General features: G+C 36.7%; 3 protein-coding genes across 6 annotated transcripts; 2 read left to right on the plus strand and 1 right to left on the minus strand.

Annotated features, from left to right (window-relative positions):
* Nucleotides 1-22,046: 22,046 nt before the first annotated feature.
* PMCH (pro-melanin concentrating hormone) lies at nt 22,047-23,230 on the plus strand. The gene is made up of 3 exons (XM_037160792.2): nt 22,047-22,331; nt 22,653-22,851; nt 23,142-23,230. Exons 1-3 carry the CDS (start codon nt 22,083-22,085, stop codon nt 23,189-23,191), a joined length of 498 nt encoding a protein of 165 aa, XP_037016687.2. The 5' UTR covers nt 22,047-22,082; the 3' UTR covers nt 23,192-23,230.
* A 140-nt stretch (nt 23,231-23,370) lies between these two features.
* PARPBP (PARP1 binding protein) lies at nt 23,371-78,676 on the minus strand. Of its 2 annotated transcripts, none has more exons than XM_037160790.2 (12): nt 78,553-78,676; nt 76,801-76,875; nt 74,623-74,778; nt 66,822-67,055; nt 58,979-59,086; nt 53,279-53,449; nt 52,052-52,206; nt 42,832-43,015; nt 39,103-39,281; nt 36,643-36,724; nt 24,607-24,742; nt 23,371-23,890 (listed from the first exon to the last, which is right to left on the minus strand). In XM_037160790.2, the coding sequence occupies exons 3-12, from the start codon at nt 74,773-74,775 to the stop codon at nt 23,550-23,552; spliced, it is 1,743 nt and encodes a 580-aa protein (XP_037016685.2). In that variant the 5' UTR covers nt 74,776-74,778; nt 76,801-76,875; nt 78,553-78,676; the 3' UTR covers nt 23,371-23,549. The 2 variants fall into 2 exon arrangements, with proteins under 2 accessions (XP_037016685.2, XP_037016686.2); XM_037160791.2 differs by having other exon boundaries at nt 76,797-76,875.
* Nucleotides 78,677-78,748: 72 nt separating this feature from the next.
* On the plus strand, nt 78,749-120,431 carry NUP37 (nucleoporin 37). Of its 3 annotated transcripts, none has more exons than XM_037160663.2 (10): nt 78,749-78,822; nt 79,997-80,213; nt 88,764-88,888; nt 93,619-93,691; nt 96,173-96,267; nt 113,033-113,123; nt 117,469-117,650; nt 118,332-118,382; nt 119,575-119,668; nt 120,165-120,431. In XM_037160663.2, the coding sequence occupies exons 2-10, from the start codon at nt 80,058-80,060 to the stop codon at nt 120,276-120,278; spliced, it is 981 nt and encodes a 326-aa protein (XP_037016558.2). In that variant the 5' UTR covers nt 78,749-78,822; nt 79,997-80,057; the 3' UTR covers nt 120,279-120,431. The 3 variants fall into 3 exon arrangements, with proteins under 3 accessions (XP_037016558.2, XP_037016559.2, XP_037016560.2); XM_037160664.2 differs by lacking the exon at nt 78,749-78,822 and adding an exon at nt 78,853-79,018; XM_037160665.2 differs by lacking the exon at nt 78,749-78,822 and adding an exon at nt 79,076-79,171.
* The last annotated feature ends 13,233 nt before the right edge of the window (nt 120,432-133,664 follow it).

Here is a 133,664-nt window from a genome sequence, read left to right on the forward strand (position 1 = left end):
GAAAAGGGGGCAAATGTAACCACCACATCACTGGTGCTGTCTCATGTTTCATCACTGTGATGGACAAGTGGCTCATACAAAATCCCGGTGTGGCTAAATACAAAGTCAAATGCACCTGAGGTTGTCTGGCACAAACTTTTGCTTAATAAACAAATACTATATTGACCCAGCCAAAGCCTCTCTCTTAGGAAACATAAAAGGAGTCATTTGCAAGCAAACCAGATTCTGAATGAGACTCTCCACAAGCTCTGCTGAACACCCTTATCATGGAAGTATTGGTACCTAGCCCTCCTCACTTCTCCCCAGGGAACCCCCATAACCAAACACAATCTGATTATTTATCGAAAGCGATTAAATAAGCCCAGGGTGGTACATCAGATCCAGGTTCTTAATCTCCTTCTCACCACCAACAGTTGACGATAAAGAATACTTTTATTTAAATCTTTGAAAATATTATCCTGAACAGTCAAGATAACTATCCATAACCCCCTAAAAGGGAACAGGCTCAAACAATAGTGATCACATGACAGTCATCAGGTGTGGGGAATTCTAGGGTCATGACAAAAGGAAACTGCTAGTCACAGACAAAACGGCAATGCTGAAAATCAGGGAAGTGGATCAAAGTATGCACCAGTGCAGGAGGTAGCCTCCGTCTGCAGCTGTGGGCTCAGGGAGAGCCAGTAACAGGATGGCCAGGGATAATATAAACTATGCGAGTTATAAATCATTGTTGAAGCATATCCCCCACATGAATCCTGAAATAATTAAAGCAGTATGAGTGAGCTGTTTTGTTCTTAGTTCATTATTTTTCCATAACAAAGTTTAACACAGAAAATTGAAAATACAGATAAGCACAAAGAAAAACAATACGTGTATTTTAACTACCTATAATCCTCCCACCCAGAAATAAGTTGATAATTTAGTATATAATCTTTGAGACATACACACATAGATACAAATACATGTATAAGCTTAGTGTTTTTAAAAGGTATCCTAAAATGGCTTTGTAACTTTTTTCATAAAGATATTAAGAACATCTTTCCACGAATACAAATATATACACATATCATCTTTTTTAGTGACCACAGTGTATGGCTGTACCATAACTTGTTTAGGCAATTCTGTATTGATGGTCATTTAAACAGTCTCTAACTTCTTAAAAAACATTTTATCTGTATGTCTGGGCATATTTTCTGATTATTCCCTTAAAAGGGACTTCCAGATTAGAAAGTCCTTGGTAAAAGACACATCTTCTGGTTCAGATCGCCTCTCAGAAACCCGGCATGAGTGTGTACTTACAATAGCAGCAGGACCATCCTATGGGCCCGCATCCCTCACCAGCCCCAGCTTTTATCATTATTCCCAATCACTGCCAATCCAGCTGGAAATATATAGGAACTTCTGGAGTTAAACTTGCATTGTATCAGCAGGGTGGCTTGTTTTTTAAATTTTGTTGTTGCTTTGCCACACACATGTCAGATTTGAATATTTGCAAGATATAAATATATTCTCTAATGGTATGCCTTTGGGAGTCTGTGTAGGTCTTTTTCTACCATAAGATTATCTAACCATTTTCTGGTTTTCTTCAAGTCCTTTTATAGTTTAGTTTTTCAGAATTTAAATATTTACTTATATCTGGCATGTATTTTTCTTTAAGAACTAATAGAGTTCTAACCTTACTTTTCCCCAAATGCTTAGCCCATTTTCTCAGCACCATTAATACAACTTTTCCTCATTGATTTGAATGCAGTCTTTAGCTTATACTAAATTCTAATAAATACTTGGGTATATTAAAATATATTTAACATTTTCATTAAACTCATTTATCTATTACTGGTTCTGTATGGACTATATTATTTTAATTATTATAGCTTTAAAAAACATATTTACTATCTGAAGGTAAGGCCCTACTCAGAACTCTTTTCCTTAGAATGCATGGGCTACTTCCCCAGGTGACCAAAAGTTTTTTTGTTTTGTTTTAACTATGGTTTTAATTAGAACAATGTTAAGATTTTTAATTATCTAGGAAGAACTGACATTTTTATAAGCCCCCTCTCTTCGTTTATTCTTCTCTTAAATTTATGGGTAAATTTTTGTCACTTATGTCTTTTTAAAGTGTATTAGTATTTCGTTTTGAGTCTTTTAAAAGTTTTAAGTATTCTATCAACACAATATATGTTCTAGGTATTTCATTTTAGCACTCTGACAAATGCAATCTCATTTTCTATAAAGCTATTCCCAGGATACAGAAGTGCCAAGGGTCCCCGATACCATCCCGAAGCTCGATGATTCACTGACTCAGAGGACTCAGAAGTCATTATACTCAGGTTATAGTTGATTACAGTGAAAGAGTAAACTAAGAGTAGAAGTAACAGAACTGAAAAGCACATGGGCACAGCCCAGAGGACAGGATCTACCTTCCAATGCCCCCACCCAGTGGAGTAACATGGGACACAATTTCTTCAGTAACAACAAGTGAAAACATATGCAGCTTGAGTGTCCATGGGTTTTTATTTGGGGTCCTTCAGGTAGGCGCACAGCACTTGCATAACACACCTCAGCTATTCAAGCTCCAGAGTTCAGAAAGAAAGCAGGTATTCAGGTAAATCACGCTGTTAGCAAAAACTGCCTGGACAAACTGGTACAGCACGAGGCCTGAGGCATAAAAAAACATTCTGAGAAATTATTAGAGGAAACATTCCAAAAAGTCAGCTCCCAGGAGCTAGTTAAGGCCAATCCTGAAAATGGGCTTTTCTTAGGCATAGGCAAGGCTTGAGCAACTCAGACCTTGCTGAGTTAACTCTTTCCTGCGTAACATAAGAGCTGATGATTTTGTATATGGACACTGGCCTTATCATACTGAACATATTGGTTTTCAATTCTTTTGTATTGACTTTTGTACTTTCTAGCTAGACAGTCATATCATCTGTGAACAATGGCAATTTTGTTTCCTCCATTTTGGTAAATACAAGAATGCATTGTTTCTTTTTATTAATGCATTTCCTCAAATTTCCAGAACAATGATGAATAATAGTGATGAAATGGGCATCAAGCCTTGTTCTTCATAACAGTGCAAATGTTTCAGGGTTAATTATTATATTGGTGATGGTTTATGACATGTGTCCTTTTTTGTGTTATTTCTAATTTATTAATATTTTTTCATGAACAGCTGTGGAATTCAATGAAATACTTTGATTAAATAAGCTACTTGATAAAATGAAATGTGAGCTAAGAATTTATACCCAGCAAAATGTCTCTTCAATGATAAAGAGTACAAGCGAGGAATAACATGCAAAAACTCCTGGAGTATTCTTCCGGGAAGCCTTTACTAAGGACTCTATCAGAGAGTTACCTTTATACAACCAAAATGACTAGAGAGACATCAACACAAGTCTAGTAATGAGCAGTAGATAATAGTTACTTATAAAACATAGTAAATGAGTTGTAAAGTGACAGAAGACAGTATTATATACTCAGATAATGATCTACTCTTGTAAAACACCAAAATAGGAAGTTGGGCATATGCAGAAAATAGCATCTTCTTTAACTCTCCTCAGTAATTGTATCAGTAGTAAAAGTATTAGCAGTAGATTAATATTTAAGAGTGTTATATATGTAATTTAGGGTAAAATATATGAGTATTATATTCTAACATCCTCTCTGTTTTGGGGAATTAGGATATTCGGTGGGAGAGAAGAGGGAGATACGACTATAATATAGAAGAGACTATTAAAGATTCCTATAGTTGAATATGAACTGGAAGTATCAGTATGAATTGATCAGGTATATTATTTAATGTATCATTTTTATTTGCTCTATCCAAGTGAAGAGGCTTAGAAAACATTACTACTGGACCAGCCCAGGAGGAATGAGCTCTCTGCCACACACATTGTGTCACTGAAATTCTATTTCTCACCACGAGACTTCTAGAAAAAGTAACGAATTTCAAGTTTAGGGAAATTAATGTACATGAACCTGGAACATCGTGTCATGCCAGATAGCAAGAAAGCCATCAAAGATTCAGAAGCCCAGGTAGAATAGCTCCCACTGGTCAAAGATGAGACAATCTGAGCTCACAGGTGGGTGAAGATCTCAGTTAACTGAAAAATGGCAGATGTGTTTAAATCCGTGAGTTCATAATGAAACTCAGAGAAAAGTAAATGATCATCTTTTGAGGATGAGAGGTCACCAATTCATTATTCTGAACACTGTAAATAAAGTAAAAGAATCAAGCATTTATGTTGCATTTCTTATACATACTGTACCTCTAGTTAACAAAATATTAAAGGATGCATCTCCTATAAAAGTATTCTAAATAATAAATGAAAAAATATAAAATTTGAATATCACCTTTCTTGAACCCCCAACTGAACATTAACACCTGAAAACAACACAAATAATTGTGTTTCTTGATTTAAAAACAAAAAGGGAAACAAAAAAACCTTACTTACATTCTTGTCAAAGGGATAAAACATGAGTCTTATTAAGTCTCTGGATCCTACTATTAATTTGCATGAAATAAGAAGGGCAAATAAATATGAATTTCACTAGGACTACATAATGAGCAAAATTCTGTAGGAAATTCTACGGGCCAAAAATCTAGGGCTAATCAACAGGTAAACTGTAAGAAAAAAAGAAGAGGGAGGGGAATCCTATTATTTTAAGAGACTTAAAGGACATCAATTTTTTTAAGAGCAAGAGTGAATTACAGTGCCTACACATGTGTACTTGGGTATTCAAAGTATAAAGAAATTCAATAAACTAGTTACTATAAAAATAATAATAGCTACTTTTGTGTGGTAACGGGGGCAACTGAGATTGAGACTGAGCACACAGGGACTCGTGGAGTGTACGGAAAAGTTCTATTTCTTTAACTAGGTGGCGGTCATCTTATCTAATAATAACTCATAAAGCTATATATTTGTGTGTTTTTCTGTATTTGCATTAGTTTACAATAAAATGGCAAAACACTTCACTAAATATTTATGTGCATGTATTTTATTGATCAAATATGAGTTGCCTTAATGCCTTATTAAAATAGGTACGTAGGAAACATTGCTGTTTTCTTTTAAAATGAGGGAGCTGAACTACATGAAGAAGCAAGTCCAGTTTGCATGATGACACCCAGTCCAATGGCATTAACCACCCACACCAGTGTAACATTATCCTACATCAATACGGAAACCACAGGAAAGACTTCTGCTAACGAAAGATGGGTAGGTATGATTCATTTTAATAAGATTTATTGGGTGCCTACTATGTGCTTCATTTTTCTTTCTCAAATTAACACTTCAGGTCACAGGAAATATTTAACTACCTATAGTAAAACAAAATTTACCAAAAATATTTTATTATATTAACTAGTGTTTTCCTTTATAAAAGTAGAAAGCGTATGTTCTTGGCTTTCCATTTAGCCACATTTGAAGTCACGTTCATAAAAAGCTGGCTCAGCAGCAATATCACACTCTTAAAACAGCAGTTCTTCCGCTGGCCCACCATTCACCAATAATAATAGTTGCTCGGCTGTGGGCAAGGGTGTACACTTCCAACACGTATCCATACTCCTGAGTTGCCTTACTAATAGATTTTCAATACTATTTGTGGTGCCATCTGGACCTAACTAAAAATTACTTCCTAGCTTCTCTCTAATAAGGAGTGACTGTGTGAGAGTAACCAGACATACTTTGTTGGGCTTTCAATTTTCAACTGACATGTGCCTTTGCTTATCCTCCTCCACCTAAGACGTGAAGGCTGAAGTTGCAACAACTACCATGATGACCTTGGGGATGGAATCCAATACTAAGTATGGCCAAGATGAAAGAAAGAACCAACTTTCTAGTGACACTGTGGAGCCACCACACTGGGCCTATCCTCATTATTCCCAACTCTCTTGGCAAAGAAAAAGTAAATCCTCTGATTTATTTAAGTGCCTGTATTGTGATGTTACTCGGCTAATTATTCGCTAATACAATAATCCTTCTAATTGTTATTATGTATCAATGCATAGTACATAGTGCATCCATGGTGTCAGTGTCCGATAAAAGGCACACACAGATACATCACTTTAGAGAAGTCTAAATGAAGCAAAAATCAATAAAAAGGAAATAATTCTCTGAGGTGCAAATTACACTTCATACCATCTTCTGTATTTAAAAAAACAGTTGCTAGGACTTAACAGCATGGAAAAGACTTGAAGATTTGAAGGGAAAAATGAAATTAAAATGCTAAGCAATAGTTAAGTGCCAATCTTCATGGCTTATCTTCTAGAACTTTCTATAGAATGTCATTGGCAACATAAGCAGCAGCACCACCAAAAGCATTTATTGGGTAGGCAACTATATAACTGCAAATCATACAGAGGTAAGTACAGTTTGGATGAGTTAGCACAATTTCTGCTTCCTAGGGAAGATTCATACATGCACATTTCACAACATATGAAGAGCTTCGTATGTTGCCATCAACACAATGATTGCCATCAACAAGAAAAAATATACTTTTTGGCAACTGCCAAGACACATCGTTTCTTTCCATCACTGGCAAGACCTTGGCTGGAATTTTTCTGGATCAGCTACTGTTCAATAACAGCAACTGTGTACTCCCAGAATAACTGTGGCTTTAAACCACAGGGCAACTGACATAATCTTGGCTCCCTAGCAAAAGTAAGAAAAATAGAGAAAACAGCCTGAATGTTACTAAATGTATTGATTGCAATGAAACTTTTTGATGTTGTCCGTAAACCTGGACTAGAAAGTACTATGGAGCTATTTGTGCCTCCAATTTGTCAGGATCCAAAGAGCTGGTGGGACCGCGCATTAGTTAATCAACGGTCGTTTAAACAGCTACTGTGAACCCAGCACTATGCAGATTATAGTTATTTATGTGATTGTCCATTTAATGGTTATCTTTCCCATTAGAATATAAGCTTCCTCTGGAAGGACTACTGAATCCCAGTGCCTAGCAGTACCTGGCATGTATTATTAGATGCACAATGACCATTTGCCATATGAGTAAAGCTACAAGAGAGTTACAAGACATAATACTTACATTTCCCCAAGGGGTGACAAGTCATAAAATAATTATATCTTATTATCTAGGCTAATCCTCACAGTTTCCACCGTCTAAGGGCAATGCTCCCCCACAGAACTTTCATGATGAAAATGTTCTGTACCTGCACCGTCCAGTATGAGAGCCACCAGCTCTCCATGGCGACTGAGCACTGACACTAAAGCCAGTGCAACCACAGTGTGCTGCTCTGTCCTCATCTTATGCTACACAGCCTCATTTGGTTCTTATTAAAAGTTCAGCTAAGAATTTCTTGGACTTTGAAGTAGGGAATGGGGAATCCTAACTTAAGATTTTCCATTAAAGTGTTGTTTTCCCCCACTGCCATTGCCCAAAAAAATAATACACAACTCAAAGAAACCCAAGAAAGATGGTTAATAGGTTGTTTGCCTAGGAATTCCACTTTCTCAAGTTGTAGTTGGAAAAAAAAAAAAGGTAGAGGAAAGTTAGCCATCTTTAACTATATAGATAATAGCATTTCAAGGACACAATATTAAAAGTTAAGATTATAAAATCAAGCATTTATAATACAAATAAGTCCACAGAAATAATATCTCCACAAGTGTTAGGCAGGCAAACCCTATCCCAGCCCAAGCAGTGCTGGATGGCTAACTGGACTGCCATATTCAGAACATTCATTCACTATTCAATACGCATTTACTGCGTGCTTACCGTGTGGCAAATACTACATAAAGCACTAAGGAAACAGCAGTGAACAGACTGATAAAATCCCTGTCCTCGTGGAGTCTACATTTAGGTAGAGAGAGACAGTCAACAAAGAACTAAGTGCAAGTACAGCATGTCAGGTGGCAGGACAGACTGGGAGGGAAAGGGCCAGCTAGGGAAGAGCTTACCGAGAGGATGACATTTAAGATGAGACTTGGAGAAAAAGGAGCAAGCTGGCAGTTACCTAAGGAAAGACAGTTTCAGGCAAGGAAACAGCAGGTTCAAGGAACAGCAAATAGGCCAATCTGCCTGGGGCTGAGAGCTAGTTTAGGAGTGTACAAGAGACCAGGAAAGTCAGGACGAACCTTGGAGACCACTTAAGGACCTTAACTGTGATTCCAGGAACAACAGGAAACCTTCATGGCATTTTGAATGAACAAGTGAAATGATGAGACTTTCACCTTCAAAGGTCTACTTTGGATGCTGTGTTGAAGAGACTGTTGGGGAAGGGGGAGAAGTGTGGGGCGATCAGGAACACAACAGACAAAACACCCTGCTGTCAGCCTGCATCCTAACAACTAGGAGCAGGTGCTTCTCAATCTCACAAAGGACTTTTTAAAAATTTCACTTATTTAATTATATAATTAAATAACTTGCCATAAATATACAGCTTGTTAAAAGCTGATCTTAGGGATACCTGCCACAACAATAGATAAGCAGCACCTCCAGGGGACATAGGTCAAGTACATTCTGCATTGACCAAGAGAGAAACAAGAAGAGGCTAGCAACTGATTCTTACATACATACATGATATAACATCTCATTCATTAAAGCAAGTCACCTGCCTGAGGTCAGAGTCGAGGACTGGGCAGGCCACCCTGCCCACAGGGGGAAGGCAAGTTACATGGATGGCATGGATCCAGGAGGCAGTGAACAGGTGAAGCCAACAGGGCAAACTTCTGCAGGTCTATACGACCTTGATAAGCTGACAAACACAAGAAACAATCATTTTATCAATAGGATGATAATGTATTACAAATATTATAATTTAGAAAAGGGGATTTGACCATAATACTCAGAGGAAGCTGCAAAGGGAAAGTTCTTTAAAGGATACCCTAGACTGAGATAGGTAGAGGGACAAGATGAGGGCATTTTGAGAGCGGAAAGTAACATGAACAAAGTTATGACGGCAGAAAAGAGCACTGTACATAGACGGAGTGAAAAATGAAAAAACTGGCCTGTACACCAATGGCAAGGTGTTCTCATCTGAGCCAGTCCCTATCAGAAAATGAAGTAGAACGAGTGTATCTCATCTTTATCCTGGATGGTAAAAACCACCGCATTTCAAGGGTTTTGAGCCTGGAGTTCTCAGCGTGATGACGAGGAACGCCTAGGGGCTGAGAACAGCCACGAGAGCACAAACACACGATTCCGAACACGTGCAACAGCGGAGACTCAGTACAGCACTTACCATAAAAAAGAAACCTAAATTATGAATCCATGTATAAAATATAACAATCTCCTTCCGTAACCCAGTGCTGAAAACTGTCATCAGATTGTTATTCAGGAAGCAAGGTATCAGATAAGTCCAAAATTGCTAGGACTCAAAACAAAATCCAAGAATCATCTTTGCAAGACAATGGAAAATTCTGGCCGCAAATATAATCTCAAGGATATCCAAGCCACTCTTTGATGTTAGTATAACCTGATTTGGGGCATCAAGATTTTAAGGCAATTCTCATGATATTAGTCTAACCTCTAACACTTGGTGATTCACACTGGAACTGTCTCTTCATTTCCCTGTTAAAACAACTTTATTAATTCTGCTTATATAATATTAATGGCAATATATCGTCCAGTAATGAGACTCAGGAAAATAGCCAATCCACTAGTGTTCATGGAAGTGAATTCAAATCCTTATGCAATTAACTAAAAAGAGGAAACCATATACAAGGCAGACAAACTGATTCCAATACATATTGTAGCAATATAAATATTTAAATGTTAACCACTGCAACAGTAGAACAAAGCCTGAGAATAACAATGTTCCTACTCACCTGGTCTCATATTCACCAGACTTCCGGTGCATCAAAACCAACTTTCCCCAAATCTCCCACCCACCATCTCAAAACCCACTGAAGATACCATCCCCACTCCCATTGTTGGAGCAAAACTGAAAAGCTTTTATGGCCTCCATGGCTCTCAGATGGGCCCCCAGATCCCTGAAGAATCTCTAAACATTCCCTACAAGCTGTCTACTGGAAACCTTGACCCTCCTCTAGGCCCTCAAATTGAAGATAAACTCCAGCTGATTTTTCCCACAAAGACTAGAGTCAATTCCTCAACCAGACTGAAATTATCTCAGAAGTCTAACCTCATAATTCCACTGAATTCTGATTGGCCTAAATACCCACCAAAATCCCCGCCATCCACACAAACACCACACACAGAAACCCTGCCCTCCCAAGGGAGTTCCAGGACTAATTCTCTTCCCAGCCAAATGCACCTGACCACGCACCATCAAAACCTGAGCACTCCAGCCATGTCTCCCCCACACTCTCATCTCCAAACAACTCTGTGCTTTGTCTCTCCTCCTTTTTCAATCGTTTGTCCTATGCCTTCCGGGCACACCCTCAGAGCATTCTCCATTTCCCTGATCTTTTTACCACTGCACATACTGAAGAGTTTAGAAGGGGAATGAATGTCTTTTTGATTCCATACTGCCCTAGCATGCAAAACCTTGTTATCTGAGTCCCACAAATTCAGCAACGAATTTCTATTTCTTTCTCTTCATTATTATCCTGCTATAACATCTTCCATTTTAAAATAGGAATCTTCCCTTGGTACTACACCCTCTTCTGTTTTTGCACTCCTCGGCATAAATTGTAGGCATGTTTCTAATCACCACCTCCCCATTCTTCCCCGTTCCCTCTTCAATACTCTCCTGCAGGGCGGGATTCAGTCTCCTCAATGTCACGGAAACTTCAGCAGGGTCACCAATGACTACCATGCTGCCAGATCAAGGATAAGCTGTCACTTCTTACCTTACTCGCCCAGTAGCATTTGACACGGCTGATCATAGCGCATCTCTGCATTCACTGAGATGATCGTGTTTTTTCTCCTTTAGTCATTTAATATGGTGAACTTCATTAATTTTTTGCAAGTTAAACTATCCTTCATTCCAGAAACAATCCTCACCTGCTCATGAAATATGATTCTTTCCCTATAACTGGATACAGTTTGATACATTTTGTTTACAGTTTTTATATCTGTGTTCATGAAGAAGACTGGCCTACAATTTTCCCTTCTTTTAATATTCTTCTCAGGTCTTGATACCAAGTTTATATTACATTCATTCAAGAAAGAGCTGGGAAATGTATCAAAACGCAATCAAAGAAGTAGAAGCATTCACATGTATGCAGACATAAACACATACACGATCTGTTACAGGGATTCTGACCACTGGCAGTCGTGGGAGCCAATTAATGAGCCTCCCTAAGATTGTCCCATCTGACGCTGGAGTCCACGGAGTCAGGGAGCTGGGAAGTCGAGGTGAGTGTACAGGACGGAAGCGCGAGGACAGCTGGAACGCACAAGCATCAGTTGAAACCAATGAGGACAAACTCAGAACCCATCTTGCTGCACCTGGCCCTGATGGCACGGGTGTCCTGCAGGACAGCTCACTCCCTTTGTCAGAGAACTGCACACGCTCAGGCCCCCGAGTGCGAGAACCTGAAAATGGGTCCAGGGGAAGGCAGGGCGGGTGTGGGCCTGACTGCTGCCCAAAAGCAAGCAGGGAAGCCGGCCACTAAGCCGCATCACGTGTGAGCTACAAACTGGAGGAGCTGTGGTTCCGCACACCTGTCCTCCAACCTCAGCCGAGCGTGTCTCCACCCACAGCACACTACAACTAGAAACACACGGATACAGAGAAGGAGATTTCAGGAAATGTAATTCAGCCTAGGCAGGTTGATATATTTTATTACACAGCTACTGTAGAATCTGGTTCCTCTTTTTCTATTTTCTGATAAGAGTTTTTGTAAGATTGGCATCAGAGCCTGAAAGAAATTACCAATGAAGCCAGTTGGGCCTGGAGTTTTCTTTGTGAGGAAGGGTTTTAACTTATAGATTCAATTTCTTCAATAGATATAAAAATGTTTAGATCTCCTATCACTTCCTGTGCTAGTCTTCCTGTGGTTTTTTTCCTATAGCATTTGTCTGTTTCAGGGGTCAACAAACTATGGAACTCAGGCTGTCCATATTTGTAAGTAGTTTTATTGGGACAGAATCATACCCAATCAATGTACAGAATTCAGCTCAGATAATGCCCCTTTTTATTATAAAATCTTTTATTACAGAATCATAAGCATGTAATTCTGTAACATAAAATTATCACACTCAAGTATACCCTATGACATTTTACGTGAAAGGCTCAAATTAAAACTATAAATTATTACACCCATGTTATTACCCCACCAACCGCACACAAGGAGGCCTTACTCCTGCCAGACCCTGTACATGGTGCATGGCTGCCATTGTGCTTGGGAAGGCAGAGTTGAATAGCTGAGACTGACCGGTCCACAAGCCTAAGTCATTTACTCTCTGGCCCTTTACAGAAAAGGTTTGCTAATTCCTGACCCGCCTCATCTAAATTGTCAGATGTACTGACAAAAAGTTATTCGTAATACTCACTCATTATATTCTAATGTCTGTATCTATAGCAATGACCCCTTTTTACATTCCTGGTATTAGTAACTTCTGTTTTTTGGTCTTTGTTTCTTGATCAGTCTTACTATAAGTTGCTAATTTATTAATCTTTTGGCTTTGTAACATTGTTTTTATTGCATGGTTTCTATTTATTCTTACTCTCCCCTCATATTTAGTAATTCCTCCCTTCTATTTTTCTTTGGGTTCACTTTGCTTACAATATATTGTAATTCCTTACAATATAAGCAAGAGCACTGATTTTTCAGTTTTTTAATTTCTAAGATATGCCTTTCAGAGCCATATAACTCCCTATGAGCACGACATTAAATCCCATACGTCATGTCATGTTTTCATTATCTCCACTTCAAAATATCTTCTAATTTCTATTGTGACTGTTTTCTTCAACCACACATTATTCAAAAGTGTGTTGCTTAATTCTTAAACAGTTGTCATAGTCTTGCCTATTTTTCTGCTATTAACTTCTAGTTTAATTCTCATGTGGAAGAAAATATACTCTATGATTTCAAACATGAAATTTATTGAGATAGAGTACCCAAAGCAGTCATGGCAATGAACTAAGTTGAGCCGTTTACACTCTTAACTTCAACATTATTATAAAACTGATCAAGAGAATGTGGTATTGAGATAAGAATCAACAATTGGATTAGCAAACAAATCAGAGAGCACAAAAGTAGGTCACTTAATTTTTGACAAAGGCACCAAAGCTATAACACTGAGGGAAGGAGAGTCTTTTCAGGATACATAAAGAATTCTTATGACCTAATAATAAAAAGAAACAACCATTCCCCACAAAAGAGCAAAGGATTTAAACAGACACTTCACAAAGGAAGATATATGAATCACTAATAAGCACAGGAAAAAGTGTTCAATATCATTAGTTCTCACAGACATGCGCATTAAAACCACAATGAACTATCACTAGCCATTGACCAAAACGGCTAGAATTAAGAAGACTTGACATGAAATGTGGGTGCGGAGGACGCAGAGCAACCGGAGCTCTAATACACTCCTGGTGGAAGTGTAAAATGGTATAGTCATTTTCAACAATGATCTGGCAATTTCCTACAGAACTGAAGATAAGTCTACCCTATGACTCTGCAATTTCATTCCTAGGCATTTACCCAAGAGAAATAAAGACACAGGCCCACAAAAAGACTTGTATAAAGATGTTCATAGCAGCCTTATTCATAACAGCAAAAAACTGGATGCAACTCAAGTCCATCAACAGAAGAATTTGATAAACCAATTGTGATATATTTATAAAATGGCAAAAAAAAAAAAAGATAGAAACTACTGATTTACACAACATCCCGGGTGACTGTCAAACATGTTGAGTGGAAGAAGACTTACACTAAAACACTGCAGACTGCATGACTCCAGAACAGGCAACACTAATCCACAGCGGAAAAAAATCAGAAGAGTGGCCACCTCAGAGCAGAGGGTCAGGGTGAGGGCTGGAGGTGGAGAAGTGATGAAAATTCACTATGAAGAGGCAAAAGATAACTTTCTAGAGTGATGGCAATGTCTGATCTTAAAAGAAATCTGGGTTACATAGGTGTACATGTTGATCAAAACTTAGCACGTGCACACTCAATGATTTGTACATTTTTTAAATAAATTTTACTGTAAAAGTTATAAACAAATATTAAATTCTGGGTAATTACATGTTTGTTGAAGTATTTAGTGGAAAGTGTACTGATGTACATAATATATTTTTAAATGTATTTAAAGAATATGATTAAGGGAAGGCCGGAAAAATGAGTAGATAATAAAAACAGGGGTAGAAAAATAAAAAGTAGAATCTAGGTAAAGGTATATGGGTTACTCACTGTGTAAATTAGAGAAGGAATTCTAAATTCTCTTATATCTTTTGATAGATAATATAAGTGAGCAATCATGGTTTTTAGACTCATAAAGTTAGCCAATAAGAAATTCAGGGTTCTCGGTAAAACAATGACCAATCCTATTTGATTTGCACTGAATTTACTGGTATCACACTGCAAGGATACATTATTTGGAGGAAAGAATTTCAATGAAGTTATTTCCAAATATGAGGTGTGAGTAGTAGTTCTGCAGAAAATAATGATCACATTCCGTACAAACCTTTTGCCTTTCCAAGGTTTTCTGCGCCACCCCAAGCCCACCTGGCAAGAGTTTTTTTCTTCAGAGTTCCTTTCTTACACTTGGGGACACAGGTTTCAGCATCAGTGAAAAAGAAATCTATGCTCTATTGCACATCAGAGTAACCAACATTTTTTAAAAAGTTATCATTGAGAAAAACTGGAAAATATCTCCATAATTAAATATTATGGGAAAACCTCCTAATGTTCAGCATCTATGACAATTTAAGCAAAATCATAATTTTCAAAAAAATTAGCTAACTTTTCTCAACTGTCAGACTGATTTGGATTTGGTCCAAATTTGGGGTGAAAATCAGCCAAACCAGTTCATCCAGTGGAAATTTAAAACAAAATACATAATTGCTGATATTTATTATACTTTCAAAACAGCAGGTGAGAAAAAAAGTTACCATTAACAATGACTTTTGTAAATTAGTCTCTGTTTTTGTAAAACAGCCACCTCCAAAGCAGGCTCAAACCCTGGAAACACACCAGCGCACAACTAAAACATTAAAAGGGTTTTTTAAAAGCCCTAAGTAAGAACAAAGAAGTCGGAGAGTTTCAAAGTCTTACAAGTTACATTCTCAGAAAATATAGGCCTAATAAGATTTAAATAGTCCCCAAGAGAATCAACAGCTAACTACGCCCATCTCTAAAAAGAAATCAGAATATTAAACTACCATTTCAGGATTTAAAATATAGCCCTGTAATATGAACTAAAAAGGAAATACTGTAATATGCAGTATGTACACATTTTGTGCAAATGCATTGGAATTCCCTTACAGAGAGAATTTCCCACTGAAGAATGAATTGAGATGTCCATTTCCAGCAACATGGCTGACTAGGTGTGCAGGGAGTGCCTCTCAGTAAAAAACACTTTAAATGCTAGATGAAAACATTTCTCACAGAGTGTGTGGCTGAACTGGTGTTAAAACAAAGCCACAGGAGACCAGAAAAGAGAAACTAGGATATTTCACAGGGGTTAACCAGGATTAGAAATGGCAGTGTGCCGTTTCTATGAATTCCTGGTGACCTAGTGCCTGGTTTTAATGACCCACATGTGCTGGAACAAAAGGGAAAGTTCATGACCTATGTAAAATGAGAGACCAGATTAGAATCTCTTACACAGAGCTGGGAACCCCCATAAGAAGTAAACTAGAAAACATCCGGCTAGCTGATTGAAACATGGCCGTGTTGAACTGGTTCAGGGAAAAAGGGGGAGAGAGGAAAGAAAAACATACACTTCATTAAACTGAAAATTCCTAATGACAAAACCACACTTACATAGTTTGATTTTGCACTAATTGTGGCATCAAAGGCCGCAAGTACAAATGTTAGTTTAAAGTGGCCTGGGAGTGGTCATGCTCCAGGTGCCTGGCTGAAACAAACACAGGCATTTTAAGACTTCCTTTGGATACAGTGATAGTACATCAGTGAACTGGAACATAATTCTGAAGAAATAATTTAAAAATGCATCACAGGAAGAGAGAGAGAAAACAGAAAAAAGAGGCTATAAGACCATGGAGGACAGAGTGAGCAGTCAGGCCCGATACATATGTACTGGGAATTCCAGAAGGAGAAGTAGAACAGGAAAGAGGCAATAATCTTACATTAAAAGAAACCCAGACACATCATGTGAAATATCAAAGCAGAAACATCAAAGGCAAAGGAAGATTTTAAAAGCAGCTAGATAGAAGACAGTGACTACCTATGAAGGAATCACTATTAAAACTGACAGCTGAATTCTCACCAGTAACAATAAAAACCTGAAGAAATCAAAATAATAATAAAGTACTAAAGAGAAAGTAATTGTCAACTGAATAATTGTATAGACACTAAAACAATTTTTCAAGAGCAACAAAATACGTTTAATTAAAACAAAACAAACCTTAGTTCATTACTAACAGACTTTCACTAAGTTAGCTTCTGATTTAGTATACTTCAGAAAGATGTAGTATCTTAGAAAGTAGATAAATGGCTGTTAAAGAAAGATCTCAAATGTAAAAAATGAAAAAAAAAGTAAACCTGTAGGTCAATTTTAAAAAAAAAGGTAACTGTATCAAAGAAAATAATCTCTAACTTGTTTAATTAAACAGCCAAGATAGAACTTAAATCTTAGAAAATAACAGTGTGCAAATTAGAAATAGTGGTGACTAGAATTAAGGATTCCAAGATCTTCACATTATTTGGGAGGAAGGCAAAAATACTGATTAAATGTAAATAACTGAAGATATTAAAATGTTTAGGTACCCTCTAAAACAATGAAAAGTAGGTTAAATGTAAAGCAGAAGGTAAGAAAAGAAGGGAGGAGGGAACATATTAGAACAAATAAAATTCACAAAATAAGATAGTAGTACTGAATCTCAGTAATTCGGTAAATAAATATAAATGGACTAAACTCTTCGAGATAGTTTATCAGACTAAAAATTCCAAATTTAGCTATATAATATTTACACCAGACATACCTAAAACATAAAGATACAGAAAAGGTGGTAGTAATAGATACATTATTAAATAGAAAGAATAAACAAAGTAACAAACAACAAGTGTTACAGAGGTTGGGGAGAAAAGGGAACCCTAGTGCACTGTTGGTGGGAATGCAGACTGGTGCAGCCACTATAGAAAACAGTATGGAATTTTCTCAGAAAACTAAAAATGAACCTGCCTTTTGACCTGACAATTCCACTGCTGGTATTATATCCTAAGAACCCTGAAACACCAATCCAAAAGAACCTATGCACCCCAATGTCCATAGCAGCACAATTTACAACAGCCAACAGCTGGAAGCAACCTAGGTGCCCATCAATAAATGAATGGATCAAAAACCTATGGTACATTTACACAATGGAATTCTATGCAGCAGAAAAAAAGGAGCTCCTATCCTTTGCAACAGCATGGATGGAACTGGAGAGCATTCTGTTAAGTGAAATAAGCCAGGCAGTGGAAGACAAATACCATATGATCTCACCTTTAACTGGAACCTAATCAACAAAACAAAGAAGGAAGCAAAACATAAACAAAGACATTGAAATTAAGAACTAACAGTAACCAGAGGGGAGAGGGGAGGGGATAATGGGAGAAAAGGGTGAAGGGTTTATAGAAACAACTTTAAAGGACACATGGACAAAAACAAGGGCTGGTTGGAAACAGGGGAAGGAGGTGGGGATGGCAGGGGTGGTGGGGAGGGGTTGAGGGGAAAAGGCAGAAAACTGTACTTAAACAACAATAAAATTCAAAAGGATTTAATAAAAGGAAGAGAGAAGAAAGTCATGATACACAGTTTGGTTTATGTGGACTCTAAAATAATTTCTGATATGAATATCCTAATAACATAAGCTCAAAATAAATAATACAAAAATTGCAAATTATACAAAGATTTTAAAGCATGATCATAGTGAAAGATAAGCAAATATCTCTCTCAGTAATTGATAGTTCACAAGATAAGGAATCAATGGCATAATACTTGAATAACATATTAGTATATTTCATTAAGTACACATACAAAACCCTGCTCTCAACAATAATGTTTCCATATTTTCTCAAAAATAAATAGAACTTTTTATGCAAAGTTACGTTATTATAGGCTGCAAGGTAAGTTTCTATATCCTGAACCATAGAAAATTGCTATTTGTAAATTAAAAACAGTTGAAAACCACCAATTACATACTATTCAATCAAATACAAATTTCAAATACTTTATAGATTAAGATTTCTCACGACAATCCAATTTAATGGGAACTCAGTACCCTCTCCCACAAAATTTCAATCCCCATATATTTGAAATGTTGAAAATACCTCTCTAAGGAACTGAAAGGTCACAGAAGAAATTATAGTAGTGAAAATTGTAAAATTTAGAAATAAATGTTGACTATTATACCTATCAAAACTGTGGGACCTAGCAAAATTGATGCATAAAACAAAGAAAACCTATAGCCTTGAATGCTAATTTGTAAAGTCTAAATATTAATGACTTACCTCTCCAATTTCAGTAGTTAGAAAAATAGCAAAATTAGCCTCAAAAAGTAAAGAAATAATGAAAAGCAGGAAGTGGTGAAATAAAAAAGTTATATAGTGAAGAATAACAAAGCCAAAAGTTAGTTCAGCTTTGACAAACCTGATAAACTAGTAGTAGGCAAACCTGATCACAAGACAGATGCGGTGCCCTGGCTGGGTGGTTCAGTAGGTTGCAGCGTCATCTGAGACACCAGGATTGCAGGTTTGATCCCCGGTCCGGCAATCCATCAATGTTTGTCTCACACCGCTGTCTCTCTCTCTCTCTCTCTCCCCCCTTCCTTTCTCTCTAAAGTCAATAAACATACCCTTGGGTGAGGATTAAAAAAACAAAGACAGAAGTAGAATGAGAGAGAGAGAGTGAGAGAGAGAGAGAGAGATGAAGAGGTCACAGATACATATAATTAGAATGAAATACAACTACAGATAGAGTAAGGCCTAAAAGATTTAGAAGACAATATTATTAATAACTTTACACAGACAAATTGGAAAGCAAGTGAAATGAACAAATTCTACAATAATTTTAATTCTTTAAACAAACTAAAATAAACAAGCTCAAGAACAACAACACCCCAGAAGCTGAACATTTCTACAGCTACTGAAGAAAATGAATTAACCATTTGGGAAAAAAAATCTCACCAAGAAAACACCCAGCCCAAACAGTCGTACGGGAGAGAAAAGGAACAAACCTTGATCCCCAGTTCGTTCTGTGAAGCTAATACAACCTTAACGCCAAAGCCGACAAAGGCAATTACAAGAAAAGGAGATTACAGATAAATCTCACTCATGATAATAAACACAAAATGTACTGTATCCCATAATACCAAACTGAATCCAGTAACATTTCTAAAGGTTTCTGTCATAAACACATGGTTAGTTTAACAAGAGAGGAATCTGTTCATTTCATTTACTAAATTAAAGAGTAAAAGAGGAAAATGGTATGATCCTCTCAATAGATGGAGAAAAAAGTATTCAATAACATTCAACAATTCATGAGAAAAACTAATAATATGCCAGAAATGGAAGAGCACATCCTGTAAGTTATGAAGAATGCCTATAAAAACCCTAGAGCCAGCATCACGCTCAATGGTGAAACAGTAAAAGCATTCTCTATGAAATCAGTAAGTCTACAAAGCTGTGACCTCCATTTCCAACGCTTATTGGAAGTTCGGTCCATTTGTATGAGCACATGGACAAACACACAGAAACACACACAGGTCTATAGGCCTTGCAAGAAGGAAGTAAAATTCCAACACTCTATTATTTATATCAATTGTCTTCATGGAAAATCTCAAAGAATCAATACATTTATAAACTACTTGGAATTAAAAAGAGTTTAGAAAGGTTTTTTTTTTAATATTTGCTAACACAAAAGCCAACTACATTTGTGCAAACCAGCAATAATGTTAGAAAAGGTACATTTTTTAAAAAGATACCATTTACAACCCTGGCTGGTGTGGCTCAGTTTGTTCAAACACCGTCCCGTAAACTAAAAAGTAGTGGTTTCGATTCCCAGTCAGGGCACATACCAAGGTTGTGGGTTCGGTTTCAGGTTGAGTGTGCAGTAGAGAATCAATGTTTCTCTTTCACACTGATGTTTCTCTCTCCCTTCCCCTCCCTCTAAAATCAGTAAGCTTGTCCTCAGGTGAGGATAAAAAAAAGATACAGTAACTTAATTACAGTAACTAAAAATAAGTTAATTATAAATAATAAAGAATTATAATACTTCCAACACAAGATATATAAGACCTTTATGAATAGTATTTTATTAAAAGATTAAAGATCTAAATAAATATGGAAAAGTCCCATGTTTACGGATGAGAAAATTATCTGAAGGGCATCAGTTCCCCTCCAAATTCAATCTACTGATACGATATAATTCCCTTCACAATCCCATCAAGGTTTCTCAAAGAACTTGAAGAGCTGATATTAATATTTATCTGGAAAAGAAATGGACAATGGCCAAGTTACTGCTGTAGAAGAAAAACAATGGACGAGTAGGGGGCTGAGAAACTTGTCCTACCAGATATCAAAATGATTTTAAAGTTATAATTATTAAGACCACAGATGTGGCATTGGAATAAAGAGTTTGGGAAGAAACCCACACATGTACAGAAAACTGATATACTACAGAAATGGCACTTGAGACTAATGGGGATGGGATAAATTATTCAAGAAATGTAAGGACTTCTAGATAATATAAAATTGTATATCTTGTGTCATACCAAAATTCTAGATAAATTAATAATTTAAGTGTGAAAGTAAAAACATGTAAACTTCTAGAATATGTTGAAATGCATTAATGATCTCAGGATACATATAACTAACAAAGAATTAATATCTAGGATATATGTATAAGGAACTCCCATGAATCAATAAGAAAAATACAAACCACCCAATAGAAAATGGACAAATATTTTTTAAAGGCATCTTAAATAAGAGAAAAGAAATGGCTCATAAACATATGAAAAGACACTCACCCTCTTTGGTATTTAGGGAAATACAAATTAAAAGAAAAATAAGATACCCATTTGTTGGCTAGCATATGGAGCAATGGGAACTCCCATAGCCTGCTGGTGGAAGCTTATTGGTTGCTACTACTCTGTAAACATGGTGACGTCAGTAAAGCTGAACATGCCCATGCTCCATGACCTGGCAACTCAATACCTAGAAATAGACCCTAGAGAAACTCTTGCACATATGTACCAGAAGACATGTACGAGAATGTATTCTCTTACTTGGTCAAAATTAGAAATTAACTATGAAATGTTTAATTAAAAATCACACAATATATTCATCATCCAAAATTAGTATTTAAGGGGCACATATTCTTTTCATGAACTTCTTATTCATTAACTGCTGAGTTCATTCATTAATACCAGTAATATCCTTTTGTAAATGCAGAGATGAAACATACCTGGCAGGCCAATTTTAGGTATAGCATGAATGACTTTGTTCACACTGACAGGCCTATGCACTTTAATCATGAAAGACCGTATCAAGCATTTATGAGTGAAAATCCGTTTTGAAGATTACTTCAATTTAACCAGGATTAAAAGTAAAACTTCTATCCTTATAATTATTGAGTGAAGTAACTTTGATTTTAACACCTTACTTAATCAGAAAATACACGGAGGGAGACAATGACAGTGCGGGAAGCCCTATGTCCTGTGGTCGTCCTTAATAACCACCCATTTTCAAGAGCCTATAATCTGCTCAGTGGGAAGCATTCTACCAAGGACCTTAATCAGATTCTGAGAAAATTCACGATCAAGATAAACAATATGCCATAAAGCCAAAACAATGGAGGTATTAGCAGCTATACAAAATGTTAGCTCTACCTGATGAGTCACTTCTAAAGTGATTAAAGTCTGTCTCTGAAGTGGTTTCTATTCAAGCTGAAAATATATAAAGGTAGGAATCATTTACAAAGCAGCTTGAGAAATTTTCTTCCTTTTATACATCCTGGTTTGACTCTATGCAAACATCGGACTAATGGCAAAAATGAGTCTCTCTTCCTACATGTTAATACTAACTTTTTCTTTGCTTTCTCAAGGCGTTAAACTTTCGGCATCCAAGTCCATAAGAAATTTAGAAGATGACATGGTATTTAATACACTGAGGCTGGGGAAAGCCTTTCAGAAGGAAGATACTGCGGAAAAATCAGTCGTTGCTCCTTCCCTGGAACAATACAAAAATGAGGAGAGCAGTTTCGTGAATGACGAGGAAAACAAAAATTCAAAGGTGAGTGGCAATAGCATTTGTCTTTTATTTCAATGGATATTTGAATGATTTTTATGAATATTTTTAAAGATGATACTTCATTTTACAAACAGAAGCAGGAGCAAATAATCGCAATATGCATTCGGACAACTGATGAAATTTTATACATACCAGACTGTCCTTTCATCCTGAACAACTCTTATCCAAAAGGCTTATTTCCGTAAAACCTTGCATCTAAGATACTGCATCTTTGAATTAACCAATAAGAATACTATGTAATATGTATTACATTACCACTTCCAGTAAGACAGCTAAAAATGCAAATCAACCTTCTCTTTACAGAACTCAGGCTCCAAACATAATTTCTTAAATCATGGTCTGCCACTGAATCTGGCTATAAAACCTTATCTTGCACTAGAAGGATCTGTAGCTTTCCCACCTGAGCATGGAGTTCAGAGTGCTGAATCAACGCCAGAAAAGAGAGAGATTGGGGATGAAGAAAACGCAGCTAAATTTCCTATAGGAAGGAGAGATTTTGACAGTGAGTAGTCCTTTAAAATTCAATTCCTATATCTTAGTACCATTAAATAGAACTCTGAGTTTAACTAAACTTAGATCCAATCATACCAAAATTAAATAAGACCATGGTTCAATTACATTTGATATTAAGTGACCCCTGCAAAATACATGGAATTAAAAAGCATTTAATTAGATATTACAGTTTTGATTTACATGGAATTAGCTATACTAGATCCAATATTTTCATTTCTAATAAATTGCATGTGATGGTAGTAGTCATGCAAATAATTTAAACTTTTGTTTTCCTTTCAGTGCTTAGGTGTATGCTGGGAAGAGTCTACCGACCATGTTGGCAAGTCTAATAGTTGTTGGGCCACATCATCTCAGAAGAAAACAACACCATTTAATTGCCTGTGGACGAAAAGCCCTTAATGTTACTGTGACTTATATTATTTTAAAAGTCTGCTTTAAAAGAAAGCAGTATTAAGAGATATATGTGACCTACATGATATGCTTTATCTGTGCATTAAACTTTGTGAATATTCTGCATTATTATGACTTAGTAGTATTTTTAAACAATGTTTCACATACTAACCTCACGTACACTCCACACCGAAATAAATAAAGCATCATAATTCTACCCTGATCTCTTACAAATGAAGTAAATGTCTTTGAATGGTTTTATTGTATACATAAATCTAAAGCACATAAAAGACAGATTCATAGTCTAAAAAACTGAGTTAACTTTGTCTGGCCAGTAATCAATTTGTCCTTGGCAGTACACTTGTTGCGTTTTGCTACTCTGGCTAGTTTGCCATCCAATTTATTCTGCAAATCGTTTGATGTCTTAGGTATCTTAACATTTTTATGTTGAGATGGTTCATTTTCATTATCACAGAGAATGTTTTCATCATCTAAATCCACCTGTTTCCTTTTTGAGCTTTTATTTCCTGTCTGACTACTTGATTTTCTCTCTACTTTTGCATTTTTACTTCTGTCCAGATGAACATTTCCAGAACTTGTTCCAATTGTTGGTCTTCCAACAGATGAATTTACACTGTCTGTTATGCAAGATGAAAAAAGAAAATGCGTTATATAATACTTACTAGTATTAGATATGAGAATTTTGTAATAAACTTTAAAAATAGCTAAAGAATATTTAAAAATTTATGATTTGCAATGACATACTGCTATAAATTACACAGTTAACAACTACAACTATAGTCCTGGCTGGTGTGGCTCAGTAGATTGAGTGCTGGCCTGTGAACCAAAGGATCACAGGTTCGATTCCCAGTCAGGTCGCAGGCCTGGGTTGTGGGCCAGGTGCCCAGTAGGGGGTGCATGAGAGGCAACCACACACTGATGGGTCTCTCCCTCTCTTTCTCCCTCCCTTCCCCTCTCTTTAAAAATAAATAAGTAAACAAACAAATAAATATTTTAAAAAACAAACCCAACTATATTATTATCATATTACTTTTCATTTCACCATTTCATTTTTCATCCCTACAACTACCTGCTTTGTTTTAATGCATGACACATAATCCTGACATGCTATAAGTTATTCTTTAAATACATTTAGTCAAATCAAACTGTCCTATTCCTATCTATCCATTTGCACTTAGATTTCAATTCTTAAACAAACCTATCTTTAAAAATATACGCCATTATGTTTCACATTTTACACTTTGCAAAACAAAAATCTAGTTTTACCTAAGTTAAAACCAATTAGTACGCTGCGATTAAAGTGTTATTTAATTGCTCAAATAAGGTCAATTACCAGAAAGGTCATCTTCCACGTGAAGGACCTGGGCCGGCTTTGATGCTGAGTTAATGTTGATCCATGCATTCCTGCTTATCGGGCCGTCATCTTTGTAAGTGCAAGCAAACTGGGATCTAATTAAGGTTTGCTTCATCTGGTGATGGGAAGAAAGAAGAAAATAAGCAATTTGTTCTTTATTTTTATTCATTTTTTCACCTAGGTTGAAATACACTTAATAGTAAGCATAATCAAGGATCATAAATTTTCCCTTAAAAATACCATTATTCATTGAGAACTTCTAACACCCGATGTTTCATAGTTTGCAAATTCATTCATTGTTACAACTATCATTTTGATGCACTTTAATAATATCAGTTTTATGTATATTATTCATATTTTTGTAAGTTTAGAAATATTAATTTTGGACTCTTCTGAGGCTTTTCTTAGAAATTCCTGTGTCTGAACTGCTTTGGAAAGTAAGTTTTATGATAAGTTTAATAACAATATACATGATAAGCATATTCCTAGAAAAATAAAAGTTCTTCATCGTAAGAATTACTGAGTACAACTCCTTTAGGAAAAAAACAGCATATGTAATTCAATAAATTGAGAAACTGAGGAAGGGAGAAATGGTCGGATGGAAAAGCGAACTAAGAAAGTGAAAGAAACATGGAAAACTAACCAAGAAATGAACTGAAAGAAAACAAAAAGGTGACCGAGAGACATTATTTCTTGATTAAAAACTTGAATATTTAAGAAAGTAAGAAAGATGACTCAAATACATCATTCTAGGAAAATCTGACCAAGTCATTTAAATGGTTGAATATTCAAAATACACTCCTGCATTTATCTTCAAACATCATAAATGAGAAAATTAGAAAGCTAAATTTAATTCTTAGTCACAAAGAAGGATGCCAGGAAAGTAGTTTTGGAAATGTATTCTGCAAACATAAACCCAGTGGCTGTGTTAGGGATAGAAATTAATTGCAGAACAAATTAATCTATACAGATAATGCAAATTTCAACAGTTACACCTGATGTATAATGCCACTCAGTTATAATGAGATTTCTCCAAACCTGAAATCATCCCCATTCCTTTTCAGAAATAAAGTTTAAATTTCAAATAAATGATTAAATAAAGAAGACTGCACTTCGAAGTACAACTACATTATGCTGCTGATTACTTACAGAACATTTATTGATACAGTTCTTAAAGTCTAAAACAGCACAACTTTATTTTATATATTCAGTAGTCATATAGTTTGTTATATATTCAGAGAGATTGATACAGGGTGCAGCCAGGGGGGCCCCCCAAAACAGATTTGGAATGGTGTCCAGAATTCAAAGTGTATAGAAATATTGGAGAGACATATAAGATGTCCTCACTGCCCCCCACCCCAGGGGGAAGGGATGAATGGAGCCAGGCCATTGAGAGCTATTTTGCATAGCAATAGTTTTGGAGCTAACCTCTGGAGGAATGGTTATTTAACATATCTATAACCTTTAACTGGTTTCATAGATATGTTAAATAGCAGTGGCAAGTTTGGAGCCAGGCAGAAGGGAGAAGGTAGTAGCTGGGACTCAAGATGGGATCTATGAGCTGCTCTCCTGAGTGAGGAGGGCTTGGACTCAGGATGTAACTAAGGGCTGCGCCCCTGAGTGGAAGGGCCGCTGTGTGGGAGCTTGGAAAAGACTGGCTCCAGGACATGAAGGGTCCCTGCTTGGGCAGATGGGGGAGAGCCACGCGGTTTCAGCAGAGTAAGGACCCCCTGTTGGTGGGGTGAAAGAGGGAGCCACGTGGTTTTGGCGGAGTGTGGACCCCCTCTTTCCCAGGTGAAAGGGAAAAACCACGCAGCTTGGCCAGAATGGAGATCCCTGCAGCCAGGTGAAGAAGACAGCCACATGCTTTTGGTGGAGTGCGGACTCCTGCAGCTTTGGTAGAAGAGGCCCACGCGGCTTTGGGGTGCCCCCCTTTGGCCGCAGGGCCTGAAAAGCACAGAGACTTTGACTGGAACTGGGTACAAAGGACTCTTGCCAGTGGACTATGAGAGGGTACCACAGTACTTTGGATTAACTCGAGATCCTGCACGGTGACACAGCTGACGGTGCCGGCGGCCTGCAACACAGACGTGTGCTCTTTTCCTGATTTACGGTACCTGGAGTTGGGACAGTGGGAGAAGGGAGCGCTGTGTGGGTGTAGGTGTACAACCTAAAGGACTTTGATATTTTAGTGGTGGCATTAGGCCTGAATAGCATTAAATAAACATTTTGTTTCCTTTTCACAAATCTCTGGCATTAAGAGATGTGTTTCCAATTGGCGGCGGACAGAAGGGCCCAGTAGATTTTAGTATTTTGGTTTTTGGGAGGGGCCCCTGTTGTACAGCAGTTTTGGGCATCCCTAGGTGGGCCAAATATTGTATTGCCCCTCCCTTGGACCTCCTCCTGTTGTTCGGTAACAAGATCACTGAATTAACCCACTCAGATCTTTGCAAAGATAATGGTGGTGAAACCCACTGACTACGGTTTAGGAGAAGTTAGAGCAGCGTCCAGTCCAGCTGCTTTACAAAATCCCATTTTCTCAGGGCGACACATTTTATATCTTTCTAATTAATGGCATCTATGAGATCCTACAGCTTCCAGATTACTAAACATTACATTTAATTAAGATTTAGACCATTGGGAATCTATCTTCCACTTAAGCACAAAAACATATAAAATTTTTTAAAATGTGAAAATGTAAAAGGTCAAAACTATTTTTTTAAAGTTAAATAGAAATAATAGAACTACAAGCCATATTTTCATGAATCCACATGAATGCAACTACCATTATATAATTTCCCCCACGAGATGCCCTAAAATAGAAGTAAAGGTTTTAACTAGCCCTCTCTGGACTTTGCTAATTCCATACATACAGAATTAAAGCAACTGACAACACTATTAAATGAATTTTGAGGCAAATGGGTGCTAAGTGGCTGCCTAGGCCGCCCCACAGCACCCAGACGGCGCAGACACCTGGGGGCTGGAGCCCCCCACCACGAAAGCCTTCATCAGCACCATCCAGGAAACGTTCCTAACAAAAACACAATGATAGTGACTACCACTGATGTTTTCCCAATCTCACATTTAGCATAAATAAAAATGTCTTTAGAATGCTGTGTTGTTTTACTTCTATCAATTTTTAACATACATCAAGGTAAAGGACCTTTCTTTGTTATGTAAACACCCCCTTATTATAACTAGATTTCCTCTCGCCAGGCCCCCCCACTGAGCAGTTCTGGAGCCCATAGTGACATCAGAGCAATTTCAGAAAACTAGACTTGCAAGGCAATAGATTGTTTAAATCCTGAGAATGGGTTCAAGTATGAAAGGAAAATAGTTAACTCCTCTTTCTGCAATGAAAAATATTTTTTATAAACATAACATAAGAGAGAATCACAATAGTTCTATGGTAATCCTGGAATACTTATGTCCAAAAGAAATAACCTAGAGAAATACCTTGAGGGTCATTTTTTGTTTTTATACAAGATTACATATAGGTTTTGTTTCCCCAACCCTATACAAAAAATCTCTTTTATTAATTACCACTTATTAAGTCCCAACTCTAGGATAGGCACATGTATATTAAAAGAATACTAGGATGGCTTCTATAATCACAGACATTCTACTTACATTTGCTGTTGACACACAGCTGGAAGGAATAATAAATAAATTGGATAACAAAATCAAGATCGAAAAGATCTCAGACGACTAGAACCATAAGTAGAAAATAATAAGATGAAAATGAGTGAGGATAAACAAAGTTCTGTATTTAAGTTCGAAATATCAATTGCAGATGTACAGGATGAGGAGAGCTTAACTTAAAAACAACATATGAAAAAGATCTAGAAATTTTAATTGATCATGAACTTGATTGGAGCCAACAATGTTAAGGTCCAGCTAAGAAATCAGCACGAAAAGCAATGATGTGATGGGAAAGGCACCAGATTTGCAGTCAAAACACCTGGCTTCTAATACTGGCTCCATCATTTATTGACTAGAGGATAAACAAAATTTCTCAGCCACATATGTATCTCACAGAACTGTAGGGATTGAATGACATTAACAAATATGAAAGGGCTATATAAACTCGAGAGATCTATGTAGATACTATGCAGTTATTACTGTAATATCAAATATGAAGACAGTATTTCTACAGAGTGAAAAATCTGTTGAATTTGATTTCTCAAGACCAGGCCAACTCCAAAATGATTCTAGGAATGCAGCTCAAAAAATGAGCTTACAATCCGCATCTTCATTTTAGTTATTAAAACAATACAAGCTACATTAGCTTGTATTTATAACTTAAAAGAGAATGCTTTCCCTTTGTTCATAAAAGTTGAATTTTTCTGCACAAGATTAGTGGCTACATAGAATTGAGATTACTTCCTGTTGCAAATCTTCCAAATCTCTCTGTGTATTTGATTTGGAATCACAAATAAGCAAAACAATTCCCTCTTGAAAGTGCTTTTGAAGTACTAAACAACTAAGAATAATGTCCAGATTCATACATGGCTGTTAAAACCATTTTATGTTCAAGTCACATGAGAGAAAAGGATTGCAAGTTTTCCTTTGTAGAGTGATTTCCCCCCTTTGGAAAGATTTCTATCCACAGTAAAATTGCAATGAACTTCAAACTTGCCAAGAATTGGAGAAGTCCTTTTGCCACAAGCTCTTTTCAAATTGAAATTATTAGTAGGTTCCCAGTTTGAGGAAAATAGTACTTCACATAGGAAAGCCTGACTCCAGTTGAAACGAATGAGTCAAAATATTGAAAAGTTGCAGACACTCTCGGAGTATTATTAAGAAAAGCAAAGTTCTAAGCCACTATACTGATCAGTAGATCAACAAGTTTGAAAAAGGAAATTATTCTTCATGTACCCTTTAAATATGTAACTAAAAATAAACACTCTAAATATATCTTTTTGTTCTTACATTATCACACTTTCAAAAGAACAGATTTGCTACCCTTATGGTATATGAATTTATAAATGCAGCGAATGATCCATTGTTTCTTCGGTGACATTTCACTTACTTTTGCTAAATAGAAGATAATATTTGCAGCCTAAGTAGAAGCATTGTCTTTTTATGACTCCTCATTATAACTACTATACCTTATTTACTCTTCAGGAACAGCATAAACTTTGAAGTCTTCTACCGGAATACAAACCCTTGCCCTGTTACTTACTAGCTGTATGGTCTGGAGAATGACGACTTCCAGAGTTGAGCAAGGAGTAATTAGGATGAAGGATACAAAATGTCTAGTTTAATGCCGACACTTAGTAGATACTCAACAAATCCCAAACTCATTACTTCAGCCAAAACAAATTCAGTTTCTAAGTGAACTTCTAGTTCGGTCTAATACAAAAATCCCGTCTTCATGCTAATGAAAAATGCTCCTCACTCCCTTAGAGCCTTTGCTTAATGTCACCTTCTCAAAGGGACCAGTACTGATTGATCATCCTGTTTAAAACCAAATCGTAGACAAAGGAACGCAGTCTCCTTATTCTCCTCCCCAGCTTTACTTCACTCCATAACACTGATAACCTCCTAACATACTGTGTAAGTACCGTATTTTTCAGACCATTAGACGCACCTAGGTTTTACAGGAGGAAAATAGGGGAAAAATTTTTGAAGCAAAAAATGTGGTACAATATTTAATAACATAAATAACATAATATTTCACCAATGTAAATGTAAACAGAACTCAACAGCAGCATTAACAACCATTATTCCTCCCAAATTTGGGAGAGGGGGCATCTTATAGTCTGAAAAATACAGGTAACTTGCTTGTTTTGTTTATCGCCTCCCTCTCCCAACTAAAATGCAGAGCTCCATGAATAAAACCCTTAGTTTGCCAATTAACTGGTGGCCCACTCTGGCCCTCTTGTGGCCCTCCCCTCCCCACAGGGAAAGGCATCAATGGGGCCTCAGATAGGCCCACCAGGGGACCATGGCTCCCCTTTTAGATCCTCTTGCAAGTAGCTGGGACCCCAGAATTCCCTGCTCAAGCTGTCCTAGGCACTGGGCTGCCACTGGCCTCCTCTAGGCTCCAGGGCTGCCTATTTATGGCAAAGGTGACGGGGATTGGGGTGTATGCCCCTTGGTGGAGTGTCCCTAAGAATATGGAACAGGACCAGGGTTGAAGGGGTGTAGGGGTAGGTGAGGGACTTCCATTTAGATTCTGGCACCCCAGACCCACAAATACCTGTGGAAGACCTGTCCATAAGGGTTTTTTTCTGTTTTTTTCACTGAAGTTTCCCCAGTGTCTAGGACAGAGCCTGGTATCCAGGAAGTGTTTAGTACATGCTTGTTAAATGAATTAAGTAAAATTATAACAGACTGTAATAGATGTATGCAGAAGGTATGAGGACACAGAAACATCGGTAAGCAAATGCTTGGAGGTACAAAATAGATGAACAGAATAGATTCTACTCTTTCAAAGAGAGTAAGGAGACCGACCGCATGATAGAGAAATGAGAGAAGCAGACTGGCCAAGAACAGCCAAATCACCCTAAAAACAAAAGCTTTGAGATAGAAAAATATGTACTGGGTAAACTCTCCTCTGCTCAATAAAGTAATGAAACCACTTAGTACAGAAGGAAGAGAGAAGTAACATGCAGAGAAAAGCTAACTCACATTTCAGCACAGAGAACTGTGCTGCTTAAGTTTCATTCTATCAACCACTCCTTCCAAGTTCTTAAAACATTCCACCTTTCTCTGGTTCTCATGCACATATCCTTACAGTAAGCCCTACCAAAAAAATAACTTCCTTAAAGCCACAAAAGCCACACTCTCCTTAACCTTGTCCCGCATTATTTACTCATGTGTTTTGTACAACTACACAATACACAGTCGCTTGATACCTGAAGGCCATCTAATGCTTTCATCAGGTTGTTTGCTCAGCCTGAAACGCTCTCTTCTATTCTCTCTGCCTGTTTAAATCCTACCTATTCTAACTTCCCATAGTCAGAGCACCATTTCCTCTACTTATGGGCTTCTAGTTACTGCAATTCGTAGGTATCTCTAATCTACCAGAACTGCGATTGTTTCAATAGGCTAGCAACATGTATTCCAAGAACTGAAACAAAATTAAAAATCCAGTTCCTCAACTGCAGTGGCCCCATTGCAGGCGCTCAGTAGGCGAATGTGGCCACCACCTACAGAGTAGCACAAACACAGAACCACAGAAAATGGAAGTTCTATGGGAAAGCATTGCTCTGGGAAAAAACCTCTGCACTCTATGTCCTGTGGCCCTTTCATGTGCTACAGATGGCTTCTCAGGGGACTCTGGGACATGTTTGCTCGCTGGGTCCATAATAGTAGAACCCATCTGCAATTCCGTCTCAGTAAAGGAAACCTTACATGTGTTGCCCATGTCTTGTAACTACTACCTGATGTGAAAGGAATTACGCTTTGGGAAAATTTACAATAACTATATCTTCATATATTGTTTCCATTTTCTCTTCTTCTTCTGGAGTTCCACATAGGCAAATGTTAGACTTGTTCTCTGTGCCTACTCTTCTCTTTTGTTTTTTTCATTCTGTATTTTCTCTTCACTTTAGGTTGAAGATTTTTCTAATGACCTCTGTACATCCACTTATGCTACCTAATGCTATGTCCAATCTACTATTAAACTCATCTAATGAGTTCCTAATTTTAGATGTTTTTACAGTTCTGAAATGACTATTTGAATTCTGTTTTATAGATTTTAATTCTCTGCTAGAATTCTCCGATTTTTCAACCATTTTATTTGTTTTACATGTTGAAAATTTTTTCATTCCTTGTCTGTTAATTCTAATATCTGGATCATTTGTTAGTTTTTCCTCCTGACTAACAGACAAACCTTCCTTCCTCTTCTCATGTCCAGCACGTTTCATTTCAGCTGGATACTGTTTACAAAGGAACAGTGTGGGCTCCAGATGAAGTCCTCTTCTACGGAGAAGGGCTTCCCTTGTATCCACCGGGAGGACACAGTAAAGGACTGACAACCTCCATGCAGTCAGGGCTGAGCTGCGTTCCAGCTCTGGCGCTCACGTCTTCCCCAGGAATGTCCCTCCCAGGCTCCCATCTGAGAGCCTGTGCATCTCTGTGACCTCTGACCTGAAAGTGTGGAGGATTCAGTCTGTCCTTCAGAGGTTTTTGACATGTGCTCTTTGGCCCTCCACCTCACTCCACGTCTAAATATTGCAAGGAGACAGCCACGTGTTTCAGGCAGGCCCTGCTCTTCCAGCAGAGCCTTGTCTTCTAGGCACCTCAAGGCCACAGCTGATGTCAGGAACTGGACTGAGGCTCCTCGGCCTCACTCACAGCTCCAAAAACTCGGCGCATGTATGTTAGGTCAAAATAAGTATGCATTTAGGGCCCTTGAAGTTCCCAAACTGTTGCCAACCCCTCGAGACACTCGAGTTTTGTTGCTTCCTCTTTTCCACTAGAGTTCCTTTGCACAGGCCAACACTAACCTTCAGGTCACACCCAGACCTGGCAAAGAATCCCGGGGAAGAAATAGCTGATAACAGCCAGCTCACCTCGGAAGACCTTTACTCTCCCCAGATTTTTAGTTTATTTAAACTGCTTTGATTACATAGCTTTCCTATGCCTTTAAAATATATGTCCCCATTTTCTGCCATTTATTTTGTTATTGCAGCACAAAAGGTATCCTGCTATGGCCTACTATATCCACATTAGGAACAGAAGCCTTCAAATCTATGAGTGATTTCTTGATTCTGATCCCTCCTTCTTTGAGAGCATTTTATTTTCTCCTCTGTTATATTTTGATGCCACACAGTTTGTTATCCCTCACTTTTCTGTAGCCTGAGGAATGATAGAGGCACAAGAGGGGTTCGGCTGAGAGGATAACACAGCTTGAAAAAAGTTTCTGGGTTCTGCACTCTCTTCTAAGGGTTTATTACACGTTACATGTATTCTAAGAAGGTCTGCTCACCCTGCTCAGGGGCTGTTTTTCTTTCAAATGAGAGGGGAGCCTTCGGATATCTCCCCCAATTCAGTATGTCACACTAGGGTGTGAGTCCCAGGGTTCATTTTCCACATTTTATCCACTTTCCTATTCCACCGTCACCACTGCTACTACTTCTCTGACAGAAAAGGAAAGCAAAACGAGGCAAGAACACACAAACGCAGGTGGCTCCTCGGATGTGGATATATTAGTGATAATTCTCAGGATTCTGCCAAGTCACTTGAACAATATTTGGGTACTGAAGCCAGATTAAGTCACTAAGTCACGCCGCACTCCTTCACTCTGAAGTCTTCAGTTTCTTTCCTTGGCCATAGCTGTTGAAGTTTATTATATCTAATTACATTATCCTTTGTTGTTTGTTGTTGGCAAACATTTTTGCTAGGTTTTACTATTCTTTACTCATTTTAAGTGTCATTTTAAAAGGAGGGAAATTCTATGAGTTGACCTAAGTCCACCATTTTAATTTGGACATACTCAGAGTTTTCTAATACCCTAAAGGTTAAACTCAGATACATACTTAAGAATTTTCTAACATCATGAGCATTGGCCTGCCTGGCAGCTTGAGAGTACCAGTTATAGCAGTCAATTTTTTTACACGACCTACGTCCAAATTTTCACTCCTGAGATCACTCCATGGTATTTATTCCAGTATTTTCCTGACCAGCTCACTTAAGTTATTAAGTCAGCTAACACTGATGATTATTTTGACATACATATACTATAGGAGGATAAGGAAAAGGCCTGTATAGTTGACCTTTCAGTTGTGCCCGATGTGCAAAAACTGCTAAACTCAGCTGGAAGGAATGAAATGAATTTATCTGGAGACATAAGGAGGTAAGTATCTCTCCAAAAAGTCTTTTAATAAAAAGATATAAGGATATTTGTATAAATTGCTTGGAAATTGGGGGTAAAAATAGGGAGAAAACATTTTCTAAAGATTTCTATCAAAGCCATGAAGATTCTGGAAGAACCCTCTGATTCCCTTCACGGGAAAATTTACTTGACCACAACAGACAAGTTTTCTAATAAGCTACAGTAGGACATAAAACTTGAGGACTGAAAGTGAATATGTTTAATAAACACTTTCCATAATGGTTTCATAGAATTTTGTGTTCAGGAGTATCCATTTCTATTTATGAATAAGGAAACAAGAGTCTAAAAAAAGTTAATTTGCTCCCTACAATGACACTAACATTTCATAATCAAGTACCCACTACAACATCATCATTCTAAGTTCCTTAATACTTCCTACCTTCACAGTGATCTTTCCAAGACTGCATTTTAAATATAGATCATACATTCTTGCCATGACAAAAAAAAAATTGTATGCCAAAAGAGCAAAAGTAATAGGATAACAGGGTAATTAGCTGTTAAACTACTTTTCCATAGTTACTTAGTTGCAATTATTAGCAACAATTTTTTATTATTCCAACAAGTACTCTACCTGGCTATGGTTCAGCTATATACCTGGCTAAATCAAGTATTTTCACACTTTGCTTTTATAAAGGATACTGTACTATAAAAATAGAATCATAAACACCAATTCTTTCATTTCTTTATTGCCATTTATTAGAGCTATATAGACTAAGCCAGCTCCACTGTTAAGTAACAAAAGCAATGTAGTTATATAATCCCATTGACAGCTAACCATGGCTTTGCACGCTGGCATAAAATATTTCATGATAGTTATAAGATCTTGGATAATGTGATTTCTTAGAATGTTGGTTTCCTCATCTGTAAATGAGACTGGATTAGACAGTCTCTCTTCTGCTTTCCAAAACTTTCTAAATTTCTCTATATATTAAATTTGTCTACACTATACATTTTATAGTGATTAGCTGACTCTTACAAATTTCTGAAAGAAAATCCCTTCTCATTCTTCAGATAGGTATTTTCACTTTCATTTACTTAGTTCTAACATACTACCTCAATAATCTTTAAATGAAAATATTGAAGTCTATCAGTATCAATAGCAGGAAAAAAATTTTTAAATTTACATGTTACATTTCTGTCTCTAATCAAGTCTAAAGAATAGATGTTTTCTTTAAAAATCTCATGCCTTAACTACAAGTACTAACAGTTAATTGCAAAGTGTTGACATTTTATTATCAGAAAAATTTTATAAAGCCCAATGAGGTATTCCACAGCTATCAGTTATTAGCAACTATTAATAATCAATAGAAAGACTTACTAACACATATAAAAAAAACTAAACGGGGTTAGGATATGTAGGTGACATAGAGATAACTAAAAGTTTTGCTAATTGTAACTACTTTCCAAATGGGAATATAAAGAACATACAAATTAGAGTTCTCAAAGTTGTATCAAAATGAATAAGTATTAGGCAATTTTAGAATCACTGTAAATTTAACATGAACATCTTGTTAAACAAATGAATGAATTCCCTGCCATAGAAGAGTATCTGACACATAGTAGATAATAAATATATGTTGAATAAATGAATGATTTAAGATCAAGTTTCATTTTGAAAAATAAAACCAAACAAATAAACACTGAACACCACATTACTGACTACTTATAGGCACACATGTTTCAAGTGAGAACAGGAAAACTTCATCTAAACCAAATGAAAATATGAAGAGTAGTTCTAGTCAATGAACAATGTCAAATGTTCTCCTGATCTCAATCTACAAATAACTATATTCTGCCATTATGTCTTTAGCTGGAAAGAAAACAAATTATGCAGTCTCTCAAAATTCGGTTTAAGATATAGAAATGTAAATGAGAAAACATGTTCCGTTATGTTCTCCTTCATTCACTGAACAGATATTTCTTGAACATTTATAGCAGGGGCTTATTCCTTTCCTTTTTAGATCCAGCAAAATGAATAAGCTAGAAACAGATTGGCCAAGATTATATAAAAGAAAAATTTCTGTATGTCAACTGTCATAATTCATTTTCCATTTAATTCCTATTGTTCCGTGCACAATTTATATTTACCATAACCAGCTCTGTTTTATATATTTCTTCAAAAAATAAATCAATTTCTACCATTTTCATGACAATACATTAAACTGTACCTTAATTTTTTTCTCTTCCATTGATTTATGGATGCGTTCTCTTAGTGGTTTCACCAATGAGTTATTCACTTGTATGGGAGATCTACGTCCAAATAAAGCAAAAATTTATAAACCAAAGTAGCTTTTCAAGCCTAGTGTTTACTCCTCCCCAACCCAAAAGCAGTTACAGAATAAAAGACAACTGAATCTAGTTGTTTATAATACTATATAAAAATATCAGTATCCCTATGCTGACAGTTCTCAATATTAATAATTTGCTTAATGAATCCAGTCACTAGACATTTGAGCTTCTACCACATGTAAGGAAAGCACTGTATAACATGATGTGGAGAACAGAAAGTTCATGCATTCACTGGTCCTGAATTTGGGCATCATGAAGTCTAGGTAAAAAAAGTAAGATATCTATTTAACTAAAATTCAACATAAAAAAGGACAAGTGCCATAGCAGAGGAATTCAAAAGAGAAAAACATAGTTTCTACATAGAAGAGTTAGAGAAGGCATAGTAGAGAGGGCAACACCAAAGTTGTGGGCCCAGACAGACGTGGATTCCTCAGGAAATTCCTCTGGACCCCTTTTTGGGTCCAGAGCCAGTTATAACCCTTTCAACTCAAAAGACTCTTATGTAAGAATAAAGGACAGTCTATTCTAAGAAATGCTAGCTTATAACCTTATATTAACTTATATTCATATATCAATGTCCTTAATTTTATCATTTCAATGAAGACCATTAAGAATTTACTTTACCATGGACAGGTACCTGTCTGCGCAATGGCAATTGGAAGTGCCAAGGTAAACTGTAAACAATTAAAATGTATTTTGTCATGTGATTCAATACAGAAAAATAGCTCTCTAAAATGGATGTGGGGATTAGTTTTGGCTTAAAAATATTCTATTAACACAAAATAACTTTCTCTAAGAAAACGGAAGGATTAAATGAGAGAATATTTAAACCATTCATATTTCTACCTAAAAAGTAAACTTTTAGGTTGAACAGAAGGTAACAGAGAAAAAAAAAAAGATCTATTTTCTTTATGCTCATGTCTGGGATTCCAGCACAGGGTATAAGTAAATCATTGATAAAATAAATTTCCACTGTTAGGAAATTGGGGCATTTTTAAGGTAGAATGTGAAAGAATTATATTATGTCCAGACATAAAAGGATAAACATGGGAAGCTGGTTAAGAAAATAAGATTTAAAGAAACTACAGGATAAAACTGAATTATAGATCATTAATGTTTCTCTTTAAAGAGAAAGGACAACGAGGCACAGGAGAGAGACTATGAGAAGCCATCACGCATGGTTGTGTCTGAACAATTTTAGACTAAAATGAGATTTCTAAAAAGCAGCTCAAGCAGAAAATAAAAAATATCAAATGGTAGGAAGACTTTGTAAAAATTCTCCACAATGTACCAAACACAATTTAAATGTTCTAAAATGTTTGATGTTTCTAAAATGAATGCTCATTAATTAAAAACATCACCAAGCTACTCAATTTTGACCTAACCGTTGTTAAAACTGGAAAATATCAATGTCCTGGAAAATATCAATACTAAATTAACATGGAATACCAATGTTAATTTAGTAATTTTCTTCATAATATGAGGAAGAAGCAGCAAATGCCAATTCCAATGGAAGCTCAGTGTTACACTCTCTCCTTTTCTCAGGCAGAATAGCACAGTCCTTGGAGTAGAGATCTCAGGCTTCAGAGGAAAACACATTTGCTGCCTACTAACTTAGCTCTCTTGGACACACTACTAAATACCTCTCTAAAACCACTGATTCTTCACTTAAGAAGTGAGGATACTATCGCCCTGGCCAGTGTGGCTCAGTTGGTTGGAGCACAGTCCTATAACCAAAAGGTTGCTGGTCCAACTTCTGGTTGGGGTACATATCTAGGTTGAGGGTTCAAGCCCTGGTCTCGGGTGCATACAGAAGGCAACCAATTGATGTTTTTCTCTTTCCCTTCCTCTCTAAAAGCAATGAAAAAAAATGTCCTCTGGTGAGGATAAAAACAAACAAAGTGAGGATACTACTAAAAGAGGTTGCTATGAAGGCTGAGACAATACGAGTGAAAATATTTAGCAAAGTTCTTGACACACATAGCAAAGCAAACACAGTAAATATTTCCAAAGGGAAAATAAAAACAAGAACAAAAAGACAAAACCAAAATAAAAAACCTGTCACACTCTCACAAAGCACTACCTTTTTATACATAACTCCCTCACATTGAAGTGTTCAATCTCCTTGTAACTAATTTTTGTTTTCTCTCTTCCTACTTTTCTGTAGTCTCCAGGTTTCCTTACTATGGTAGACCACAGTAGCAGTTTAGTAGTTACTATAATAGGAGACTATAAAAAACAGTATGTTCTTGTTTTAAAATCAATGAAGTGCTTTTTCACAAACTCCCGTTAGAGACTAGAGCTAACATTCACATGCACACAACTTCCACGTTACTTACCTAAAAAGTGTAAGAATTGAATTTCCACTATGATGAATGGTGTTTTCATCGTCATATAAAAGCTCTGCTTTGTTTTTGGTAGGAGCACTGGCTGCTTCTTCATCCAAAAGAGCTAGTAGAACTTTCACAGTATCTCTGCCACAGTATGCAGTGCCATGATTTATGGCATAAGATTTTGGCTAGAACGAAAAACAATTCTAAGCAAACGTTACAATCACCCCGGCTGTGTCAATCAGCCACTCTTTTCCATTTCATGTGCCACTGTTCTCCTTCCTCCTCTGTTGTTTAAAATAAGATCAGCCATGAGTAGTGGCTTTCAGGCATGTGAGTATTTCTCACTCCAGCCATACTAAAATCAATCTTATAAAAACTTCCAGAAGCACAAAAGAATACAAAATATAGTATCATCAAACAGGAAGACATTAGGTTCTGTTCAAAATAATGGTAGGCTTAAAGTCAGAAAATTTAGCTACTTCCTAGCTTACGTGACCTCAGCCCCATGACTTAACTCTCTGAGTATTTTTTCTCTCTTACACCAAACAGAGATGGGATTCTGGTGATCTAACTACCAACCCCAAAGATGTCTGTGAAGATCTACTCAAAAGCAAAAATGAAAAACTAGTTGACATCCGTTCATTCAGTAATCATTGACAACTGGGTACGAAATCCCAACCACTGCAGTTGGAGCTAAGTCCACCAAGGTAAAAACCACTGCCCCGAGTAACCCACAGTCTCCTTGATAAAACAAGTAAGTGAGCAATAACTGCACTGCCCAGACTCAGTGCTATGTCTAACATAATGTATACATGGTACAATGGGAGCTCACAAAATGGAGTGATCAATTTACCCTGGAATCAAGGATGGCTTCATGGAGGAGGAGACACACAAGAGTAGGAGACAGCAAGGCCCCTTCAGGGACCAGGTAGTATGATACGGCCAAAGAACAGGTTAACAGAGAGGGAGTTATGGGAGATGAGCCTGGGAAAGCTTTTGTGTATCAGGCAAAGGTTATAAGTCAGTCTGTTAGAGAGTTAAAAAATCTCTTAGTTTATTAAGCAAAGAGATGATACTATTTAGATTTTAGAAAAATGATAGCAATGTGTAAAATATATTCCATGGCAAGAATGTTATAAATTTGAAGATAGAATGACAAATGAAAAGACTGTAATGGTCCAGATTAGAACTGAAGAAGATAGTAGCAATACCTCTTTCTATTCCAAGTCATGAAAACCAAAGATCTACAACCAAGATTGCTCTACCCAGCAAAACTTTCATTTAGAATGGAAGGACAGATAAAGTGCTTCTCAGATAAGACCAAATTCAAGGAGTTCATCATCACCAAGCCCTTATTATATGAAATGCTAAAGGGACTTACCTAAGAAAAAGAAGATAAAAAAGATGAACAGTGAAAGGACAGCAAACTCACAGTTATTAAGAACCACACCTAAAACAAAAGCAAACTAAGAGGATAGCTAGATCAGGAGCAGAACCATAGAAATGAAGATCTCAGGGAGGGTTAGCAATAGGGGAGTGGGAGGAGGGGAAGGGGGGAGAAGGTACAGAAAATAAGTAGCATAGACAGTAGATAGAAAATACATAGGGGGAGGGTAAGAATAGTAGGGGAAATACAGAATCTAAAGAAATTGAGACACATGTTCATGAACTAAAGGGAGAAATGGTGGGGGAGGGGTATGCAGGGTGGAGGGGAAGGGAGGGGGGAATAGAGCAAATGTAATGGCATAATCAATAAAAATAAAAATAAAAATGTAAAAAAAAAAAAAAAAGAAGATAGTAGCAGTGAAGATTAGAAAAAAGCAGATTAAAAGAGGAGACCAGGAAAAATTTAGTGACTAGACAGACAAATAAGCAATATATGATAATAAAAATATATATAGATACATGTAAGCACAAACTCTGAAGACATTTCGGCCTAACATGGATACCAACTTACTGGTTATATGTGCTGTATAAATCTGGGAAAGCTGTTTAACCTCAATGAGCTTCAATTAAATCCTGGTAAAACAGGGGTAATTATAATGCCTAACCAATAGGGTTGTTGGACATTGTGCCTAGGAATCAAAGTTGCCCTACCTGGGACATTCCTCAACGTTCGCCTACATGGTCTTAGACTCCTGTCCCTACTTTGCTGAGGCTCAGGCTGCCAGCAAACTATAATGCATACCTACAATGGAATTTTAGCCAATTAACTATCACAATCTGGTGCTTAACCTATATATTTTTCATTAGATCCAAGTAAGTCCCTATTGTTTAATATTAACTTTACTGAGAATTATTGAATTACTACACAGCAGAAAGAAAGAAGGAACTCCTATACTTCTAGACAGCATGGATGGAAGTGGAGAGCATTATGCTAAGTGAAATAAGCCAGGTGATGAAAGACAAATACCATATGATCTCACCTATAAGTGGAACCTAATCAACAAAACAAACAAATGAGCAAAATAGAACAAAAGACATGGAATAAAGAACAAACTGAGAGTGGCCAGAAGGGGAGGGGAAGGGGGATAAGAGGGAAAGAAAGGGAAGGGCAAACAAAGGAACATGAATAGAGGACTCACAGGCCTGGACAACGGAGGGGATGGACTGTGGGAGCGGGGGAGATGGGGCAGGGGAGAGCAATGGGGGAAAAGGCAGGACAACTGTAACTGAAAAACAATGAAAAAGAAAAAAGCCAGGTTGTTTGCACTTTTATTTCTTGTGACTGGAAATGGAAGTGATTGATGCTCTTAGTTATCTGAGCTGTGAAAATTCCTTATTTATACTGACAGTAATAACCTGGCTGTCACTTGAGCCAAGTTAATGGAAAGTGTTAATAGCCAAGTTTCACAGAAAGTGTTAATACACATGGGATATACGGGGAATGACCCTAAATCTCTCCCATTGAATTAATCTAAAAACATGCATTGTTCTTGAAAAATATCTAAAAATAGTCCCCAAGGAGTGTGGATAAATAAGTAATAAAAATTAAGCAAATCTTTCTTCATACACTGGCTGTCACAATCATATCTAATGAAAAAGGGCTTTTGCTACCCGCAACAAGAGGATTTTAACACGTACTTCAAAACTGTGTTCTAGAGCTAAAAACATGGTAGGCAACTTTTCCTATAATAGTATAATGTTCGAAAATCTATGTAAAAATAAAACAGAGGTAAATGTTCAGGAAATACATAGTTAAAAGATTTATAAATATAGAAGAAATTCCTTTATGTTCACAGTAGGCTGACAATGAAGGCAGAAAATAAGAAATCACTAAGATGGAAAAATTCTATATAAAAAAAATAATAAACTGCGGAAGAAAAACCATTCCTGTTGCTGTTACAGCATCCCTAGCACTGAGATCAAACCAGAGGAAACAAGTTCTTATTTTACATCTTAGTAAACGGGAAAATGTTTCATTAAAATAACTATTGAAAAATATGACAAAACACCATAGTATCCATCAAAAATTATAAATTTCTAGTGATCCATGGGATACCAAGCATTATCCTATGCCCCTACTTTAACAAATACAATTTTGTCCAAAGATGTTATGATTTACCCAACTTGAACATAATCCTACATAATCCTATTGAGAAACTTGAATTTTCAATAACGTGATACAGGGAACACATTCTTCTGACTTAAACAGCAACAGCAAACCATTTCTACAACAAAGGGAAGAGAAAATATTTGATATAGAAGGATAATAAGAAATAAGAAGGTCATTACCCGTGCAGGACTGATGTCAGTGGTGCCAACAGCTGTGTCTCCTTGTTGAGAACTGATAATATTTTTAATCCTCAAATCCAAATCCTGAGCAACTTCCTCTACTGCTTTATGAAAAGGATCCCTGCTGTTCTGGCCTTTAATCAGCTGCATCTTTATCACGGAAAGTATCCGACCCCCTGCAATGCTGAAAATAGAAATAAAATTGCCTTCATAATGGTATTAGGAATGACAATATGCTCATGAGCTTGAAAATACAATTCTCAGAGTTAAACACTTTTCAGAGAATATGGCTTTGATCTTGAAAATCAAATAGTAACATATTTAAGAAAAGTATGAAAACCGTTAGAAGCAAAATTAAAAAGTTTTTCTAAAAGCCAGTCATTTCGACCAGGTAAGTTACTTCTTCCTTCACTTGAAAGCTAAAGGGAAACAATTCAGTTATACATGAAAAGACTCAGGTGCAGTTCTATGCATATACTATACTTCAAACATGTACCTTTAGATACAACTAAGGTAACAAAAGCTACCTCTCATTGAATACCTAGAATCCCACATGGCTTTGATCTTAAAGCCAATTCTGTATTATTATTACCCTTAAATCACAGATGAGAAAATTGGGTCTCAAAATGATCAGATAGCTTATATAAGAATAGATACTGCTCTGGGCTGGGAAGAATGGGGTGAGGAAGGAGACTGCGCTGAAACACACAATATTGCACTATAATATGAGAAGAGGTATTATAAGAAAGAGGAAAGTAAGCTAGTTAATACTGATCTACAGCAAACCAGAGACTGGACCAACTACGACCCATAGACATGTGTTTTTAAAAACCTAGACTCAGTTGTTTCTTTATACTAAGCCTGAACCTGAGTGAATCTGGGATACAGTTCCTGCTCTAGAAAGCACACCTGAAAGAACATACAGATGGAAGGATTTGGGTCCTTTACAAGAAATCAGAGGTGTGCAACAATACGAGGGGGCCTTTCTGAGGTCAGATCTCCATCCCTGGTGGAAAGGCTACACTGTGCCCAATGAGAAGGGGCGTGGTCTGAATGTGGAGTCAGGCTGCCTGGGCAACAATCACAGCTCAAATCCCAGCCCCTCCACTTTCTACACGGGGTGTGCTGCTTAACCTCTCTGTGAATTTTATGGTGCCAGAACGGAAATTATGAATTGAAGTTTTTATCCTCACGGCCCCATTGCCAGACTTTATGTTTTAGGGAACAAGCCAGGTTTCCTAACGATCATTGGAAATGGAATTGTTCACATTTAAATAACTGGTCCAAATAGAGAGGGAAAGTTAAAAGAAAAAATGCAGAGGGACTTAATGTGTATAACAGTGCATTAGACAGTGTTTCTCAAATTTGCCTGATCATCAGAATCATACTCAGCATTAGCTTAAAAGATCAACATGAGATCGCACCCTATTGAATCACAATCTCCAAAGAAGGACATTAAATAGGTGCATTGATTTAAAACTGCCACAGGTAATTCTTAGCATTGGACAAGCTTGGGATACATTTCAGGAAAAAAATTAGCTCCTTGAGAAAGGATTATATTTAACTAGTCTTCATATTACCAGTTTACACTGGGCACACAGAAATAATTGATACGTTTGTTGAGTAAATTGACCACCAACACACACAACAACCTTAAGCTTTTAACACTTAAGACAAAAGATATATATTTTACTATAATCCATATTATTTATTATTATTTGCAATGCAAAAGCATTTAAGGGGTATCCACTAGACACTAGTTATCTAGGGGAACATATTACTGAGCTTGACAGGTAATCCTACACGGAGAAATCTCTAAGTACCACCCAATCTCTGCCCCTGAAAAGGAACAAACAAGAGCTGGAGGGGAAGGCCGGAAGCCATGAGTGGGAAGCAGGATGAATGGGGTTTTCACGAGGACGAAAATCTCGAGTAACATCACGATCAGGACACAAAGCCCTGGTTGACTTTCAAATTATATCTGAACCTTATGAGGGGAAGGAAGAACGTATGGCTTTTATTAGATTTACTCTATGTACTTTATAGTTTTGATGCTTTTTAACATTTTCTATTTGTTTTTTGTTTATTGACCTTGTGCCCAGCAACACCAATTAACTCTACTATTAATTTCTATACTTCTTCTTTTGATTCTCAGAGTTACATATATATATATATATATATATAAAATCTTATCATCATCAATTAGGGTTGTACTTTCTCCTTTTCAATGGTTTTATCTCCTATTTCTTTTTCTTGCCCTACTACAGTGAATTGGACATCTAACACTATGCTGAAAAGAATGATGAGAGCAAGAACTCTTGTTCTAAATCTCAAATAGAATGCTAAAGCACTTTATCATTTAAGTAGGTTTTCAGGAAATCCTTATTCAAGTTAAAACTCTTATTCTTGATTCATTTTATAGCCAGGGGGTGGCCTTGCAGGGTCGGTGTGTCTTAACAGACTCCTCCCCTCAGGTATTCCTTGGGCTTTGTCATCTGTCCCCTCAAACTCTGCTGTCTATAAGAAGAGACTCTCCAAATTACCAGAGTCAGCAAATACTCTCAAAATAAAAGCTACTTTCCCTTCTTAACTTCCCTTTCTGGCTTTCTTCCTTCCCCTAATTTCTGTTTGTATTTTCATTGCTTTTGCCTGTTCATCAATACATTTAAAAGGCATTTAAAAGATATGTTATCCAGCCTTATTAATTATTTTGAAAGGAAGGGTCAATCGGCCAACCTAGTCTGCCATGCATCCATACTCAGTAGAGGCTAAGAATTTGTTTATGTATACAGGCACTTTCTTTTTCAGCTAGTTTTTAAATTTTCAATTAAAAGCATATTAAGTTATTGGATAAAATAGAGCCAAAATGAAAACACAATTAGCATTATGTGCAATTTCTGGGAATTCATCTCTAATGGAAAATTTTTGGAAAAGATTCAAAAGGATAATAAAATATGAAAGAGTATCTTAGGTAATTACAAGAACCCCTCCTAAAAAGTTACCTTTGCCTCCCTCTTCTCAAATCTTACAGATAATATAGTTCACTGATTGTATTTTATTGTTTATAAAATAATTTATAAGACTTTTACCATATTTAAGAGATTTTTCAATGTCAATATTTTGACCCCTGGCAAGATACTCCGAGCACCAGTATTATGACTAGTCTGGCACTATACATTCACTATGTACTAGCCAACCATTAACTTCAAATATCTGCTGAGCAACACAGTGGTTTAATTCATTTACTTATAAGGCCTAGAAATTCCTGAAGTTTTAACTCAAATGACACCAAAACATTTGTGCTAAGTGCTGGAAATACAAAATTTAAAAGGTCACAATTCATCATATGATACCGTGAGATCCTGAGGGTACAGAGTTTGAGTGGGCAGGGAAGAGAACAAGAAGGTATTCAGCAAGACTTCCCAGAAGATACATTATGACTATGCTGGATAAACATTAATAGAAGGACTTAGGTGAGAAAGATACATTGCAGTTGCTGACTACTAAATGGCTACTACATTAGAGCCCTGTAGCAGAAAGAAAAAACTGCAGCTACTGAGGAAAACACAACTAAGTCGCCAAGCTTGTATCAAATACACTGACTGAAAGAGACGAGAAAGCAAAAATAAAGACAAATGGTTGGTAATACTTTAATGTAATTGCCAACAATCTTTATCATACAGAACAACTGGCGTTTCCTCATCATCTTTCATGAAGTTGATAACTACTTGTTAAAATAAGTTATATCTCACCCTGGCTGGTGCAGTTCAGTGGACTGAGTGCCAGCCTGTGAACCAAAGTGTTGCCGGTTCGATTCCTAGTCAGGGCACATGCCTGGGCTGTGGGCCAGGTCTCCAGTAGGAGGCACATGAGAAACAACCACACATCGATGTTTCTTTCCCTCTCATTCGCTTTCCCTTCCCCTCTGTCTAAAAACAAATAAAATTTTTAAAAAATAAAATAAGTTATATCTCTAATAATTAACTATAGTTAAAGGTGCTACATAAAGTCTATCAATGCTTCTGAAATATTATTAAATGAGAAAAATGTAACATTACAATTCCACACTGGATAATTTCAACCAGATTCAATATTTTATAAATGCATAGTATTTAGTCCAATATATACAATTCAGGTGTGCCCTTAAAGAGTTGTTGTGTAATAAACCTGAAATACAGAATTGTAAACATCTGAACAACAGGGAACTATGTAACCTGTGACCCCCAGCCCCTCAATCCATGAAAGTACAGTCTGCATTTATGGTGGCACCTACTGGCAAGGGGTAGAAATGATGCCAAACGATAGCTAGGAGGGCCAACTGAAAATCTGGCAGTGGGGAGTGAAGTGTGAGAACGGATTCTTTGATTTCTTCCCTGTCAGTCTATTTTTCATCCTTCTCTGGACTTAGAGATTATTGTGATTTCCCATCACCACCATCCTATCATAAGACAAGTAATACAAACTTATCCTCAGTTACAAGAGTTAACTACATTTTAACTCCATTTTTTTAAGATTGTATTTATTTATTTTTAGAGAGGAGAAGGGAGGGAGAAAGAGAGGGATTGAAACATCAATGTCTGATTGCCTCTTGCATGCCCCCTACTGGGGACATGGCCCACAACCCAGGCATGTGCCCTGACTGGGAATTGAACCAGTGACCCTTTGGTACGCAGGCCAGCACTCAATCCACTGAGCCTCTCCAGCCAGATATAACTCTAAGTTTTAACATTGAGAGACAAGGGTTAGAGTGCTTAGAATTCGTATACTATACTGAGATAGCTGAAGTTTTATCCTTTACCTTACATGGACTCTTTAAAGGGTGTTACCATGGGAGTAACCTTTGTTGTTTCAGAAAGATCACTGGCAGCAGTGAGGGCAATGGGGTAAGGCAACTCAAGATTGGAGGCAGAATGAGCAACTCAGAAATAAGTGAAAAAAAATCCAGGCAAGAAAGAATGAAGATCAAGGCAGTGTAAAGAATGGGAATAAGATAGTACTTATGGGAATAGAGGGAAGAAAGAATATAAAAAATGTTGAATAAGAAGGATTAATGGCTCTTGGTGACTGAAGGGATAGAGAAAGAAGAAAAAGGAGTTTAAAACAACGTCCAGGTTTCTGCCTGGTTGACTGGAGAGAGAGAAGCTGCATCAGGCCAGACAGAGAAGCAGGTTTTCAAGAAAAAATGAAGATTTAACACAGGACATGTTAAGTTTCAGCTGTCTTTGAAGTTACAGTCTATAGGGAAAGATATAGTTTTGAAATTCAAGAAAGAGGTTTGAATTTCACTGAAATATAGGTGTAGAATTGGCATATATGAAGTCAGAGAGGTAGATGGAAAATAAAAGAATGGAATCTAAGAAGTTATGGGGGAAAGAGAGAAAATGAACAGATTTGAGGACTCAAAAGAGACCTAAGACTATGACACTAGAAGATCAAAAGTAATCTTTGCAGAATTAACTTCAATAGAGTGGAAAAGTGTGAAACCGCTAAGTACAGACACGTTAATAAGTATTGAGTGTCTACTCTTTGCCAGAAACTGTGCTAGAGTTAGGGAATGTTAGTGAAGAAAACCAATAAAGCTCTCAGAGTTTACAATTTAGTGACAAATGTAGAATAAACAATGAGGGATTGGGAAGTGGAATAAAGGGTGTTTTTTTTCCAAGAATTTTAGCTATAGAAGGAAGGAGAAGGAACTGAGGAAGTTGATGGTTTGAGAAGATGGTTTGTTTTTTTCCTCAAAATCTTTATAGTCTCTGGCTAAAGTATGAGTAAAAGAGGAAGTTGAAACTATAAGACAAAATGAATGAACAACAAAACAACGTCCTAACTGGTTACCCTCATTGTGCCCACTTCTTCACTGTCTTCCTAGAACATAAAGTAGTTACCGATTATGACCAGAGAGAATATTCAAAATAACTGGCTGCTAAGTCACTGAAGAATTTAAGAATTTACAAGAAGACCTTAAGTCTCTCTCTCACCCTACATGCCTCTAAAATGTGCTTCCAGCCTTTCGCACAAATGTGCATTACAAATGAATGTCCACCTTGTTGATAACTTACCCCAAACAGAAATTCCTCCTTTCGGAATTATAACAAAACACATTGAATTCAATTCATGTAGTTATATCTGCTCCCTCTCAAAACCCACTAAAGTGACAAAAAGGCAAGAAAGTTGTTAAATACATAAAGAAAAAGAAAACGGGAGAGGAGACAACACCCAATGATAGCAGAGACACATCGTGAAAGCATGGAAAATGAAAAGCAGATGGACAAGCGGTAACTGACTCCACAGAACAGAAAACGCTGAAAACTAAGAAACTGCTGAAACACCAATAAGAAGCAAGCTCAGAAATCCTCAGAAATTGAAGGCAATACTGAAGACTACGGTAAAGGCGGAGTTGCAAATAAGAAACTTGGTTCAAAGTGTACATAACGTTCAGACCCTAAACCTCCTCTCCTCTGACAAATCAGGCTAGTGCACTCCTCTCGCCTCGGCACGAAAAGCAGGGGCGCTCTGCAGAAACTACGCCAGAGGCTCTAGACCCAGAGGCACCAGAAACTGAAAACAGAGGGATTGAGTGTCTACGTGCCAAACTGGAAGACTCAGCATCCACCTTACCTCAAATACCAGAATGTTACTAGCCAGACTTACAACTTTCAGAAAGAGACTAAAGGATACCTCCTCCACAGACATTTTTGGGAAAGTCACAAAGAAAAAAGGTATAGTTATTGACTTTTGGAGAATCCCAAACAAAAAAGCCAAATGGTTGCCAAGCTAATGAAGTCCACTGCAGAGCTGCTAAGCAGCTTTATGAGACCTCATTAAATATGAAAAGTCCAGAATTACCATACATTTTAGGGACTCCTCTAACATGAAACAAGGCAAAATCAAACAAAAACTAATTTTTATCAACTTAGATAAAAACAATGATCATCCAGGAAGCAAATAAAAATAATATTAAAAATTAAAGATAATAATCTTAGATAAATGAAACATGATAAGATCACCTACAATGAAAGGTGAGAACAGAATAAAGATATTTGTCATAAATGAACAAGTAAAAGTGCAAGAGACTCAGAGAGAGATACGCAGACTGACAGTTGCCAGAGGGGAGGGGAGTTGGGAGCTTGGGTGAAAAAGATAAAAGGACTGAGAACTACACACTGGAAGTTACAAAACAATCCTGGGAAAGCAAAGGGAATACAGTCAATGATATTGCAATAACTGTGTACAGTGCCAGGTGGGGACTTAAAACACAGGGAAAACCACTTGGTAAAGTATATGATTGTCTAAACACTATGCTGTACATCTGAGACTAAAATACTGAATGGAAACTGTAATTACATTTTTTAAATATGTAAAATAAATATATTTGTCTCACACTTACTTTTTCTTACAAAGCTATTTGAACAAATAGTTTACCAATTAAAGTCATGAGATCCAGAAAGCAAGGCAGAGGCAAAGAAAACTCACGAGGTGTTGAAGAACCTTCATGGCTACCACTCTGAAACAGGCCTGCCAAGCAAAGCACAGGTTGAACAAATATGATTGAGGACTGTCCAGAAAGAATGTCTTCGAGGGCAAAAATCAGAACCAATACATGACCTAATGTTAAGAAGAAATGATATAGTTTTGTTGATAAGGTTGATAAAAGAATTGATGATAAAGGAGAGAAAAAAGTAGGTAACTAAAACAAAATTTAAAGTAGATGAAAAAATTATAATTTGAACAAAAAAGTAAAATCATGGTATATCACAAAGTTTAGCTATAGACAATATTTATAGAGTCATAATACAATAAACGAATGATTTAACCTGAAATTATGGCATAACTAGATTAGAAATATGAAGAAAGAGAAGTATTGTTGTGTCCGGTGGGAAGGAGTGTAGGGAGGCTGGTTGAGTGGGTTGCAAATTCTCATCTCCCATGACAGAAAGTTAATAGATAACAGCCACAACTGAAAAAAATCAAAATTAGCTGCGTTGAAATTTCATTTAAGTGAGGCAAATAGAAAACAAACACACAAAAAAAGATTTGGGTGTTTTTATTACAAGTCTGTAGTATCATCTGACTTTACCAAAATATATGCATATTGCTTTGCTAAAAATAAAATATTTTTAAAAGTTAATTCTGAGCCACCTCAGAAGAAGTGATCAGCCATTATCTGGGAGTTCAGAAGATGTCACTGATACTTACTTCCTTACGTTGGATATCCATGGAAAAAAGGAAGAAGGATGTAGTTCAGAATAAAATCCTGAAAAAATTCTTCCTAGAATCTTGGAATGGAAAGAAGTTTCATGGACCAGGATGCAGTGATTAAGGGAATGGTTCCAGGGTCAGAACCGGCTGACCTCAGATCCTAGCACTGCTACTTAACGACCATGTGACTGGGGTAAATTACTTAATCCCAGTGTATCTGATTCTCAATTGGGTACCTGTCACATACTGTTGTAAATAATCAAATGATAATCCCCATAAAGAGCTTAGTATAATTTCTGACATAATAAATACGTAGTAAATATTGACCATTTCTAAATTGACAGTGATATACTACAATACAATTGCTATTATATACAGCTCACCTCGGCCCCTGAAATTAATCTAAAAATTACTAATCATCCTATATAGCTATATTATAAATGAACCTGTCAAGTTATAAATACAATCTCTTACTTCCACTATCACATAAACACAAATTTCACATGAAGTAAAGATTTATGCATAAGAAAATGAAAAAAACTAGCAGAAAATAGAACAGAGAATTCATAATATCTTCAACAATTTTCTTATTCAGTCTTTTTTTGAAAAATATTTTGTATTTTTTTCATTACCATTTATCCCGCCTATACCCTCTTCTATCTATATGGGATTTCTTTATTGCTAAACTAAAAGCTGAAAGAAATGATCTATTAGGTAACTTCTAATCCTAAAAAAATCAATTTCTTCCAGATAAAGACAAATGGTAAAAACCCTTTTCTCTAAACAAATTTAATTTGAACATGTCTTGAGACTTTGACAAAAATTTTGGAATCACAGGGAAGCAAAACTTTGGGGGGAAAATTCACATGATTATATTTCATTAATCTAGATATTTTTCTTCTCCCTACTATTTGGTCTGATGATTGGTCATTTCAATAGCTCCTGTACTCCTACCTTGATTCTGTGAAGTTTTAAAGATAGAGTAATAATGCACATTTGTAATTTATGAAAAGTCATTTACCTTGGATTTGATATCTCTCCAAGAATCTCATCTAATTTGTCAATGAAATTAATGAAATTAGACAATCCTTTTACATGTGTCCTTAGAGGATCGGAAGGTGATGGTGCATATCCTTTCCCTCCAAGCTCTAGTGTTCTAATAAATGATGTGGCCACCTGTGAATTGAAACAAATGATTTAGTTACATTTAATGATTTAGTAAGTTAAAACTACATTTACTTTATGAAGCCGGGTTCATTTACATAGTTCTGGTTATATACAAGTGAAGTATGTTTGTGACTCAAAACACACTTTGATTGAGAAGCAAATAATCAAAGAAGCAGGCGCCATGCAGAATTCGTGCCAGCAAAGGTTAGGGGACAAATTAAGGGCATAGTATGTTCATAAGAGTGTGTCACTGAGTATAAAGAATTGGTTTATGAACATATTCTTACACAGATTTAATAGCTACCAGAATTGTTGCACTGAACGAAGGGGTTTTTGGAGCCAACTGTGTTGGTTTATTCAAGGGTGGGCAATTAATTCAACTCTTCCAAGCCACAGCTTCTTTATTTGTAAAATAAAGATTTAGACTAGATAATCCCTAAATCCCATCTAGTTTCACATCCTAAGATTGTGGAATTTGATCATGTGCAGTTCAAAAGGCCTTGCCTTTACAATGATAACAATACACAAATGACGGTTATATATAAAAGTATCTCTGCCAAAGAAATATTCTAAAGCAGTATTTTCCAGGGTGCATCTTTAGAAAGACAAATGCTATGAAATTTCAATAGCATTTGAAATTTCCCACAGTAAAACAACTTAGGAAACAACAGATTAAATAACAAGATTAACTTAAGCAGATATTTTTAGAGCAGGACTTCTCAAAGCTTTTGATAAACAAAATGAATTTATGTATATCTAATAAAGATACATACATTTCCAAACATTTTGCTCTTGGAAACATTTACTCAAGAAGCATTTAACAGGGGCCTTTTGCCTTTGGCTAGCGCTGTACAGAATACATGTAGGAAAACACTCTTTGCAGAAAGTCTCCCTTGCCAAATTTAAAGGATATGACAAAAAATAAAAATACTATGGATTTTCAAATATGGAGGTAGGATATATACAGTAATAATTTAAAAGCTATTTTATCATAGTTATAAGAATTCTCCATTAAGATACCTGGATCCAATGTTCAAAGGGCTTTTATTTTTAAAACCTTAAAAATGTAACACATCCATACCAGAAACATAGACATCTGTTTCTCTCGAGCAGCACGCTTCAGATCCGTGAAGGCTTCTCTCCCCAGGCCTCTGTCAGGAACATTGAGAATGTGAGCCAGAGCCAGGTCATTCTTGGAATTCACCAGCAGATTTAAATATGAGTAGATCGTTTTCTTTGCTAGTAACTTCACCTGCACAATAAAATATTCTTTTTCATTGAAGTTCTAAATCCCCGATTATTTTATATGCAGTAAAAACATTGATGATCATTCAATGACAATTATCTCACTCAGACCTTTGGGAAAAAGAATCACCAAATAAACTGAAAGTTTAGGTTGGACAATTAACATAGCCTTGCTCATAGAGCTGACTTGCTGCCATAAAAAGCTATGGGTAAATACTAATTACCATAATTATTGGAAAATGGCTCTTAGAAAATGAAATAAAAGATACAATCCAAAGTCCGCCTGCATTTCTGATGAGGCCTGATCTCATTCCCCCACACACATCTGCCACTAAGCAACAGCCAATTACAGTGTTCCCTGAGACCTAGGGCATGGGTCCAGGGCACCATTGGTCCCTATGTCCCTTACAGGACTAAAATTACATGGTTAAGCTTTTGGAGAACTATGAAGACACTGATTTTGACAATACCAAATAACCAATTAAGTAATAAAATTAAAAGATTCAAGCAAATGCTAAGCAAATAGTGGCAAATAGTTGATGTTGATGTTAACTTGGCCAAAACAGAGCTATAGACCAGGACAAGATACATAAGGTCTGAGAGCATTTGATACGGGCATCGTTTCTTTCATATACATTGTATGTGTTCTTCAAGGTCAATTGATAAAATAGGACAGAAAGACAGTGAAACAGCAATAAAAAATTGCAACTCTTTAAGAGGTTTCTTAGATAATTATTAAGGACATCTCAAGTTCATATACATCTTAAAGCACTTTTAAAGATAGTACCCTTTTGAATTATTTAAATTTTATGTGAAAAACAATTCTTGAATTATGAGAGCAAGTCAGGTCTAATTTTTAGAAACCTCCTTAGGCAGAATAAGGTTACCTTAAATACAGACTTAAAATATAATTCAAGCAAAATTGATTAAAAGAAGTCCAAATATTAACTCAAACTTTTTTTCTTAAATATTAAAGACATTAGCATTTATTACCTCTCCAGAGAGACTCCCTAATTTCCTTACGTAAAGTAGATTGCCATTCACCCTGTTACAACTCCGCATATGAGTCAGTTATATAATTCTCTGCATAGATAGACAATTTCTGATACTTTATTTATTTTCTTAATATTTCTATTACTATATGAGTTTCCTTGAGAGCAAATGATGTATCCTTAGGGCATAAAAGAATGACCGACATGATATTAGAAAATCTATCCATTTTGTTAATAGGCTCTCAATCAGTTTCTATTCAATGATGAATGAAAGAAAAATTAATACATGTATTTGGCCCTTTTAGACATTTCAAAATTGAAGCTATGTATAAAAAAACTTATGTGGGATCAAATAAGTGGTAATATATTTTTATTAAATTGTCTTAAAAAGAAAAATATTTTACGGTACAATTAAATTAAAATCATCTTTAAGATGTCTTAAACTTTTATAAACTAAATATATAACATAGTTTTCTACTTATACTTCAAATGTCCTTATATCTTTCATCGTAAATCACAATACTTCACATGACTCTACAGTACAAAAAATTCCATTTAACTTCACGGTGCAATAGTATGTCTTAACCATACCCTCTCTATCTTTTTGACAGTGGGAAAAGTAACACAATTTCCCAAAAATCAAGACAGAGAAACAGTGATATTCACACCGTACTCAGAAACTTTTTTACTTTTTCTACATTTAATTTCTTAAAACTACATTTAGTTTCACTGTCACAAAATAATTAGGATTTACCAGTCCATGTATATCTGGACCCTTCATGAGTACAAAACCAGGTCTTAAACTCCCACATCTACAACGTGCTCTTCAAGACTAGCAAATTTTGTCCTTCTGATACTGGTCAAACATTGGGGAAAAACAGCTTGGAGTCCTCACAGTCAGAGTGTTGCTTTTAACTCATGGCTGTAATTAGAAATCTGTCCCTATCATTATGGTCAGATAACATGGCAGTTATGGTTTCCCTGCTCTTATATTTGCAAGAGGGTTTTAAAGAGGTTCTCTGGAAAAGCATTCCACATAAATACAGTTATGATGTCCAGAAGCAAGGGCCTAAATTAAAAAACTCCACAAGGCTGAAGTTCTCACTAAGATACCGAACATAAAGATACCGTTCTGTTTATTTGTTTAATAACCTGATTCTATCCATACCACAAAGTATTTGTAATGTTTGTTTAGAAGGTGAACAATTTCAAGCTTTCTGAAAATTCCAAGTTTCTTTTGCTATCCCCTAATTATTACTGAAGTGCAGATATTCAATCTCATGTTGACAGTCTTTCTAAATTAAGAAAAGTAATAATTTATACAGGTATTTTTTACTTTCATTGCCAACATATAAATTATTACATATAATGACCAGGGAAAAAAAAGTAAGACTAGAGATAATATACTGGTAACATTTTTTATTTAACTGATGATTTCTTTGGGGGTCTTTATTGTATTTTTCCCTTCATTACTTCAGAATTTCTAAAACAACAGTTTAGTACCTTAAGAAAAATAAAATGAAGTAAAATAAAAGAAAGACACAGAAACATTGTTTCTCAAATTCATGCCATTCATCCACTTGAGGACTCTCATGTGGCATTAGTAAGCACAGTTGGTGATAAAAATAAATCGCTGCAAGACTGCAGCCCAAAAAGTTACTTTGGAATTTTAAAAGAAATATATTGCCTTCCAAAAATACTTTGTAAAAGGAAAAATTAGAAGTCTGCAAGTACAGGAAAATGGCTTTAGAGGATGGCTGCTACTTTAATAGCCCTCATAAAATCTAATCCATCAGCTAACTAGTAGGTAAAATACTCCTAGAAAATAAACCCAAGTAAGCAAAAGATAAAAGCAGAGGCATTAACACAATGAGACTATCATTACTTTCTAAATGAGAGAACTATGTACTTATAACAAAGACCCACCGGTTTCTCTAAACTCTAACCCCTTTCCACAGGTGTATCTGTGAAATAATGTTTTATATCCGTAAGCCGAAACGCTATAAGTTTAGGTCATTTTACATGTACAAATTAGTTCATTACTCTTGATTAAAAGTCACAATAACAATAATTGTTTCCTCCCTGTAAAGCTTGTAAGATAGATCAAAAAGAATAGATTCTAAACTATCTACCCTCTCCATGTCACTGAGAAGAAACCAGGTAAAATTGCCCTGTTTTGTCGATATTTAGGGCAAGAGAAAAAAACAAGCAGAATTTAAATAAAAAATTAATTTCAAATTATTTTCAAGCAAGAGAAAATAGGATTTGGGCAATTTTATTGTACCAAAAAGGAGGACGTGCTTGATATGTAACAGGGCATGAAAGAAAGTTACAGAAGGCAGCCTGAAGGGGATCCTTCTATTTTAGCAACAAAGATTAATGACTGTAATTAATTTTAAAACTCTAAGTAAATAAAACTCCATGAGTCCTCAGCAATATATACACACATAAAAAAGGAAAAAGATACATAGAAAAGAATATCTAATTTGCTTCCTGTAACTGGTAATTAAAGAGAAAGAATTAAGCAGTGATCCTGCCATTTTTAGGGAACTGTACTTCATTCATCCCAGTTGATAAAAGCTCTTCTTTACTGAGAAGTGACAGCTAATTAACGTGAAGACAAGACATAGTTAGAAACTCGCCATTCTGCAAACTCTAAAGGAATGACTGATTCAGACCGGCATGATCAATGAATACAGGCTTAAAACCATTTGATGAAAGGTGGCTGGGACACAGGACATCCCACAGTGTCACAGTATCACCCCACAGACCTCCGCTGACAGCAAAGGGAGAAGCACTCCTTCACACTGGAAAGACCAGATAATTCAAGGCAACTTGAGTTTGTGTCTCCTGATACGGTACAAAAGGAGATACTCGGCATCAGTTATGAAGTATTTGTTAAGAAATGTTAAACCTTAATCTGAACAAGCTTTCAGATGTAACTCCAGGTTTATTGGAAATAGAGAAACTAGTTAAATAATACCAGTAGGAATTAATCAGATGAATAAAACATGAAACAAAAAGGCTGAGGGGAATTCTAGAGGAAGAATCTAAAAAGATATAAAACCCACTTAGGGGACAAATGGAGAACTGTGACTAGGAAAGAAAGCAAACGACATCAGGGAATACTTAAGTTTTCTTATATATGATAATGATATTGTGGTTATGCCCAAATTTTTAGGAAATGATTTGCTGAAGAGATTTTTAGCACAGCATCTGTTAGTACAGATTAAGTGTCATATCAGCAACTTAACTTTCATACAGAACAGAAAAAATATCAGATGCAGATATGCAGTGAATTTCTAAGTCTGGGATGTAGGTATACAGGTATCTATTTGAGGGCAGTGATAAAATATATTTTTAAAAGTGTTATCTGTGTAGCATGGGACTTATGAGAAAATCTGTTTAACAGTGTTTCTTGAAAAACAAAGAAGGTGATTCATCAAATGTGTTAACTTACTAGAGCAATTGGATTTGGAAACAGGCATATTCTAAGCCTTTCATATACTGTATTTTTAGAAATACTGAATGTCATTTTATGCTTTTTCCAATACTCGTGAAATCTCATCTTGTCAATGGTTTTATTAACCATAAAAATTTCATAAACATAACTCTCATGGTTAGTGAGGGGTTACTGCATTTAATTTGGCACCTACCTTTCCCAGCCGAAGGTAAATTGTATTAGACCAAACCTACACTTGGCACTAGTTTTCTGTGCTAAGCTCTCACACCAAACCCTGTTATCAGAACTCACGATTCCCCAGCATTCTACTGCAGAGGCTACGGAACAGATTTTCCAGTTGTACACATCTTCTTTAGAAGCAACCATAGAAAACAGGAACTGTGAAGTTTACCAAACACAGTCAGCCCTCTGAATCTATGGGTTCCGCAACTGTGGGTTCAACCAACCACAGATTGAAAATATTGGAAACAAAAAAAAAGTTACGCCATTGCTGATATGTACTATGTAGTCAGGCCTACGATGACTGTATCTGTACTGAATATATATATATACATATATATATATATATATATGGATTTTTTTCTTATCATTGTTCCCTAAACAACATAGTATAACAAATATTTACACAGTATTTACATTGTATGAGGGGTTACAAGTAATCTAGAGATATTTAAAGTATACAAGAGGATGTCTATAGGTTATTTGCAAATACTATGTACATTATTTTATATAAGGGACTTAAGCATCTGTGGATTTTCATATCACAGGGGGATCCTGGACCCAATACCCCCAGTTACCAAGGGACATTATATAAAGATTCAAAAAACTCTGGACTTTCAACCATTTTTCTGATACTTAGGGTGATACCTCTTCTCGCATAGCACAGGTTAACTTGGCCCAAAACCATGAAATAACTGATTGATATGCTTTCAACCAGTCTTCAACGTATTACTCTTTGCAAATGGTTTTATTTAATCAAATAAAAAACTTCAAAATTTTTTTAAAATAGTAACTGTGTGCACAATCAAATTCCTAGTCACTTGAAGGGATCCCATCGGGCTTTACTCTGCTCACAACTCACCTTTTCACTATCCTGACTGTGTTCACTCATTGGTGATGGAGGTACAAAAAGACCAGTTTCATCATCTACTGCAGACTGTCTGCCGGACAGAAAATCCCATAGTTGACTCTGTAGGAAATACAGGATATTTTACTAATAGAATGCTATGCCAACTCTAAAAAATATTTCATATTTGGTTCTACTCACTATTACTGATATTCCAGTACACAGTGCATTACCTGACCTTTGCTGGCAGTCAATAACATGGTCTTACACTTCCCAACAAAATGCTTCAATTAATTCCTACTGCCACCTGTACTCACAGAGTTTTACAAGTTTACAGTTAAAAGATAACCTTGGAAATTTAATCTTAGCCTTTTATTTTTTATGGAAGAAGAAGAAGAGACAGAAAAGTCTTGCCTGAGGCCCACAGTAAATGTTGCATTTGGAATATATAGGACTTCCGCCAAGATGGAGGTATAGGTGGATGTGCCGTGCCTTCTCACACAACCAAGTTTAGGGACAACTAAATATGAGCATCAGAAAACACAACCAGAACACGGAAAATTGAACTTTTCGGAAGTCCGGCAACAACAAATTCTTCAGCTCGACCGGTAAGCGGCGAAACCGGCATCTCGTGAGGGGTTGCACAGGAGGACTCCGGTCGGACGGACCCAGGCACGGAATCCAGACGCGCGAATCCAGACGCACGGGTTCCAAACCCAGGACTGGACCTAGTGAGCGACCGAGCAACCCACTGGGTGAGCGACTGCTGAGGAGACAGTGGGGAGGCGGTGCTGCGTGTTGACTGCGGTTGCCTATCTGTGGGCGAGCGGACAGGCGGGGGAGTGGGCGCTTGGACCGGGAGGCGGTCCCCGTGGCTTGCGGCAGTAGAGGGCGCCGCCATATCCCCGCTCTGACCACGCCCCCACATACAGCGTCACAACCCAGCGACCTGGGAGTCCAAGGCGCCGCTTCTCACATTTAAAGGGCCTGAACAGACCAAAAATGTCGCAGGAAGACCTCAAAGCCCCAGAGATAAATCTAAGCGATGAAGAAATAGCAAAACTCTCAGGCGCACAGTTTAAAACACTGGTCATCAGGTTCCTAACAGATCTGGTTGATTATAGCCACAAATTAGAGAAACATATGAAGGCTAAACTAAGGGAAATGAATGGAATTCCACAGAAAACCCATAGAGATGAAAAGGAAACTGGGACTCAAATCAATGGAGTGGACCAGAAGAAAGCAAATAATGGCCAAACAGAAAAGAGTCAAGAAGCAAGAATTCAAAGAAATGAGGAGAGTCTTAGGAACCTCCAGGACATCTTTAAACGCTCCAATATCCGAATTATAGGGGTACCAGAAGGGGGAAAGACACAACCACCAGTGGAAAAATTATTTGAACAAATAATAAAAGAAAATTTCCCCAATCTGGCAAAGGAAATAGACTTCCAAGAAATCCAAGAAGCTCAGAGAGTACCAAAAAAGTTGGACTCAAGAAGAAACACACCAAGGCATATCATAATTACATTAGCCAAAATTAAAATGAAGGAGAGAATCCTAGAAGCAGCAAGAGCTAAGGGGACAATCACCTACAAAGGAGTCCCCATCAGACTGTCAGCAGATTTCTCAAAAGAGATCTTACAGGCAAGAAGGGGCTGGAAAGAAATATTCCAAGTCATGAAATCTAAAGACCTACAACCAAGATTGCTCTATCCAGCAAAACTTTCATTTAGAATGGAAGGACAGATAAGGTGCTTCTCAGATAAGATCAAATTCAAGGAGTTCATCATCACCAAGCCCTTATTATATGAAATGTTAAAGGGACTTATCTAAGAAAAAGAAGTTAAAGAAACATGAACAGTGAAAGAACAACAAGCTCACAGTTATTAACAACCACACCTAAAACGAAAGCAAACTAAAAGAACAGCTAGATCAGGAGTGGAAACATAGAAATGAAGATCTCAAGGAGGGTTAGCAACAGGGGAGTGGGAGGAGGAGATGGGGGGAGAAGGTACAGAAAATAAGTAGCATAGACAGTGGATAGAAAATAGATGCGGGGGGGGGGGGCAAGAATAGCATGGGAAATATAGAACCTAAAGGACTTGAGACACATGGACATAAACTAAAGGGGGGTAATGGTGGGGATGGGGGGGCAGGGTGGAGGGGAATGAAGGGGGGAATAGAACAACTGTAACAGCATAATCAATTTTAAAAAATAAATTTAAAAAAAAAGAAAAAAAAAAAAGGAATATATAAGTAAATCTAGTGGCCGAAGCAGTACACTAAGAAATAGTTTCCAAGAAAACATTTATAGAGATATTTGCCTTCACCCGCCCATCCTACTCAACATCGCCATGTTATTTCATTTATTCTAAAGTATCTTGCATACACACACACACACACACACACACACACCATTCCTGAAGAATAAGCCAGGGCGAAGGTACAAACCAAATTAACAAAGCTCAATGACATTGCAAACCACTTTTCCTCTCACATATTGCAAAGTTATAACTAAAATAACTCACCAATACATATTAAAAAGAGCATTTGCCACAATGATATTGATATGATGAACTCATGAAGAGTTTATCGTAAAAGAAAAAAAGACTGGAAAGCCTACGAGGTTGTTTTTCATAATATATACAATGCTTAATCTCAAAATTCAAGATTGCAAAAATATTAACTTATAATTTAACAAATTTTTGACTAGAGGAAGTCCTCATACTTGTGGTTCTGATTTTTAAAAAAGAGATGTTGAAAGCAAAGATTTATTTTTCTATAAACAAAATATTATGCTTCTAAATGGTAGAATATTACCTTTTGTCAGAAACTGTTTTCATATTTAATAACATGTAAAGCCCATTATTCTAGATCAGTTCTGTGGGCCCCAAATGGTCCAAACTGAGGTCCCTAAGATGATCCAGGAGGCCCTCCCTTTCCCAGCTATGTATAGGGAAAGGCCCTCCCTTTCCTAGCTCAATTTTCTCAATACACTTGAGTCAAAATGATATATCAAACAGAAGTAGATATAAGAATCCAGCTATTTCCATCATGCATGACATTAAAGATATTTGTAAAAATGTAAAAAATGTCACTATTCTCACAATTTTTCTTATTTTTGAAAAATACAGTTATTCTTCACACAATGTTATTATATTAACATTAATAGGTTTATTATCAGCATTTTAAATAACTTGGTGATGAATATTTTAAACTGATGAATATTTTAAACACATCTCAATTTTAATTTTTAATATGGCAAACACCAACAGATATAACCTACATAAACAAAACCTCCTTAAAGTTCTAAATAAGTTTTTAAGATTGTAAAAAAGTTTCCTAGACTTAAAGATTTGACAAGGACTCAATAATACACCATAAAGCTTTCTGAGGTAAGCATAAAAATTGCAATATATGTGTTTGCTGTAATATACTATTAATTTGACAGATTTTGTACTTTTGCTGATTTGATAAGTTACTACTCATTCTATTTTTATCCTATTAACTTAGAAAATGTACTATATAAATGAGTGGATCAAAAACCTGTGGTACATTTACCCAGTGAAATACTACACAGCAGAAAGAAGGAGCTCCTGCCCTTTGAGACAGCATGGATGGAACTGGAGAGGACTATGCTATGTGAAATAAGCCAGGCGGTGAAGGACAAATACCATATGATCTTACCTATAAGTGGAACCTAATCAAGAAAACAAATAAGCAAGCAAAATAGAACCAGTCATGGAAATAAAAAACAAACTGGCAGTAACCAGAGGGAAGTGGGAGGGACATAATGGGGGAAACTAGGGGGAAGAGTCAATTCAAGGAACATACATATAGGACCCATGGACAAGAACAATGGGGGTTGGGGGAGGATTGAATGTGGGAGGCAGGAGGTGGGTAGGGCAGGGGACAGTAATGGGGGGGAAATGGGGACAACTGTAATTGAACAAAACATTTTTTTTAAATTTTTAAAGAAAACATACTATATTTTTCTATCCCATTAATGGTTACCTTCATTTTCTCTGTACTCAACTCAGACCCATATTTCTCTATCACTATTTTAAAGGAGTAATGCCTGCTACTTAACCCCAACTATGATGTTTAATAGTTTTCTCAACCAGATGCTTAGGTCACTGTCCTCTTCATTCAGTACAGGCCATTTAATTGTTTGATCTTTATTAAGTAGCTTGTTCTGTCAGGAAACTTATATTTTTCTTTATCCTTAAAAGTTCAGAAGTTTTACAAATTATGCCTAAGTACATGTCTTTTTACCACCTGTAATTTTGTAAGCACTCAATCAGCACTCAGGGAAATATTTATTACAACAAATGTAGTTATAATAAAGTATTATTTATTTAATCACAGCCTCTTGTACATCTGTTCCTTTTTCTGCCTATCTTTTGCACACTGAGTCCTCTAGATTTAACTCCAAGTTTCTTAACTTCTTCCTCGTGATTTCTTTATCTTCAGACTTTTCCCCCCTGTGCTTTAAATATTTACTGTATTTTGCCATGTTTAATGTGTACTTTTTACCCAAATTTTTGAGGGAAAAATAAGGATGTGCATTATACATGGGTAGTACCTGAAATATCTTGTATCTGTTCTTGTGTTCTGTAATTATTTGTTACATAAAATTTCTTGTAGCACAATATGTTTAAAAATAAATGCTAAGATCCCTTTACAATATAAAAAAAAGTATCTAAATACAAATAAATAAATGAATGAGCCCCGGCTGCTATAGCTCAGTGGATTGAGCTCGGGCATGCGAACCAAACAACCACGGCTCGATTCCCAGTCAGGGCACATGCCCGGGTTGCAGGCCAGTTTTCAGCAGGGGACGCATGAAAGGCAACCATACATTGAGGTTTCTCTCCCTCTCTCCTTCCCTTCCCCTCTAAAGAAAAATAAATAAAATCTTTTTAAAAATAATTAATTAATTAATTAATAATTAAAATTATTTTTTCCCTGAAAGTTTGAGCCAAAACTGTGGCGGTACATTATACACAGAAGCGCATTATACATGGCAAAATATGGTACATTGTATTTGATGTTCAAGACACTAATTTGGGTCTGAACTTATCTGTTGCTTTGGGAACTTTTTTCTCTTCTTTCTTTCTAACATATTAGATAGTCTTACATTTAGGTGCATCCTTGAACTTCTTAGAATATTTATTATTTGTTGCTGACATTCTCCTCTAGCAGCACCCTTTTGTTGGGCATGTGTCCTCGGCTGACTCATCCTTTCTGGCTGCTGAAACTCCTGAAGCAGCTGTTGCTTTCTTTCACTGGCTCTTTGGGACTCAGCTCTGACTGTTGAAGTACCTTAAGTGTATGACAGTCTACAAGTAAAGCAAGTTGAAACAGTCTCCACTCCTTACCCAGCAGCAGTGGAGAAACAAACAGGCTGTCACTCACATGCTTAAGCCAAGCAAAAGCCCTCCTGTGGTCTCTGAAGCCTCGGTAACAGTAAGCCCATCCACATAGCTACTTGTGGGCTTCTTTGGAGTCAGGGAATCCTGGTACTTGCACAGAGGCATTTGTTGACCTTCCCCAGGAAGTCCCCAGACCTCTGATGGCTGCCAAACTCTTCTTACCATCTACCACATGTGCCTAGGTCTTTGATGTTGTCCTCCAGTTAACTGCTCAGTTCATGGAAAAGCAAGCTCTTGCCTAGGCTTGATATGGGCCCTGCATCCTGGTCCCTCAAGAGAAGAATTATCAAGTAAGGAAGTCTTTTAAAAGAGAAAGTGCATTGTTCAAATTATCATAGTCTCAGAGCTTTCTTATGTTACCTTCATCTTACTTATCTTCATTAATTCCTCTATCTTAATTATCTTCATTAATTACTGATTTATTGAGGTTGCAATAAATAAGAAACAAAGAAATTTTATCAGGATTATGAAACTTCAGGACTCAAATTCAGCCTTGCTTGGAATTTTGATACATATCTTTAAACTCTTTCAGCATAAATGTAGATTATATTTCATGCATTTTTGAGAACTCAATATAGGGATTTTTTTTTCTGCTCATTTCTCCCTCACTGGAAATCTTCCTAGAGCAAATGTGAGTATCGGAGATCAAGTTATTAGTCTTACCAGGTTTAAATACAGAAAATTTCTACTTCATATACTACCATCTTGAGGTTTGCACTTCACTCCTGACGTTCTGCAGAGAAGATGTGCTGATGTCTAGAGACTCAGAACTCGCTCAAATGTAGACCCTTATGTATCTCATACTGTAAGTTGTTTCACTTAAATGAAGACTTTCTAGAGGACTTAGACCGGGGCAAAGGATAAGGTGAAAACAATGTGCCCAGAGACCTCAGGCGGATTATACTCTCACGGCCTATCAAATCTTTGTTGGTCCTACAACCGCATACTTATGTTTGATTAGCCTCTCTAAATGAACTATATAAAAAAGTAGTCAAAAACCATCTTTACAGGCAAGCAAATAAAATATAGCCAGGGAGAATAAAAACAACTATCTTTACTCACAAGTTCCCTCCTGTACTGTAAGTGTGCATGTGTGAGTATGTTTGTAAAAGGATGCATGTGTGTTTTGAGAAAGTTACAACAGGGCGAAGGCTTCCATCATAGCTCAATGAGGCAAAGACAGCCAACTACCCACCAACATCCATTCTCCACGTGTTCCTTAGTAAAACAGCTTCTGTTTTTATCTGGGTATGTGATTATTCAGAATAACAACTACATTCTCCATGCCCCCTAGCATCTTTGTGTGGCCATATGATTAAGCTCTGAGCAACGAGATGGGAACAAAAAAGCTCTGTCTCATTAAAAGGAAAGGGCTGTGCTCCCTGACTACTTCCTGCTACAGGGAATGCTGGTCTGATGCCTGGAGCCATAACAGCTCCCTTGGACCACAGACAATCTTGAGGGTAGAGGTCAAGGAAGAAGAAAGGAGAACAGAATGAGAAAACTCCTAGGTGTCTGATAAGCATGGAGGTATCATACCAATCCTGGATGTCTACCGTTAGGCATCTTTTATAAAAAAGTGAAATAAACTTCCATTTTCTTAAACCATTGTTATTGTGGAGATTTCTATTATAAGCAGCCAAAATACTATTCCCAAGTATCAGATAGAAATATTTAGAAAATATTTAATATCTTAGAAAATACAGTGAACATTCTAATTATAGCTAAAATTATTTAGTGATTACCACTATTTAATTTACCACTATTTAATTACTACTTGATTGACACCCAGTAAATGGTAAGATATAGAAAAATATTTTCAACACTTTATAAACAAACTAAATATATCCAAATATATTCTAAAACAGTTTAGTAATTCTACTGTAGACAAAAGCAAATGTCAAGAATTGCTACTGCATTAATTTTAAAATTTATACTCCATAAAAATATAAGATAATGAGTATGTGTGTACAAAAAAGGGAATGGTTATATTATCTCGTCCTCATAAAATGATACACCATCTCAGTAAAATAATATTATGAATCCTTAGAAAGTCATAGCAATCATTTACTCAACATATGCTAAATAAAGAGATGCACATTAAACCAAGAAAATAAAATAGAAAAGCTATCATTAACATAATTCAAAAAGAAATCATGCGTGGGATTGATTTCTTTGTTAAAAATTTTCTTATCTCATAAAAAGCTAGTCTGATATTTCAACCAAATAACAATACAAGTTCAACAAAGTTTACCACCAAAATATTTCTTTCAAGTAATTACTAGCTTTCAGATAGCTAAGTTTTCCATTGTTAACATGATCCGAAAAGCATTATCAAGTTACTATAAATGCTAACACCAGAGTTAAAAATAAATCATCACATTTTAATTTGACTACAATAGAATTGTTTAAAAAATACTTACAGCAGATATGTTGGCATTATTTTCACAATCAGAAGTCAAAACACTACACTTTTTATAAACATCGATCAGATCTAACATATTACTATTCTTTAAGAAACTATCGTAAGTCCTCCTAATATCCTCATAATGGTCAATCACTTCCGTATTTTCAACTGGTAAGTTCAATTTCTCATGTAATAAGTGTTTCCAGGCCAACAAGACATCGCTGAGAGAGACTGTAAATTCTCCACTGTGCTGAAAGAGACAATGCCAAAAACAAAAAGATAAAGTTGGATGCCAGGATACTGATGAACTTATACCTGAGATGTGAAGTACAAATTCAATTTTGTATTAAATTCTTGAGAATTTGAAGAGAACATCCAAGTTGAGCTATGGAATAATTTTAAAACCAGATATAAAAAAAAGATTTTGATGATTTTATAAAATTTGAACAACTATGGCAAGTTCACACATGACAAAGTTGGCAAATAGACATTGTCTATTCCCTGAACTTCACTAAATTTCTCCTAGCCAAATTGGGAAGATAGATGGACAGAGACCTGTACTTAAGTACTATGGATTGGGGCAACATTTGATTCTGCTTGTCTTTAGCTCCTATTAGTTCTTTTAGCGAATGTATTTTAAATCTTATTTAAAAAACTGTCAGTGCCATAGTGAATTCCCACATACCACACACACTGTGCCAAGTGTTAGTTTTCAAATATGATCATAAAATTTAAATTTTTAAAAAATTGTGTCTCATTTCCTTACTGTTCCAGGGAAAGCAAAATGCCAGTGCTAAAACCCTTCAGTCAAAGAGAAATTTTTATTCTTCCCTGGTCGGGGACACACCAAACTGTAGGCAAACAAGAGCTCAAAAGCCATACTCAGGTTTCTTACTATGAATATAAGCTGCTAGATGTTACCAAGCAAAATTGTTCTTTTTTTTTCTCTTCTTCAGTATCTACATAGTTCTGTGTGTGGTGGTGGGGGGGGGGGGTAGATATTTAGCAAAAAAGAAAAAATAAGGAAAAACTCATGGATATGCACAACAGTGTGGTGACTCCTGGGAAGCCGGTGGGGGGGGGCAGGGTGGAGAGTGGACGGAGGCAGAGGATGGCAGCGGGGGGGGGGGGGGGATTATGATAAAAACTATATATGTACATGTATATTATTTTGAAGGTATTTTTTAATTGATTACATTCTGATCCCACTTTATATCCCAAATATTAACAATGGTGTCCTCCACAAAATGTCAACCTCAATTCAGTAAAAAACTCTAACTGCTCCTCTCCCATGCTTGATGAATAACAAGTATTTTTAAGTATCCCTATGTACTATAGTGAAATGTATCATTGTTACTCTCTTCTATGGTTAAGCTCCATGAATATACTAGTAGTTTCTGTTAACACCTAGATCTTTCCATTAATTGCATTTAAAGATGGGTGTATATTTGAATAGAACTACAATTCACTGAACTAAATTGTAACATCACATCTAGCCAATGAAGAATAACAGAAAGAAATCAAATGGAAACACATAATGTAGTACTATTTCTACATATCTAACTCTTTCAAATGTAACTCTTTATTTCTTACAAAAATCAGTCACATTTTCTAGTTACTATCCAAATTTAAGACAATATGTACAAACTGCCTTAAAATAATTGATTCTCTCCTCATCTATATGAAGCAACTATGAAAATTATCCTTATTGTCCTTATTATACTTAAAGCAGGGACCTGTCACATCATAGTTATAAAAATTAATTATATTTCACAAAACTAGTTCAGTGAACAACCAAAAAAAATCATTAACTCTCAAACCTTACATCCATAATCCAAACACAAGACAATTCATAATTTCTCAGCATTGAATAAAAAATTGTATATTTTACTTCCTAGTCCCACAAAAGTTACACACTGTAAAATCTCCAAATGGCATTTAAGTTAAATACATCCAGTTATTTAACATTTCAAAACTAAATTGTTTTATCTCAAAAATTCTTAAAACTATTTTGGTATAACACCAGTTACAGTAAAAATAAATTAAGATTTTGCTTAATGTAAATGTATACTTATTTCTAATATGTTGACTGTAACTAGTTAAACTCCGCAAGTTCTTGATCTTGTGAGAAAAGGCATCTGACAAGATGAACAGTGTTTATACTTGGATTGTAAAAACATTTCAAATCCAAATAAAAATGTACTACAGATATCAGCTTACGTGATCAGGGGCCTATCACCAAGGTATATTCTATTATTTAAACCAGTGACAACTGATTGAGAGAGAGTCTGTGGTCAAACCAAAAAATGTTTTACTCGGAAAACATGCCAGCTGGCTAATATGTAAAGGAAGTAAGTTCAAAATGTTCAATGATTTAATTCTTTGATGGACATAAAAAGGATTCTATTTCACAAGAATAAAATGAAAAAAAGCAAGAGTTACATTTTGTCAGAGATGGGAACTTTTTATATTTTTATCAATGTTATTTTTATAATGATTTGAAATTTTAAATAAAGTTTACATCTTTAGCCTGGCTGGTGTAGCTCAGTGGATTGAGCACGGGCCTGCAAACCACACGATCGCGGTTCGATTCCCAGTCAGGGCACATGCTTGGGTTGCAGGCCAGTTCCCTGCAGGCCAATTCCCAGCAGGGGACGCACGAAAGGCAACCATACATTGATGTTTCTCTCCCTCTCTCCTTCCCCCCTTCCCCTCTAAAGATAAATAAATAAAATCTTTAAAAAAAATAAAGTTTACATCTTTAACTAACTGGTATTTTTATTATTAAAAGGGAAAAGATAGCAGATCTTCTTAAGAGCATTAATTGGCTGTTTGAAGTTGAGTAAGATACTGAAATCCTTCTGAGTCAGCTTCCTTGGTTATAAACACCATCTATAAATGGTAGATAAAAATGTCGGTTGCCTTTCCCTTCTTATTCAAAGTAAAATAACTGTTAGTTTGTTTGCTGAGGGAGGAGTGGTGTATAAATATAACTTAATTTTAAAACCTGTTCCATCCTGTGGGTCTCTGTTAGGTCATTTTCAAAGCTGAGAACCAACCACAGGTGCTGTGACTGCTTTCTATAAAGTTATAAAACTAATGTCTTTGCCTGTTTTCTCTAATGGAACATTTGTAATGTTCTTAAGGCTTTTTAATGTGAAAAATAGCCTTTATAATGAAACTGCCAGACAGAGTCAAAATACGAAGCCAATTCCAAAGAAAGGAAAGACTAAAATATTATTTGCAACCTAATGAAGTCATATATATTTGCCATATAATGAAACTGAGAGAATTAAAAACCTAACTAGATGGCAAACACGGTGAAAAATATAGGTACAGGATATAAACAACCAACTCCACCCTTTAGTTCCGCAGCCTACTGATGAATGGCACCTGCAGACATATGCACATGCTGTTTCCTGTCGCTGAGTGACGTGGAAGTCTGAGCACGGCTTGGAAAGCCTAAGCTAAGTATGTACACAGAGAGTTAAAATAAAACTAAACTGCAACCCCCATCTCCACTGCACACGTACACACACCTCTACAAACTGTGAAAAACTCACTTGCAATTCACCACTCACCCTTTCCCACCCAGAGTCTGAAGTTTCACAATGAATAAAGTGAATTAACAAGTAGAAAATTAACAAGCAGAAAGAAATCCTGACTGAGTGCTACACAGACAAGTCCTGAAGAAAAACTGACTTGGACTGAATATCTTAATGTCAAAATTTTTACAATTGAGAACTAAAATTTTTTCACGCTCCATTCGACTCAGCTTGTTGATCTATTTATTTTTAATTGTTTATATACAAGTTAACAAACAATAGGAAGTGATCTGAATATGCTCTGTTTGCTTTCAGAACAACAGCCCTAAATCACTAAATGATAGTGATTCTTAATAATTGCCTCAATCTCTCTCTCTCTCCTTATTTCCCAGTGTATAGTCACCAGGTTTAAGCTTCAGCTAGCCCATTCCATGTATACAATATCCTCAGAATCTATTATCTACCTGAATACCATTTCTGCAGGTTACTGAAGGAGGACAGACTTTTCCAAATGTTCAAGCAGTAATCCCGACAAGACTTACCTATGGATTGCACTGGGGGACAAAGGAAAGGGAACCTGTGATGACTGACCCCTGGGTGTCTAGCTTTAGTGACTGAGTGAACAATGATACATACCACTGAGACTAAGAGTATGAGGAGAAAGGTACGTTGACGGAGCAAACAATGTGCTCTACTTTTAAAAGTGATGAGACAGTCATGGAACGTCAGGGTAAAATGTCCAATGATACTTGACCATACCAAAGCAAGACTCAGCAGAGAGGTCTGGTATGTGAATACTGGTGAAACAACATAAAGGGTGCATATCCCATGAAAGTGGGTAAAACGGAGCACATTGGAAGATGTCAACGAAGCATAAAACAAAGAGCATCTAAAATATAGGTAGACCTCTTCCAAAGAGTAAGAAACAGACAAAAGCAACTCATAGCAAAATAAGCAAAGGATATAAACAGAGAGTTTACAATAAAGACACCTAAATGGTCAAATAAGCATTTTAAAAGCTGTTTAAATGCTCTAGTTATCAGAAAAATTAAAATGAGGTACCGCTTTTTCTCTTTTCTAATGCAGTTTGACAACACCTAATATGGAGACAGAGATGAAAGGAATGGTACTCTGCTACACTGTTAACATAAATGTAAACTCTAGCAGCCAAGTTGAAGAGCAGTATATTACAGTTCATATCTATCATGGGACCTGCTGGGCATGGGGCCTAGAGAGCCTCTGGCTCAGTGCACAAACGTCTAATTTCAGTGCAGAGTGCTTGTAATACCAAAAACTTCAAAGAGCCCAAAGGTCTAAACATGAATAAATGTATCACTCACACAAAGGATGACTAATAAAATGAATGAATTAGATAAACTGTTCTGTCAGTACCTGAAGAGGTCTTCTAAACAATGTTGGGTGATAGAAACAAGGTGCAGAAAGAATGCATACCATCTGTTATCATTTAACAACAGACACATTACGTATGCGTCTGTATTCGCAGAGAAACCCCTCCTGGTATAAAATGCCTAAAACTATAGGCGAAAACAGGAAAGCATTTTTTAAGCATGACTGAGTTGTCCATCAGCGAAATGACAAAAGGTCAAGAATGATAACAAAGTGCCAGTGTAGGGGGGTGAGCAATGGTGGGGCCTGCATTCCCCTGTAATCTACCACTCCCTGACACTCCAGAAGACCTGAGCACAAAGACTAGGAGACAAGCTGAGCACAAGGTGGGAAGCTGCATCAGAGGCCCTCCGGCTCACCCTGCCATGCATACAAAGCCAAAGTCCCCAAAGGCCAACTCTCTCAGTACGTCCCCTGGAAAAAAATATCTGCCCAGCAGAAGGTGATGTTGGAAACACTTGCTTGTGAAGCAATTTTTTTTGGAGTAGCTTCAGTAGTGTGCTTATCTCTCGGGGTAACTTCACTTCGATTTTTGACCAATAGCTTATTTCCGCTGAGACAGCGGAAAGCAGCCGTCTATCTTGGCAGAAAATTGGAGGTCTGTTTCCTGGAGGGCGGAAAGTGGTCTCTGGACTGACAAGTGCAGTTGGGAAGGAGCGCACCCAAACGAAAACCTCAGGAGTGACAGGACTGTTCACACTCTAAATTGTGACACACCTTTCAGGCTCCCAGCACATTGGCGGCTTGACTTTACACCATTTGTGCAGGAGGAAAAAGACTCTTTTCTGAGGAAACTGTTCCAGAAGGGGTGTCCTAAAGATACTGACATCAAAGCCCCCCAACCCAACTGCCCAGTCAGATCAGGGTGACAAGCCCTAACCCTGTACCCAACACTTCCAATAAGCCTTTAGTGCTTCACTTAAACACGAGGGGACAGCCAAGGATCATCGTGAAGAAAGTCTCTAATAGGAGAAAAGGAAATCTTTCTCAAATAAAACTATCAAAATGGGAATTTAGAGGAAACATATTATACCAAAAAAAGCTCCAACAAAATATTATTAATAATCTCAAAAGAGAAATATATTATATCCTTGAAGTAAGAGAAAGAACAAAAAATGTCCTTGGAAATAAAGAGGATGATGGCGGAAAAAGGAAGGAAGAAAGAAACCTGGGGAAGACAGGAAGAGAGGGAAGAAATTAACATTGATATAGCAGCTGGGATGGGCCTGCTTGCTGTTCCTGGATCGTGCAAGACATCTGACCTCTTGCACCTCAAGGCTCTTGCCCCTGCTGTTCCCTTTGCCTGGTAGCCCTTTCCCACCGAAGTCCCCATGGCTAGCTCCTCCTTCCACTCACTGAAATCTTTGCTCAAATGGTAACTTCTAGATGAGGCCTTCATTGACCACCCTATTTCAAACTGCAAGAACTCCTCCATCGAAAACTCCATATACTCTTTACTTGGATCTCTGTTTTGTTCTTCTGTGCAGCACTCATTATAACTTAAAGCATTAAATACCTTATTTATTACAGTATTATCTATCACTCTTGACTAGAAGATTAATTCCATGAGAGCAGGGATTTCCTTCAGTACCAAATTCCTAATGCTTAGAATAATGTCATCTGGCACATAGTAAAAACTCAGTATTTGTCCAAAGAATGACTACATAAGATACAAGTTTCTCCAAATTTTCTATGTTCAAAACTTATCTTAATGTACACTGTTCTAAATATGCAAAACTGCCAACTACCCATGCATAGGAAAGACTACCTCTTATTTTAAGATCAGACAATTCCTAATTTTTAGGTGTCAAAATGGTCTTCCTTTTTCAAAATGATGGTTCTAGTAATTAGTTTTTCTCAATAGCCTCATCTGCCAACATGAGAAATGTTCAAATCTGTCAATGTCTAATTCTTTCAGAAATTTTACTGGCAGATAAAATCTAAAATTCTGGGAACCACGGACATAGAGGATTAAAATAATTCATCAGAGTGTCATTTCTGTCTAGCCCAAGAGACCCATGAAAACCAACCCAACCCTTCAAAAATCTTCTCTGGTCAAGACAGTCTCCCTACCATCTCCAAGCCATCGTTATTTTGATCCCCCCACCCCCACCCCATATGCTTCCTCTGAACTTTCCTCTTCCTTCAACCCTTCTTTAAACCCTTGCCATGAAAAGGCTGCCATTCCTTTCAGAGTACTGTCTAAAATTCCTGATGACACCAACCTCCGTTCACCCGTCTCTCCTGTGAACACCTCTAGCCCTCTAGGTAGAGCTCATTTTAAACAGTAGTTTAGCCCAAGCCAACTAGGTAAAAATCACTTTGGGGAAATTGAAAAAAGACAATTTCCAGGGTCTCAGTGCAGATTAAGACAATCAGAATTGCCAAGATTGGGGCACACAGTAGCCAATACTTTTAAAAAGCCCTCCCAAATGATTCTGCTTCATAGCCTGGCTTAGGAACAATTAATTTATACTAGTGTCTTAAGTTATTCATAAAATACTTCAATTATATTTAAATAAACATTACCTATGTGTCTTCCAGGTCTTTTTAGAGAAGTAAGTCTTATAAAATAAAAACAATTTTTAGCCATAATAGTTGCATGTTTATCTTAAGACTTCAAATTAAACGTGGAATGGGATGTTTTATGCGAAATTACACGTATGAAGGCCTTAACTGTGAAACAAATCATCTCAAATCCAATAGTAATTATTGACACAGACATACAGAAGCATTTGTGAAGATAGTATATTAACATTATCATAACAGGGCATCTACTGCAAAGAAATATAATAAAGTTTATTCAAAGAGGGAGCATCCACAACCACTTGTAAGAAAAAGTTGACCTAAATGTAGTCTACTAACCTGTCTGCTGTTCTCTGCCATGCAGAGCTGCAATGCCAAAAGCATGGCGTCCGCACCGCACACAGTAGTTCTCTCTGAGTCACACAGGGTGTGCCAGTTCCTCCTGAACTCCCTAATCATGGCCGAAACAGACCTCTGATGAAGCACAGCCATCGTCTTAGAGAAGAACAGAATACAATGTTAGAAAGCGTTATTTTATTTTTTTAAAAAAGCCTTATTTTGCCCTGACTGGTGTAGCTCAGTGGATTGGGCGCGGGCCTGCGAACCAAACAACTGCGGTTTGATTCCCAGTCAGGGCACATGTCTGGGTTGCAGGCCAGTTCCCAGCAGGGGACGCATGAAAGGCAACCACACACTGATATTTCTCTCTCTCTCTCTCTCTCTCTCTCTTCTTCCCTTCCCCTCTAAAGATAAATAAATAAAATATATTTTTTAAAAGTCTTAGTGATAATTCATATTTAACCTGTGTAAGCAAGCAAGATTAGAGAAAACTAAGTAATGAATGAGAAGTCATTTCATATTTATTAAGATTGCTTTTAATTAAATTTAGGAAAACAGACCAAAACAAATTTCTACCCAATTATATTTTCCTTTCCTTTAGTGTTTTTAAGCCAAATCTATTGAAATAATAAAATCCAATCTTCAATTTGAAAACTTATACAAAACAGATACACCAATTCTATAAACTTACCATTACAGACATATAGTTCATTAAAACTGTATTTAAACATATTTGTGTTGAGATAGATGATAATATCTAGGGTAGGTTTGGCTGGGCAGGGCAGGGGGAAGGCCAGTTCCCTCCCATTGTTACACTGTCCCAAAAGAGAAGGTCTACTTTTCCACTGTTCCAGTCTAGGTCAGACTTGTGCCTTGATTTGACCAACAGAATGTAGTAAGAATGGCATCATGGGAGTTCCAAACCTACACCTCAAAAGGCCAGTGCAGAAAACAGTTAATTCAGCAGGCCTGGTTGCTATCCTTTGAAAGACCCTTGGCTGCATCTGGGAACTTAGATTTCAGGAGGGTTTCCAGTAAGGGTGGCTCACTGTGCCTAAACTGTTTGAACAAACAATATAGTTTATATTGAACACATGTGTTCCTTCTGAGTTGGGAATTTTGGAACAAAGACAAAAATGCCTACATGTTCAGCCTCAGTAAAAACCCTGGGCACTGAGTCAGTAAAGAATTTTCCTGATGGACATTTTATATATGTTGTCACAACTTATTGCTGGAGGGATTAAACTTGTCCTGTGTGACTTTACTAAGATCACTCTGGAAGCCCATTCCTGGTCTACCCTGGACTTTGCACCATGCACATTCTATCTCTGCTTATTTTCCTTAGTATCTTTTTACTATTATAAATTATAACCATGAGTATGAGTGTATGCCAAGTCCTCTGAGTTCTCCTAGTAAAGCATCCAACCAGAAGGTGGTCTTGAGGGCTGTCTGACATAAAACCTTGAAGCTTCAGCTCCTATTCTCTTGCTACTCTTAGGCTACCATGTAAAGAAGTCCAAGCTAGTTTGCTGGAGAGGCCTTATGAAGGAGAACCAAGGTGCTCCACTGACAACTAATATCAATTCACAGACACGTCAAAGAGGCTGTCTTAAGACTATCTAGTCCCACTCAACCTGCCAGACTAACTGTAGCCACAAGTGATCCCTGGCAAGACCAACAGAACTACATAGCTGAGTCCAGCCCAAACTGCTGGTTCACAGAATCATAAGCAAATAGGTTGTTTTAATGCCACTAAGTTCTGGGGTGATTTATTACACAGCAATAGATAACCAACACAAGAGCTAATGTGCAGGAGCTTTCTTGGTGCCAAATACTTTTTAAAAGCTGAATATTTATAACCTCATTCAATCTTCACAAGAAACCTAAGAAGAAAGTCTATCATTATCCTCATTTTACATCTGAAGAAAGTGATACCCATATCACATATATCACATACCTTCTTCTGATAAACAAAAGCCTCCCAACATAATTAGATACAGCTCTAATGGTTTACATACTTAAGCCTCTATAAAGCAGCCAATTCATTTCTCCAAGTTTACAGACATGCCTGCTAAAAGTTTGTGGGGGTTCTTCCCCCCACTTTAAGTACCCCAGTCTGCAACATACAGGCCATTAGCTTATTTTGAGTATTTCACTGTACTCATCCCACTTACTTACTCCTTTGGTGATCTTCTTTTTTGTTTAATGTGGCATAAACAATAATCCCAGATATTAAATATGTCTCTTGGGTTTCTGTGACCAAGGAAATGGGTATATGTCATTTACAAAATAACAACTGATAGACACAATCAGTGATGCAACTTAAATTTACAGGCATAAGACTAAATTAAAATATTGACATAAATACAAATCCTAGTAAATAGCTAAAGAATTATATTCCTCTTTAAAATATCACCTTCATCTCTTATAAGAAATAAAAAAGAAGGTGAAGAACTAACACACTGGTGATATGATCAGTTTGCCTGAAATAAATCTTTCATGGTAAATTACTATTGCTAGTGTTACTTAAAGGTACTTGGTTCAGATTGCTATGAATGAAGACAAATCTGGATTTAGACTGTCGTGATTCCTGGCTTTACCACTTACTAGCTGTGAGATCTTTGCCAAGTTACATCACCTCTCCCTGCCTCAGCTTCTTTGTACTAACAAGTTAAAATAATAATGGTTACTATCTCATGGGGTTTTGTAAGAAGTAAGTGACATAAATATAAATTAAGCTTTTATAACAGTGCCTGGCACATATAAGAGCCAACAGGCCCATCCAGGCATCAGCATGCTTTTTGGAAAGGGCCAAATAGTAAATATTTGAGGAGTACAGGCCATACAGTCTCGGTCACAATTACTCAGCCTGACCTTGCAGTGTAAAAATAGCCATTAACAGTACTTGAACAAATGATCTTCATCAAAACTTAACAAAAACTAACATTTGAATTTCATATTAATTTTCACACACCACAAAATACCATTCTTCTTTTGATTTTTTTCAATCATTTAAACAAGTAAAATTCATTCTTAACTTGGGAACTGACTGCACAAAAACAGGCACAGCCATGCATTTGCCAACCCTAATCTAGTCTCCCCTCTGTCAGGAGCTATCTGGCTGTGTGAGTGGAGGCAATAAGGTTTACATCGGAATGCCTAGGTAGAAGCATCATCAAATAGAAAACAGGAGTAATACCTCTCAGCCAGTTAGGAGGAGTCAATGAGACAACAAATATGCAAGCCTTCTTTATGTCAGGATGCACTATACAAAAACAGTAGAAGGCGGCAGCGATAATAATCACTTGTTTTAAAAGACTGGATTCCAAGCTGCACTGGAGCAAAATTTGTAAGACAGGAAACTGTCACTGGGGAGGCAGTATGAGATGATCAAAAAAACTACACTTTGTGGTCAGACAGACTAGGATCTGCGTCCAGACTCTCCCACTTATGAAATGTCCTTCTGTATTTAAAATCTCTGATAAGCATATCTTTGTTCGTCTGTAAAATTGGAAGAATATCTCTTATCCATAAAATCGAGGCGGTGGGGAGACAAGTAAATAATTCATCTTGTGCCTGGCACTTAGTAGGTGCTCAATAAAAAAAAAAGTTGGCAGTCATTGCTGCTATCATTGTCGCAATGCAGGTCCAAAATGTCCCTTAGAAGGATGTAACAGAAAGAGGACGAAAGTAGCAGAACTGGTGTCTGCGTAGATTTTGGGACTAGAACCCTGCTTTCTCGCCTAAGGAACCTAAGCAGTCCCCTGTGGACCTCAGCCTCCCAGCTCCAACCATTACTGGATACTGTCAACTCTGCTGAAAAGACCCAGACCCAGCCGGCTCCAGGGCAAAACCATTGCACAAATACTTTAATTGGTCACAAGGCACTTTTCTGTCATTAAAAAGCCCGTGGCTTGAATCACCACTTACCAGGTAGGTGAGGAAGTGTCAAGAGTCACCTGTCTCGAGAGATTGGAGTGGTGGGGTGACCCGGGAGATGAAGACCAACAGAAAGAAGGTCCTCCCTAGCAGCAATCTCTCTGCTGTTTGAATACTTGCGGGTTACATTTTAAATCTCGCGGGAGGGCCTGAGAGCCAATCACTGCTCCTGCCCTCTGTCCCGGAAGCAGTATCCAAGCGAGTGGTGGCAGTTCCCAACTGAGACCCTGTTCCTCTCTGGCTGAATCCCAGTGCCCTCCGGTGCGTATCTGGGAGCCCAAGGGCCCGTGCCGCTTCGCTACCGACAGCCCAGCTCTTCACCCTACTTGCCCCGAACCTCGGGCTCGTGGAGGTGGTAGCGGGGTTTCCGCGGACCTGCGTTGGGTCTCTTAGCAGGAACTTCTTTTATTCTCTCCTTCCCATACCCTTCCAGCCCGCAGTGTACCGTGAGACCCTGGTAATGTAGTGAGACTGGGAACTACTTAAAGAGCCCTAGGGAGAATGAGTGTCCCAACCGCGATTTTTTTGCACTTCCCACACCGTTGTGCCTCTGAGGGCATCTCAGCTGCTGGTCACCTTAGGATAAATGTCCAGTCCCGGATGCCCACTTGTAAGGTTACTAGTTTATTGGCGGGTGGGGGTCTTCTGATTCTCAGTAAAGCCTCATCGGGTATTTGATGTATTTGTTACCGAGCCCAACAGTTTTCAGAATAACTCCTGCGTCCACTTAAAAAAGAGAGAGGGAGAGCTCTAAAATCCCTAAGTCTCATCTGGGAATGCTACTTTCAGAGTGCACACCAGGGTTACGAAGGGTTAGTTGAAGTTTTGTACCTGATTTTATGAATATTATTTTATATCATATTTTGGTACTTCTTTCAGATTCTATATTTGTGTCTGCTTATATATAGCACTTTTCACACTGAACCATAAGTATCCCTGGACTGTGAGCCCCTTCAAAGCCAAGAACTGTGTTTTTCTCTGGCACTGGTGTCCAACACATAGTAATGTTTTCGTTACTGGCTTGTCTTATGACCTTGGCAAGCTAATTAACATCCGGAAGTCTTGATTTCCTCATCAGTAAAAATGGGAACCATGGATAACACCTCCCTCTTAGGTTTATGCAAAAATTTCATGTGATGATATCAGTGAAATGCTTAACAGGGCTCCCGTAAAAAGTGCTCTGTATGTTAAGTATCATTAATTTTTTAATAAATATACTACAGTGATTTCCTTTTCAAGTACTATATCTTTTAAATAATCTAAACAAAATTATGGTGATTTATGCTGCAGATATCATTCACAAAGTGTTTAATCAAGTACTTTAATTTTTTGAGCCATTTGTGGCATTTGCAATACCGTGTTTTTATTTTAATCATTTCCTGCAAGTGAGGAACATTTTGACCATTTTTCTCTCTGTCTGTGCTATAATTCACAGTTTTGTGACCTTGTCCAGTAGAAGGCTATTTTTTACAATTGCTCAAGCTTTGACATACAAGATGAAACAAGATGCCACAAGAAATGCAGCCTACACTGTGGATTGTGAAGATTATGTGCACGTAGTGGAATTTAATCCCTTCGACAGTGGGGATTCTGGAAACCTAATTGCATATGGTGGCAATAATTATGTGGTCATCGGGACGTGTACTTTTCAGGTTAGTGTACAAAACTGCAGTGAATGACAGTAAAGGTATTTCACTGGTAAGAAAGCTTATGCAGACTTTGGTAAACTTTTGTTAAACTTTGAAAGTATGCTGAATTTGAATTTTTTAAAAAATGGTGTGAAAAGCTACAGAGAGACCTCCCCAACAATTTATGTCTGGGATGTATGGAAAAATTAAATGGTGAAAAAGGAGAATAAGGCTTCCCTTTTGCCTTATGACTAGAAATGCAATCTGTCATACTTAAAGACTATGGTTTAATCCCTTTGACAGTAGGGATTCTGGAAACCTAATTGCATATGGTGGCGATAATTACGTGGTCATTGGAACATGTACTTTTCAAGTTAGAGTAATAATTGTAGGACTGTATAAATGTAACTACTCCTTAAATATTAAGGAGTAAAAATTACATTCGGCCCTTTGAAGGCAACCACGAGGCTGATGTGGCCCTTGGTGAGAATGAGTTTGACACCCCTGCTCTAGAGTATGCAATGCATGGGGTCTTATTAGTTGAACAGTCAGTTTAGCATATAATTAATAGGATTTTCTGAGACTTTAGAGAGTTGGTACACATGAAGTTCCTGGAAGGCAACTGGCACATTTAATACCTAACATGTTTCAGCTGTCATTGACTTGGTCACTGGTGACATTCAGGCACAGCCCCTTATTTGATCACCAAATTTAAAAGTGCTTTGTGGTGATTAAATTTAAAAGTGCATGTTTTCTCACAAGAAAGCTAGTTCTAGATGAAAGAGAGACTTTGAACAGTGAAGGTTCAGCTACCAGGAATCTCTACTTAATCTTTTGTTTACCAGACTATTCATGGAACAGTATTTCTCAAATTAAGGTTAATCAGTGAAGTGATTTGGCAGTGATTAGCTTTCAAAGGTTTAAAATAGCTTTATTATATACACACACACATCATAAATAGTATTTCCTCTTTTTACTCAGGAGGCAGTTTAGTATTTTACAGTGTTTTGACATCATTAATGTAATTTAGCACTTTACAGTGCAATAAATGTATAAAGTTGTAAAAAAAATTATACTACATGCATATTTATCCTAAGGGGAAAGTATGAATTAAAGGCTTCGGTTTGTTAGTTTCTGAACAAAATATAAGAACGCGTACATTATTCTACATTTTCTTTGAGGGTGGGTGTAGGAATTTCTAGCTTTTAGGCTAAAAGTGACCCTCAGGCTGGCTTCAGCTGGACTGCCAGGTTAGAGTCATAAAAAGTCACATGGTTAAGAGAAATCATATAACATACTCTTGGCAAAGACTGAGGTAAAACCATTTTTCTAATGCAAACTACTAATTTACGAGAGAATAAATCAGCCCCTACAGTTGAAACTAATTTTTTACTTTATTTCAAAATTAATACATAGAATAGTACTCAAAATACTGAAAAAAGATTACCTTTATTTCCAGGGTTATATTCAGCTAGAAAGACTGAGGGAGAAAAAAGAGAAAAGAAGGAAAGGCAGAGGCAATGGATGGCAGAGTGAGAAATGATGCAAAAGAGGGAAATTGATAAAATGAGAAAAAAAGAAACAGCGAACACATTTGTATTGGTCTGTTACAGTTCGTGACCATATGCGTTGTCTCTGTTTAGCCTCAGACCTGTGAGATTGGAAATGTGGGTCTTATCCCCAAACCACCTAAGGAAAGAATTGGATTTTTATAATTTGGCAAGTAGTGAACACAAGTTATACTCTGTGCCAAGTCCTAGAAATATGGTTAAACAACTTTTCTGCCCTCAGAGAGTCTCCAGTCCGCTTTAGAGAACTTCGGGGATTTGTATGACTAGTAAATGTAAACACAAGCTGTAGACCCCACTGCTGAGCCCTGGGCTTTTCTCCCTGCGCTGCTGTTCAGATAGGTTGAAGCCATGGGTCAGGCAGTTGAACAGGATTGTAGTCTATCATTTGCCTTTGGGGATTCAGAATAAATTATTGCTTCCCTTTGAAGTTTTTTTTTTTAAATCAAATTAAGCACTGTTTAATCCTTGTTCTTAATCTTTCACATTAGAACCTTCAAGGTCTGTAACACCCAATTTCATGCCTCCTTGTCTTGAGAGAAAAGTAAGTAAAGGCAAATTGAATTGAAAGATTTCCAAATTCCTGTCAGAAAGGCAATCCGCGGTCCAAGACTGGTAGAAAAACACTGTCAATGTAGTGAATTTGAACTTAAACAAAGCATTTTTCAGACTCATATTGGTCTTTGGAATAAGATGGAAATTTAACCCAGATAGTAGTAGTATTGATTGATTGATTGGTGTCATGTATTTGTCAAATATTCATGAAGTACAGATCTGGTGGAGGAACTGATGATACATATGTTAAAAAAACAAGGATCCTACCCTCAAGGAGAGGTTTAAACATAAACCAATGCAATAACAAAACTTCTGTAAAGGTCCTGTGTTTAGAGGGGAGAAGGAGCAATGAAAGTTTCCCAGTGTAGCCGAAGGGTCATCAGTAACGAATTAAGGCCTCTGCTGTGACTTGGATGAGGATGCTTGACTTAGGCAAACACATGCATTTTATACCGAACACGAAGCTGAGGATACCTCATGTTTTGGATGGCAGACTTCATTTAACAAATACTCTTTGTGCACATATTATATGTCAGACTCCACTCAGATTCCAAATATTATATAATAAATTGAATTAATGGGTCAAGTTGAACAAGCTAAAATTTAATAAAGATGAATATGAAGTCTTAAAATATTGTGACTTCCGGCTTTTAATCACCTGGGTGTTCGCCATGAATCCAAGCAACGATCAAACTGCCAAAGGCAGCTAATTCATTGCTGTCCAATAGAAATACAATGTGAGCCACAAATATAAATTTAAATGTTGTAGTAACCACATTATGAGAAGTGAAAAGCAGATGAAGTTATTTTTTTACTTAACATATCCAAAACTTTATGTATAACCAATATAAAAATTATTAATGAGAAATTTTTTATCCTTTTATACTGTCTTTGAAATGTGGTGTGAATTTTGCACTTTATAAAGTGTACATGTCTCAGCTTGAACTAGCCATATATCAAGTACTTAAAAGCCCCATGTGGCTAGTAGCTACCATATTGGACGGCACAGCTTTGTATTCTTTATTAATTGACAGTGACGTTTAATGTTTACTTCAGTTCTCAGCGGTGTATTCTGATTCAAAGGAGATAATGTACTTGAAGACATTTCAGAGTGGTAGTAAAATGTTCAAAACTGTCACATAAAAGGGGGATTAGACTCAGAATGGTAAATGGATTTTGTGTTGTCAATTCTGTTTGAATGAAGTTGTTGCTTACAGTCCTTTAAGACTGATGCCAAAGCTCCTTTGAGTCTGCCCCTGAAGGGGAATTAGCTATGGCCAGGCATTTGCATTGCTGAATTAGACTTACAGTTTGTTTCCAAAGAGCAGAATTTGCAGTCATGAGTAGAATTTACATGAAAAAGGATTTTGGTGTCATATTAAAGAGAACTCTTCTACTAATTAGATCTACCTCAAATTTAATAAGCTCCCCCAAATAGTAGCTAGTTCCTTCTCACTGAAACTGTTCAGAGAAGGGACGTGCACGCTCTCTTTCCAGATGTACTAGAGATTCAAGCATTCAAGGAAAGAAGGGGACTAGGTAATATTCTCAGTCTCCTCCAACTAAAATTCTGTATTTGGCCTTAATGGGTGTGGTGGAAAGGCCTGCCCATTTCAAATCCCTAGAATAGCCCTTTCATCAACCTGGCTTTGCCCCGACCTCAAATATGCTGGAGCCTTGTATAATCATTTGTATTATATCAAGTTTTCCAAAGTATCTTAATTTCCTGCCTATACAATACTGCCTGCACTGAAAATAGCATTTGTCTGTGCCTATACCACACACACACCCTGGCCTTTTAGTTGGCTCAGCGGCAGACAGTGCTGCCAGGAAAAAAGGTTTCACTGGCCCTACATAAAGCTCAGGCTATACCGTTGCAGGGATCTCTTAACCCCCACGACCACCCAATAACTCCATATATACTTTGGATAACAAATTTCGGGACCTAATCCTCAACACTATTACCATAGCAAAATACTCTGTGTTTTGATGGTAAAAAACTTCATTTTTAGAAGATTAATTTGTCAATTGTAGAAAAACAGATACAACCCAAACTATGAAGTCAGCTGTGATTAGGCCTCTAACCTTTTTTAAAGATCACTTAGTGGTTGCTGCCTTGGCGTACCTGGCTGTTAGACACACAAATTATGATGTGATAAAATTTGACAGTGTTTTTCTTTCCTCGATAAATACATTTTTATCCTTTTTTAATTTATGGAAAAACTTTTTACTGTTAACTCTAAGTGCACCTGCAATTTAAATTTATTTTCAAGGGGTATCTGAATTATGTAGAGAAAGATATTTGTGTAATGACTTTGTTAAGATCACAAAGGCTGTCCTGGAAAAATCAACACATCCACTTAGGATCTGATTAAAATGCATGTTATAAAACTTAGCCTTTAGATTCAAGATAAATGGAATTCTTAGAACAAGCCTGTAGATAACATCATTTCGTATAGACACATGTATTCCATTAAATACAAGTGTCACCTGCTCTAGATTTTTCCCTGGTATTTATAATCCTATAAACTTTTATAAAAGGTAACTGTAATCATTTAATACAGAAGATTCCTTGGGCAATTTTGTCATGAAAAATTTGCTTTAGTCTCTAGACCCATTTAGGGTATTGATTTAAATAACAAAACCATGGTTTATCTTAATTATCACAATATTTTAAGTTTATAAAATGTATTTTAAAATACATGTTATCAATGCAAGGTATAAAGAATAATAATAAAATAGGTCCCGGTAGAACTGTGCGCCTGAAACCTGTATAATTTTGTTAACCAGTGTTGCCACAATAAATTCAACTTAAAAAATTAAAAGGAAATAAATCAGTTATTTGAAATAATGAAAGTATTTTTAAATTTTTCAAGATTTAAAAAAAATGAAGAAGAAAGAGAACATTAGCAACTCTGTTGAAGCCCCTTGGGTATCCTTTCCTTACTGCCATTCCTTCTCACTCCCCAGAAGTAGCCATGTCTGAATGTTTGATGGTTCCATCTGTCGTTATAGAATTACCTTATATGTAGTTGTTGCAAATCAATGTATGGATTTTTATTTTTTTTAACTTTATAGCAATGATATTAATAATGTATTATGTTCTCCAGTTCGTTACTATCGACCTTATACACGCTGGATTCCTCCATGTCCAGTTTCATTTATTTTTCACCGTTGTATGGTGTTTTATAATATGAATATACTACAATTATCTGTACCTCTATTGGATATTTGGGTTACTTTTGGTTTTTTACTATTGAAAACATCGCAGTATGCAGAGCTTTTGTCTTCTTTTTTTGTTATCCCCTCCTTTTATTTTTTCTCCTGATAGTTTGGAAGATTTGCATGCTATTTTTCTTCTTTCTGATGGTTACCAAAGACACTTTAACGCACATACTTAATTAAACAAAGTCAAGGTGAATATCATGAAGAAAATAAGGACTTTTGATGCACGAACAGTTATCACTCCCTCCAGACTTACATTATTGTCATATTTTAGTTCTCTATCATTTTAACCCACAAATTTGATGTTTTATGTGGCTAACATTGGTTTAATTTACCCACCCGTTTGCCTTTAGGGTTTTTTTTACTCACTGTTCCTTACATTTGAGGCCCTCCTTCTGGGGTCATTTTTCCTCACTCAGAAGTACATTCTGGCCTGGCTGGTGTGGCTCAGTGGATTGAGCACAGACTGAAAGATCACCAGTTCAATTCCCAGTCAGGGCACATGCCTGGTTTGCAGGCCCAGTCCCCAGTTGGGGCCCCAGAGGCAGCCAGTTGATGTTTCTCTCAAACATCCATGTTTTTGTTCCTCTCTTTCTCCCTTCCTTCCTCTCTCTAAAAATAAGTAAATAACATCTTAAAAAAAAAAAAAGCACACCCTTTACTGTGGAAAAGTGTTGACTAATAAACTTCTTTCGTAAAGGGCCAGATAGTAAATAATTTAGGCTCCGCCAGTGACATAAGGTATCTCCTGCAAATTAATTTTTTACAACCCACTAAAAATAATTCTTATCTCATTGGCCATGCAAAATTAGGCCATAGACCAGGTTTGGCCCGTGACCCATGGTTTGTCAGGCTGCTTAAGGAAACTAGTGATAATTGATGGTAATTCTTGGTTTTGTTTTTCCGAAAACATCTTTAATATGGTTTCATTCTTGAAAAAAAAAACTTTTGCTGTGTCTACGATTTTCAAGTTTTTTCTCTCATCGTTTTGAAGATACTATTCCACCTTCCTGCATTTGTTGCTTCTGCTGAGAAGTTGGTGATTATCGTGATTATTATTTTGTTATAGGAAACCTGTCTTTTCTTTCTGGCTTATTTTGCTGAGATACCACCTTCTCTCCTCCCCTCTCCCCTGTCTCCTTTTCCCACCTTCCCTTTCCTCCCTTTCTCCCTCTCCCTTAGTCTTCTTCCATTCCCCGCCCCCTTTTCTCGCTTCCCCTACTTCTCCCCTCCCCTCACCCCCGCCATCCCCTCTTTTGTATGTCACGAGAGTTCCTGTGTGTTTTAAAGTCTCACTATGTTGTATCTAACTGCAATTTTTTTTTATTTAAGCTGCCTGGGATTTATTGTTCTTCCTAAATATGCATAAAGGTGCCTGTCATCAACATCCTTTCAAATATTTCCTCTTCCCCCATTTCCTCTGTTTGCTCCCACAACCCAAATGAGATATATGGAGGAACTTTCCACTGAATCCCTCCTAATAACATCTTTTTGTCAGCTGTTTGCAACATTCAAGTAATTTTTTTCAAATCTGTCTTCTAGCTACTCTAAGCATTGATTTTTTTTCCCTATTATAAAAGTTTTGCTTAGTTCTTTTTAAAATCCACCTGGTTGTGTTTGATCATCTCATGATAACTCATACTTTTGATTACCTCTTCTGTTTCCTTAAATATATCTTTTTATCTACTTTAATCTAATGTCTTTGCAGGTTTGATTCTCCGCTTTGTGTTTGTGTAGGAGCGCATGCATTGATTGACCCATATCTATGGGAACTTTTTGAGACTTGGGTAGAGTTAGTTCACCCAAACAAAATATGCCTTTGTCAAGTGCGTAGGACTACTGCCCGACGTGTGGCCATGTAGAATTCGGTTGTCATTTTCTGGAGCACATAGTTAATAGGAATTCAAGCCCCAAAGGGCCATCCAGTGGTTGATATTTCTCACAAGTAACTTTTTCTGTCATTTGGGTTTCTATCCTTCTTCCCCTCATGGGAAGATGAGGATAATCTGACATCTTTTTGGTAATACTGAGACAGGTAAATAAACTCATTTTGTTAAACATCTTACCCAGAATCAAATGTCCAATAGACTAAATTAATGCATTGTTATTTGCATGTTCACTATTCATAAACTAATAGTATAATGAGCAATTTGTAACATCTTACACATGTATTGCCATATATAATACTATGTGAAAATCATCGATACTTGTTATAATGACTTTTCATCATAAGGTTTCAAAGTATCTGGTACATAATCAAAACTTTATGTGCTAATACATGTATGTTAATTCATTTACTTAGGATATTCTGATTTGTAGAGCATTCCATTTTCATGGTTTGCTGTGAAGTGTGTTTATTATTAGGTGTAACATGTCTCCTAAGTAAGGTAAAGTATAACATGTTTACTGTTTGTGTTTAGTTGCCTTCAAGAGTTATTTTGTGAAGCTTAGGCAGTTTTGGGCATTTTTGGTTTTGTTCAATGAACCAGTAAAATCTCATCCAGTCTGTTCTTGAACTTCTCAGAAGAATATACAGTAGGTCCTTGAGTAATGTCTTTTTAGTTCAATGTCATTTTATTACAGCATTAATGAGAAAAAAAATTGATTCTGTGTGTGGTCTGCACATTCTCCCCAAGTCTGTGTGTGTTTCTTCGGGATACTCCAGTTTCCTCCCACATCCCAAAGCTGTGCATGAGAGGTGAACTGGCGTGTCCCCAGTGTCCCAGTCGGAGTGAGTGCGGTGTGTGTTGAGTGTGCCCTGTGACAGGAGGGTGTCCTGTCCAGGGTGGGCTTCTGCCATGCACCCTGTGTTGCTTGGAGAGGCTTTAGCCATACACAACCCAGAACTGGAATAAGCAAATTGGAAAATTCTCATCTTACTTTTTTTATTAATCTTCCTTACATGTAGGTGTAGCTCACATTTCAGTGTTTAATATTACAAGTTTTTTGGTCTTTATTTAAAAGTTTGGTAATGTTTATGTGACCAGAAATATGCCATAGGAACTCAATTCTGGTTTATATCAATTAGCCTCTGATAAAATCATTTCCGTTATTTTGCTTAAAGTTGCCGTTTTCAAAGAGTTAACAAATTTTCAAGAACCTCTCAAAGACATTAAGTGAGGATTGAACTGTCCATGGCCTCCTGGTAAATTCTTTATTATCATGCTATAGAGCATTATATCGTTTGTTCCCTTAACTTACTATAACATTTGCTGTGTATTCTTAGGAGGAAGAAGCGGACATTGAAGGGCTTCAGTATAAAACACTGCAAACAATCCACCATGGAGTCAGGGTCGATGGCATAGCTTGGAGCCCAGAGACTAGACTTGATTCGTTGCCTCCAGTAATCAGGTAAGTTTAAAATTATTAAGTGGAGTGTTTATTAACGCCATTTGTGTTAAGTGGTCTGAAGCCTTTGATCATTAAGGGCTTTTTTCCTCTATTTCCATTTTCTCTAAATCTAGATTTTAGATATTTTAACGTTTGCTGTATTATTTCATAATTTAGGCTTCTTTTCTGAATTTGTGGCTGAAATATGCAGTCATGGCAACAGTGCCTTGAGCACATGTCTGGGCCTAACAACGAAGCTCTCAACCTGGGATTCATTGGGATATTTGGTCTGCACTGACTTGACCACTTACTGAAAGTATAACTGTTAAAAGAACTAATTTTGATGGAGTCATCCATCAACCAACCCTTCTGCCCTACGCATAGGCCAACATTACATTTTTCTGTTTAACAGTACATAAAACTAATCTGATCTTTGGACTTCAGTTTTTGTAGAAGTATTTGAAAAGAACTATTGCTTTTTGAGAAAAAGCACAACACTGCCTGCTATGACCTTCACAAAGAACATACCATGTCAGATTATTTAAGGTTTGTTACAAAACACTAACATTGCTTGTTCAGTTCCCAGTTGAGGCACATGCCTAGGATGCGGGTTTGGGCGTGTATGAGAGGCATCAAATCGATGTCGCTCACCTGTATGTTTCTCTGCTTCTTTCTCCCTCCTCTTTCACTCTCCCTAAAATCAATAAGCATGTCTTCAGATGAGGATTTAAAAAAAGAAAAAGAAAAAAACACTAACTTTGTTTCCACAAATACCGTATCTATAAAAGATATGTTTTCTTTTAATAAACAGTATTAGGCAACCCAGAAGTTAGCTGTTACTGAGCTGTCCTAATTTTTTTTAAATTAAGGGACAATTTGCATACAGTGAAATTCTCGACTCTTAAGGGTGCAGTTTCATCCTTGTTAACAAATGCATACCCCACTCACTGGTAATACTTAGCATTTCTGCCATCCCAAAAGAGTCTTGTGCTCCTTTCCAGTCAATTTCTGCACCCCATCCCCTGCCAAGGCAACCATTGATCCAATTTCTATTATCAGAAATTAATTTTGTCTATTCTAGAACTTTATATAAATTGAATCATACAGAATACATTTTTGTGTATCTGACTTAAAGTTTCTGAGATTCATCCATGGTGTGTATACCAGTGATTCATTTCTTTTTATTTTTGAGGCGTATTCCATTACATTGTATACATATCCTGCAATTTACATCCATTCTCCTACAGATGGTTGTTGGGCAATTTGCAGGGGGTTTTTTTTAGCTATTAGGACTAACGCTGCTTTGAGCATCTCTGTATACAGCTTTTAGTGGATATATGCTTTCATTTCTCTTAGGAATATAATTACTGAATCAGAGGGTATATGTGTATTTAACATTTTAAGGAAGTCCCAGTTTCCAAAATGGTTCTACCATTTTATATTCCCACCAAAAGCTTAATGTTCAACTTGCTCTACCTATGCTCCAGCATTTATTGTTGGCAGTCCTTAATTTTAGCCATACTGGTTGGTACCACAATGACCTTTCCTGGCAACCAGTGATGGTGAGCACTTTTTTATGTGCATTCTATTTCCTACCTAAGAAATCTTCACCTACAACAGGATTGGGAAGGTTCCATGATTTGTTCTAGAAGCTTTTACAGATGTTAGCTAACAGGATTTTGAATCATCTGTACAATAGCTCTTATCAACATACATATGTTATCGTTAATAGCCAGTGTGCCGTTCATTTCCTTTTATATTAAAAGGAAGTGTTCAAAGTCTTTAGAGCCGGAGAAGGGTCAGTCAGCAGTTTGCATTCCTAGCAAATTTTGAAAGCTATAGAAACTGTCCTCTTCCCAGGTTTTGCTTGGCACCTGTTTTCCTATCCTCTTTCTAATGGATTTGCTGTAGAGTTTCATGTTTTTTGTAGTTGTAGCTTTTTGATTAGCTGTCTCATATCCTTTTTGGAACTGTACCAATATAAATTATAAATTCAAAACACTAACCAGCCATTAATTTTAAAAACAGAATTTTTAGAGCAAGCTGACAGCACAGTTTTGTTGTTTTCAAATAAATTATACATTTTATTATTAAAAAATCACACTATATCAAGTTTAGGATATACAGAAATTTTTAAATGCCATCTACACACCTAATACCTTTATATTATTTCCATAATTTTATGTAATTTTGATTAAACTATATTTAAGTTTTTATACTTCTTATTTTACTTTACATTTTTTAGTAGTATTTCATGGTAAATAGTATTTTTTCATGACTGAATAGTGGTCTGTCAATATGATTTAGGTATTTTGTATCTCTTTTACTATCATTAACTTTTATGTTATAGTTAGAAACTCTTCCTGATACTGAATCTTTTATATTTTATCTTTAGAATTTAGTTACCTTAAGTTCTGTTCTCTCCTCTCTCCCCTTTTTCTGTTCCCACTTGATGTAGAGTAAACCATTCACCTTACTTCTGTTCTCTGAGGTTTTGTGGTTTAATTAAAGAACAACTTAAGTGCTCTTAACATGCTTAAACTAAAGTAGCAAAGATTTAGAGAAGAGGGGAACAATACAAGTTTGGCCATAAAGTTTAATGATTTGTTTTTTATAATCCTAATGAAATTCTTCCATTAATTATTTTTAAGTAAAAAATTTTGACTCATCACTCCTTTGTTTTCATGCTTTTATGAAGTTGGCCTCCTTTTCTAGTAATACTTTCTTTACAAACTTTTGTTTGAGATTTTCTTTTGAAAATCTTCTAAAATAGCCTTTATCTATTTAAAAATTTTTTATTATATTTTTCCATTACCATTTAGACCCCTTATATCCTCTTCCCCCTGCCCCCCCAATCACCACACTGCTGCCCATGCCCATGAGTCCTTTTTCCTTTTTGCTCAGTCCCTCCACCCCCCAACCTCCCCCCACCTCAGCTGTCATTCTGCTCTCCCTCTCTGAGTCTGTTCCCATTTTCCTTGTTAGTTCAGTTTGTTCATTAGATTCAACACATGAGTGAAATCATATGGTATTGGTCTTTCTCTGACTGGCGTATTTCACTTATAATGTTCTCCAGGTCCATCCATACCGTCACAAAGAGTAAAATTTTCTTTTTAACAGCCAAGTAGTATTCCATCATGTAAACGCCCCTTAGTTGTTTTATCCACTCATCTACTGATGGACACTTGGGCTGCTTCCATATCTTGGTGATTGTAAATAACGCTGCAATGAACATAGGGGTTCTTATGTTCTTTCAAATGAGTGTTTTGGATTCCTTTGGATATATTGCCAGGAGTGGGATTGCTGGGTCAAAAGGCAGATCCATTTTTAATTTTTTGAGCTATCTCCATACTGCTCCATGGAGAGGCTGCACCCAACTGCATGTCCACCAGTAGTACAGAAGAGTTCCTCTTTTTCCACATCATCACCAGCACCTCTATCATAGAGAGGAGGTTCTTGAACAGATTTTTCAGTGATTTCTTTGAGACATAACTATGAAGAAATCTGCATAATGTTGTAGCAGATTTGGTCTAGAGTTTCCTCTAAGTGGGGAAATAATAAATGCCCAAAGTAATCATGGGACAGATTCAAAGGAGGACAATTAAAAGAATAAATTTTGTTTTTGAGTTTTTCTTACCTTATGTGTATACATACAAAATACAGCACACATGCCAAAAAGAGATTATATACAGGGGGGACAAAAGTAGGGTTACAGTTGTTTGTATGGCAAATACTACAGCAATTAATAAATAATAATGCAAGAATAAACTGTTTCACATGCTCACAACTTTAAATCTACTTTCATCTCGCCCTGTGTATCCGGAGGCCCTCCGTGTGCCTTGCCAGTCGCTGAAGAGAGGTGTCGCCGAGGTCTACCAGCACATCCAGGACTGTTCATTAGGAGCCTTGCTTTTATTTAATTTAAATGTTGGTAAATAAATGTATTCGTTGAGGGGAAAATGGTTACTTTAATGTAGTCAGAACTAACGACATTTAGATCTTTTTGATAATTATTTACCTAAAACAATTAGAAATAAACTTTGTTTTTCAATATATAAATGTAATTTTTATTCCTTCCTCAGCCATAATATGACATGCTGGGAATCTAAACATTTTAGGATTCACGGCAAACTAGTTAAAAGATAGTTATTGCTTGGATTTTTTTTTAAGTGTAGCGTACATTGACAAACTGCTAAAAAATGCCTTCAAGTGTAGGGTCAGTACAAATCATACTCCATCTGATAGCTATAAATACACCTGATTTTGTAGGTAAAAAATATTATCTTCTTTCATCTAATTTATTTAAAGGAGTAGAAAACAAGTAAGAGGCTTATGGGTAATTGCAGATGCCAAAGACTAAGGTCAATGTGTAATGGTATTTTTATATCTAATATTGACCTAACTAAAATAATGATATTTTCTAAGTCACACCTTTTTAAATTTTGAAGTAAAGTTAAAAGTTAAATTCACATGGTAATTTATAATAAAACTTTTACACTTGCTGTTAAAGAGACAAATGCAGAATATAGTAATTTTTTTTAACTTTTAAGTGCCTTCTGCTTTCAGTGGTTGTGATGTAACATTTTTTTACAACAGAGTCACAATGTACCCTCTGCCTGAAAGAAAGTGTAATTATAAGTTATGAAATAGCTTTGGTGGCTGGAGGGGAAGGGGGCTGGAGGGGGGTTTGGAAGGGACAAGGTGGAACTTCCGTTTATAGAGGCTAAAAGTGGGTTTGTTTTTGCTTCCAGATTTTGTACTTCAGCTGCTGATATGAAAATTAGATTGTTTACCTCAGATCTTAAAGATAAAACTGAATATAAGGTATGCCTGATAAGTATAATTTTTAAATTTTTAGCTTATCTTAAAACACTATTTCTTGCATTTAAAAATTGGATTTATCCTAATTTAAGATAACTTTATGCTCATCTTTAAAGTATGTTATTTAGGGTGTCATTAACTCTATTTTAGACTATAGTATCTAAGTTCTTCGTAAGGACTGGAGGTTGTAAATCTGATATCACTCATTACATTAAAACATTAGGTTGGCACAGCAAATGAGGGAGAATTAGGAAGTCGCCGTTGGCACAGTAGGAGTATAATAGATATGAACACACACCGAGGACAAGGCAGTCTCCAGGGACGCAGGTGATCAGCACAACACAGTGCAAGGCAGGAAGACAGATCGGTTAAGAGCGCAGACACAGGACACCTGGGTTCGAACCCAGCTCTACCACTGTAATAATAGTATGACTTCGGTCTCCTTTCCAACCTCTTTGTGCTCATTTCCTTCTCTGTAAAATGGGTAAAATCATAGCATCTGCCTCAAAGAATTATGGGCATTAACTGATCTAATTTGTATGAAACACTTAGAACAGTGCTTTGTACACAATAAGCCCTATGAATGTGTTTTCTATTGGTATAAGAAATAGTTCTGTAAGATAACTTCGAAAGAGAAAAAGACAAATATAGTTGACCTTTGAACAATACAGGTTTGAATTGCATGGGTCCATTTATACATAAATATTTTTCAATAAATACCTGTACTATTTTTTCATCCACAGTTGGGAGTGCAGTGATGTGGAGAGCTAACTGTATGCATTTTGTTATTCGCAGAGGATCCTGGAACCAATACCCAGCAGATACTGAGGGTAGTTAAGTTTGGGGGAGTCAAAAGTTATACACAGATTTTTTGACTGTACAGGGGTCAGCACCCCTGACCTCCACAGTGTTCAAGGGTCAGCTGTACTGTATATGGAATTTTGAAAAGCTACAACTCATAGAAACAGAATAGAGTGGTGGTTATGAGGGGTTAGTGGGTAGGAGAAGCAGGGAGACTGGTCAGAGGATACACACTCCAACTCAAATTGAGTAAGTTCTGGGGACTAGGATGTAGCATGGTGAGTGTAGTTAACAATGCTGCATTATATACTTGGAAGTTGCTAAGAGCGCAGATCTTACACATTCTCACCACAAAACAAAAATGGTAATTAAGTGAGGCGATGGAGGAATTAACTAACCATATAGTGATTACCAGTTTGTAATATATGTGTATCAAATCACCTGTAGTTACGTGTCAATTAAAGCTGGAAAAAATTAAGTAAATAGCTCTCAGTTTGGGTTGAAATTACATCATGTTTTTTGTAAGAACCGTATTGCCTTCTTGACTTCATAGTAAATCAAAAGCATGAATAATGTTGTAAAACAGAGGTAAACTATAAACCTTTTCAATCATTTAGAAAATAGTAAAAAAAAAATGCTCTAAGCTATATACAATGAACTTTACACAGTTGTAAAGCATACTGTATATATTAGTTAATGTAAAGCTGTACCAGTGAGAGCCAAGTACAAATGACATAAAAATTTTGACCCATCAAAAACTAATGGGCTAGTGTTGATAGACATTAAATACTTAATATTAATGTAGTTTACCTTATAGACTGTGGTAGAAGCTTTGAGAGAATGATTCGGAGGAACTGAGTTTGTTAAAGTTACACAGGAATGTTTAAATCAAATTTTTTTCTCATGATATATTTCTAAATAATAGCAGTTCCAAATAGAAGCACTATTAATCTTAAAACTGAGATAAAATTTGAGTCTTTGGAATGAACAGAGGAAGCAAGAACAATATTCATTAAATATTTAAATATCTGATATTTGACAAGCCTCCTGAGGATTTCAATTTTGAGGACTTAAACTATCAAACCTTGCCTGCTCACATAGTCCTCCCTCTTACGCCTTCCCCTTTGTTCTTTCTGTGGCCAGAAGTGTATTTGTGGGTTGTGATTGTGGGCTTACGACACTAGCTGTCTCCAGTACCGGCAGTCACACTGGACAAGTGAGTAAAGACCTTGGAAGGTGAAGTTCATGCTGTGTGTTTATTAGGCAGCAGCGAGTATGCAGAGCAGCAGGTATGAGGTAAATAGTTCAGGGAGACTCCATCTCAGTGCCCCTAGAAAGTTCTAGCTTTAGTTTTTATTTAAGCTTTATGTAATAAGTGAAAAAGGAGGTGATACGAGGACAGGTACATTAAAAAAAAGTGTGTGTGTTTTTGTAAGAAATGCATACTAGAAAAGAAAGATCAAGCTAATAGCAGAGTGTTGAATAATCAGCTTCTTTCCAAGATAAACCTTCCAGAAAAGTGGGTGTATAAATCATGCTTTAAAAATAGCAGATTGCTTAAGAAATATTTATGGAAAAGAAAAGCATGCAGTGAAAGCTTTTAAGGCAGTGAAGTAAAAATATTAGATATGAATATTATATATTTTTTCCCTGTGTTCTTATTCATTTTTCCCCTTATGTCAGGTTTTAGAGGGCCATACAGACTTCATTAATAGTTTGGTGTTTGATCCCAGAGAAGGCCAAGGAATTGCAAGTGTGAGTGATGATCATACCTGCAGGTATGTTGCTTGTGATATAAACACATTTTTAAATTTTCATTTTCTTTTACTAAGAATTACATTTTAAAAGTTAGAGAAAATGCAGCTTCTATAAATATTCCACACACTGATACTTGATACAAATTGTGTGACACAAATATGAGTTTCAAAGTGGGTGAGTTAAGTTCTCTTCCCAGTTTTGGCAATTTCCTTCACCGATTCATGGGTACCTCTCTGTCTCTTATTTTATACTTGCACATTTATGAAATTTAAGTATATATTGGGTCAAATTCTTCAGTATTGGGCAAGATCATTAGGCCACTAAAAGGCAGTTGCCATATTATGAAGTTATTTCACAGATCCTATCTATCTGGTAAGTTAGTGTTTAATAATGAATTGCAAATCTCATTTGCTAAAGTAAAACTCACGGTGAAGTTAGTGTTTTTATAAATTTGAAAGTCTCAATATAAGGTTTTCGGTATATAAAATACATTTTAGTATCACATTCTTCCACCCCATGCCCAATTTGCAACAGATGAGGTAGCTATAACATTTTAATAGTGCCTAAAGCTGGAGAATATCACAAGTGAAAAACAAGATGAAGAGCCAAAGTAGGAGGTGGAAATAAGCTGTGGAGTCAGGAGTGAGATGAGCGAATCAGTCATTACAGAAGTGCCAATTGCTTCATTTGTTTCGACAGCACTGTGAGAAAAAGGAGAAAAGAGACACTGCTATGCTGTTCTGCTCTAATGTTCGATAAGGCTGTACAGAATCATTCGTATTTATAAACTCTGTGCACAAATAAAACTATTGAGTATGTGTCTTTTCACATTGGAAGTAAAGCCACCAGCTACTTTTTAAATTTTAATCTTTGTAATAGCTCACCTTTTTAAAGTTGTAGAGTCATAGACCATTATTCTTTATGTTCTGTCTGTTAGAATTTTCATGTCAGGGACATGAGAGATGTACGTGACATTAAGATTCTAGGGCCCCAAGTATGACAAAACCAAGTTTATATATAGACCCGAAGAGTAAATGGCATGACTTTATAAAAGTTAGGTTAGAGCACTAGGAATAAATAATGGCATTTTAGTTCTCTAAAACATGGACTTTCTTAATCACATGCATTTAGAACAATGAAACCTGAGAAGGGGGAAAATGATGTCTCTGCGAGCCAAAGAACAGCCTCTGAGTAGTGAATGGGAGCCAGAGAGACCTGGAATTACATTTAGCGGTCTGTGATTATTTTTATTTTCTTGTAGTAGACTTTGGGATTTTGTAGACCAGTAAAATTGTCCTAAAAATCTGGGGGACTGACAGAGGGTTTTCAACTTTTTATTTTGTTGAGTAATCAGAATTTTAAAATGTCTACTGCCTTCAATTATTACCATAATTTTATAAAAGAAAGAACATTATTACTTTAAAAAGGACAAAAGGCTTAACTTCAAAATGAAATTAAGCTTAATAAATTTAAGTCTTTGAAAACTCAGTATGTTGCCCCTAATTGCCTTATTTGCTAGAATGTGGATAATAGTGTTACTGCTCAGCAAATAATTGCTTTCCCTCCTCCCCACCGCTACAGTGGCAGAAGGAGACTTCCCCACTCTGTTGGGCTTACCCACGTGCCTTCTTTAGGCCAGTGTAATATTAGCAAGTCGACACACATGGACCCTTTAAATGTTTTACTTGGTCTGTCTTGAACTACTGTCCTCTGTCTTTGCTATCAGTTGAACATGTCCTAAATGGCTCCTGGCCCCAGAATGAGGAACACATGAAGCAGATATGGTCCCTGGCATTATGGAATAAAGCTTCCCACAGAGCCATGAGCAAAAAATTTGTGCTTATTTTTGTAAGCCAATAAGATTTGGGGGTTCATAACATCATTGCAGCAATAGCTAGGTAGCTAAATTTAGAATTCATCAGCTTAGTTTGCCAGTGAGAAGCAAAGGACAGTTCTGATTGGCTATTAAAGTCAAACCTCTTGGGCCAAAAGGTAAGTAAGATAGATAAGATTTTTAAAAGAAATAGAAGATATAAGTAAGTCAGGAAGTCTAAAGAAAGGAAGAGAAGTAAATATACACTCTCACAGTAACAAAGGAGAGAAGGAATTCTGAGGAAGAGACTACAATAGAAAATGTTTCAGTACAGCTATCCTCATTAACTCAAAGTATAGAATTGCCAAGTTACAGGTAAAGACAGCAGCTAAATGACAGCCATGCAATTTGGGCAGAGGAAATAGCCACTTGTATCCCAGGAATCATTCCTATCACTGTGCTGAAGTAATGGCCACTGCAGTCTCAGTCTGCAGTTGTTGGTGGTGAACTCCTTGTCCAAGCATAGTCAAAGCCCGTGTCATCTTGGAAGTAGTTTTACATGCAAGTGATACCTTGCATTAAAAAAGACATGCTCAACAGAATAACTAGTCTGAAGGTCAGTAAGGAAGTAGATGATTCGAACAACCGTGTAAGCCCACTAGACCTAGCAGACATAGAAAACATTCATTCCAGAGTAAACCATATGTTATGCCTCAAAATAAATGTACATAAGTTTTAAAAGGTAGAAGTTACAGAAAACATCTTCTTTCACCACAGTGGAATGAACTGGAAATCAGTAACTAAAGAAAACAGGAAACTATATGAAAATTAAATATCACACTCTTACGCCGTAGCCAGTGATCAAAGAAGAAACCACACGGGAAATTATAAAATACTTTGAGATGATTGAAAATGAGAACACAATATGCAAAATATCAGATGCTACGAATCGGTGCTCAAATCAGTAACGTAGGACTTTACACGTTGAGGAGCCAGGAAAAGAACAAAGGAGGCCCAAAGCTAGCAGAAAAAAAGGAAAAAATAATTATTAGGACGGAGATAACAAAAATAGAGAATAGAAAACGATAAAGAGAATCAATGATGTTAAAAACTGGTTCTTTGAAAAGATATAACAAAATTGACAAATCTTTAGCTTACACAGAGAGAGAACACTCCAATTAGTAAAATCAGAAAAAGTGAGGACATCACTACCAACCTTACAGAAATAAAAAGGCTAGTAAGAGAATGCTGTGAGCAGTTATATGCCAACAAATTAGATAACCTGGATGAAATGGGCAAATTCCCAAAAACACAAAACTGCCAAAACTCAAGAAAAAAATAGAAAATATGAATAGACCTATAACAAAGAGATTCTTCATAACAAAGAGATTCTTGGTAACAAAGCAGCCCCAGGACAAGACGCTTCACTGGTGAATTCTATCAAACATTTAAAGAATCAACACCTATCTTAAAAGCTTCCAGAAAAGAATAGAGGAGGGAATACTTTCTAACTGATGCGTTATGGCTAGCATTACCTTGATACTAAGGACAGACGGAGACATCACAAGAAGAAAATCGCAGACCAATATCCCTTACCCCTTATAGATGCAAAAATCTTCAACAGCATCTAGCTAGAAAACTCTTAGAAGAAAAGATAGGAGAAAATCTTCCTGACCCTGAATTTAGCAATGGCTTCTTAGATATAACACCAAAAGCATATATAATAACAAAAATAAACAAACAAAAAAGATAAATTGAACGTCATCAAAATTTAAAACTTTTGGACATAATCTCTATTAAAGGTCTCATATCCAAAATGTATAAAGAACTCTTATAATTCAACAATAAAATGACAACCCAGTTTGAAAAAATGGGCAAAGGACTTGAATCGACAGTTCTACAAAGGAGGTTTAAAAACAAACAAGCACATGAAAAAATGGTGACTGTCACTAGGGAAATGCAAATCAAAAGCACAATGAAATACTACTTCCCACTCACAAGGATAGTTAAATAAATATATAAATAAATAAATGGGATTTTTTAGAAAGCACAAAATAACAATTGTTGGCCGTAATGTGAAGAAATTGGAACCCTTGCACTTGGCTGGTGGGTTTATAAAATGAAGCATCTGTGGTGAACAATTGGGCGGTTCCTCAAAAAGTTAAGGATGTGACCCTGCAATTCCACTGTTAATTACAGGTATATATCAAAAAAAAAAATGAAAACAGGTATTCAAACAAAAACTTGTGAAGGAATGTTGCGAGCAGTACTGCTCACAACAGCCAAAAGGTAGAAACAACCTAAATGTCCATCAATTAATAAATGGATAAACAAAATCTGGTGTGTTGTTGAAATATTTTTCAGCTAGAAAAAGGATGAAGAGTACAGATATGTATTATAACATGGATAAAATTTAAAAACATGTTAAGTGAAAGAACCTAGACATGAAATGTTCTGTGATTCCACTTATAGTAATAGGAAATCTGCTGAATAAGCAAATCCATAGAGACAAAACAGAGAGTGGTCCTGCCAGGACCGGTGGGCAGGAGAGAATAGGAGGGACTGCTAAGCAGGGTCAGTGTTTCCTCTGGGGACAATAAAAACTTCTGGAACTGCATAGTGGTGATGGTTGTATAGCATTATGGATGGACTAAGTGCCTCTGAATTATACACTTTAAAATGGTTTAAATGGTGAGTAAGATAAATGAGTAAAGTAAGTGAATAAAATGTCTTAATTAGTAAGCTATAATATGTAAAATATTATAGCCTATGCAAGGAATATTACATGATCACATATATGTATATATGAGCAGTCCTGCCATGTAGATTCCTAATATTTTGGACTATACAGAGCAGAAGGAATAGTTCTCTCTCTGAATCAGTACCAATTTTTAAAAAATAATTTTTAAGTACAGTATTTTGATCTATACATGTGTTCTGATAGCTGACTATGGCATTTCCAAGAGAGACACAGTATTATAATCAGCCGGGAGATTTATGGCCTTAGAGACAGCATTTCAAAACAATCTGTCCCCTGAACAAGTTCATAAAGTGTGTGTTTTATTGAAAATTGCCAAATTCTGAGTCACACAGAATGAAAATTGGTCTCATTTGCACTAGTATGTCACTCTATGCATTAAAAAGTTGTCACTTGTTTACCTTTTGTTACAGAGAACAAGTGAATGTATAGAAAATAATGCGTAGACGAGTTCATTCAGTTAAAATGTCGAGTCCAGTTGCTGTGCTAGGTACTCGGTCATCACTAATTTACTGAATCATGGTTTCAGGACCATTTTAGCCCTTCCTAAGACTGTCAAAGGTATTTATTGTCTGTGTATAAATTGCACATATTACTAAGCAAATATTACTAAATATTTTATTGAGTGCTCACCACTTTATATGCTCACCACTCTAAGTGCCTTTATCTATGTAACTTTATTTTTTACAACTGAGATAGGTACTATTTTTATCCTTATTTTACAGAGGAGCATACAAGGTATAGAGAAGCTAAGTTACTTACGGAAAATGACATAGCTGCCAAGTAGAGGAACAAGACTCTCAGGCCGTCTAGCCCGCCTGCACTCTTAAATCACTCACTGCTCTGCCCAGGGGACAGTTTTCAACTTTACCTTGAGAAGATGGTATTTCTACATAAGAATGCTTTAGATCTTTCTTTTCTGCATTCTGTAATATAGCTATTAAAACTATGAACCAGGGTGCTACTTATCATATGAAATGTAATTATAGAAGATGATAGATTAAATTTTGTGCAAAATTTCATCTAGTTTTAGTATTCCGTAATCTGCAAGTTCTTAACTGAGTTCTTATTTAGGTCAGTGGTTCTTTATCAGTCCCAGTACCTCCATTTTTAACAAAGACTTTATAATGCCCACTATATAATCTTAAATGAAACTCAGAGAAAATGTGACCTATCAAAATATATTATAAAAATTATAGTACCTTAATTGAATTAAACATTTCTATAAAATGAAAACAAAACAGTTCGTTTATGTGTGTGTGTTTGTGTGTGTCTTGTGCAGAGACACACTCAAATATCTCTGCATAAGAATATGTAGCGAGGTAGTCTTTGCTTGTTTTGTACTGGACAAATTTGAATATCAGTAAAATAAGATCACAGAAAAATGTGAGGCTTGAAAAGCCTGCCAAGTCGCACAATTCTACGGCTATAGTTTGCATAGAAGACAATGTAAATAGTGCCATCTGGAGTTCTGCAATGTCATAGCCATGAGTAAAACTCACTAGGATAAAAACTCTTGTCCGTGGTAACAGAAAAAGATTAAATACGGTAAGTGAAAGAGGGAAATGTTAATCAAAGTAGAGATAACATGACAAAACAAATTTTAGGATGTCAAGTTGAGACAGTAAGGAAGGATAACACTGTTACAAATCAGCCAGTTTTTATATGACCCTGTCAGAAAGATTCACTGTTATGCCATAGGATGGAATACTAACAAGGACTGCAAAAACAAAAAGATCTCCTATCTTGAAATGTGGCCATCTTTTAAGGTATTTCTAAATTTCACTGGAGTAGTCAAAAGTCTACAACCCCTGCTTCTCATCCAGTTGTTCCCTGTCGTACCCCAATTATTAGCACAATCAAAAATGCCGCCCCGGCAGGAGTACCACCACCTGCTGAGAACCATTGATTTAGATAATAAGGTGACCAGGCACTCTCCTAAGTGCTTTATGTGAATCAGTTTAATCCTCAGAAACCTCATATGGTGGTGGATTCTCTTATAATTCCCTTTTTACACGTGAGGATCCCAGGCAGTCTGGCTCTGAAGCACTACACTGTACTGTTTCTACTTGAGGATTCTTTAAGAAGTTTTAGTCTATTTCTGTTATTGAAAAAGCAGATGTTCATATTGCCTGTGTGTTCTGATCAAAACCAAGCATCATGTAGGGCTTAATAAGGTTGATAGAATTGTAGAGTAATGTCGGCAGAAGTGTTGTGTTCTACTCGCAAAGAATCCATAATTCTTGAAAGACACCTTTGCTAAAACACTCTAGTCCCAGTCCTTAAAATGAAGCCATCATGTTCCTTCTTTATACTTCATTAACTCAGTTTTCAGATGAGAAAGAAGAGTAAAGAGAAACAGACATTTCCTGAGGATGAGGAAAATTATTCTAGAGTTCACTGCACTCGCCTTTTCACTAATATGGTGTTTTGCACTCAGCCATGCATTATACCTGAAAGTCATCACAGCACCCAGAAGAGTGCGCTTGTGGTAGGTGCTTGGTGAGTGGGTAGAGGACAGAATACAGCTGTGTCTCTCACCACATCTTTAGAAAAAAGATGCTGTTACCAAAGTATCTGACCAGAGACGCGTTTAAGAAAGAAATTCCAATAAGTCACTGGATGGAACTGCTAGCCTTTCAGCCTCATGTTCTACACCATTTCCTTTATGGTCCCTTACCATGTGTACCACATGTAAATACACATACATACATGTACACATCTACATAAATACCTGTTGGTGTGTGTGCATTTGCACAGGAAAATGTAAATACTACATTTACATAAAGGTGTTTATAATTTGACCGAGCATCATCAAAAGAAAAAGTTGTTATAATATTTGGATAGCAAGTAAGTGCATTTTCATTTAGAAAGATTTATTATCCCCTACTACAAAGAAGGCGAAAATGGTGTGTAAGTATTTAATGGGTTAAGCTTATTATTTTAAAAACTCACTAATACAGAACATCTCATTCCCAGTCATTGCCAAATAACAGATGTTCTAGTATATTAAAAACAGTACCGTTCTGTAAGAGCAAGTCAGATCAACAAGTAATTATTAAACATGTTTAGTATAGCCAACATTTAGTACTTTGGGGGATACAAAAGAAATAGAAGACCCAGTACTCACTGTAACTACAAAGGATGTCAGAAGTAAATTCCTTTCCTCCTCTTCCCCACCAATAATCTTTTAAAATATTACATAAATTTATGGTGAAAGAAAATTGGCTTCTAGAAACTAAGAAATTCTTAGTTCAAGACAAAAATAATAGAGGCAAGTAATGTGCCATTCACTTTGACTATAAAACATAGGATATTAGTAGTTGTCATGTTCTAGCTGTCATCATTCTTAAAAAGAATGGGAGAAGGAGTGGGATATAAAAAATAAAGAGTAAGATTATTTTTTAGGAATATAAGCAAATCACTAGATAAGGGAATACTAAATTACCTAAATATTCACTAAGCCAATAGTATTATTTCTGAAACATTTTATAACAGGAAAAATAATGCTTATCAAATATCTTTTGTGTACTCCATGATGTCTGAGTTCTTTCTCCATTACCTGTGTTTATGTAAATTGCAGAGTCTTCAAGATCCAGAGTTAAGATGTAGTGTTCCTTCCCCACACTCACCCCAGCTGGGATCACAAACTATGTGACCGGTTTACAGATAGTCCTTGTGGGAAATAGGAGAAAAGGGACAGAGGGCCTCCTAAGGATGGGTGGTGAATTCCCACTCAGATGCAAATCACCCCTGCCTGAATAATTCCAAGAACAAAGTGAAATCAGGAGAATTTACATTATTCATTATAATGTTATGGTTAAACAATGCCAGAGATAAAGTTCTCTGCTTGTCTTGGAAAATTCTCTCTAATTTTTGTAAGAATTAGGTAAAACAGTCTGTGTTGAGTTGGGTAACAGCCTACTTCTAGCAAATGGAATGTAAGGATTGTCTGTCTTTATAAGAGCTATCCAAGACTTATACTAAAACCTGTTGATCACATTTGCAGACATTTTAGTTCAATGCAATAAAATCATAGGTTGACAGATTTTACAAAATGATAAAAAAGTTTTCTAAAATGTTGTATGACCATGCAGTGGTAACACCACTCTAGTATTCAACTCTTCGTTCTCCCCACGTGCCCGTGTAGGTGAAGTACAAAATCAGTACTTCACAAAGTGTATGACCATAGCAGAGAGGGCAGGAAGTTAAGCCTGCTCAGTGGGGCCCTCGTGTGGTTGCAGTAAGTGAATTGTATCTGTGAGAATAATACCCATAAATATTTTTTATGTTTATTTTGAAAGTTCACTTATGTGACTAATAAGAGTGCTTTCCCTCACTTATAGCATATAATCAAATTTTCATTTGTAAAGTATATCAAACTTTTTCCTCAAAATAATAAAATGCTGTTTCCTGAGTAGTATTACCGGTATTTGTATTAAGGTTTATGTTAGTTAAAGAAAAAGTCCTTTTACTCTGAATTCCTTAAAGATGAAATTATTACATATGACCTATTTGGAAACTACCATATGGTATTTTTTTGCAGTTGAGAGTTTAATTTTGAAGTTTATTTTTAAATGTGACAAAATTTCCCACAATTCCTATCCTTCAGAAATTTATCTGTTCAACTCATAGGTGCAGAGACTGATGGTTACCAGAGGGGAGGGGGGTTGGGAGGCTGGGTGAAAAGGGTGAAGGGGTTAAGAAGTACAAGTTGGTGGTTACAGAATAGTCATCAGGATGTCAAGTACAGCATAGGGAATACAGTCAATAATATTGTAGTAACTATGTATGGAGCTGGCTGGGTACTGGAAATATTGGGGGCGGCACTTTATAAAGTATGTAATTGTCTAACCACTGTTATACATGTGAAATTAATACAAAATAATTTTGATTGTAAACTGTAATTGAAAAATAAAATTTTAAAAATCTGTTTACCTATGTAAGTTAAGTAAGATATTAATTCTCCTCTGGAGTGCCCTCAGGTAGTTTGTCTCCTCTGTGATGATAAACTTTTAGTTGCTGATGAATTTGTTTATAATTTCAAGAAAACAAATGAAGAAACAACATGTAAGCTGTAAGATTGTTTAAGCTCTCCAAGCCTTCATGAATATGTACAGTGGTAGATTATTTTTTATATGGTATAGTTGGCTTATTTGTGTTACGTTTGAAACAGGGCACTCCTCTCCCCTGCAAAACATGCATAGCCTTTGACAATCAACTGTATTTTTGACTTACTATTTTTAATTATCGAAGGGTAATATAAACTTATGCAGTTATCTCTTTCTCACTCTTATAATTCATCTTAATCTTAAATCAGTAAAATTTTTTCAGTAGTATGGAGTATTAAAAGAAGCAAAAGTAATCTAATCTCATTTCTGAATATATTTTAAACACTGACACATATTCAAAACACTCTTTACAAAATCTTATTTTACACCATCACACCATGTTGCTGCCTCCACTGGTCAGGCTTTTCGCCTCCAGTGTTCTCTGTGGTCTGAGCCCCAGGCCGACACGGTTTATTCAGTCACCACTCTGCCTGCCACATCCACTGTTAGGGTCCGTCCATCCGAAGCCTGGATTTATGCTTCCAATTACATGGTTCCCCACCTCTGAGCTCCTTTCGTACTAAAAACTTAACAATAAGGTATTTTGTAATTTTTTTTCACTTTCTAATTGTTCACTTTCTAAGGAAATACACCATACCTGTTGCTTTTTGAATCGTTTATAGCATGATGAGTAGTTTAGTGATTAATTACTTGGAAATGGGAGGGCAAAATTTTCATTTTGTGATCACAAATTTAGTGAAGAATGTTTGCTGGCTCTAAATGTCAGAGGCCCCTTTCCTACACCCAGTAACGTTGGAAAGTGCCTTTTCATCCTTGTAACTACGTCTCAGTGTTACTTTTGTTCTTCCTTTCATATTTAATTAATACAGTGATTCATATGACCCAGTCATGTCTTTTAGATTCTGGTTTGTATTTTTTGCTCCACTAGTTATGCAGGGCCACATGGATGCAGAATGTGTTGTCTAATGTCATCCATTCCTCCTTCGTGTTGTCAAAAACATTTGGTAGCAGAAAATGTCTTATGCAATGAACTCCCGAACGGACAATGGGCTGCCAATTAAAAGTAGAGAACAAATAAAAGAACCAAGTATTTCCCAGGAAGTTTCCTTTTTGAATTCTCAGAGGGAACATCTTTCTCTACTAATTTTCAATTAAGAGACCCTTGAGAATGTCTAGGATATCCTTAGTATGCCAACACCCAACTTATGGGATTTTTAATTAATTAAATGGGGCAACTACATTTAAATAATATATGGTAGCAATACTTAACGTTCTGCTAAAATGCATTCAGCCTGAAATAATTTAACAATAAACTACCAAAAGTAAAGTAATTGTTATCTTAATCTTACATCTGGATAGCTCTTCTTCCATACATTTTTCAGCGAAATCTAAGAATTCTATTTAGGACTACAAAGTTGGGAAGGGTTAGAGATGTTTCTATAATTATAGTCAAATTGGGTCAAAACTGTCATTTTGCTTGAAGAATTCAGTCAATATTACTGACTTCTTAATATGTCAGCAGATTAACCTAACCTCAAAAGCTTTTTACTTCGAAATGCCCCTTGCAAACATTTAAGTAGGGGTGTGTGTGTATATCTTTCATATAGCTCTGGATTTCTGGTCAAGGTAATTTAATTTGATAATGTTATATTTTTATTCTTTTATAAGTGGTCCATTATCTTTCCATGTTTGATTATGTGTATTAAAAAGGCTATGAACACTTATGGCTTTTCTGTTTCTGTGATGTACCACTTTTCTGAAAATTATGTTTCTGTGGTTATAATTAACTTTTAGGTAATTTTATTTCTTATAAACAAATATATTAACAAATTTGGAAATATTACATATGAATTTCCAAATCTATGGATTTTCTGCATTACAATAGAAACTCTCTTATGTGACATGTCTAAATCTGTAGCTCCTTGGACAAGCAAAAAGTTGGTAAACTCATGAAATCACTTTAAAGGAATGTCTACCTACTTTACTTTCAGATACAACACATAGGTAAAAATTTGTCAACTCGCCATTTGCAAACCTTTTTACCTGATGCCAAGGCTTTCTTTTTTCTGAAGTTGTGACTCCATTGATTTGCACTGGGGACCTTTTTTGCCTGAACCACACCCATAATACAGTGTGTACAATGAAAAACCTCACTAGGCAGTCTTCCTTCAAATATATCTAGATATTTACCATAGAAATGAAGATCACATGGAGGGTTAGCAACAGGGGAGTGGGAGAAAGTACAGAAAATAAGTAGCATAGATGGTAGGTAGAAAATAGATAGGGGGAGGGCAAGAATAGTAGGGGAAATATAGAATCTAAAGAACTTGAGACACATGGTCATAAACTAAAGGGGGGATGGTGGGGGAGGGGTGTGAGGGTGGAGGGGAATGAAGGAGGGAATAGAACAACTGTAATGGCATAATCAATAAAATATATTTTAAAAAATAAAAGAAAAAATATATATCTAGATATTTGTGATATTTATTGCTTAACATTTTGTAACTGTCACTCATGCCTAATTTAAGAATGTCTTTTAAATTTACATACTTCCTTTTAATTAGTTGCCATTAACTTAGTTTCATTACACAACTTTTTCAGCCCCACCCAGGTAGCTCAGTTGGTTGAAGCATCATCCCATACACCAAAAGGCTGTGGGCTGGAAATGCGCTCAGGGCGCACACCGAGGTTGCAGGCTTGATCCCAGGTTGGAGCACATACTGGAGGCACCGATCAATGTTTCTCTCTCACACCCATGTTTCTGTCTGTCTCCTTTTCTCTTCCTATTCCTCTCTCTCCCGGCCCCCGCTCTCCCTTCCTACCTCTCTAAAATCAATAAACATATCCTTGGGTGAGGATTAAAAAAAATTAAAAGCTCTTTCACATTCATATTCTGTCAGATTATATAATATTTAATTATGTTAATAAGCATGGGTGTACATCACTTACAGTGGTTTGCCGGCAGAGAACCCACATTCCCTCTTGGTAAATGTACAACATGCACATGTAAGAATGTTAGAAAATGGCCACCTTTTTCTCATCAGTTCTACAGAGGGACAAAGGAAGGATGTCAGGAGTTAAATTAAGAGAGTTACTGTATAAATTGTCTTCACTACATTTTAAAACTGATGCAAATTTATCCATACAGAGATACATTAAAATAACATAAAATGCAAGAAAAAAGGGATGACTTGAGAAATGTGCCTTATAAATGAGAACAACTAAAAAGCTATACTTTTTACCGGTCAGACAAATGATTGTTTTAAGATTGTTTTTGTCAGAAAATGTCTTAAACTTTAAGCTTTTTTAGTTGGTAATTTAAAAGAAATATGAGAGAAAAAGGAAAAATGAGGTACAATCAATTCGAAACCTATCTGACAGTACCTGCTAAAGATGAATGTATTGGAAACCTACTATCCAGCGATTCCACACCTAAGTATGTACCCAGCAGGCGGGTGGGGTCTGTGTGTGTGAGAGGGGATGTCATTGTTTGTATTCACTAAAAGATGTACAAGAAGGTTCATAGCAGCATTGTAACTAATGACCAAAAATTGGAAACAGCTTAAATGTTTATGAACAGTAGTGGGGATAAATACATCACAGTTTACTTAACTAATGGAGCACTACATACAGCAATGAGAATGAACGTAATACGACAACATGGAGCAATGTTGTTAAATCTCACAAAATCTAACGATGAGTGAAAGATATCAGACCAAGCAAATATGTACCAGGGGATTCTACTTTTACAATCTTCACAACAGGCAGAAGTAGGCTGTAGTGTGAGAAGTCAGAATACACTGAGGTGCCTTTTGTGACAGGGCAGGGCAATGTGACCAGAAGGAAGCACAAGACAACGTTTGGAGTTGCTGCAATACTCTCGTTTCTTAAATTGCGTACTGTTTTCTTTCAATATGTTCTCTTTGAGCTTTATGATTAAGATTTATGTATTTTTGTTATGTATGTTGTACTTTAAAAAGTATTTTAAAAAAGAAACGTGACTTTTCTTGATGGAACTAATATTGACTAGATGAGCTGTGTAGGAAAGACAGAGAAATGAATTGAGCTCCGCAAGACTTGAGAAGAGCTTAATTAGGGAATCTATCAAAAAAGGGAAATAAGGCTTAACAGCTTAAAATGTACCACCTGTAGCTAATTTAGTTATGATAACTCATTTCAGACCAATTTGTTGTATTTTGCATTCTTGGTAGTTGGATTATGCAACCACTGAGAATTATTTAATAAGCATATAATTATAAACCATAAATCATTTTATTGTAGGCCTGTAAAGTAATCTGGATCACCCTTCTCATTTTAAGTTGGTTTTTATTTTTAAAGTATCTGGTTCTATTCAGGATAAAACACTGTGAAAAAAAATTGGTTCATTGGACAGGAGTATACTTTATTTAATTGACCTGTTTTTATACAATATCTGTATTCCTATTTTCTACCTCTTTGGTTTCCTTCATTTGAAAGGAAAAAATTGTGAAAGTATTGTATGTATTTATTCAATTTATATAATTGCAACCAAAAATCAAATACATATTAGAATAAGATCAAAAGAATAGAGCATTTAAACCATACCCTCGTGGGACTCTTTAAATCTGCAGGACAAATTCATGGTAAATACATACTGGCCCAGCACTTTATTATACAAAAGGCAGTGGAGAAGAAAGAAATACTCAGTTGCCGTAATTAATTAACTTTTCCTTGTGGGGAGTGAAACACAATTGCATAAACTCTTGGTAAATGTGATTTACCTCTTCAGTTAAATTGTAATTCTCTCTCTTATATAGTACATACAGATGAAAAGTGTTGATTTGGCAAGGGAAAAGAGTATGTTTCTAAATTACCTCATCAAGTAAATAATCATTTTGAAAACAATTTATGTTAGTTTGTATGTTACTATAATATTTCAAGACTGGAAGCTCTAATTTCTCCAAGGATGGAAAAATATTTCGATTAAGGTGGCTTGGTACAGAATAGTAGCATTGTTCAATAATTATATCTACTTTCATTGGAATAAATTTTTGCCTAGACTTTAAAGATATACAAGTCTGTCTGGAAAGTGTCCAGCCACATACTATGATCAATAGAGACATTTATTGAAGAAGACACAAGATACAAGAAATATTCTACACAGGACAATGATGCCTCAGTCCCTTTCAAACTAGACACCTTGTATAACCTCACACAGTTCTCCCAATCACCATCAGCTGCCCCTGTCATATTTTCCTGAATCTCATTGAAGGTCAGAACTCACAAGGTGCCAAATCTGATGTATAGGGGTGCTGAGTCACCTGGGTGATTTGATGTTTTGCCAAAAAATTTTGCATGAGATGTGACATGTGAGCAGGTGCATTGTCCTGATGACGCTGCCAATCACCAGTTGCTATAGGTGCAGCCTTCTGAATCATCCGTATAGTTTCTGTGGAAGAATGCTCAAGTTTAAATGCAAAATTGGATGCAGTTTCATTGTTCTACTCACTCAGTTATTTTGAATGTGATGGCCACACAGTACACATGCTCAATGGCATCTAGTGCCCACACTGACTAGTACAGTGAAATCATCATTGTTCATCACGCACCTTCCAGTCCACTCTCCTTGGCTGCCAGGTTACATCAATGCCGCTGAAACTGTTCTCATTGTATTAACAATGGCTGGGCTTTTTCCAGACAGACCTTGTATTCGTTAAGTGTGTTGAAATTTTTTTTATGTTTCCCAATGAGATATGAGCTATAAAACCTAGAAGAAACAGTCCAAGGAATGAACGCAGTTCTTAAGTCCAGAATTCTGGGGCATTTTGCCAACCACCCACCAGCTTCTGTCCCCTGCCATGCTAACTCTATGCCACACTCTGTAGCAGTGAGATAGAATAGTGGCCAAGTGTGAAGAATGAGCTAGAAACCTAACCAGCTCAGTGGGAGATAGCACTTCTCACAACAATGAGAGATTTCTGAGTCTTGGTCCCCACTCAGGATGTGAAAGAAATTGAGATAGAAAGCCATGTCAGTGATGAGCTTGGTCCTTTTACTATGGATTTGTAAGTATTGGGAGATAGTGGGAGGACCAGGTGTTTTTTCCCTTCAACTCACCTTTAATGCGGTAGCTATCCATCAAAGCCACCTTTGTTTGACAAAGAGAATTGGGGAAGTAAGCCAGATCAAAAACCATGTAAGAATCAGTCCCTGACATGAAAACCCAAAGGCAGAAGGAATAAGCAACCATGGGAAACTATTTGTCTCCCTACATTCACATCACCTCACGCTAGTTTCTTTATAAGTTGTTTTGAAAATGGGAAGCCCCCATTGTGCGTGTGTGTGCACACGTGCACGTGTGTGCACAAGTAAAGTGCTCTTGGTAGAAAATGTTGTTAATTGAAGTGGATACTGATGTAAGAATACAACCTGACTTAAGATTCTGCACATAAAATAAGGAGTACATGAACAATTTAATTTGGTTACACGTGTTTCTGTATTAAATTAATTAAAGAGAACCCAGACTGGGTGGGTCAGTTGGTTGGAACATCATTCCATGCACCAAAATGTTTCTAGTTTAATCCCTGGTCAGGACACGTACATAGCGTGTGGGTTCTATTCCCAGTTGGGCCATGTAAGGGAGACAACCAATCAAAATTTCTCTCACATCAGTGTTTCTCTTTCCCTTTCTTTCTAAAAATCAATAAAAGTGTCCTGGGGTGAGGATTAAAAGGGAAGTTAAGGGGAAAAAGGGGGAGGGATTTGGAGGAACAAATAGGAAGGACACAGGGACGAGAACTAAGGGAGTGGAAATGGGAGGGAGGTGGGGAGCAAGGGGCGGGGGAGGCTGGGATGGGGAAAATAGACAAAAAACTGTACTTGAAAAATAACTAAATAAAATTTTTAAAAAAATAAAAAAAGTAAAAAAAATAATAAAGAGAGAATGTATGTGACTCGTTTTCTGTGATTCAGTGTGGTGAAAGCTAAATTCTTCATCTTACTTTCACAATTTCTAAAATAATTATGATTTTTATCATATCCTTTAAATATAAATGTCTACTTTATAATCTTTCATTATAGCCTTGCATAAACTCATGGAAATTTTATTGTTTTAGTAGTGCTATATCAAAAATATTTAAATTATGCTTCTTCTCTTTCCGTAGGATTTGGAACTTGGAAGGAATGCAGACGTCTCATTTTGTCCTTCGCTCCCCTGGGATGAGTGTGTGCTGGCATCCAGAGGAAACTTTTAAGGTGGTTGTTTATAACTTAGCTTCTTTTATCGCACTGAAAAGACATGCGCATGTGTAATAACGTGCGCATGTTATTACACAGAGGAGAAAAGTCAATGACCTTTTTCCACCTCAGGGATTCTAATTGTCCCAAGTGCATTTACTCTAGAAAACCATACCTTAAAAGTTCTCTATATTTTTTAGTTAACAACCATCATCCGTAAATAGCATTTATTCAGAGTATACTTCTCTTTCTTTTTGATAAATTATGGTCTAAAAGCTGTTGCCCAGACTATCTAGTAGCAATATTTCTTTAAAAAAAAAAAGTTAAATCCTTGCTTGTGAGCTGTTGTGTGTAAACAGAAAGCATCAATGGTATAAGGGCAAATTTGACCTAACTGCAGTGATATTCAATTCCTGTACAAAGTAGGGCTTTCTAAATTCTAAAAATATCACTTAGCTTTGACCTTTGTTTCATTGAGAATGTGGGAGCCATTCAATAAGAGTTCTCTCATTCACCAGTATCTTCTCTTGGGCATGACTGTATTTTATCTTTTCCTAGAATTGTTCATCTTCTTAAAGCTGTAAATGTTCTGCATTCATAGCTTCTAATGCATTCATACTTCTCCGTTGACTCTTTCCTCATACTTGCACACAAAGATAAGCTTGGTTCCTCATAACAAATACATAATACTTACATATATTTGGCCCATTGTAGCATTTCATATATGTTAGCAGCTCATTTAATCCTCATGGCAACCTTAGAAGACAGGTACTGTGATGAGAACCTCATATTACAGATAAGGAAACCAAAGCTTAGAGACATGAAGTAGCTTGGCCAAGGTCACACAGCTGCTAACTGGAAGAACTGACATTTGAACCCAAGCAGCCTGCTCCATAGTTCTTTCTCTTAACCATTACAGTTTTCCATCTCCCCATTTAATTTCAGTCCGTCTTCTTCACACCTTATATTTCTAAATGTCTGAGCCCTTAACTTCAGTTCCTCTTTCCCCATTTCTTGGTCTAGCTTTATAATCTCATTCAGTCTCCATGAATCTCTCAGAAGTTATCAGTGATGTTTTCAACAAATCCATTCGGAAAGGAAAGTCAGAATTTTCTTCCTGAATCTCAAGGCAGCTTTTCACACTGACTTCTGTCCTGAAACATGGCTCACTTACCTTGAAACTGCATTATTCCAGTCCTCTTGAGCATCTTTCCATGCATCTTCCCTTTTTCTCCTCTGCCATTCCTTCTTTCACCCTGTGTTTACGAATTGTTGCAAGGGCTAATTCTCACCTACACTGTATCCTTTACCGTAAGAAACGCTGAAGGAATGACTAAAGCCCTAGTCATTAAGTTACACACTGACTTAGAGGAAGAAAAGTATGTAAATATAGCAACACAGATTTTAAGTGTCGGAATCAAAAAAAACCTAGTAAATGGAATGATGATGGGGAGACGGATTAATCGGGTCTGCTCGCAGCCTTCCCAGAGGAGGTGACCCTGAGCAGAGGTGCCCCAGCAATAGAAATGTGTTCGCTGAGCCCTGGGGTTCCATGAACACTTACTTCAGGCCCGTTGGATCTTTTGTCAGTCGAGTTATACTCTGTATGTGCATGAGTGATATTTTTTAATTTACTCACTTTACATATTGCAGGGTTTATTTTCATGTATACTTTCTGAATCCAGGTCCTAGATTTCTCCCTTATAGGACTGAGTCTCCTTGAAGCATAATCAGCGATTCTACCAAAAGGCTCATATCTCCATTTACAAGTAAAATAAGCTAATTTTAAAAAACAGTGACCTAGATGACAAGTGAGAATGTTTATTGCAATTTATATTCCAAAACATTTTAATGCTTAATTATGAATATTTCAGATTCATTTTTTCTCTACGCTTTAAGTTAATTTTTGTTTTTGTTCTGTAGGGATGGGCAAAAGTAGGTTTACAGTTGTACTTATGGAAAATAATATAATAATTAATAAATAATAATACAATAATGAACTCTGTGCTTTGTGTACTCAGAACCGTAAACCTACTTTTCCCCATTTTTGTATATCATTAAAATCCCACCCCACCCCATCTTTTTCATTGTTTCCATGACTTCAGAATGTTTTGAAGCCCCTGCTCTGAATTGGTACTACCTATCCTAAAATTACTTTTGATATATTTCTTCTTTATAATGCAAACATTTTTAGGTCTTTTAATTTCTCCTTCACTGTCACTAGAATCCATTCCTCTCTGTCATTAAGGTGCATTCTTCACCCTTCTGTTCTCACAAGCACCTCTTGCTAAGCCTTAGCTTGTTTCTGAAGTCTTCAGCTCTCCACTGTTGGTTTTTCTGCCCTACTGTAGTTGGACTAATCTTAAAATACCCATGTCACACATCACTACTAAACTCAGAAACCTAACATAGAAAGATGACACAGAAGTGGTTAAGAGTATGGACTCGAGTTAACTGCCTGGAGTCAAATCCCAGTTCACCGCTTACTAGCTGTGTGATGTCTGGCAAGTTACAAAAGTTCTCTCAGTCACCGCTTTCACTTTCTCATCTCGTAAAATGGAAGCTCATGAAGATGAAATGAGCGAACACTTCTAAAATCCTTAAAAGAGAACCCGTCATAAAATAAGCGCTCAGTCAATTTTAGCTCCTTGTCATTGTCGATGTTATTACTACTAATACATTCTAGCGGTTCTTAGTGGTCTACCATAGCAGATCACACCCAGAACTTTTGTTCTGTTGTGCTTGGTCTTGGTGAAAATAGGGCAGCCAAGGAAGAAAAAAAAAGAAGGGTCCATGGTTACTTATCTCACAGAATTCTTATGAAAATCACATGAGGTGCAAAAGAGTCATATAATCTGGAAAGCACAAAGCAAATGCAAGTATTTATAGTAAAAGATATAAAAGTCACAAGATGTCCAGAAACTAAGCTTTTAAATTCAATAAACCAGAGTTGGAGCTTGGACTTCAGGAGGTAGTGATAACAGAACCAACAGTTTAGGATGTCGTGGGATTAGAGAATTGGAACTGAGGATATTTCAGTTTCTGACCCCACGAGAAAAGAGGTTAGAGAGGCACTAAATGAAATGAGGTGGAACGACCAACAGTTGTTGAGTGCTTTCTCTGTGCCAGGAACTGTGCTGTGTCCTTTCACATGTGCTCTCTCATGTAATTATCACAAAGCATTCTGAAGCTGGCAGTATTATCCTGTCCATTCTGTAGATAAGCAAACTGAAACACCAGGAGGTTTTTAAGTAATTTTCACAAGATCACACAGTCACAGATTTGACCTCAATCTAGTTCACCCGTGAAATTCAGTGCATATTACTGTTTATGGTGCTGAGAAGCCCTAAAAGAAAAAACTCCCCTGTAACATTTTTAAATCCACCAGTTTCCAAACTTAACTTTTCAAATATATCTGCTCTAACAACAAAAAAATCTGTTACCACAATTGAGCACAGTTTTAGAAATAGTAAATAACAAAAAAATTATTTTTTGCTAGAACTGTTTTCAGTCTGACTTCAACCTGTAATAATAGCTCATGTTCTTTGAGTGCCTACTCTGTGCCAAAACAATTCTAAATGACATGTATTAATTCATACCATCTTATAATTATTTTGTGCATTTGATCAAGTATTTCTTAGGGAGGAGGAAGGAGGAAAAATTAATTAATTTATTGAACATCTTACATCAGTAGTATTTTAGAATGAAGGGAACATGGAAGTAATGGTAACTACTATGGATTGAGTGAGTGGCTGCTACGTGTCAAGCATTGTACTGGGTGCTTTACATACATTACTCATTGAATCATCACAGCAATGCCACAGCTATTCTTACCCTCACATACCTATTTTAGAAATGAGGAAGCCTCCAATCAAAGCCTTTTAACTTGGCCAAGTCATTCACCTTTTAAGTGGAGGATACAGTCTTGCTCAGTTGGCCTGTCTGTGCTTTTTAACTGTACCATGCTGCCTTCCATTCTGGAAACAGACTTACATTGCATAAGGATATGTAACCCATAAATATATGTTTTGCTAGACACACATTCATCTATCCTTTCTAGGCAATATAACCTAAGGGTAACTTTTCCCAGAATGAGTGCTTAGGCTGACTTATTTCTGAGGACCATACATCATTTAAAATTGTACCAAATTTTTTTGAGTCTTTCTTTTGCCAATTTTCTGTAAGGTTCTTTTTATATATTTGATTTTTTAAATTTACATAATCTTTGTTACTTCCTTTGCATTTGATCTTCCATTTATAATGTATGCAAATGTTTAAATTTTACTACTTAAATTGAATCTCTGCTACTTCTCAAATTTGGTGAATTAGGTGGTTGAATTTTCTTTATTTTTCTGTCTTACAGCTGATGGTTGCAGAGAAGAATGGAACAATCCGATTTTATGATCTTACAGCGCAACAGGCTATTTTATCTCTTGAATCAGAACAGATGCCATTAATGTCAGCACACTGGTGCTTAAAAGACACCTTCAAAGTTGGAGCTGTTGCAGGAAATGACTGGTTAATATGGGATATTACTCGATCCAGGTACCTTCTTAGTACATTTATGCTTATCAGAAATCAGCCACTATCAAATGACTCATTGAGCCATTTTTGTGTACCTGACCCTCACTGTAGAGCATAGGTAGCAAACACGAGGCCCGTGAGCCGAATCCAGCCCCCCACCTTGTTTTATCTGGTCCAGCACCTTGTTTCTACCCGGCAGGGGCACCAAGCTCTCTGTACATTTATACAGTCCTAAAATTACATTCATCCCTTTGAAGTCAACTTTCGAGACTGATGTGGCCCCCGATGACAGTGAGTTTGACACCCCTGCTGTAGAGCAAAGCAAGTCTGCAGAAGGGCCAGAGCTGTGGCTTTTAGATAACAGAGATGGGCATCTGTACTTTGCAGGTTTACTTTGATTATAACCCAGAAACAGCAGTACAGAGGAGGAAATCTTTGTTCTGAGCTATGTTTACTAACATTAATTAAAGAAGAAAAACACTGACCTTATTAAATGATCATGTTTTCTAATGGTTCTACATCATACTTATATCTTTATCATATTTCATCTATTTTAATCCAGTGCTTATTTGGAATTTTGTTATCGTTTAAGTATATTGGATATTGTGTCCTTTAAAAAGAATATACCTTTTAAACCGTAATTTAAGTTCTTCTACTTGAGATAACCACATAATTCATAAAACCCAAAATACTATTTTTTAGTTACCCTCAAGTTAAGAGACCTGTCCACATGGATCGAGCCTGCATATTTAGGTAATGTTGGAGTAAAATTTGATATTTTGATATTACTTTGTTCATGCTGTAACAGCACTGGGAATACTTTCCCAAACCTCTCCTTTGCTCTGGGTTTTTGTTTGTTTGGATGTTTGGGGGTTGTCTTTTTTTCCTGATAATTTTATAAAAGGCTATTTTGTTTACCTAAGTTTTTGCTTTTGTCTTTTGGTTTAAGCAAAGGAGTGATTTGTTTTCCAGTGTTTTTTTAAAGCTTTTTAAAAACAAAATATGTTGCCACTGTATGAATGCCACCCCCACATTCTGGAGCATATGCTTTCTTATTTTTGTGCTGATCAAGATATAAAATGTAGGTGGACCGATATTTATACATATAAACTATTCTGTGCTAAATGAGAAAGTGCTAGATATTATATTTCTGCAACTTGCTCTTTCTTTTCACTTAAATTAATGTACACATCTACCTTATTGTTTTCCATTCATTTTTGCATAATATTCCATGGCATAGTATAGTCTTTAGGGTGCTTTCATCTTCAAATAACAGGAAAACTTACTAATAGAGTCTAAAACCAGTAGAACAGTTATTATATGCTGTATTACATCAAATCTAATATTATAGTCAATTAAGTGTAAGAATGGAATAGACTGGAAGATGCACCCTGATTTCACAGATGTGAGCAAATACACATTTTAAAATCAATGAACTATGGCACTTAACAAGAAGTCTGGAGGAGGCAGTCTCAGAATGGTTTAGTGGTTCACCAGTATCATCAAGACACTGCCCTCTGCCATCGTCAGTGACAAGGCTTTGAGCTGGTTGCTTCACGGGGATAAGACAGCCTCCAGAGTTCCAGGCATCATAGCCTCATCCCACACTAAATGTGTTTTCTTAGTGTATTGTACTGTGGAATATTGTATATCTGTCTGATGCCTTGTGTGTCCTACTGCACAGCCCTTTGGCTATAAAAAAGGAACTGCTAACCTTGTATAACTTTGGAACTTAACTAAGCGGCACATAATAAGCATTTAATAAACATTCACAGAATGAGAAAATACAGTTCACTTCCCTGGAATTCCCAGTCCAGTTTTAAAGCCATATTAACAAACTTAGAGTTATAAAATTATTTTGTGCAAAAAAGAAATAACCTGTTTCAGAAAAGTTTATAGTTATCTGTAAGATACTATACTTATTTTTGCCCTTTTATTTTTCTAGGTGGTCCACAATTAATGAATACTTGTTTGCAACCACTGGTTATCCTGGCAAAATGGCAAGCCAGTTCCAAATTCATCATTTAGGACACCCTCAGGTAATGTGGAGATGTTTTGTGGCATATGTTTTTAAATTTGTGCTTTTTACTTTCCCACTTAGCCCCCAAATTTGTAATATGTAACTAAAGATATTTTTGAACATCTGTTATCTGATTAAATTGGAAGGAGAAGGCATTTTCTGATATTTAAATCACCAGTGGTAATGAACTTTTTGTCAGTACTCATAAAAGAAACATTTTATTTCTCCTGTTGTATTTTCTTCTTCACTTAAATATAATAATTTTGTTTGCTTGCTTGGTTTAGGCTGCAAAAATATTTGACTCTGGTCTGCATCAGTTAATCATAGATAATTTGCATCCTTCATTCCAGCCAGCTGCAAGCAAATAATGCATATTTCACCTATGAGGGAGCATAGTTTTTAATTCTGCTATAAATAAAGACAGTGTATTAATGCATTTTTATTTTTAAAAGGTAAATTTTGTTTGGTAACTTTGGCGATTTATTGGCTGCTTTCATTTCTTCCTTATTTTACAGCCCATCCTCACTGGTTCTGTCGCCGTGGGATCTGGCCTGTCCTGGCATAGAACCCTCCCACTGTGCGTAGTGGGAGGAGACCATAAGCTGTTGTTCTGGGTAACTGAAATGTAAAATAAATATTCTGTCTAGTTTAGATCCATAAGTTTTGTATTTTGAGTATATATTCTGGAGAATTCCTTATTTTTATATCAAATACTCTATAAGCTCTAGAAATGTCCCAGTTGCTTTTGTTAAATAAAATGTCAATGGTTTGAAATGTTATTTTTCTACTCTGTTTAATGTGTACATATGTGTGTGTATGTTTTTTAATCATCTCTTAAGATTATAATTGACTCAGCAGCTCCAGAAGAGAGATGACTAAGGAAACATAATGCTTTTGAATTTATCACAGGATTATCCAAAGTATATCTTATCTTCCATAACAGGGGTGTCAAACTCATTTTCACCGGGGGGCACATCAGCCTCACGGTCACCTACAAAGGGCCAAATGTAGCTTTAGGACTGTACAGATGTAAACTACTCCTTAACTAGGGGCAAGAACCTCTGCATTCGGCCCTTCGAAGTCAACCACAAGGCTGATGTGGCCCCCGGTGAAAATGAGTTTGACACCCCTGCTCTATACTTTAAAAATATGCTGTTTTCTTAATTCTCGGGGACAAATATTTACAAAAGGATAAAAGGGTCTTTCAATGTTACTCTGCAAGTGATTAATTGAATGTGTGTGCATGCTTTTTAAAAAATTTTATTTTGTTATTTTTCAAGTACAGTTTTCTGTCTATTTCTCCCATCCCAGCCCACCCCGCCCTGTGCTCCCCACCTCCCTCTATTTCCACCCCCCTTAGTTCTTGTCCCTGTGTCCTTCATACTTTTCCTCCAAATACCTCCCCTTTTTTCCCCTTAAATTCCCTCCGCTCTCCCCTCTGATCACTGTCCCCTTGTTCTCTATTTCAGTGTCTTGGTTTTTATTCTGCTTGCTTGTTTGTTTTGTTGTTTAGCTTCCTGGTAAAGGTGAGATCATATGGTATTTGTCTTTCAACACCTGGCCTATTTCACTCAGCATAATGCTTTCCAGTTCCATCCATGTTGTTGCAAAGGGTAGGAGCTCCTTCTTTCTCTCTGCTGCATAGAATTCCATTGTGTATATGTTCCACAATTTTTTGATCCATTCATTTACTGACAGGCACCTAGGTTGCTTCCAACTCTTGGCTATTGTAAATTGTGCTGCTATGAACATTGTGGTGCATGGGAATTGCTGGGTCAAAAGGCAGGTCGATTTTTATTTTTCTGAGAAAATTCCATACTGTTTTCCATAATGGTTGTACCAGTCTGCAATCCCACCAACAGTGAACTAAGGTCCCCTTTTCCCCACAACCTCTCCAACATTTGTTGTTTGTTGGTTGCTTTGTTTATGATAGCCATCCTGACCGGTGTAAAGTGGTATCTCATTGTGGTTTTAATTTGCATCTCTCTGATAGCTAATGATATTGAGCATCTCTTCATGTGTCTCTGGATATTCTGTATGTCCTTGGAGAAGTGTCTGTTCAAGTCCTTTTTCCATTTTTTAATTGGGTTAGTTGTCTTCTTAGAGTGGAGTCGTGTAAGTTCTTTGTATATTTTGGAGATTAAACCTTTGTCTGAGGTATCATTGGTAAATATGTTTTCCCATACAGTTGGTTGTCTTTTTAATTTAATACTGTTTTCTTTAGCCATGCAGAAGCTTTTTATTTTGATGAGATCCCATTTGTTTATTCTTTCCTTTCTATTCCTTGCTCTAGGGGACATATCAGTAAAAATGTTGCTGTGTGAAATATCTGAAATTTTCTTGCCAATATTCTCCTCTAGGACTTTAATGGTGTCACGGCTTATACTTAAGTCTTTTATCCACCTTGAATTTATTTTGGCGTATGGTGTAAGTTGGTGCTCAAGTTTCTTTTTTTTTTGCACGTAGCTGTCCAGTTCTCCCAACACCATTTGTTGCCATTTGTTGAAGAGGCTAACTTTACTCCATTTTATGTTATTGCCCCCTTTGTTGAATATTAATTGACTGTAGAGAGTTGGGTTTATTTCTGGGCTCTCTGTTCTGTTCCATTGGTCTATGTGCCTGTTTTTATGCCAGTACCAGGCTGTTTTGATTACAGTGGCCTTATAATACAGTTTGATATCAGGTATTGTGATCCCTCCTACTTTGTTCTTCTTTCTCAAAAGTGCAGCTGCTATTCGGGGTCATTTATGGTTCCATGTAAATTTTTGAAGTGTTTGTTCTATGTCTGTGAAATATGTACATGCATTTTTAAGCAACCTATTATGTGTAGGAATTTAGAACTTTTTCAGGAATTATTAAAGATTATTGTCCAATTTAATATAAAAAATTTTAAATTTTTAAAAAATGTGACTGATTATGCTGCTCAACCCTGTTTATTTACTACATGCAAATTACTTTTGACTGTACATCTCCACATTCTTAACACACCTGGTATGTGGGACAAAGCTGAACTTGAAATGACTTGCCTTTAGTGCCTTTTAACAGCCTTTGCCTTTTATGAATTTTCACCATTCTTATCAAGAAATTCAAGTGTTTTTGAGATGACATCTAGTGGCAGAAGAACTGTATTCACCCTCTCAAAGCTCATTGAAATTGACATTACACAAGGCTGTCACCACGTGTTTGTGACACATCCTGATGTGATCAGAAAGCAGGAGCTTCAGCTTCTGCTTGTCCGTCGGATGTGGCATTGAGTAAAGTCCTGCACTCTCTGCATACGTGGGAGTGAAAGCCCTCACCAAAGCTGCACGTCCTCCTCCAAAACAGAGATAGCAGTCAGTGTTTCGTGGGGTTATTTTGAGGATTGAGTAAAAGTGAATAAAAATACCTAACAAGTGTCTGCCACACAGTTCGGGGATTTTTAGGTATTACTTTCTATCAGAGATGTATAGTTCTCAGGTTTGAGGAACTGGAATTTTGTTCTAATTAATAATGCAAGTAAATAATTTTACTCAAGTTCTATATTCATAAGATGTCTTATAATAAGTATGTTATAGAATGAAGAAAATTAAGAGATAAGGAAATGTTACAGGTATTTTTTAAATTTTAGTGAAGTTTCATAATCATGTGTATGTTTGGTATAAACTGTTATATGCCTTAAAGTACAAATGAAAAATTACATAGCATAGCAATTTCCATGTCAGTTATTTGATACAGTAAAATATTAGTACTAAGTAATAAGAAATAGTTTTATTTACCCCTTCCTAAACAGACTTTGGACTTAAAAGGGCAAAAGGCAGAGAGTTTTGGCCTGATTCCCATCAACAGTCTCTCTGTGATGGGGCAGACAACCCTAACCTCAGGATAAGTCAAAGAATCTATAAAAATTTGTCACTTCAGGATATATTCCAAAAATAAGGGATACATCCTGAAGTGACAAATTAGACCAGTGTACTTGAAAATTGCGTTGTACTTACTTAGAAAAGTTGACTTGGGTATTAAGCGTGTTGTGTTTGGGGATGGAGATTAGAGAGATGAGTATACTGGGCTTAGTTATGTAACATATGGATTCTCCAGAATAAGGGCTTACCCAAGTATAACAGTTTTCTGATGAAATTACCCAGTCAGACCTCTGTCTGTTAGAAGAAAGATAACCCATGGTGATCATGCAAACACAATATACCAAAGACATTCTTAAGAAATGACAGAGAGAGATCTTTACTCTTAGTTTCAGAAGTGGTACACATTTTATCCTAGTAAGCATTGACAACCGTAGGCTTTTGTTTTCTCTTTAGATCCTGCATACAGGCTATGCAACAGTTTTCCAATGTCTACTTTGTTTAAACTCAGTGTGTACAGTTTCTTAAATGGTGTAATGGTATTCTTTTTCCTTAGTAAACTTTATTCTCAGTAAACTGTGTTTAAATTAGACTAAGGAGGAAATGTTTGATTGGGAATTAGTTATTGGTCATCACATCTCCCTGATAAGTAACATGAGATCTGTGTGTGTCCCAGTAAGTTTTAGTTTCTCAGTGTTTATAAATATGTCTAAGATGGTTTTTCTTTTGTTGAAATTAAGTTTTCCTCAAGATTGCTTCACTTACAAACATTGTGAAAAGAAAAAAGAGCTTGTACTTATGTTCTAAAACTTGTATTATTTAGGACTCTTGAAGCAAAAGTCAGGATATCACAAATCTGCAAGATGTCAGAACTAAATCCTACTTTTTCAAAATGATGGGATCATAAGTCCCATTTTATTTTTATGATTTGGCTTGTACATTGTGAATATTTCAATGTCTCTCCCATGCCAAAACACAAAATCGCACACCCATGCACTCCAATTTGTTTCTTACTTTGGTAATTTGCGACTACATATTGACACTGACTTAGAAATGTTCCTGTTGCTGTTTTAAATCTCATGTCAGTGGAGAAGAAATTGAAATCTGGTTTGCACATTTGTGTCTGGTTTTTTGTAATTGTCCAAAATCTGACATTATCCCAGAAATGCTGATTGGGAAGTTATGAGACAGTACTGTGCCCAAGACTAATTTCTGAGGAGAGAAAAAGTATTTGCTCCAGATTATTCCCCATGTTTTTCTGTAGCTCAAAAAGTTAAACTCAATTTAATCCAACTTTATGCCATACCAGTAATAGCCTTAGTTCTGAACCCAAATAAAATTTTCAAAGTAAAAGTTACCATTAAGATGGTCCTTTTCCACATACTCCTCATGAGAGGTTGGTCAAGTCCTCAGAAGCAGCATTTTGTTCCAGTGTATTGTTAGCAAGTTGTTGGTGTGCTCAGTAACAGGGACAGGAGAGAACATTCTGTTTCTTTAATCTAACACCTTGCTGATTCAAAAACATTTATTTTAACAGGCACTGGAAAGAGTTTTCAAAACAGCTAACATGCATTTCTAATTATACATTTAAAGAAATATGCCCTTTAAAACATAATTCCTTTTGTTGTTATAATTAACATGACTTTAAAATGTTTAGCAACCACCCTGGCTGCTGAGGCTCAGTGGATTGAGTGCCTCCCTGTGAACCAAGAGGTCCCTGGTTCGCACGTGCCTGGGTTGCAGGCCAGGGCCTCAGTTGGGGGGTGTGAGAGGCAGCTGATCTACGTATCTCTCACACATAAATGTTTCTGTCCCTCTCTTTCTCCCTTCCTTTTCTTTTCTCTAAAATAAATAAATAAAATCTTTAAAAAATATATAACGACCATTTAACTAATCACAGTAACACAACAAAATAATTAGGGTATCAGCTTTGAGGATCTCACTTCACAAAAGGAAAAACGAATCCACATTGCCTGACATATCCATTACTCAAACTCAGTGTAACCCGTTTTTTTTGCATGCATGGATGGAATTCATGGGAAATACAAAAGCATTCACTCTACTTTCTGCCTTTTTCAGTGTTCTTTGAACTGCCTTGGCCCTTATGTAGGATCAAGTTACGTTTGCCTGGAAATTTCCCTGGATCAGCTTATTTCTGTTTAATTTATAGAGCTAAGTCTTTGTTATAGAGCTATTTACTTTCTCAACTAATTTTTAACACAATATGCTACCTAAGAGCTTATAACACTTACATAAACCTATAAAATCTATATAAACTATGGTAAGTTAAAGAAGACGACACCAGGCTTCTCGGCCTTTGCAAGCGATTTGAGTAACCCGATAGATTTAAAGGTATATGAAGTAAGCATTTCCACCAACTGCATTTTTAGTGCTGTATTGAGATGAGTACCTGTTTCCTTCCTCTGTAATAAAATGCAATAAATGATGCTGATATCTTTGCCTCTAAAGGTAGGTAAACATAAAACTTTGATCCTTTTTATACACACAACTGTTGTCCTATCCTTGAGCCAAGTTCAGTCAAGATTAGACTCTGGCTGAAATTAAGGTTCATCTCTGCAGCCATCTTGAGTAAGAGCTTTCTAATAATGTTTTAGGAAATCTCTGGTTTTGACACAGTGTATAAAGGAAATGAACCCCAGACAACTAACTCCTAAGGTAAGCCAGAGGCAACTGGTGTGATAAATCACACCACAGTGATAAGAAAGACTGTCTAAACAAATTAGTTCATTTTGGTTCATGTTTACTTAGACTGTAACTGTAAAAAAAAAATGACTTTCTTAGCTAATATTAAGTTTATACCATACCAACATGTTATATTTTAAAGAACTTTCTACCTGTTTTCATAATTTAATGTTTGCTTAGCTAATTGCTAGTTCCTTCTTATACTAATGAAAACTAGGTGTTTGTTTATTGCAACTAAAATCACTCAGGTTTATTTTATTGTAATTATCGTATAATAGCTCACTTTGGTTTCCAGCCTACAACTTTTTTTTAATTAAGATTTATATTCTCTGGAATTTTAAATACTTTGCCAAATGTTCTGTAGGGCTGGTTCTCCTGAGAGTTGGACAATGGAGCCTCAAGCTGTGTTGTGAGCAGCTAATGATGCATCGCTCTCCGAAACCCTGTACCAGGGAGAACATCTGTGTGTGTATCCCTCAGTGAAATCCGTGGCACTCCAGTAAGATTTCCCTGGCACTTGACTTTGAGCAAGTATAGGACCTGGTCATGTATACACTGTATCACAGGTCTTACCCTACAAATACTTTAACCCCCAAGCTCATGGAGCCATTCTGGAATTCTTTCATTGATTTTGGCCTGTTCTTTCCTCCAGCATTCCACTCACTTGCCACAATAACTAAAGTGTGTTCACAAGTGTATATGATTTTTATAAAACCCTGCATCATGGCTCCCTACCTATTCATGGCAAATAAGTGGGAGAATGTAGAATTACTGAAAGGGGTTCTTAATATTACATGCATCTTACCACTACCAAAGTCCTTTTTTTTTCCTTTGAAACTGTGACTTCTTGGAGTCCTGAGATAATACAGACAGCTTCAATGTGGAACTTACCCATGTAAATCCTAGCAGACGCTGATGTCTGGTGTCCTGATGTCCGCCTCTTCCTCGCCACCCCCACCCAAACGCCATTAGCAGGTAGGAAGCATGCACTTGCCAAAGAGCCCTTCCCTCCACTTCAGAGACAGTGGATTTTGAAGATCGCATTCGTAAATCTTGAGACGGTTAAAAAGTTCCCAGATACATCAAGGTATGCCTGTCCTCTTGATATCTATTATATGACCCCAGGTTTGGCTCTGGAATTCAGATGAAAGCCAGTATACTTGAGCCATCCCTGCCTATGTGATATATAAGACGCAAGATTTTCTACGGCAGGATCTATTGTAGGGAAACTAATAGACCCTAGCCTGGAAAATAAAAGGGTGTGAAATACTAACTTTGAACTAAAAATTGGGGATTTTAAGATGAGTTTCCCAATATAGTTCACCATTTCCATTTAATATTCCCATTTGAAATCCTCGGCAATGCATATGTGCTCATTCAGTGAATATTCAATATCCAGCCACAATCATCTGGGGATCCTCAGCATTTTTCTCTATTAAGGGCTTCTCATACTGGAAAATGTTGTGAATCACTTTCCTAGACTGACTGGCTCACACCTCCTGGCCCATTTTTTTAAAGGGTAATAGCAAAGGTTCTAACATGATCATTTTGGACTCTAGAAACAAGGCTACAGGACCAAAAGTCAATGTTGAACTTTCAGAGTAGTGTTAAGTGATTTTATGTGGTTGTGATTCAAAAAAACCTGACCGCTTTGAGAAGTCCAGGTGCTGAGTCATTTAGTGAAACAGCCAGAGGAGGTTAATTAGAAGCAGCTGATAGTGGCATCATTTACTGCAATTTTTTAAATAAATGAGGTTATTCTGTGAAGAAGACGGAGTGCTATAGAGGATATGAAGCTAAGCAGACTTAAGGCTGAGACCTCCCTCATTTATACCCCCACCCAGGGGTTAGAAATCTCACTTTGTGGATTTAAAATAAAATGGCATGTCTCTATAAAGATGGTAATGGTTACTTTTAAGAAGAGTGACTGAGTGACATTTTATTCCTCTTTACTCTGTTTTCCATGATAAATATTTCACTTTTATAATAAATTCTTAACTTAAAAATCTGTGACTTTTAACTGTCTATGATGTGCACTGCTTTATAATGTTGTATAGGAATTTAAAGAAATGGACCCTGGCCTCTGACCACAAAGAAATTACAAAGAGACAATACCATGTGGTCACAAAAAGGTAAAGATACACATGTGCTAGATGTGTATCTAAATACTAAATGAGTGATGAAAGCGAGGAGCGGTATAAGGATTAAAAGAAGAGAATGGCATCATCTTCTAAGGCAGGAAAGAAGATACGTGGCTTTCTTGGGGCATCAGTTCCTCTGAAGAGACAGAGAGCGGAGTGTTTCAGAGGTCACCAAAACAGATTTGGTGGAGACCCTGGATAAAGAACAATTAGATCACCCCCAGGAAGCCTCCCCCTCTCTTGCATGGCCAGGCAGCTACTCCTTCCTTGAAATCACTTCTTCAGAAATTGAATGAGACCCTAGACTCGGGAGAGAGGTGCCTTACTGAACACATTACCTGAAAGTTCACCTATGCAAGGTGAGTGTGTTTTCTTAGATTTTGTATTTGTCTTATAGGCACCCATTCATTACAGGACCCATTAGATTAACCATATTTTTTTATTTTCTGTATTCTTGAATATCTGGCATTTGTGGCCTTGTACACCCTGGGAGAGATTACCTCTCCCAGGACTGGCTAGTTTCTAAAGATAATAAAACAACTTACTTCTAAGCACATTTTTATATGCAAATCAACCAGCCCCTAACCCATAATAGGTTTCCTCTATATGAAAGTAGGGTGTTCCTAGGAAACCTTTTATGTGTGAAATGAAGAAGCAATTACCATTAATTCATGGAAAAATTTTTTAGCGTTCTCAGACCCCAAGTTCAATGCACAGACAGTGCCTTTATTTTGTTCACAATGACCCAAATGCTTACTTCTGCCCAGTTCTATGCTAAGTGTGACACCCTTTTGAGCTCTCTTAAGTGTTGTTTGGGTTTATTTTGTTGTTTTTGTTTGGTTTTGATACCTTAGGACATCTCGTGCTAAGGGATGTGCAGAATACTTGAGAGAAGCACAAATGGGCACAGACAGTTCAAAGCTATGGCGTGCTGATGCTGAGATACTGAGTGTAGTTCCCCCAAAAATGACCTTGGTGGAGCCACTCTCGGATGCTGACGGTGCCCATTGCCTTACTGGTTCCCTGCAAAACCAATGACACTATTTTCCTTTGTTGCCTTTTCCCACAAACGCTACAATCCTCTTTGGACTTCTTTCAGTTAGCCAAGTGGCATAACAAGAAGTTATAAATGCAGGGGTACCTGTACCTCCAACTAGCTTATATAACTTTTCAGACACCAAGCTAATATTTCCCCTGCCCTAAATCAACCCAGAGCAAGGCACAGATAGCTAGGCTGTGCTCCAAAGACCTCCAGAATCATTCGCACTAGCCAGTCTTCAACCATTTGCCCTGCCCTGCCTTGCCTTGCCTTTCCCACCAAAAAAAAAAGAAAAAGAAAGAAAGAAAGAAAGAAAGAAAGAAAGAAAGAAAGAAAGAAAGAAAGAAAGAAAGAAAGAAAGAGAAAGAAAGAAAGAAAGAAAGAAAGAAAGAAAGAAAGAAAGAAAGAAAGAAAGAAAGAAAGAAAGAAAGAAAGAAAGAAAGAAAGAAAGAAAGAAAGAAAGAAAGAAAGAAAGAAAGAAAGAAAGAAAGAAAGAAAGAAAAGAAGAAAAGGAAGGAAGGAAGGAAGGAAGGAAGGAAGGAAGGAAGGAAGGAAGGAAGGAAGGAAGGAAGGAAGGAAGGAAGGAAGGAAGGAAGGGAAAGGAAAGAAAAGAAAAGGAAAGGAAAGGAAAGGAAAGAAAAAGAAAGAAATCCCAGTAAGGATTCTGCCCTAGGCTATCCTGGCTCCTGCTTCTGTCTGCCTAAAAACCAAAATCTAGTGTTTCCCTTATGGCTCTCTGTGGCATGGCTTGCCCCATTCTCTTGGGAAACATAAGCAATATATTCTTTCAATGTCATTAGGCTCTCTGTGTTTTCACCTAGTCACCTGCATATTTTAAAACCAAAGGACACATAAACAAAACCAAGGGGGAGGGTGGAAGCAAGGGAGGTGGGTTTGGATGGGGTTTGGGGGAGTGGTGGGGAAAAATGCACACAACTGTAATTGAACAATTATAAAGTAATGTATGAAACAAAAAAATAAATAAAGCCCATGGATACAATGGTTACCCAATGGGAGCAGGGTCGTCAGGAAAGGGATGGGAAAGGTAAAGGGATTAATAAGCACAGATTGGGCCCTAGCTGGTGTGGCTCAGTGAAGTGAGCGCCTGCCTGCAAAGCAAAGGGTCTCCAGTTCAATTCCCAGTCAGGGCATATGCCTGGGTTGCAGGTCCCCAGTAAGGGGCATGCAAGAAGCAGCCACACACTGATTGATGTTTCTCTCCCTCTCTTCCTTCCCCTTTCTCTAAAAATAAATGAATAAAATCTTTTTTCTAAGTACAAATTGGCAGTTAAAGAATAGTCATGAGGATGTAAAGGACAGCATAGGGAATATAGTAGCCAAAGACTATATATACACGCATGACCCATGGACACGGACAATGGTGTGGGGATTGTCTGGGGGATGGGGGTCTGAGTGGAGGGTGGCAAAGGGGAAAAATTTGGGAACTGTAATAGCACAAACAATAAAATATAATTTAAATTAAGGAAATAAAACTCATGGATATAAATACAATTGAGGCCTTTTTCTAACCCTCTCATTAGGCTACCTGCTGTTCTGTTGAGGCTCCCCAAACCGTAAATATCTTTGAATCTCTTAAAGTAGCTTTCTAGAGAGGGATCCAGTTTCCAACCTAGAGGGTATAAGCCTACAATCCAACTTTCTGAGGGAAGTTCCGAAAGTCACAACAATTAACAAGCCTGAAACAATGAGGGTAAGCGGACAAAATCACTGGAGGAGAGTTGGGAGGTCGGGATACCAGAAAGATGATCTCTGTAGATACTCAAATCCCAAGAATTATCATAGGAGTAGTGTTAGGAACTGGCAGTGAGCCAAAAACTAAGAACTTTGGGGAATGCGCAGTAGTAACCAGGAGACGATGACTACCACAAGAAACCATCTTGTATCTGATAGCAGAAACTCAGACTCCCGGGGTGTTTTTATGGAAAAAGGGGAGACAATGATCTGGAAACAAGGAGAAGCAAAGGAAACACCTGCCCCTCCTCCTGGCCTACTAATGTAGGAATGTGGGTGAGAAAAGAACCACAGGCTGAACAGGATGCTATATCCTCAAGTCACAATTCAGTTGGAAGAAGAAAGTGATCAAAGAGGTTGAGAAATGAGGATTTTGCTAGTGACCCAAATCTCAAACCCTAGAGGAAGGGCCCGGGAGTTGGGGAGTGGTCAGAAAAGGTGATACAGAAAGTCATAGAGGTTGAGAGTCTAAAGGACAAGGGAGGACTTGGGAGTTTGGGACTGATCGTAAAGGTCTGAAGGCACAGAGGGGTAGCAGAAAAGGAGCTGGGCAGAAGCGGGCAGGTTAGCGAAAGAACAGGTGGTAGCCTGCACTCCTACCAAAGGTGGTATGAAGGCCGGGGAAAGGGTGCTCTTGTCTGCAGCATGTAGATCTCTGGGGTGCAAATCCTAGTACCTTTGTACATGCTGTTCCTCTTTGTGAAGTGCTCCTCCCTTCTTCACCTTGCTAACTTTCATGTCTTCCAAATTCAGTTAAGACATCAGCTCCTCCAGGAAGCTATGCCTGATTTCATCCATCTGAACCAGGTGCTCCTATTTGGGGCATACTTTAGCCTAGATTTTATCTCTTTATCTCTTAGCTGTTAATGTCTTTTCATTTTCCTCCCTCCCTACCCTGACTGTGAGCTACTGAATGCCTGTTTGCTCACTTATTTATTATCTATTTACCTTAATGAAGGCAGAATATTTGTCTATTCTGTTTACTGCTGTGTCCCAGGTTCAGATAACAGTGTTTGTCATGCAGTAGGGAATGTGGATGAATAGCTCTTCTGCCTGGTACAATCTTAGATCATAGTAAGTGCTCAAGACTGTGTATTAAAGTTATTAATGATTATTCATCGGAAATCAGAGTGGCTTGTACTAACTGAGGAATCCTAAGAAGATAACCCTTGACCCAAGTAATTTATAGCCTATTGGAAAATTTCTTCCTCATGTGGACTTTATTCAGGTGAAAAGGAACATAAAAAACAGTTGTCTAGAATTGTCACAATGTTTATCTTTTTATAGCTGTGGCACTAGCACAGTATTTAAAACATGGAAGGTGCTCAATATATAATGAAGAGTAAAAGTGAAATATTCAATTATAGATATGAAGAGATTATATAGACATAATTATAGACATGAAGAGACATGTGTTTAAATGGATTCCTATTCTTCCTCACTTCTACTTCCCATTTCTGCATTTACAAATACTCTCAACTTTTCTGTTTCCACCTTGATTACACATCTATGTGCTAGGCATTGTGTAGCCTTTCTATAGCTGTGAATCATGTCATCCTTCTGTTCAGAATTTTTAAATAGCTCCCATCATCTATTGAAGTAACTTTTTAACCTTTTGGTTCAGAATAATTGGGGGTGGGAAGGAAAATTGGTTAAAATGAGATTTCTGGACTCATTCCCATAGATCCTGATGGTGTATCTAAAGGGTGATTTCTGGAATGTGTATTGTAAGAAGTACCACCTACGCCCAAATAATTTCTCACACTTTAAAGAAACATGGACTTACAGTATCAAATCTGTCACAAACGGGCCTTAATGAGCTAATCCATCTACTTCGGCCTCCTTTGCAACCATCCATCATTTCTGGGATTTTTTTTTTTTTTTTGGCTTCAACAGAACCTAACAGTTAGCCAATTCCCTCCCCTACATACCATACTACCGTGCTCAATACCTTTGTACAAAGTTTCTCCAAAATTGTCTGCCTGGCTAATTGCATTCCAGGGCCAGCTAAAAAGCTACCTTCTCTGGTTTTCTCATCAGATTAAGGGGCACCTTTTATCTACAATACCAGTGCACTTTGCATCTGTGTGGTTGTGCACTCACGTTTGTACACACACACACAACTTTCTCAGTATTGTTCCAGAGAAACAATGAAATACATGTATTTTCCTACTACTTTCTTCTCCTTCAGGACATTACATCTGCCTAGATGCGGCACTTACAGCTGTACCTCTGCCCTGGATTATAAACGTCTTGAAGGCAGAGACTATTTTCTTCATCTTTTCAGGACTAAGCATCTTCTTTGTAACCTGGTAGAAAAGGTTCAGCTTTGGGTTTGGTGACCTGTCCTGCCTCAAATAGCTGGTAGATGGCACAGTCAAAATCTGAACCAAGATGTTCAAATCCCAATTGCAAAGTTCTTTCCAGGTGTGCGTTGTGCCTTTTTCATGATCTCTCTAAGTGGATATCACTTCCATCAGTTTTCTGCCTCCCAAGTAGCATTTGACATTTTATTTCATGTTTTAAAGACTTTTGGAAACA

Source organism: Artibeus jamaicensis, unplaced genomic scaffold (genome assembly GCF_021234435.1).
Source record: "Artibeus jamaicensis isolate MK-2021 breed Jamaican fruit bat unplaced genomic scaffold, CSHL_Jam_final contig_233, whole genome shotgun sequence".
Taxonomy (NCBI): Eukaryota; Metazoa; Chordata; class Mammalia; order Chiroptera; family Phyllostomidae; genus Artibeus; species Artibeus jamaicensis.

Excerpts from the sequence above, each read along its gene's own strand:
- PMCH (XM_037160792.2), top strand. The coding sequence starts at position 22,083 with ATGGCAAAAATGAGTCTCTCTTCCTACATGTTAATACTAACTTTTTCT. Across the intron at positions 22,332-22,652 it reads AGGAAAACAAAAATTCAAAG|AACTCAGGCTCCAAACATAA; the intron begins GTGAGTGGCAAT and ends TTCTCTTTACAG. Across the intron at positions 22,852-23,141 it reads AGGAAGGAGAGATTTTGACA|TGCTTAGGTGTATGCTGGGA; the intron begins GTGAGTAGTCCT and ends TTTTCCTTTCAG.
- PARPBP (XM_037160790.2), bottom strand. The coding sequence starts at position 74,775 with ATGGCTGTGCTTCATCAGAGGTCTGTTTCGGCCATGATTAGGGAGTTC. Across the intron at positions 67,056-74,622 it reads TGGCAGAGAACAGCAGACAG|CACAGTGGAGAATTTACAGT; the intron begins GTTAGTAGACTA and ends TGTCTCTTTCAG. Across the intron at positions 53,450-58,978 it reads ACAGTCAGGATAGTGAAAAG|GTGAAGTTACTAGCAAAGAA; the intron begins GTGAGTTGTGAG and ends TTTATTGTGCAG.
- NUP37 (XM_037160663.2), top strand. The coding sequence starts at position 80,058 with ATGAAACAAGATGCCACAAGAAATGCAGCCTACACTGTGGATTGTGAA. Across the intron at positions 117,651-118,331 it reads TGGGATATTACTCGATCCAG|TTACCCTCAAGTTAAGAGAC; the intron begins GTACCTTCTTAG and ends ACTATTTTTTAG. Across the intron at positions 119,669-120,164 it reads ATCATTTAGGACACCCTCAG|CCCATCCTCACTGGTTCTGT; the intron begins GTAATGTGGAGA and ends CTTATTTTACAG.